Source organism: Pseudonaja textilis, chromosome 3, assembly GCF_049901715.1.
Source record: "Pseudonaja textilis isolate UNSWEBS1 chromosome 3, rPseTex1.2, whole genome shotgun sequence".
NCBI lineage: Eukaryota > Metazoa > Chordata > Lepidosauria > Squamata > Elapidae > Pseudonaja > Pseudonaja textilis.
The window spans coordinates 184,642,337-184,765,100 of record NC_141992.1 but is presented as its reverse complement, the minus strand read 5'-3'; the positions used below and the strand labels follow the sequence as shown (position 1 = coordinate 184,765,100).

The following is a 122,764-nucleotide window of genomic DNA, read 5'->3' as shown; positions in this document are numbered from 1 at the left end:
AGGCGCGTAGCTGCAGCTGGCCAATGGGGATGAGGGGGAGTCGCCTCCTCCATCTGATCCACGGTATTTGGAGGCAAGCAGGGCAGAGCAGAGGCAGGCTCAACAGAGGTCAGCAAGGCAGCACATGAGGAGGCAGCCTCACTTCTAATGAGCTATACCGACAGAGGGTCTATTTCAGCGGTAGTCAACCTGGTCCCTACCGCCCACTAGTGGGCGTTCCAGCTTTCATGGTGGGCGGTAGAGGTTTTGTCCCCTACTTTATAAATCACCATTACTGTGGAACCGGTGGGCAGTTAGAGAAAATTTTACTAACAGAGATACAAAAATGGGCGGTAGGTATAAAAAGGTTGACTACCCCTAGTCTATTTAATCAGATGAATGGAGGTTGTTATTGGATTCTTATCTTATTCTACTGCACCAAAGGGAATTGGAAGTCAACGCCTTTTCTTTCTTTCCCCCCTCTTTTATACCCTTCTCCCTCCCCTATTTTTCCTATTATTTTCTTTTGTATTTTTGCATTTTATATTATAAACTATTTTTTTTAAAAAAGGAAACAACCCATTCTCCTGCTGTGTGCATGCTTTGCCTTCGTGACTTCGGTTTCCTCGACTCTGGATTGTGCTGCGCTTTGACTATGTGTTTAGAACCTGGATTTGTTCATGGATTTTGGACTTCTATCTTGGAGTTCGCAGACTTTTGCTTTTGGATTTGGTAATCTTGTGTAACTACTGAGCAGTGTTGGATTTAATAGGAGTTTGCATTGGGTGCAAGTAGAGACCTAGGGGATTAACATTAAGGGCTTTGATTATCACTAAATTCCTTAAAATCCTTGTGTGTGTTGTGCATGTGGACTAAAACAGGACCTTATTCTATGTTCTATGTCTTGCTGAGCTACTCTGGATGGTAAGGTAGTCAATCAATTTGAGGGATAAATTCCAATAAAAGTATAAAGGGATGTAAAACAACTGAGCTCAGATTTACGAGATTTTGAACTCTTGCACACCTCCTTTGTTATGATAACAATGGTAGTAGTAAGGCTGCTGAAATGTTATATGCAGAATTGCTCATGCAGCACTTCTAACCTCTAACTAAACAAGTTTTATTTTGCTTTGCAGACACAGCCCTCTTATGACACTGGACATGAATTACACGATTGCTTCAATTGTCAAATGTATTCCCCTTTAATAGTGGACATATATTTGCAATAGGAAAAACAGCACATAAAACCACTTTGCCACTTGAATTTGGACCAATCTTCCACAACCAGACTGCAAGCAACATGCATCCTATTAAATGATCTGATCTGCCATTAAATGCTCTTTCTCTGGTTCAAGTTTGATTTCTACCCCTGATAGCGACTTACAGTAATTTCACACAAAACACGGGATATGGGAGGTATCAAACAATAATCTAATTGTATGATCTTTCCCCAGAACCTGAATTTTGAAAAATGAAACAGAACATACAATTTCAAATATAAAATTGTGAAAGCACTGAAGTTCAGAGGAAGTCAAGAGATTTCCAGAACAATTAAGCATAAACATTTTCATAAGTAGAAACAAATGCATTGGAGACATTCTAAAATATTAGTTTTTTTGCTAAAATAAAAACAAGACGCCTTTGGCTTCTACATCTAAAGCTGATAAATAAATGAATTTATATGATAAATTAGAAAATATGAGTTTAGAGTAAAAGATGGAGGGTGGGAAGAACACTCTTTCTTTTACTTCCTAGATATAAAAATGGACTGCAGATTCTTAATATTTGTACAAGCAAAACTTGTATCAGTGAACTACACACAGGGTGAGCAGTCCATCTATTTTTTTTTTAACTTGCCTCACTAGCAAATTTTTAGATAAAAATACGTTTCCTTTGAATACAGGCACATAAACTTCAACACATGACCACAATATTTCTAAGGTTTACTACATCAATGGAAAATGAATTGTGATGTTAGCTTATTTCACTCACGGACATGCTCCCAGATTTTTTTTTTTTTTAAAGCCACAAAAATCTTTCATGAAAACGTCTTTTTCTAGCAAATGTACAACTAGATTCTGGTTAAGCAGAATCTAAACACGTGAAATATTTTTTCCTGCTACAAATTATTCTTTCAACATAGAGATACAATACAGTATTTGTAAAAGGTTCCACTTCTGTTGATAGTTTAAGATTCTTGTATGACCCGGCTTGTATGAGTACCAGAATAAAACATATAGGAGTATTAATCTATTGTGCAATGCTAGTAAGGTTTAACAACCCAAACAGGAATTCTATTACCAGAATTCTGGTCATCTCCCTATTCACAGGGCTGCAATTCTTGAAAGATAAACATGTGATAGGTAGTGGCAAGGGACATTTGTATGAGGAATGGGTAAGGTCAAAATTATAAGGAAAAATGGAAAATCCAAGAGAAACATTCTAGTTTATTTTCCCAAATTAGGAATTAAAAATAAACCATGTGCATGTTTTCCTTATTTAAGAATAAAGAGTGAATATATTCCTTTCACTTAAAAACAATACTATTATAGTCTGGCCTAAGATTCAAAGGTTGCAATCTGGTACTAGTGAATGATTCTGAGAACTAAACTCACCATCTTTGGGGACTAGGGAGGGATAACTAAATCCTGAAATTTGGCAGCCCATGGCAATCCTACTGAAATTAGACAGCTTGGTATGGTGGACCATAAAGCAGGTTTCAGCCAAGAGTACAGGAATACTAAGTATAGTCTGGGTTGAAGTCCCGTGTGCCACATAATGGGGTGAGTTCCCGTTACTTGCTCCAGCTCCTTCGAAAGATGCAAAAGCAAGTAGATAAATAGGTATCACTTTGGTAGGAAAATAACAGAGTTCTGTGTATATGCCAAGTGCTGATCACATGATCCCAGGAACTGTCTCTGGGCAACGCTGGCTCCCTTGTCCAAGAAACAGAGATATTCATAGTGTCTTAGAGTTGGATAAGACTGACAGAGAAACCTTTCCCTTTTATTGCAATATTAATCATGCCTACCGTTGCCTTTCTTGATTGCATGTATGCAATATATTGCACATTTGCTAAGAGCTTTTATGTCTCCTATAACCATCAGAGCACCAACATTCAATTGTCTGCTAAAGATAGTATTATAATACTGTGGGACGAGGGGGAGGGGCAGGTTGTAAGTCAATAGACGCAATGTTCCTGGGAAGATCAACTTAGCAACTGAAAACATAGGCTGAGCAGAAACCATCCGCAAAATATTTTTCATGCCCAGCTGACATATTTAAAATATGAAGAATATGGAGAAAGAACCTGGGGAAGAAAGGAAGGAGAAAAATGTAGGTCACTGAGAAAATTCTGTGGAGCAGTGGATGATATTTTGGGGCTGTTTATCCCTCAATGCTTTGGGCGGAGAGTTATTTCAGAAACATTGTGCGGAGAAGAAAACAAAAGATTTCATCTGAAATTGAGAACGAAAGTTGTTCTTGTTTTAACAGAAATTTCTACCTTATTCACACTGAAGAAAGAATATAAATATATGTACAAAGGCCACTATTGCTATGTCTGCCTCTTGTCAAGCTAGGAGTTCTGTTGCATCCCAAACCGATAATAATCCCTTCTGTTCCTAAGACCTTAGTTCTTAATACTACACCCACTTTGGGGGACAATAAAATGGTGCTGTTGAACCGAGATAGCAGCTGCGAGACAATCTCAACATAAACACAGATTTTCCCCACCACCCCTCTTGAAAGTGTATATATGAATGGCTTGGGTTGGGTGTGTACATCTCAGTGCTTTAGAAAACAACAGATGTGTTCCAAAACATTCTTTTGAACGCCACGCCTATTCGATGGACAAGTTGGACTCTGTTTGAGATTTGAGCGGGTGTCAAAATCAGCTAGGATGTAGTGGAACGGGTGGGCCTCTTTCCGATGCTATAATTTCCATCTTCTTAAAGCCAGGGTGGTGCTGCATCCATAACACACCGTTGTTACAAAGGAAAAGATCTGCAGTGAAAGAGGAGAAGAAATAAAAATGAAATGTGTATCAAAGTTTGGTGTTTGCGCTGGTCTTTAATGTTCGTTTCCTAAATTATTATTTTCACACAACAAAACATTGCACATTGAGCTTCTTGAGGCATTCAGCGTTTCATAAACTTAATGTTTGTATTTGGCTTACTTCATAGGGGAGGGAGCGTGCACTCACATGGGTGATGGATGATCTTTTGTTGTATGGTGGACAAAAAAGCCAATACTGGGTATGTCTGCGGAGATTCTCAGTTATCCAGGACATGGTTGTCCCAAAGGTGCTTTCCCAAGAGGCACTAGACTTTCTGGATTTCTTTGAAGACGTTTTGCTTCTCATCCAAGCTTTTTCAGCTCCATAGACACATTGAGTTGTAAGTAGTTTGGGCGGTGGTCTTACAGGTAGTCCTCACTTAATGACAAGTCTTAACTTCAAAGTTATGATAAATCACCCCCCAAATTACTTACAATTCAACGTTTATGGAGCAGAAGAAGCTTCTTGGATGAGAAGCGAAGAAAAACCAGAAAGTCCAGCTGCCTATTGAAAAAGCACCTTTGGGACAATCCTGGTTACCTACATGCTTATTTGCAACCCTGAAGACCGTGAATACTTAAGAGAGAATGCAGTGCAGTGGTTGGAGCAGAAGTTCTCAACCTTTAAGGTGCTAAGGAAGAGAATGTGAAGAGCAGGCTGTGGGCACTTTTGCAAAATAGTAGCCTACAGGAGAAGGCTTACACCATGGCGGCTAGAGGGCTCACCACCTAGCCACACTGATGATCCTTCTTCCTATTTGTTAGTGCTACTTTCACCTGCTGGTGGTAATAGGCAGCGTGGAAGAAGGGCTCATCCCCTCTATTGGGACCCACAATTTTGGTGCTGCCTGGGAAGAAGGGTTAAAACAGCCTCAACCTCCTTATAACTGCAGAGTTTGTCTCTTAAAAGGGGAACTGAAAGTGAGTGTGGGTGCGTCAAGACGGGAGTCAAGCCAGGAAGGCAGTAGAGATGCCTCCCACCCCAAAGATAAACAGTCTTCAAGGACAAGAAATCTGCAATTCTTGGAGCTGCAAGACCAGCTGAGAAGCAGAGATGAGAACAGGGGAGGAAAAAAAAAGACTGACCACAGCCTGCAAGCCCACTGCTTGGAGCAGCCCAGATGCAGAACTCCAGAAACCAGCGGCAGAAAACTGTGAGGGCTGGCAGAAAGAGAAGTCCGTTTGTCTTCCTTTAGAGGAGTGAAAAGGGTTTTTACGTGCACACAGACTGCGATGGGCCACAGGAGCAGAAGTCCCATCAAATGACTATCATAATTCAGTCATTAAATGAATGGTCATAGAAGTGGTGCGGAGGCCTAGAGGTGGAGCTCTCGTCTCAAAATTAGGAGGTTGTGAGTTCAATCCTAGGTAGAGGCAGATATTTCTCTCTCTGAACACAGTGAGAATATGTCTGCTGAACAAAACTCGGCACTGGCGACAGGAAAGGCATCCGGCCAGCAAACACTCTGCTAGCTCCATCAGTTGCCCAGCATCCACCCTGCAAGGGATTATGGGGTCATTAAAAGAAGACGATGGTTCAATGAATGGTTATAATTCGAGGACTAACTGTAGTTAGATTTGGCTGATCACAGAACATCCCTGAGCGATACTCACCGCAGCTGCTATGCTTAAATTATATTCATGGCTATCTAGAAGTGCTCCGTGGGTGGTGATGTTGGAGGCGAAACTGGTGGTCTTAAGGGGGTGACTATGCAAAGATGTTGTTGCAGTTTGCAGTAAGAAGGTCCCAAAGTAGAAGACAAAGACGGCTGCGTGGTAAAGGAAATCCTGGAGGGAGCAAAAATGCAAAAGTAAACATTGAGAAGACAAACCTTTGCAGGAATCAAATGACTGGCTGTGCAAAATAGATTATGTCCCACATCATCCCATTATTCTTATATGTATAAAAGGGTTTCAAAGTATTTCTAGCAGGACAACCAGATTCTGTAACAGCTTCGTTCTCTATGCCATCCAGCTGGTAAACTCACAAAGATTCTTTTTTCTTGCCATATCCATGGACACATCCAAACTAGACTGTGTCGTTTCTCTGTGTCATGTAATAGAAGTGGGTATATGCATAATTTTGCATTTATTTATTTATTCAGTCAGTCAGTCATGTTTTTTGTAGTGTATATTGGAGGTAGTGATCCTTTGAGAGCTGTATGCAGTGAAATTTCATTTTAATCTATGCCGATTAGTGACAATAAAGTTATTCTAAGTCTAACCAATGAGAGCATGCCATTCGTTTCTGCACTTACAGGATGGACAGAAGTCCATCAAATCGCCAGAATTTAAATGAGGACTCCAATTTCTGTTAAAGATAGAATGAAGGACTGAATGTCTATGGAGATTTTCAAGGTCATCTTTGTCCCAAACATGCTTTTCAAAAGGCAGCTGGACTGTCTTGTTTTTTTTCCTTGAAAACATTCCCTTCTCATCCAAGAAGCTTCTTCAATTTGTATTGAGAAGAAGCTTCTTAGAATGAGAAGTAAATGTTTGAAGGAAAAAAATAACCACGTATATGTATACATCCAAACTAGACTGTGTTGTTTCTTTGTGTCATATAATACAGGTCGGTATATGCATAATTTTATATTAATTACAGGCACAGTGGTTAGAGTGTTGTACTGCAGGCCACTTCTCCTGACGATCGGCTGCCTGCAATTCGGCAGTTCAAATCCCACCAGGCTCAGCCTTCCATTCTTCTGAGGTGAATATTGTTGAGGGTAATATGCTGACTCTGTAAAACTGCTTAGATAGCACTATAAAGCGATATATAAGTTTAAGTGCTATTGCTAATTAATTAATTAATTGTCATGTCTATGTAGTGTATATTGGAGGTGCTGACCCTTTGAGAGAAATATACAATGAAATTTCATTTTAAGGTATGCAGATTAGTGTACATTCAAAGTGACCATAAAGTTATTCTAAGTCAAAGTCAGAATTAATTTGCAGAGGTTTTTTTTTGGCCTCAGGGCTGGGATTACAACACAATACCCAGGAGCTGTCATTCCTGGGGTCCTGCTCTTTATGCAACTATTAACCAGGAATGATCCTGTTTAGCATTGGAGGCCAAAGGTGGGCAGAAGCAGTTGAACTACAGAGGAGTATTTTTACTGAAAGGAATGCATAAGGTAATATATTATCACTCTCAGGGTGATCCTGCTGCTGTTCTCCCTTCTTGCCTGCAGCTCCCAAAGCTGAATCAAGAAAACGTGACCCTCCGTTGAGGCCAAGCATAGAGTAGATGCAATTTTTTTTAAATAACAAGAGCTCTTTAAGTCTACCCATCCAATTTCTACCCCTGTGGGGGGTGTTCCAGAGATGGTATTTTCAGCAGGTTCTGGCCAGTTCTGAAGAACCAGTAGCAGAAAATTTGAGTAGTTCGGAGAACTGGCAAATATCACCTCCGACTGGCCCTGTCCCATCTATTCTCCGCCTCCCGAGTCCCAGCTGATTGGCTGGGTCTTCTTTTGTTGCCCTGCACAGGAGAACGGAGCTGGAAAGCAGGTTAGTGGGGTGGGGAGGGAATGGGGATTTTGCAGTAACCTTCCCCCTGCTGTGGGGAGGATATGGAGATTTTGCAGTATCCTTCCCCTGCCACGTCCACCAAGCCACACTACACCCACCAAGCCACACCCACAGAACTGGAAGTAAAAAAAATTGAATCCCACCACTGGTATGTTTGTTAGTCTTAACTCTTGGAGAAGGTAGGGGTGTTTTGGCAACGTTTTCAGAAGTAGCATGCAATTTCCTCCTTCCTCTTCCAGAGGCTAAGAGGAAGTGGCTGTCCCAAAATCACCCAGCTGTTTTTGTTTCTAACACGGGACCAGAGCTACTTTGGTCTCAAGGCTATGGCACCAGGCTAGAAACCAGGAGACTGCGAGTTCTAGTCAGGGGTGGATTTCAAAACATTTAGCAAAGGGTTCTCTGCCCGGTGGCTGGGTGGGTGTGGCTATGGTGGCTGTGGGCTAGTCAGCCTCCTGCACCATAGCGGGGGGATGGGGGGGTGTTTTTGTCCTCCCTAGGCTCCGGAGGCTTCCCTCGAGCCTCCAGGAGGGCGAAAACAGCTTCCCTGGGCTCCGGAGGCTCTCTGGAAGCCAAAAATAGGTCCATTTCCAGCCTTCCCGAACTTCCAGGAGGCCTGTTTTTCACCCTCCCTGAGCCTCTGTGCATGACCTGCATCCAAAACAGGCCGAGTAGGGACTTCTGGGAGGGTCGGGGCGGGGTGGAAAGGGCTAGCCAGGAGTTGGATTTGGGGGTTCTCCAAAATGCACAGAAACTTAGCTAGGTCCTAGTTTAGGCATGAAACTTGGCTGGGTGACTTTGGGCTAATTACTAGGAGTGTGAGTTCCAGTCCCACCTCAAGCCTGGAAGGTGGCTGGGTGACTTTCGTCCCAGTCCCTCTCTCAGCCCAAACCACCTCACAGGGTTGGTGTTGTGGAGAAAATGGGAGGATTGAGGAGAACTAGTTACGTTTGGCACCTTGAGTTATTTATAAAAACAATAAAGGTGCGATATAGATAAATAAATAGATGAAACAAGGACTTTATTTAAGGGGTGAGTTCTTGCTATTTTGAATGACAGGATAGGACCCTATCCATAAAAACAAATCAAAACTAATACAATTTCTTTATATATATAATTTATAGAACTATACATTATGTAAATAAGTACACTTTATTGGTTTAACAGCCCATTGCACAATAGGGACTTTAGGCAGGGCACAGAGGATTAAAATCCCAAATTTAAAAAAAAGAGAAAATACTAATCTGAAACAATAACAAATAAAACATATTATTGAGTCTATAAACATTCCATTTTCAACCAATGAAGACTAAAACAAGAAATACACCAGCATGGCTCACTAACTCTCGCAGACCAAATGCCCGAGAGAACATTCAGATCTTCAGTTTCTTATTGAATGGCCTAACAAACAGGATTTGGGGGAACAGGGCTACAGTGGAAGCACAATCTTCTCTGCCCTTCATTGATCCATGTATGTGCACATAAATACCAACAGAAGAAAATATTTTTAGCTCAGGGTCCTTGGTGCTGCTCTCTGAACTTGGTTGTTTTCTTGCAGACATTTCATTACCCAACTAGGTAACATCATCAGTGCTAAACAGGGAGTGCTGGGTTTGCTCTTTGTATAGATAGATACAAGGGACTTGCCTGGTCAGTGGTGGTGGAGTGTTCTTGGTGGTTCCTTACACATGCACATAAGTGCTACATGTAGGTGTGTACTCCTAAATGTATCACAATCTGTTGGATCACCTTTGCAATGAACTGACTTCCATATAAGTACTATCTGAGGAAATTCTGCTTTTATTCAGGCCTATAAAACTCCCTGGACCTGTATACTTATAATTCCCAAAAGCCCTTCAAAAGAAACTTTGTCTTATCTTGAATAAACTTATCATCATGAAATGAGTGGATCTGTCCTCTCATTGATTGCTAATTGGTTTGAAAAACAGAAAGCCAAGACAGGGAAAAATAGAGATTTTTCTCAACAAGGGGGAAATTAGATGGACCTATTGATTTTTCCAGGAAGCATTCATAATGTTCTTATGCCAGAGAACATAAGAAAAACTGTTGGCCAGTCTCCTCCAGAGGTTTACTGTTTCTCTTGTAAATGCCTGATGATGACTGTGAACTCAATCAAATTGTATCCCTCAAGCATTTTCAGTCACATCTCTGAATAGAGCTCTGTTAACAAACCATTCAACAATCAGCATGGTTTGTATGAAGCCCAGGAAGAAGAAGAAAAAACATTCATTCAATTTTAATTTTAATACAAGTCTATTTAATTTGCATTTCCTCATTCTCCTAGGTGAATAACAGAATTGGAAGGAACATTGGAGGTCCTCTAGTCTAACCCTCTGTTCTTTCATCAAACTTGGGCATCTATGAGTTGAATCTGCAGATCAGTGTATCCTTTGGACATAATTATGTACAATGATGTTTTACACCTCAGAAAATTGATACCAAAATTTGGGTCAATTGATTCTCCAAAGCACCAGAAGGCAGGACAAGAAACAATGGATGGAAACTAATGGAGAGAAGCAGTAACTTCCTAACAATGGGGACAATTAACCAGTGGAACAGCTTGCCTTCAGAAGTTATGGGTGCTTCATCATCGGAGGTTTTTAAGAAGAGACAGTCACCTGTCTGAAATGATATAGGGCCATAATGGCGAATCTATGGCACGTGTGCCACAGGTGGCATGCATAGCCATTTTGTAGGCATGTGAGCTGCAGACAAGCTTACCTCAGTGTGCATGCGTGCACCTCACAGCTTATTTTTAGCCAGTTTGAGGCCTTTTTCGGCCTCCCAGAGGCTTGAGGAAGGCTTCTGCAGGCTTTGCAGGCTGAAAACTAGCCCCGTTTCATTACTTCCTGTTTGTTCTGACAATACTGGAAGTGATGAAACGGGACTGGTTTTTGGCCTGTAAAGCCTGCAGAAACCTTCCTCAAGCCTCTGGGGGGCTGAAAAAGGCCTCAAACCGGCTGAAAATCAGTTGTGAGGCGCAGCGCAGGTAAGGGGGCAGTGGGGGGGGTGGGGTGGGGATTGCGCGCGCATGCAGAGGGGGCATGGGGGTACACACATTGCCTTCTGGGTGCTGGCCCACGAGCTCGAGCGTGCAAACACGCACACAATTTTTGGCACAGGAGCCCAAAAAGGTTAGCCACCACTGGTATGAGTTCTCCTGTTTGAGCAGGAAGCTGGACTAGAAGACCTCCAAGGTCCCTTCCAGCTCTATTGTATTTAGTATACGGGAGAAAATTGTGTCAGGAATAAATGCATGCCAAACTTAGCGTTTTTTCAGGTGGATTTAAAAATAAAAACAAAACCAACACTGAAATCCTCATGACGCAGCTGATCTGAACAGGGTCATTTTAAATTTCAGTGTTCACTTTAATACTGAGCTATGGGTCTTTCCTTGTTTACTGTGCAAACAAAGGCAGAATTAAAGTTAACACATCTTGTGAGTTTGCAGCTTTCCAGAGCAAAGGTGCCCTTGCAATCTTTCCACTCAAACTCAAAAAGAATAAACAAAAGAAAGCCAAAATCCACAACAAAGGCATCAAGAGAACACACAAGTAAATCACCATGAACTTCCATCTTTACAAGTTCACATACATGAACAAACATTAAAAAAAATAACAGCAGTATACCACAATGACATTAATGGAATTGCTCATCCTGTGGATTTATGGCACGGTGAATTCTTTTGGATTTGGGCCTGTATACTCAGCAATTTAGAATTAGAATTAGAATTCTTTATGGGCCAAGTGTGATTGGACACACAAGGAATTTATCTTAGTGCAAATGCTCTCAATATACCATAAAAGAAAAGATACATTTGTCAAGAGTCAATCATAAGGTACAACACTTAATAATAGTCATAGGGTACAATAAGCAATCAAATCATACTAGGATGCAATCAATATAAATCATAAGGATACAAGCGACAAAGTTACAGTTATACAGTCACAAGTGGAAAGGTAAATGTTTCCCTCACACATACATGCTAATCATTTCTGGCTCCAGGGGATGGTGCTCATCTCTGTTACAACGCCAAAGAGCCAGTGCTGTCCAAAGACGTCTCCGTGGTCATGTGGCCGGCATGACTAAATGCTGAAGGCGCATGGAACATTGTTACCTTCCCACCAAAGCGGTCCCTATTTTTCTACTTGTATTTTTACATGCTTTTGAACTGTTAGGTTGGCAGAAGCTGGGACAAGTAACGGGAGCTCACTCTGTTACGCGGTGCTAGGGATTCAAACCGCCGAACTGCCGACCTTTCTGATCGACAAGCTCAGCATCTTAGCCACTGAGCCACCACGTCCCTCTAATTCCTCAGGTAGCTCCTTACAATTGCCATTCTTAAGTCTCGCCTTCCTTCAGTACTTACTTGTGATCTCCTGTATACTCACAAAAAATGTACTTCAAGAAAACTTTCACTTCAGATAAAACGTACAGGCAGAACATGCAGGAATAAGGCTAACTTTCATCAACCATCTAGATTTTCCCCCCCATTTTGCAATACTTAGCAGCAACACATTGGTCAGTGACAACTCATTTCTGTCAATGTCATTTATTAAAAATACAGGTAATTCTTGACTTATGACCTTAGGCTTAGTGACTGTTCGATGGATGGATCTCTTCTCAGGCTACTTTTGACCAGTTATGATGGCTGCCTTCACCTTTGAGGTCATGTGATCACATTTTGGGAACTCGGCAACCAGACTATTTGTGGCACCCTATGGTCACATGACTACAATTTATGATTTTTGCCGGAAACTGGTGTTTACTTCTAGTTTGGGCAAAAAAAATGCCCATTGCAGACAATGGGTTTGCTTAATGACGTCTTCAAAAAAAGGAATAAAATCAAGCACAGTCATGTGATGATCCACTTAATGACTGGTACATTAATGACCGATAAACCTCTAAGTGGTTTCAATGACTCCCTAAAAGAATTCAAATGATCAGCTGTCTGCAAGAAGTATACAGTAAATTCACTGGGAGGTTTCGGTGTCACAGAATATAACCTCCAAGTGGCCTCAACAACCCTCTAAAAGGATACAAATGACCAGCTGTCTGCAATGAATATAAATCCTCCCATTCCCCACAATTCAGTCAGAACTGAAGAAGCTTCTTGGATGAGAAGAGAAACATCTTCAAAGAAAAACCAGAAAGCCCTGTTGCCACTTGAAAAAAGCATCTTTGGAACAATCTTGACCTGGATGACTGATAATCTCCACAGACATTTCACACATGATCTTCCCTAATTCTCATGAAGATAAAGGGAGGGAGGGAGAAGTATATTTAGACTTGCTGTCAGGATTCCAGTGATTGCCCTAATTATATTATGAGCCTCAAGCCAAGTTTTAAAAGAAACCAAAAGATTTATTTGGAGCAATATGTCCAGCATTAACCTGTAAGAAACCAACTGTGGCATACATAATTTACAGTCACCTGTGAGCCTGTTTGCCTCCTCCCCCCTGGGTGTGTCATAAATCAGATTCTCCAATGAAGCACATTCATAGGCCGGGTGTCATCAATCACGTTCTCCAATTAAGGATTTTTGTGGGCAGAAGATGCGGCAGCTTAGCTACAATCTTTGTAAGATAAATATTGGAATGTACTTCTGGTTTTAAACTGCTACACTGCTCCTTCAGATTTCTTTCCGCCCCCTTGTCTAAAGCAGGCATAGGAATGCATTACGAGTTGACACTTGCAAGATTCTGTCACCTTATAATAAAAATCATATTAACATTCACAACTTTGGTTTCCTGGGAATGGCTGATAGCTTCCTCCCAGGAGAGCTGGGACTGCAGTTGATGACATGGAATTATCATCTTAACTAGGAAAATGCCAAAGGTTCTACCGTTGGAATGTCTGATTGCAAATGGTCAGACTGGACCATTCCTGAAACGTTCTACAAGCGGTTCTGTCTCAAAATATATGGTTCAACTCCTTTGGAGTGTTTCACGATGGAGTATTTCATACATCCCGCTCATATTACTTTTCAAGATTGGATAACTTCCAGGAGATCTGGACCACTTAATTATGGGGGAAGGTGCACCCCGGGGGAATGGCTGAGACAACCTTGTATCTAACTTACAGGCGGTGCAACCAGTTGGAGGAGATTGATATATGAGAAGCAGGCTGAAATCATAAAGAGATTTTAAAACACTGATTGACTCCTTGGATTGCACAGAGCCATAGTTAGTTTGAATGAAGACTTGGGTTGCCAATCTGTAACTGCTGAGTTCAGACATCACACTAAGCCATAAATCATGTTTTGAATGACACAATGGCTGGGTTAAAGAACACTCTACAAGTAGTATAGTTCTTGACTAATGATTGTCATTGGGAGCAGAATTTCCACTGCTAAGCAACAGCAATAGCACTTAGACTTATATACTGCTTTACAGCCCTCCCACACTGCAGCCCTGGTCAAAAGGGCCCAGCAGAGATTATACTGCCTGAGACTTCTCAGAAAACAACAACTGAATGGAAAACTACTTCTACCGCTGCACCATAGAGAGCATTTTAACATACTGCACCTCTGTATGGTTTGCCAATTACACAGTGGCAGATAGGAAAGCGCTCCAGAGGGTTAACCTCTTTGCCCAGAAGATCATTGGTTGCCCTCTCCTCTCTTTGGAAGAGCTTTATAGCTCCCGCTGCCTTAAGAAAGTTTAAAACATTCTCAAAGATCCATCTCATCCTGGGAACCCTTTTTTTTTTTAACTATTACCATCAGGCAGACGCTACAGGATAATAAAAACAAGGACAAATAGGCTGAAAAACAGCTTCTATCCCAGGGCAGTAACTATATTGAATTCTACTGTATAGTGCAGTGTTGGTGTGGTGTTGGGGGATTTCAGTTCAATGTGTGGAGTGTGAAGGATATGTGTTTGTGTTTATTTTCATGGTCATGATGTGCACTGAAGATGGTGTTTGATTTTGTTGTATAAAGTGCAATGACAATAAACTAAACTAAACTAAACTAAACTCTCTAAGCGGTTTTACAGAGTCAGCCTATTGCCCCCAACAATCTGGGTCCTCATTTTTACCCATCTCAGAAGGATGAAAGGCTGAGTCAGCCTTGACTCAGGAGGTTGCTAAATGAACTGTGCCCAATTTTATGACTTTCCTTGCCCTGTTGTTAAGCAAATCATTGGAGTTGTTAAGTGAACCACATGCTTGTTACACAAATCCAGCTTTCCCCCAATGTCTTTGCTCATCAGAAAGTCAGATGGGAAGGTCACCAGTGGTGACCCTGGGATGCTGCAACCCTCCTAAACACATGCCAGTTGCCAAGGGTCTGAATTTTGATCATGTGACCATGAGGATGTGGCAATAGTCATAAGTGCGAAATCCAGTCATAAATCACTTTCTCCAGTGTTGTTGTAACTTCAAAAGATTGCTAAACGAATGGTGGTAATCAGTGGTGGGATCCAAATTTTTTCCTACCGATTCTATGAGAGCATGCTTCGCATCACTCAAAAACAGCCCTCTGTGTCAGCGCTGGTGAGGTGAGCTGTTTTTTAGCTCAGCTGAGGCGCGGCAATCCGGGCTGCTGCGCGAATCAGCTGAGCTAAAAAAAAAAGAGGGAATATAGGAGAGGAAATGGTGGGGATGGGTGAGCAGGGCCAGCCAGAGGTGGTATTTGCCAGTTCTCTGAACTACTCAAAATTTCTGCTGCTGGTACGCCAGGACCGGTCCAAACCAGCTGAATACCAGCTCTGGTTGTAAGTTGAGGATTATCAATAGGCCAAAGCAAATAAATCACCCTGTAGTTTTCTGATAAGTATAAATTCATTCCTGGAAATGCCTCTGACTTCCCAGGTTTTTTTTTTTAACTTGCAGCCTTTTGCACGCTTACCAAACGGTTCCAATCGATGGCAATTCTCTCTCGATAACTGAAGAGAAAGACCGAAAGGAAGGAGATGGAGGTGAAACAGGCCGTCACGGATACGAACATCACCCAGCCTTGTAGCAGAGGCAAAGGAACTTTTGTAGCAGCTACTAGTATCCACACAAGTGCTCCAAAAAGCTGTAAAATACAAACATATAAAGAAAACTGTAAGGAAGCCTATGCACACAGATGCCTATGACTCTATTCCTTCTTGTGACAAAATTATACAGAGTATAGGGAGAAAATACTAAGCAAAAAAAAAAAAAAGTCAAAAGAGGGGAAAAAGGGAAATTACATATTGTATAGTTTAATACACTGATCATTCTACTTCTCCATGTCTGCAGCATATTCTTGATTTCATCACGTGCATATATCTCTTCATACATTTGTCTTTCATTCTTTAAATCAGGGGTCGCCAACCTTTTGGACCTCAAGGACCACCAAACTCATAATTTTAGATCCCAAGGACCACTAACTGGTTCTGTGGGCGTGGCCTAATTTGTGAGTGTGGCTTGGTGGTCATGTGACTGGCTGGGCAAGGCTTGTATGTAAATATTATAAATATTTATATAAATATTGATTTTTTTTAATAAAAAGAGCAACTTTTACCCAAAATCAGGCAAAGCAGGCAGGCAGATTGAGTTGCTCACAGAATCACAGATTCATTCAGAGATCTACCTATCTGCAATTCTGCCATAGCTCAGTCTGTCACATAAAATTTGCTTGCAAGCAAACTCATAAAATTTGCTAGCAAGCAAACTCACAAAATTAACTCATAACATACCATGCATGTAAATATTGAATTTTTTATTTAAAAAAAAGAGCAACTTTTACCCCAAATCAGGCAAAGCAGGCAGATTGAGTTGCTCACAGAATCATTCAGTGATTTATCTATCTGCCATCAGCTAGCTCAGTCTCTCAAATTTGCTTGCCATGAGTCTGCACTGAATTTGCTTGCAAGCAAACCTTCAATCCTAAGGGAGGTTCGGCTGTGCTGAGCTGAAGATCTAAAGACTAGCTAGAAAGCAAGAAATCCAACTATTTCCTGCTTCCTAGCTGATCTAAATCTCCCGGCACAGCAGAACAGATGATGGTCGGAAAAAGGAAAAATAGCAATTTAGCAGGCAAGCTTACTGGGTAAGGAGTGAGTGGGTAGGGAGGGTTCCCGCGGGCCATGTGGGCGGCGTAGCCTTCTGTTTCTTTGCAGCCTGGATTAATTGCTTTGTGGGGGTACTCTGGGGGTGAGATTTCTCTGCGACCCACCAAAATTTTCTCACGGCCCACCAGTTGGCGACCGCTGCTTTAAATGGCCCATCTCTGTTTTTCAGGGACTTACCAATTTTGTCCAGCCCAGTGGTGGGATTCAAGTTTTTTTTTACTACTGGTTCTGTGGGTGTCACTTGGTGGGCATGGCAGGGGAAGGATACTGCAAAATCCCATTCCCTCCCCACCCCACTAACCTGCTTTCCAGCTCCATTCTCTAATCAGCTGGGACTCGGCAGGCAGAGAATAGATGGGGACGGGGCCAATCAGAGGTGGTATTCGCCGGTTCTCCAAACTACTCAAAATTTCCTCTACCGGTTCTCCAGAACTGGTCAGAACTTGCTGAATACCACCTCTGGTCCAGCCCTGATTTTTTTCCCCTGTCCTCTTCCTCTCAATCTATTCATAATGAAGCACTTTTTAAAATGTTAAGGCTGAAATACATAGACTCTAAGAAGTTCTGTGCACACGTTCTTAAATACAGCACTATTGAGATTATTTTAAGTATGGAGTTACTTCTTGGACTAATTCTGAATTCAGTTCTACTGCAATCACCATCAGGAGTTTTGGCTGTAAACTTAGCCTGGTAGCTTCTATTTATTGTTGGGTTGCTTTTCTTGAATGAGTCCCTTTTATTTATCTCTTTACTATATTTTAATTTCCTTCTTTAGTCTATGACTATACATTAGAGCGCTTCTTTAATTTCCCAACTGAGCCAGGACTCTGTTAATGATAATAATAATTTATTACACTGATATGCTACCCAAATCCCAGACAAGATTGTGTCTCATATAATAAGAATTTGGTGTCTCTCCTGCAGACTTAACAGTAGTGCTCCAGATTTTTGAATGCCCATTGTAAATAGAATTTGCATTATTTACCAGCCCTGTAAAAACAAAAATGCAAAAAAACACGTGGAAATTAAGAATGTTATTATGCCTTCAGCAATCTGTCAACTTTTCAGAGTGCCCGGCTTCATCTTATGATATATAATCGCTTGCTTGAGCAGGGGGTTCGACTAAAAGACCTCCAAGTTCCCTTCCAACTCTTATTATTCTATGACATTCTATTTTGTAAAATCTATAGCCAATAGAGCCAATGATCATATTGACTAGGAATTATGGGAGTTGAAGTTCAACACATCAGGAGGACATTAGATTGTAGAGTGCTCTGATAGAAATAAATCAGCTCTAAATCAATGGGTTGTTGATGGTCAGTCCTTCTGATATAACAAAAATGCTCCTATTGAGCAAGACAGATAATCCTCATTTAGTGACCACACTTGGGACCAGAACTTAGTCATTAAGTGAAGCAGTTGCTCCATGAAACCACAACTGGGCTTACCAACTTATTTTAGCTTTTCTTTGCTCTACAGACTTGTGAAGGTCACAATTACAAGGACTGGTTGCAAAGTTATTTTTTAATCACTGTTGTAATAATGAACAATTATTACCTGAGACAGTCTCTAAACAAAGACTACTTATATGTTTTTTGAAAAATATGTGCAATTCACTCACCCACCCAAAAGACCCCCTCAAAACCAAATACTACTCAGAAAGAAATTATATGCAGATAAATCTCCAGGACTTGTGAATCTTTAAATTGCCAAGTAATTATGTGGAAAATCTTTTCCTGTCACTTGCTTAGGAAAACAATGGAATTTCTTTTAAAAAAACCAACAAGGTGTTAAAACATTTGAAAAAAAAAGAAATTTAAAAACAAAACGGCAATTGCTATTAGGCAAAAGGGTTGATTTTTATACTGGTTCTTCTTTACCCAGTCATGGAGAAATTAATCTGATATACGTTATCATTGTATCCCCATGGGAGAATGTCCTCCCTTGCTTTAAGCTGCAAGCTGATATCCACTTATCTAGGAATAAGATTCCTCTGGACATAATGGGACTATTTTAGACTTGCACAGGAATGTACTATAATTTCTTATATTATTCAAGTATTTGAGAAACAGTCGATATTTCTTCCAGGCCTCAAACCATGATTCGTTCACAGAACAGTCTGGATCAATCCACTTGTGCTTCTTTAAAGGCCTAGTGTCTGATTTGACAGTGCACTATCCCAACATAGAAAAACACCACAAAAAAAATAGGAAACTGATTGTTTCAACAACAAAAAACCCACAAAAAAGCATATGAGTACATTGTGTGCTTGTCATACATTCCATCTAAGATCATTCCTCACATGGGAGAAGACTGTCAACATCACATAAACTATAGTTTGGTCAAAGTTTGGAACCAGTATTTAGGATAATTTGTTTTTTTAGATTAAGATTGCAACATATACAGGTAGTCCTTGACAACAGTTGATTTAAATTAAATACATTAAATACATGCCAGTTGTCAAGTGTCTGAATTTTGATCACAAGACCATGGGGATGCTGCAACAGTTGTAAGTGAAAAACAGCCATAAGACACTTTTTCAGTGCCACTATAAACTTCCAATGGTCACTAAATGAATCACTGTAAGCCAATGACTACCTGTATCTTGGTCTGATCTCATGTTGCTTTTTCCAAGATCAATCAAGTTTGGCTAACTCGCCAACTAGCTGGGTCTTAAAAATAAAAATGGATTAAAATGAAATTATAAAACAGAAGCAGTTTCTGTTGCTTCTTCTCTGCAGAACTTGGTGTCATTCAATAATACAAACTTGAAATAACTGTCTCCAACCACTGATATAGCAATAGCACTTAGACTTATATACCGCTTTACAGTGCAATTTATAGAGTCAGCATATTGTCCCTAACAATCTGGGCCCTCATTTTACCCACCTCAGAAGGATGGAAGGCTGAGTCAACCTTGAGCCTGGTGAGAATTGTCAAATTGCAGGCAGCTGGCAGGCAGCAGAAGTAGCCTGCAGTACTGCACTCTAACCACTGCACCACCATGGCTCATGATATGCTACCTTAAATGTTTATTTTAGCCAAATAAGGGTGTTTGAAGGCTAAGGAGTTTAAATTAGTCACATATTCCAAATCTCGTTCTATTCAGTGGAGAGGCTTCCTGATGATGTTTGCCTGAGTTTTTTTTTATTTTATTAATTGGATTGATTGATTTGATTTGTCAATTGCTTACAAAATAATAAGTATAAACATGAGTAAGAATACAGGAAATAGGTTCGAATAAATGGGGACAATAGGACAGGGACAGGAGGCACAATCGTCCCTTACAGACCTCTTAGGAATGGAGTGAGGTCAATAGTGGATAGTTTAAGGTTAAAGGAGTGGGGGTTTGAGGATGTAACAACAGAGTCAGGTAGTGCATTCCAGGCATTGACCACTCTGTTGCTGAAATTGTACTTTCTGTAATTAAGTCTGGAATGGTTTACACTGAGTTTGTATCTGTTGTAAGCTCTTGTGTTGTTGCGGTTTGGGTATTGTCTCTTTGATGAGAAAACAAAAAAGATTTTACGGAATTAGAAATTGCATTCCAACACAGATATCATACGGAGATTAATTCAGCTTCAGTCTTTGACATCATAATGGATCTAACAGTGATCTCTTGACCAAAGGTCTGGAGGCAATGATTGAAAGTAATCAATCTCATCTCTCTTAATGCATATAATAGAGAAATACAGAAATACTTTGGAGGGCTACATCAAAATAGAAGACAGTTGTTTTTCTTTTTTTTTTACAGCTATGCCTCTGTGTCCATGTAATGATTCATATTACTGTTGCCAAGACAACATAAGTATGATGCCAGTTCCAACACCAATTACTACTGCAAGCCAATAGTTAGTTAGTTTCAGTTGATTCAGCCACAGGGACGTGTTCTTTGCATTGCCCAGCTACGGCAGTACAGTTTTGTTAGGGCACGTTGCCTGCACTACGGCAATGCTGCCAAATCACGTGCATAACATCCCAACACTATGGAGCCATTCACTAAAAACCAACGCAGGCATTTGAAACAGACAAACAAGCTTAAAAAAAAGGTTTTGCTGCCAATCGCAACAGCTGTCAACTTCCTTTCTGGATTAAAAAAAAAAACAGTTTTCAAGGAGTCTGTAGGTATATTTGGTTGAACCTACTTACAATCTCCCATAGACACGGGAAACTCGATTATGCAAGACTGTGTTCCCATGGAAGGCTTTGAACTTGCTGAATGGAATGGGACAGCCATGAAATTATCTGATGTTCTGACCCAGTTCCCTAAACAGGACAAACCCTGTGATGTGAACTCAAAAGATTCCTTTCTTAGGAATGCCGGCAGCCTTGGCAAAATGTTTCTCTTACAGGCTAATAACTCTGTCGGGCCAGAAGATGAATAGTTGTCTGCCACCCCATTCATCTCCGCCCCCTATCTTTTATCCCCATATTAGTGTGGGACCTCGTTAGCAGCAGTGGCTCTTCCATCCCAAGGACTGGCCCATAGATTTCCACTGCTCTCCTCTCCTCTGCCTTCTGTGCAGCCGCGTGCACGTCAGGCACTGGACCCGGCTGTTCCTCCTCTTCTTCATCAACCCCCTCCAAACCTGGGGGCTCTTGACTCTCCAACTGAGGGCTGACAGATGGCTCAGGCTCCACCTCTCTCTCTGCCAGGTCCATTCCCCCTTCCCCCTTGGAGCTCCAAGTTGCCCCGATGCTGATCCTGACTCCTCCTCCTCCTGAATACCTGCATCGTTTTCTCTTGTTAATGCTTGAAGAGGATTTTGCAATCTCTGATGTATTGCAATTATGGAGGAACTATAGTTGAAGGATCAGCATCGAGGGGACAGTAACAGATTTAACACAATAACAGAGTTGGCAGGGGCCTCGGAGGTCTTCTAGTCCAATCCCCCACTCAAGCAGGAGACCCTATACCATTTCAGACAAGTAGTTGTCCAGGCTCTTCTTAAAAGCCTCCAGTGATGGAGCACCCACCCCCACACCTTCTGAAGGCAAGCTGTTCCACTGGTTGATGGTTCTCACAGTCAGGAAATTTCTCCTTAGTTCTAGACTGGATCTCTCCTTGATTAGTTTCCATCCGTTGTTTCTTGCCTTGGAAAAAAGTCTGACCCCACCCTTCTTTGTAGGAGCTCCTCAAATATTGGAACACTGATATCATGTTACCCCTAGTCCTTCTTTTCACTAGATTAGCTATACCCAATATAGTAGAGTAAATATAGAAGCTCCAAAGAAATCACCCTGATGTGGATGTGGGGATAGCAGAAACCTACTTTCAACTGCAGTCCCACTATACATGTGTGTTAGGACACTCGTATATCTCCTACTTGGTAGGATGTGAGCAAGGTAGTGTCTAGAGCATAGAATACACTAAGCATATTTTATTAAAAAAATAGGATGGTTATTGCATTAGTGGCATCCTGCCCCAAATGTGCATAAAGTTACCAGTGTGTTCCTAAACGTGCTGGCACATGTAATAAACCCTGTGAAAATGTCAAAGCAATTCTCCAGGCCAACTTATATCTAGCATAATGAAGGTGGTCTATCTTTTTCTCATGTTTCTTCCTTTACAAAGACGAAGCATTTTTTCCCCCTTCTAATCTGCCCACTCCTTCCTGTAATCGTCTGACTCCCAGGATCTATTAGGCACAGATCACAATGTGTGACAACTGCAGGAACACATATCCTGTATGAAATAAATACTGAAAATGAGATTTATCCGACAGAAGAATAAGAGGGAAATAATGAAAGAGGATGTGGAAGCTGCTTGGAACAGGGTGAACAGAATTTCAGAATTTCTCATCCTAACGGGAAGTACAAAAGAGTATTTTTGGTGGGATAATGATGTGAAAGCAGCTGCAGAGGAGATAAAAATTCACCGAAGAAAATAATTACTGCAGAATAAGAGGTAGAGAAAATATAGAACCATTAATGAAATACTTTGGAAGTGGGTGAAGAGGGCTAAGCAAGGAAGATTGAATCGGAGTTTAAGATAAAATTGATGAAAAGACTTGAAGCGATATAGGCATACGTGAGTTTTCTCAGGACATTTTTAGAGATTTGTATAAAACAATAATAATCCATGCAAGTGGGGATTGAAACACATGCTACTAACTATTAGAGCTCAAGAATAAAAAGATGAAGTCATCAATGCGACAACTATGTTGCAAGTTATGTAAAGTTTTGTGCAAATATGAAGTTAAAGTTCGGTTGCCAATAGTGTGAGAATAAATGAAGTGATATACAAGGAAAAGTGTCCATGAATTTTCATCCTAAGTCCATCTTCTTCAGAACTTCAACAAAGGGAGCGGGTCTTTCAACTCCAGTTCTCTATTAAAAAAAGATCAGTGTTTCTTAACCTTGGCAATTTTCAGACGTGAGGACTTGAACGCCCAGAATTTCCCAGCCAGGATGGTTAAAGTCCCCATATCTTAAGTTGCTAAGGTGGAGAAACACTTATCTATGCCAAAACAGGAGAGGATAGCCTTATGCAAACGTGGGCAGAGAGGTACAGCCTCTTTAAAAGTTTTAAAGAAATGATGATTTAGCAAGTATAAATGTCCCACTGGTGGAACTTAATTCTTTCAAAAAACGATTAAAGAGCAGGAGCCATCCTGGCTATCCAATCTGGAATTTAATCCATTTAATTAAGCATCCATCCAGAAGGTCTCTTGTCTGACATGAGCATAGAAGCAAACGTTTTTGCCCTCCTAACTGTAATTTGGTCATATATTCACTGTCCTGCAAACTGAAGAAGGAAACTGACTTAATGATTCTTGGGAGAATCATTGCATTGTTCTCAATGCGCTGATTCTGAGACATTTGTAGACACCACCAGCAAAATTTTATCCAGAAAGAATAATTCCCATGAGGAATTTGTTACGTAGAAGTAGATACACATATCACACAGATGTTGTCACTGGATAGGTAAATGTTTGTAAGCTGCCCAGAGTCACCCCTAGACAAGATGGACGGCACATAAATCAGAGAGAGAAAGAGAGAGAGAGAGAGAGAGAGAGAGAGAGAGAGAGAGAGAGTAATCACTTAATTTCATTTTCTCATGACAATTTATACTCTTTATGCCTAAGAAATTAAAACATTGCAGCATCCCAATCAACATATGGATTACATAGATATTGTATAAATAATTGAATCAAGGATCATACACTGCAGTAACCTTAACTGGTTTGCTTGGTTTTGGCTTAGTGTAATATGTGATTCCAGCTTGTTACCATAATCAAAGAGTGTTAATACTGTTAAAAAAAATTCAACCACCAAAAGCCATACTAAACGTGGTTTCTCGAATTTTCCCCAAACCTTTTTATGAGAAATGGCCACACAGTTCTTATATCTTCTTCTACATAACAAAGCAACGTGTTACGCCTTTCTCTCTCTGCGTGTGTGTTTCTGTTCTCCTATAGCGTTCCTACTGTATGGGCATGTATGGGTGTGCTGGGAAGCATGAATTAGATTATATATGCACAGTTTTGAGTCTTGTGAACCAGGAAGGCAGTGGGAGGGAGGCTTAGAATAGAGAAGTCATCAATATTAGAAGCTCTTGATTTCTCTGTAGCACAGCTTGTCCTCTGGGATGACATCCCCCACCCTCAAGATCCAGGTAACTGTTACCTGATGATGCTTTGGAAGCTGCTAGAGACCCAGTTCTGTTCCTAAACTCTATTGGATATACTTCCTTCTGTTTTTCCCTTCTCAACTTACAATTGGGATCAGAATGTTCATTGCTAAATAAGAGGTTGTTAAAGGACTCATTTATTTTACCATGGTTGTTAAGCGAATCACTGCAGTTGTTAATTGAATTAGTCGGTCATTTAAGCAAATCCGGTTGAGTTTGCTCATCAAAAGCTGGCTAGGAAGGAACCAAATGGCAATGCAGTGTGTTAGATTGGACACTGCAACTGTTGTAAGGGATGGCCTGCACCCAAATTTTGACCATGTGACTAAGAGCATGCTATGATGGTCATAAGTGTGAGGACTGATTGTAAGTTTCCTTTTATAGTGCCACTAGCTATTTTTCTGTCTTTGTACTTTTAAAAAAATAATAATTGTAAGCTGCCCAGAGCATTGGGAACTAAGCAACCTATAAACTTAAGACATACATTTTAAAAAAAATCAATAAAAATGACCAACTATTCCTCCCATCAGGGAAAAATACCTGATTTATTTTCGCTATAGCCTCATTTTTAAAGGTTTTTCCCCTCCCCATCACATCAAATTCTGCCCTATTCTGTTCTATTTTAGAGAGTTATTCTGCTGAAGGTGGGGAAAGAAAGTACCTACCATTTATATAATTTATTTCCATGTTTATTAGATTGGAAAAAAATAAAAGAACAAAAAAAACCCCTCCTGTTTTAAGTAGCTTCTTGTTATCCCTCTCCTCACATTAATCCACTTTCACAATGGCCAACTAAATGGATTTGTCCCGCAATAAAGTAGCATATTTTGATAGCAAACAGACACAAAATGATAGCAGCAATACATACTATCCATTTCGTTAAGAGCTGGCTTTGTACAATACCCTTTACTTGGTTACCGATTCATTTTTCAGCTTGGCACAATCCTCTGTATTATAAGCTAATCAAATGGGGCGGGTTTCTTCATCCAAGTAAGTCATTAAAAATCTAACTACAGTAATCAAAAGTAACCAAATTCAGCATATCATTTGAATATAAGAGCTAGTTTAACTCACAGATGAACTACAGGTAGTCTTCGATTTATGATTACAATTGAGCCCAAAACTTCCATCGTTAAACAAGAGAGTTAGTTGTTAAGCAAGTTTTGCCCCAATTTAGGACCTTGCTTGCCACAGTGAAGTGAATCACTTCAGTTGTTAAGTGAGTAACACGGTTGTTAAGTGAATCTGGTTTCCCCATTGATGTGGCTTGTCAGAAAATGGCAAAAGATGATCAATCACACGATTCTAGGACACTACAACTGTCATAAATACATTCCAAATGCCAAGAGTCCAAATTTGGATCGTGTGACCATGGGGATGTTGCAATGGTTGTTAAGTGTGGGAAAAAAAGGTTGTAAGTCGCTTTTTTCAGTACCGTTAACTTTGACCAGTCACTAAACAAATGGTTTTAAGTCAAGGGCTCCCTCTATTGCAATGCCCTTTCAATGGGGCCGTCCTTGAACACCATTTGGAAGTTATAGCTTGTTGTGGTTCGCCGGCAGCAGGTGCAGACAGCTGAGGTCTTTGAGGGTGAGGACTCGGATGAGGGGCCTGCATGTGATGCAGGGATGGGGCCAGGACTATTGGATACTGGGGTGCTGCCTTTGGAGGTTGTGGAGTCTGGCAGCAGTGATGCAGAGGACCCCGGGGAGTCTGTGCTCAGTGCATCTGCTCAGGGCTGCTCAAAGGAAAGAGCAGCTGAAGCAGCACAGGCGACTCAGGAGTAAGGCTGGAAGGTGATGGCCCCTCCTATAAGGGATAAAAGCCAGCCTTCGGGGTTGGCTTCTTTGCAGGAAGCAAAGAAGTTCTTTATGCTCAGAGGTCTTGTCCTCTGGTTTGTTTTTGAAAAATTCTGGCTTGGGATATTTATCTACAATTAGTCTTTTGTTCTTGGCAGCCTTTTGCAACCTTGAAAGGGCTTGCTCTTATCTGGGACAATTAGTTTTGAATGGCTCTTGGCTGTGAATGAATAGAATTCACAGCGCCGCATTTAAAAAGGTTTGTTTTTATACATGCTTTGTTTGATTTGAATAAGGCTTGAGTCAGAACATAGCTGATCCAGATTATGGCAATGTAGGCTAGAATAGAATAGAATAGAATAGAATAGAATAGAATAGAATAGAATAGAATAGAATAGAATAGAATAGAATAGAATAGAATTCTTTATTGGCCAAGTGTGATTGGACACACAAGGAATTTGTCTTGGTGCAAATGCTCTCAGTGTACATAAAAAAAAAATATGAACAGAACATGACATGCCCCTTTGGTCATCACTAATTTGTGACCTGCATTGGCCACCTATTGGCTTTCAGGATGCAATTCAAAATACTGCTTATCTCGTATACAAAGACTCACTGGTTTGAGATGGGCGGGTACACAAATTGAATGAATGAATAAATGACTAAAAACCGTCTTGTGGAATTTGACCTGGTTATTTGAAGGAGTGTCTATATCCAATAGTTTCTGTAAGACCTGACACTGTGGGTGTGTTATACATCCATTTAATTAAACAGTACTTTCATTTATCAGGACCTAGGAAATAGGTCTTTTGATATAGTATCAGCCTTTGGAACAGTATTTTCCCAGATATTCATATAGCTCCCACCCTGATGGATATTATAAGATCCTTGAAAATCTAGCTGGTTTCCCTAAATGTTGAGCCTCTGTTAGTTTTTTTTAAATAAGCTATGTATTTTCTTTTCAGATATACATGATTTCCTCTTTATTTTATTGTTCTTACTTTTTAAAGGGCATGATGCCCAGAGTTACTTGCAGCCAGGTGGCCTCCAAATTTAATTCAATAAAATAATAATAGTTTAATGGGTCGTGTGAATCCAGTGGCTGAGCAAATTGCAAATCCAAGTGGGTCTTGTTTGGCTTTGGTCCAGAATGTTGTATATAGCCAGCTATTTATGTCCATAAAATGGTATCTGGAAGGCTAGGGGATAGAACTTTCTGAGACCAGTAACAGGGTTGTGCTAGCTAGGGGAAATTTGCAGCAACCTCTTGAGGAGTTTATCAGAGTTCCTTGTTAACAAAAAACATCAACAATTACATAATACTTAACATTATTAACATGCAGAGTGATGAGGCGATGTGGAGAAGAGCACCAAGGAACTGCTGCCAGCAGTTTAGTCATGCCTTCAGGGATAGAGGGACTAAGAAGATGTTTCAAGAGGTGTTTCAAAGTTCTATGTAAGCAATGACAAGTAGAACAACGTTTGAGTAGGACCTGTGAGATGTTAGCTTTGTGCATTGCTATCTAGCTGCATTAATCACTCTTACTTTCCTCCGTTAACTTGGTTCCAGGAAAGACCAAGTGAGAGAAACAGGATATCATTGTTCTTCAGACCACCTGTTAAATGCAGGAAAGAGCCAAGGCATTCAAATAGATGCAGGTTTATTGCATGCTAAAACTCTGTACAAGAATCTGAACTACTAATGGTTCAAGTGAATTGGCGGAAGATAAAGGATCAATGGAATTCGAGGTGGGCTGGACTTAGATCTCTTGCCGACACAAAGGGACTCAAGACCGATGACGGGTTTGATCCCTCCTTTGGGCCCAGCCTGCTCAACTCCTACATCACCAGATAAAAAACTTTTGATGCTTTGTTTTCCCTACTGATTGTCTGTGACCAGAGAGTCCCTTGTCAACACGTGGGCAAAAGACTCTGGTTAGGAGTCTTTGCAATGTCCAGATAGTTATAGAAGGCAACCCAAGGATGCTGTGATGTCATGGGACGAGGGATGGGCAACCTGTTGTAGGGTTTTCCTGGAGAGCTTTAAGAGCAGGAGGCAAGCTTCTTTTAACCACCTGAAGACATCTTTTTCACTTTTATGTCAACTGTCTTGATTACTCCCACCCCCAAAAAGTAATTCGTATTTTTTATTTTTTTTGGTGAAGGAGTAATTATGAAGAAATAGTTTGGCTTCTCTGCTGTTGGAACTCATGCGACTCTATGTCCAGATGCTGGAAGCTGTGCACAGACCAGGTTGATCTTCCCTGTACTAAATCATGATTAAACAGATCATGGTATCCTATAATACGTGAGCTAGGCATTATGACATCCCTTCACCCGTCAGTGAAGATCAAGTCAGGAGAAGGTGAAGCCAGTCCCTAAAATGGGTTGGTGATGGGACTTTTCTCTCTGATAATTGGGTTGCTATGGTACATTTAGGCAACTCTTGGGACTTCTCTATAACCTCTCCTTAGTGTGTGCTCTGATCCTGTCCCTGCAAAGAACAGCAGGAAGAATGATATTCAGATACCAGCAGGCAGGAAGTGGTTGGAGGAAGAGTAATAACAGACTGCAGTTTCAACAACATAGGTGTGCTTGAGAAAGGTGTAGGAGAAATACAGAGATTAGAATATAGGAAAACATTGCCAGCTTGGTTTCTAGAAAGGATCTCTTGGTTTATTGGCAATATGAGAAACTAAAATCAGTGGAGTGGAAGAGAAGAGATCTTAGAGGTTTTCTAATCCAGTTCAAGCTGAAGACATTTCAGACAAATGATTGTCCAATCTCTTCTTAAAAATGTCCAGTATTGGAGCATTCACAACTTCTGAAAGCAAATTGTTACACTGATTAATTGTTAATTGTCAGGAAATTCCTTCTTAGTTCTAGGTTGCTTCTCTCCTTGATTAGTTTCCACCCATTGCTTCTTGTCTTGCCCTCAAGTGCTCTGGAGAATAGCTTGACTCCTACTTCTTTGGGCAACCCCTGAGATATCAGAACACTGCTATCATGTCACCCCTGGTCCTTCTTTCCATTATACTAGACATATCCAATTCCAGCAATTGTTGTTTATATGTTTTAGCTTCCGGTCCCCTAATCATCTTTGTTGCTCTTCTCTGCACTCTTTCTTTAAATGTTCTTTCTTTCAATGCTATCCTCTCCCTGATAAGGAAATCGCTGAGACTTGTATGCATCATAAAAGTGTTACAGGAATTTTAGAAACCTTATTAGAGAGAAGTGATGACAAAACTTGCCTCTGAACTGACTTTAGCGGCATGTAATCAGTTGTTATCACCACAACACCTTTTGTGCTGTTTGGAAACAAGAATGAGCTGATCTTGAAAGAAAAGGGTGTGGTGATGCAGAAAAAGGCTGAGTAAGAAGTACAACTGAAAGAGAAAATGCTCTGTGCTTATTTTGTCCCATCTTCTACAGGTAAGTTTCCTCAGGTACAAAGGCAGGAAGAGATCTCCACTTGGAGATTCTAGAAAGCTAGTTACATAAAACTGGACTAAATTACCAGATCTTTTTATTTGCCCAAGTTAAGAGGCAAGGGGATTCTTAACAGATTAACAGAATCGGGAGCGAATTTGTAGGTCGTCTGGTCCAACCCTCCTCACCCAAGAGATTTATAATTAAATTAGAGAGCAGGAATCCTTTTACATGGATAAGGGAGAACCAAAGTGGAAGTCGAAGGTTAATGCACCAATGATTTTTTTTTTAAAAAAAGGATACACCACCAAAGCAAATCCCCACAATAATCTAAATTCTAAAAATGAGTTCATTTCCTGTGTTCACCTAAACACGCCACGGTCAAATCAATAAACTGTGTTAGGACTTAACATTCACACCATATGCTAAGAAAACATTCGGGTCCTCCCCAAGATGCTAGACTAGAGGGGAAGCCCCTCCCCATTTTACCTTAGCTTAACCTAGTAGGCAATTCTAGTTATAATAAGATCTGCATCGACAATCTACTCTGCTTTGAGAAATGGAGTAGCCCACCAGGAAAATAACAGAAAATTCTACTGTACAGGCCTTTGGGTGTGTGTGTGTGTGTGTGTGTGGAATATGCAACATAAATAGGAACTGAGAAAAGCTGCAGCTGGAGGATAATGTCGCCAGAAGTTGGGGACTAAGGGACAGGCGGCTGTTTTCCCTCTCTTGAGCGCCTGACAGCTGTATGCAAGGTGCAGAATCCAACAGGTGTATCTCTTTTCCAGCATCGGGCTACAAGTCCGATCTGCGAGTAGTCGTGCTTTTTTTGTTTTCCTCCCACCCACCCACCCCCATCGCGGAAGTCAACTTTTCTTGATCTGCCCAGGCCAGCTACCTACCAGATCGAGTTCCTTTTACCAGTCGATCGCTTTGATTTTCTTTTCTTTTCAAGGGGACTCGGCCGAAAACAAAGCAAGCAAGGAAGACGCCCAAGGGAAGAAAAGAAAGGACCCTTTCCTCCCCACGATCCCGCTGAAAGGGATGGTCGAGCTGGCCGGGATAGAACCACCTGCCCCACCTGTTGCCCCCCTCCGCCTCCTACGGTTCCTTCCCTTTTCCCTCCTCCTCCTCCTCCTCCTCCTCCCGGCCCTCGGCACTTACAATCTCCAGGCAGATGAAGGCCCCCGAGTAAGTGCGCAGGATTTCCACGCCGGAGGGGAGGTTCACGCGGGGCGGGGGGTAATAGGCAGTGGCGTTGGGCGGCGGAGGCATGGAGCCCCCGCCTCGGGCAGAGATCATGGTGCGGAGGGATCCGAGCGAGCGGCCGTGGCGGGAATAGAAGCCCCTGACGTGGCCTCGCCAGGTATGGCAAGACTTACGCCAGGCGGAGGAAGCCGGAGCTACAGGTGGCGGCAGGGCGGGAAGGTGGGGAAAGGCAGGCGCGTTGGTCCGGCGCCGCCCGCCGCCCGCCCCTTTCCCGGCTGTGGCGGGGGCGGCTTTTGCGCCCACCTTCCCGGTTCTGGACCGACGGCCTTCTCCTTTGCAGAGAGTGTCTCACCGGAGCTATTGTTCACCCCATCCCCAACCTCGACGGGGGCCTTTATATAGAGCCACAAAACAATGCCCCGAATTGACGTGACTCGACTAACAACGCTTAGTCCGGGCTTTGCCGTCAAATTCCTTCCTCCCCTCCTCAGGCGGGAGAAGGTTATCTCGGGTTAATTGCCGCCACTCGCAGAGAAGGGGACTCGGGGCCTGTTCGCACGATGCCTTCGCCCGCGCTTACCTGAGCTTTGCTTGGGCAAAGCTGATTTCGGTTTTGTTTTTGTTTTTTTAAGGGGAAACTCGGGATAATTTGAATCTGGGTATCTACACAGCCACGGAGCTAGGCTCCTAACCCGGCTGGGTTGGCACAATGCGGGCTTGGTTAATTCAGAGTGTTGAGGGAAATAGGCACTATCCCGGCAAAAAAATTCTTTCTTCCCCCCAACAACTTCACTTTTCAAAAGAAGGGAGGGGGGGAATGTTTCTGGGATTATAGTTTTGGCAAACTGTGCCCTGTTTCTTACCCAGCCTGAGAGCCTCCTTCCTGCAAACTTCCTTCAACTTAAAAAGCTAAGGGCAACCTTGCATCTGACTAGTGGGAGGCCACCAGGTGATCACCGAAGGATTGTCCAGGATGCTACACTTTCAGGACCTGTTTTCCCTCTGAGAGGAGGAGGCGTGGTTATCCAAAGCAGAACATCCAGATCCAGTCCCAGTTTTGTTTCATATAATATTAACCTTGTGAACTCTTTTAAGTTTCTTCTTTTTGCTATGTATTCAAAATGGACAGTAATACAAACTGTCAACACACACACACACACACACACAGCATGTTTATATGTGTATATATAGCATGTATATATGTGTGTTGTGTATGGGTAGACATATACTTTTGAGAACAGGCAGCAGGATTTCATTTTTAATGTGTGTCAGTGTGCTCACAGTAAAAAAAATAAATAAATAAAGATTATCTTATCTCTAGAATTCTCAATTAACTCTTACTGTTGAAGGCAGTAACAGACTATTTCCATTTCATGTCATGGAAACTGGCTCTGGAATCAGCAGCAGAACTCAATTCGTTGGGAGACTTTATTTTAAAAGCCCCATTTTTAAGAGAGAGAGAAGGCTTCAACTAAAACAGCAATAGCATCTAGGCTTATATAGGCTTTATCTTATAGAGGCTTTATAGCACTCTCAGGGCGATTTACAATCTAGAATTAGTACTTGCATATTGCCCCCAACAATCTGGTTCCAGTTTGGACAAAGGCAAGAACTTGGTTGTGTTCGTGTGACTTTGTTAACCTAGATCCTGAATTAATTCATTTTCTGGGATTATAGAACCCACTGAGTTTACCAAAACAGCTAAGGTGTCACAATACATGAAATCACTGAAAAAAAGAAAATCCCTTACATAATTAAAATGTGAGTTTGTGTGAATGCAACTGTTAGGCCTTGACATAATCTGATTTGGGATATTGTATGAACACAACTGTTTAGAGGGTTGTTGATGACTTAAAATTGTGTTTTAAATAACATCTTTGACAGTCATGGTGCAACCCAATTTTCTGAGTTTGCAATGTGAATAATAGACAATGGTTTTGAACCATACACTAAGCTCAAATGGACTTTGTTTTTGTTTTCTGGTTTAATTATATAGATAAATCCCACTTAATATATTGGGATTAAGGAAAAGTCAGGTATGGACAGAGCAATCAATTATATTTCTAAGTAAACATAACTGGTTAAACTTGTTGATGTTGTGATGGGCAAGAGCTTAATTATTAGCCATTTCTAATATCTACCTGAGACTGCAAATGAATGATACTTGCATATTGCCTGTACCTTACAAGACTTTCATAATAAAAATTCAGCTCTGTTTCCACATTGTATTATTGAGCACTCCCAGAATTATATTGATTTAGATGCAAGATAACCATCCTGTTTTCTAGCAGCTGGATCAGAATGCATGCCACCTTTTACTTCCGTTCTTATTGCCAGATGGCAATTCATGCTATGCTTCTCTGCAATACATCCATTTACTTATATAAATGGAAAAAAATGCTTCTTTTTGTAATCTAGATGTTATTGAATGAAAATACTTTAAAAAAAATAAATACTTGATAATATAAAATTCCAGTGCAGATATTGTTTATTCTTCCCATAATAGGTTGGAAGAAGCAGCATCCAGAAAAGATAACTTAGTAGATCAGTTCATGCCATGTATTCTTGATTTAGCTCTGAAATAATCTTGAAATGTTGCTCAATAACTGGCTTAAATCCATTTTGCAAATTCAGAATTGGTCTGAATCTCAGAATATATCACTGTAGTATGCATAAGGGCTTAACTGTATAGCAACCCTGAGGCATATTAGAGATCAGAAAAGCATGAAAATTGAATAGCTTATAATATTGTTGCATCATTTTCTATAATACTGCTAGTCAAAAATATTCCAAATTGCTCATACCCCAGTTAAGAGATTGCAAAAATCCTAATTAAAACTTCTTCTCCAAGCTAATAAATTAAGCAACATTTTAATGTACCAGTTTTATTAATTCAATATATGCATTACAAGGTAATCCTTGATTTAACAATCATTTTATAGCAATTTCTTGAAGTTCCAATCATGCTAAGAAAAATTATTTCCAACTGTAAATCAAACATACGATAAATAAATCAAACATTATTCCAGCATTCCCACAATCACATGATCACAATCTAGGCTTTTGGAACCAGCTCATATTTACAATGATTGCAATATCTGGTGGTCATGTGACTGTCATTTGCAACTTTCCAGCCAGCTTCTGACAAACAAAGTCAATGAGGAACGTGGTGGGGAAGATTGCAAGTTACAGTTCTATAATGTCTCACTTAACAACCATGGTGATTCACTTAACAACCATGGCAAAAAAGGTCATAAAATTGGGTGTAATGCTTCAGTTAACAACTTAAATGTTATTTTTTATTTCAGTTGTGGTCGTAAGTCAAGGACTATCTACCTATGTTTCCCTGAAAGTAAGACTGGGTCTTATCTTGATTTTTGGTACAAAAGTTGCATTAGGGCTTATTTTCTAGTTAGGCTTATTTTAGGAGAAATATACTAAATGCATCCATCTGGCTGACAATCTTAACTGGGGCTTATTTGAGGGGGTTAGGTTTATATTATGAGCATCCTGAAAAATCGTGCTAGGGCTTATTTTCCGATTAGGTCTTATTTGGGGGGAAAACACAGTGTATGTCTGTCTATCCAATGCACCAAGAAGAAAAAACATATGTCTGCTTTTATAAAGCTTGGATATTTTCAGCTTGGCTATAGGGTTAAATGCATTATTAATAATAAGATGTCTGTTTCCAGACCCTGTTTAGAATTCTTTATGTGATTTCAAGGGCCTCCTATAAGATCTCTTTTAATTTTTTTATGCACACTATAACTGTAATGAACAGCTGTGTCTATCATGTTTCAAGATCGTTTAAAAAAAATACTCATCCTATTCCTATGGTCCTAGTAGCACCACTCGTTCAGGTTCAACTACATAGTTGCAGAGTAATGTTGTAATCTATAATCATGAAATAAGTCCTTGATTATCTCAATGATCCAGATGTTTCAACATAGCTCTGATCCTGCTCTAGGAGAGGAATGGCTTTGAAATAGGAGCTCTGGTGTCTAGTGTAGGAGGCAATTTATGGTCTTAATAGGGAAATATTCAGCTTTCAAAAAAGGCTAGAAGAAACTACTCCAGAATGAAGCATCCATGAGTAGGACTGTCTAAGAAAAATTGGCTTGGTTTGTTATTAGTGCCAAGAAAAGTATGAGCCAATGCCAGATAGGGTGAAAAAGTACACAATAAGGAAGGACTCTAATGAAATCAAGGGCTAAGATAAAAAGCTCTCTATACATTCTTGAGTTGACAGAAACCTATATTGGCATTAAATCTCCTCCCTCACCCCGCCCTTATTTCATGCCATCTGCAAGGTATTAATTAGTTGGTGAAGCCTAAACAGGTTTTGTCCATCCTGAGAATGCCCTTTGATGGTTTTAGGACAAGAGTGAAAATGCTACTTGAATGCCACTACAATTAAGGATGACATAAGCCTATCACTCTCATGAGCTTGGAATGTGATTAAGTTAACATCAAGGGTAGGTTGGGAGAAAAAAAAAGGGAGAAGGAGAAAGACAGGAGGAGAGAGAGAGAGGGAGAGAGAGAGAGTCTCAAAGATGCTTTACCAAAAGGCAACTGGTCTTTCTTGGGTTTTAATTTGAAAATGTTTTGTTTCTCATCTAAGAAGCTGCTTTTTCAGATCATGGGACAACCGTGGCCTGAATGAGTGGAGAGAGTGAGAGCGAGAGCAAGAACGAGAGCAAGTGTGTGTGTGTGTGTGTGTGTGTGTGTGTGTGTGTGTGAGAGAGAGAGAGAGAGAGAGAGAGAGAGAGAGAGAAGGCTGTCAGAAAAAAGAAAGGAAAGGAGAAATAAAATAACTGGAGCATCTTTGGAGAATCTCCCAGCTTGATACCTAAGGGGTCCCAGAGCTGGTTGTTGCTATTATTACTGAAATATGTGTGAGATCATTAAATTTTACGTTAGTCTTCCTATCAAAGATCTTCTGAGACATTAGAACAGGCACACTAACTTTTGTGAGATTTCAAGCAAAACCACAGATCTAGGTCATTCAGATTTTCTTTTAGGAAATACTTTTTTTAAAAAAATAAAATTTTATTAATTGTTAAAAACAAACAAACAAAACATAAAACATAAAAATATAAAACATCTTTTTTGAAAGCAGCTTGATCCCGGGTTACATCTCTTCGTACAGACACAAATTCAAATTCATGTTCATTTTTGTATACCATTCCATATCTTATTACCATTCTACATTTTCTATATAGCTTCTCCCCTCTTTTAACTTTCTTAATTTTATTTTATTTATTTCATCTCAATTCAGATCATTATACTTATATTCTTTGTCTGTCCTGTTTCAGCTGTCTATTATCTTTTCTCATTAAACAAAATTTCTCCTGTAATCACTGGTTGGAGTATGATGCCTTTATATCTTTCCCCTAAATTTATAATACTTAATATAATACATAACTTCCATTTGGATTCTGCTTAGTACATTCTATAGCTACACAGTATATTTTAAAAAGAGAAAAAATTATAAATATATAATATAATTAAAACAACAATCCATACCAATTCAATTCGTTAATATTAATATTCATTTAAATCTTAAACATTTTACACATTACTTTTCAAATAGGTATCATTCTTCTATGGGAACACTTATAAACTTTCCGTAATTACTTCTCCCCCACTTCACTTATATTTTAAAACATTGTGTCATTAAAATGTTCCCATTCCTTCCTAATTCAGTTCTCTCATTTCATTTCATTTCATTTATTTTATTCACAAAAGTTTCACTAAATTACACTGAGTATTTTATCTCACTTTTTGATCATATGTTGTTTCCAATTTTTCTAACATTATTTCTAATACAAATATAACAATACAATCTTATGTACCTTTGCAGAATCACCTTTTCAGTTAAATTTTTATCCATTATCTCTAAATAAGTCCTGTTTCTTTACATCTTGCTCCACACCTTTGTAGCTTCTCTTCCCTTCCTTCCTCCCTTGCTTCTTTTCTCTGCCCTTTTTACCCCCTTGTCTCTCCACCTCCATTTCCCTCTTCTGTGTTCTCCTTTTCTGTTGCTTTCTAACATTATATCCACTTTTCACCTTATTTTTCCCTTTTTTGGTTGTTTTTTTAGATCTTAAATTCTCCATTCTCTTTCTCCCCTCCCTTTCTTCCCCAAGTAAAGTTGCTTGTTCATTAAAGATGGCTTCTTCTTTGTCCCAGTCTTCTTGTTGCGCAGTCTTTTCTTGCAGTTTCTCATAGGTACAGATCGCCATTTCTAACAATTGAAAAATGGAGCAAAGAGAGCCCTTCCCTTCTTGTTCCTCTTCTTTATATTTTTTAAATTCCATTTTCAGTTCATCCACAAGTGATGCCATTGTAAAAAAATTTTTAAACAACCACCCAAGTGTTTTTAATCATTCAAATATAGTTTCCAGAAGTCCCAAAATCACCAAGCAATCCAAATACACACAAGCTGTTTCTTTTAACACTTTCTTCTTTTTTCACTTTCTCTTCCGGGGGTTACTATTTAGTTGCAAAGTTCCAGTTAAAATGTATCTTTTAGAAGTCTTGTTAGGATTTAACTTTAGATTCTTTGAATTCCAGGTAGCCTCCTCCAGTCCAAATCCTACTCTAATTCTTTTCCTCTCCCTTCCCACTTACAGCAAAAAAAAAAATTTTTTTAGTGTTCAGAAATCTTTATTCCCCTTGGCATTTAATTTTCCAGTTTAATTACCTGTTGATGCCAAAGCGGATTTTTCCAATTTGTCATTCATCTCTGTTTGCTGTCAACATAAGGAAGGAGAGTGAAAAAAAACCTTTCCCTTTTCACTTTCATTCACTGCTTCCGAATCCTCTTTGGGAGCGATGTATCTTTTTTGAAATTTAAATTCCAGGATACCTTAGTTGTTGCTTCTTATCCCGGTCAGCCAAAACTTTCACTTCTTAACTTCCTCCTGCACTTTCTTTTCCGGATGAGTGCTTCTTTGAGGCGGCCATCTCTGACCGCCACTCTTACCGCCTTCGGGAAAGGGAGTTTAGCCAGCTGAGGAGGAAAGATGCGTCTTTCCTTGACCCTGCTGGAATCTCCCCCCTCTTTGCCACCTCTATGGGTGGCTTAGCCCCGAAGCCAAACTGGCTCGGGGTGCTCCCGCGGCGAGCCCAGGCAGAAACCACGCACGATTGCAGATTTCTGCCTGCTGCTGAAGCCCTGCAAACCGGAAGTTCCAGTCAGGAAATACTGTTTCTATACAGTACTAAGGACATTTGATCCCTTAAGGATCTGAGATCAAGAGTCATGGGATTAGACTATCCCATCTTGAATCCAAAAATCAAGTACTTTGTAATCTCCTTTTCCTATTTTAATCCCATTATTTGTTTGTCAAATTGATATACCCGCCTATCTCACAAGACAGTGACTCTCAGCTTACATCAAAGCTTAAAAAACAGTTAAATTAATAAATAGTAAAGCAATACTCATTGTTACAAACAAATTAAAAACTATAAGATAAAGCTAAAAATAAGAAATATTAGGCAAGAAGGATCATAACAGGAGAGCCATCAATAATCCTCAGTCCTCAGCCTAATGGCACCACCAAGTTCTGAGGAGCCTTTGGGTTACAAAAACTCTCTAAAATAGGCTGGGCAATACTTTAGAAACACATTTTCTTATGATCAGTGTGAGTAGTTAGGTGCTGTAGAGACTATTTCTTGTATTTTGATTTGCAGTTGTGTAATTTCACTGTTGTGCCACAGGTACACAGGAAAAGGAGGGTCATGTAAGGATGAAGTTCAGTGGTTGCTTAATCAATCTCAGTGTTTTTTTCCCTTCCTCCCACTCACTCCCACCCCATCCCTCACATCCAACTAATTAAAAAAATAAAAATATGCAATGAGTAGATACAGTACCACCATTAGGATTATAGAAACTCCTGAGGAACCAACTAACTTTTTATCTTATTTGAATAGTGCATATTTAATCCCACTCAAAATATGCACAGAGTGGATCAGGAATGTTTATTCTTGCTAGCTCAGGGGGTAATTGTTAGCTGCTTAAACAAACAGAACATTTGTGAATCTTGGTTTCAATCCAAGGAGGAGTGCCATCCTGTGATATTGCCCAGAAATTATATGTTATTGTGTCTTATCAGCGATATGCCAAATCTGGTGTCTGTAAACCTCTGATGAAATATTAACTTACTAATGTTGCTTTCATATCTGTACCTTGAATGGAAATAAAAATGGATGTTTAGCTGGCAGAATGACCACAGTTGGCTCCATATATTGTGGTACATTTTTCTTGCAGAGTTTTCTTTAGTTATATGCCTATTACACCCAGTTTGTCTTAAAGAGGCATACCCTGGGTACTATGATGACCCAAAGGGGCGTGGCACAAAGGCAACACAGTCAGATAAGCAATAAGAGTCCCTTTATTATCTCCAACTTTGCCCCCAATGGAGAAAAACAATGGAGTTTTTCTCTAGCCAGAAGGTTACCTTCTAGCTGGATAAAAACTCTCCCAGGAACAGCCTGGACTGTTTGACTTCAGAAAATTAAGTCCAAAACATGAGCAACAAAAACTCTAACTTAAAGTCCAAACAAGCCAAACTGAAGTAATTAGTTTGACAAGGAGAAGCAAGAATTTCAGAATTGAAAGCATAGCAAAACTCACACAGTTGGGAAGACGCCGGGAACACAGATAAGCCACAATGATGCAAGATAAAGTCATTTTGCTCCCAACAGCCTGCCACACGCAGCTTGCCTTTTTTTTATAAACTGTGTTCCCAGCTGCAGCTAATGAAGGGAATCAGGGCCCTTTCCTCCCCTGTAAGGCACGCAACCCACATTGCTCTCTTCTCCGTTCCTTCCTGAATGTCCTAGGATGAAGAGGGGGTGGGCCTGGGTCTTCCTCTGAATTCCATCTCCCTTGTTCTACCTCTCCCCTGCTCTGCCCAGCCAGACTTTGCCCTTCCCCAGTTTCCTCTACAGTCAACGGAGCCACACTCCCACTCCCTGACAGCTGTTCATCTTCCTCCTCAGATTCAGGCTCCGATGGGCATAACAGGTATCCCAAAGCCCAATTATTAATCCACAGAATCCAATCCAATTCTGTGAGGGAGATTGGTCAGAATAAGGGGCCTACATGCAGGGGTGGGATCCTACCGGCATTACAACCTGTTTGGTAAGCGTGTGCTTTGCGTGCATGCACACTATTAACATATCACTGGCACCTGCAAGCATTCACCTGCTGATGCACGGCACACAGCTGAGGTGGAACAAGCAGGGAATAAGGCACAGCCTGGGCGGGTGGGCGGACCAATCAGAAGACCAGAAGATCATTGCAGAGAACTGGTTTGGTCTCAGCTGCTCTTCAGAGCTACCGGTTTGGGCAAACCGGGCCGAACCGGTAGAATACCACCCCTGCCTACATGCATCCATTGAGCTACATGGCAGAATGGCAATTTAAATCTAGCTCTCTCCAATATTGTTCTGGAGAGTGTCTCAGACTTGACAAAAAAGTATCCCATGGCCTTTCGTACAGCCTCCCAGAACCCACAGTCAACAGCTTAAATAGATTTTAAAGACTGGTTATTCAGCTGCATCTGAAGCCATAGCCATACAATAAAATTATAGCAGAATAATAGAGTTGAGAGGGGCCTTGGAAGTCATCTAGTCTAACTCTCTGCTCAAACAGGAAACCCTATACCCTTTCAGACAAACAGTTGTCCTATTTCTTCTTAAAAACCTCCAGTGTTGGAGCATTCATAACTTCTGGAGGCAAGATTAATTGTTCTAACTGACAGGAAATTTCTCCTTAGTTCTAGGTTGCTTCTTTCCTTGATTAGTTTCCACCCATTGCTTTTTGTTCTTCCTTCAGGTGCTTTGGAGAATAGCTTTATTCCCTCTTCTTTGTGGCAATCCCTTAGATATTGGAACACTCTTATCATGTCACACACACACACAGTCCTTCTTTTCATTAAACATTTATTATAGTGGTGGACTTTCTTTCCATGTGTCTGAGTCAGTGTTGAGTCCTGATGACTGCCTAGATCAGGGGTGTCAAACTCACGGCCCACGGCCCAAATGCATCATGTGCTGGCCCTGCCCCTGCCCAGTTTAGCAAAGGGGAAAAAGTCTTGTCACGTGACGCTGCCGTGATGCCGCAAGTTTGACGCCCCTGGCCTAAACAGATCCCTGCAATTTTCTTGGCAAATTTCAGAAGTTGTTTTGCCACCTTTTTAGAGCTGAGAATTGCAGTAGCCCTTTGCTTAACAACAAGTCAGTTAGCGATTATTCAAAGTTACAAAGACTTCCCAACAGCTATTTAAAACAATTCCAGAGTTCTGACAACTGTACACCTTTCATCGCATGATTGCAATTTTGGTGCTTGAGAACTGGCTCAAATTTATGGTTGTTTGCAGTATCCTGTGATCATATGACCGTGATTTTGGGCATTTTTTTGCCAGTTTCCGGCAAAAAATGCCCATTGAAGGCAACAGGTTTCCTTAATGACTGTGGCATTTGCTTAACTTTTGCTGCAAAAAAGGACACAAGGTGAGTTGCTTAATGACTACTATGACTTAAAAGTGTAATTCCAGGCTCCAAAACAGTGACGATTTTCTGTATTGGGCCAAGATCACTAAACTGGCTTTATGCCTAAGATAGACTAGAATTCTTGGCCTCCCAATGTCCAGCCTGATGCCTTAACCTAGCTTTGCATGATGGTGGGCAGAATTTTCAAACATTTAAGTCTGAGAGGTTCTGCTTTGAGTTTGGAGTACTGCATACCATAGAGCTATTCCAGATACAAACTCAATGTAAATACACAGCAGATACAAATGCGCAAGACAATGCAAATACACGACAGATACAAACTCAGTGTAAACCACTCCAAATTTGATTGCAGAAAGTATGACTTCAGCAACAGACTGGTCAATGCCTGGAATGCACTACCTGACTCTGTTGTTACATCAAGGGTGGGATGGTATCAGTTCGGCCCAGTTCAATAGAACTGGTAGCTCTGAGGAGTAGCAGACACTGAACCAGTTTGGTGTAATGACCTTTTTGTTCATTTATTTGGCCCACCCACCCACCCAGGGTCTTGGCTGTCCTTCATTTCCTGCTTTTTCAGCCTCAGCTGCTTTGCGTGGCACAGCTGAGGTTGAAAAAGCAGGAAAAAAGAGGCTTTTTGAACACTGCACAACTGTGCGCAATGCTTGTCAGCTGTCCTGGCGGCACAGCTGATGTCTTTTTGCAAATGTTGTACACACACGCACAAAATGCAACTCTCACTGAATGGGTAGTAACACTGGCTGAATCCCACTCCTGTGTTACATCCTCTAACCCCCACTCCTTTAACCTTAAACTATCTACTATTGACCTCACCCCATTCCTAAGAGGTCTGTAAGGGGTGTGCATAAGAACACAATCGTGCCTACCGTCCCTGTCCTATTGTCCCCATTTATTCGTGCCTATTTCCTGTATTCTTACTCATGTTTATACTTATACCTATTATCTTGTAAGCGACTGACAAATCAAATAAATAATAGAAAAAATTCTGGGGGTCACTCAAACTGTTCTGACCATTCTGGATATGCTCTAAACTTGAAATAGGCTCTCTGTAGCCTGAACTGTGGTTTCCAACCCGCATCAATTCCAGAATGGTTGAGAGAGTGTCCAATGTTTTCGGTACAGTAAAGCAACCCATCCATTTCAGATTTTAGACTCATATGTATTCTTTCATTTACATAGATTATAGTATAGGGGCCTTGGTAGCCTCCTAATTCAATCATCAGCTTGATTAGGGGACCCTATACCATTCCAGACAAATGGTGGTTCTTCTTGAAAACCTCTAGAACCAGGGGTGTCAAACTCGATTTCATTGAGGGCTACATCAGGTTTGTGTTTGACCTCAGGAGGGCTGGTGGGGGGAGGCATGGCCAGGATGGGCATGGCCAATTCGATGTTCCTTGTGTTGGGGGCACCTGTGGTGGTCCGAGCACTCTGCCAGTGAGCTCCATTTTTACTGGAAGAGGCATTGTGGGCGGGTGCTTCACTGTTTCCAGGGTGGCACCCTGGGCCAGGTCTAAGCACCCTGTGGGCCGGATTCAGCCTCCAGGCCTTGAGTTTGACACCGCTGCTTTAGAAGAACCTACGACTTCTGGAAGCAAACCATTCCATTGGTTCATTTTTCTCACTGTCAGGTAATTTCTCCTTAGTTCTAGGTTGCTTCTCTCCTTGATTAGTTTCCATCCATTGCTTCTTGTCCTGTCCTCACATGCTTTGTAGAATAGATTGACCCTCTCTTCTTTGGGGCAGCCCCTCAGATATTGGAAGACTGCTCTTCACCCCTAGTCCTTCTCTTCGTTTGTGATACAAAAAATGAATTCAGACTATCAGTTCCTCTGGTCTTCCTCTGATATAAATGAGATTAACAACTCCAAAGATTTGATCCAGGATCCTTGAAAGCAAGCAAGCAGGTTTGATTTTTGCAATCCCTTTGTCCAAATGTAAGCCAGTTTAGCTGCATTCTTCTGGATTGCTTGTTTCCTTCTTGTGGAGGAGTAAAAGTCATGCATCACCTAGAAGAAGTTGTAACTTGTCATCTTAAAATAAATTCCTCTTTAAAAAAAAAAGCTGGAGAATTAAATACATGAAACCAGAAGTAATGGCTTACAACTGAATTCTATTATTCTAGTGGTATTTAAGTCAAAATATGTAAATCCTGTAAATTGAAAAAGGAAAATTTTGTTACCCATTAAAATATTCAACATCTGCTCCTTATTTATTAAAGAAATGACTTGCTTAACATGATCATTTTTTTTATCCATTTGAAAGAAATATGAAAAAAGAACCATACTTAGACTTAAAATGATTTTACTGTCACTTTTAATGTACACTAATCGGCATACATAAAAATGAAATTGCATTGCATACAGCTCTCGAAGGACCACGATCTCCAATATACACTACATAAACATGAATAAATAAATAAGTAAATAATTATGCATATGCCCACATATATGTCATGGAGAAACAACACTAGTTGGAAGTATATATGTTTATGGCAAGAAAAACGAATCTTGTGAGTTTAGCAGACAGATGGCATAGGGAACAAAGCTGTTACAGAATCTGGTAGTCCTAGAAATACTTCAAAACCTCTTCCCATAGGGAAACTACAGAAACAGACCGTAAAGTAGGTGTGTAGGGTGTCTAACAATGTTTCGAGCTCTAAGTACATAGTGCTTATAAGCAGTATCCTGAATGACAGAAGTGAGCTTCCTATAATCTTCTCAGCTGTCCTTATCACTCTCTGTATGGACTTCCTATCTGAGGCACTGCTGCCACCAGTCCAAACAATGATACAGTTTGTTAAAAAGCTGCCTCTGTAAAAAGTGGCCAGGACAGAAGGAGACAGATGTGCTTTCCTCATAAGACACAGGAAATGCAGGTGCTGGTTTGCACACTTCATTCTTTTTAAATGTACTTTTACAATAATAAATACAATCGGAAACATTCTCAGAATCCAATAGAAGAGAATTGACCAAGCACTGATGTTGTTACCTAGTCAGATAATAAAATGTCTGCAAACCAATTTGGAAGCTAGCTTTTAATTATCCCATCAGCTTCAGATGAGTTTTAAAATCTAGACTGGGCCTATTGTTGTGTGGTTTGTAGCCTTGGGAAATTGGGCTTAAAATTAACCCTAAGCTCCACCGCTGAATCATTACCAAGCCTGGGCAGTACCTTTAAAGACATAGACCATATCCTGCAAAACTTCATAAGATTTCTCCTTCCTGCTATGTTATTCATAAGATTTCTCCTTCGTTCCTTCCTGCTATGTTCTCTGCTCAACAGGACTATACTTGTTATGATGGACTCCACCCTTTTTAATGAGTAAAATGTTGGCTTCAGGGCTGCGTGGTGAAACTTCCAAGTTGGATAAATAGTTTGGGGCTCTCTGAAAGTGGAGCAGAATGAAAACCAGGTGAAGGAGACAGATTTGTACTTAATTAGGGGAAAATGCCCACCATTTTCAATGATACATTTATTCTATATTTGTGCATGTGGATATATTCTTTTGCCATGGTTCATTTCTTTTTCAGATAACTGGAATATAAGTAATATCAAGATATGGAACCATTCAATGCTAAGTTTTAACCTGAACGATCATTGAGTATTCTTCAAAATATCTGAGTATATTGTACTCTAGAGAGTAAGCAAGAAAGTGAGGGCAAGAGAGGGGTGTGTAGATATATGGGTGTTCTCTATTTTTTTCCTGCAATAAATTACACTCTAATACTATTGTGTAATCTATTTGATTATATGTGGCATTTGCTGGCTTAAACCCAAGATCTACAATCAAGTCTCTTCAGATCAGAGGTGGTATCCAGCAGGTTCTGACCAGTTCTGGAGAACCGGTAGCGAAAATTTTGAGTAGTTCAGAGAACCGGCAAATACCACCTCTGACTAGCTTCGCTCCCATCTATTCTGTGCCTCCTGGATCCCAGATGATTGGCTGGATCTTTTGTTGCCCTGCACAGGAGAAGGGAGCTGGAAAGCAGGTTAGTGGGGTGTGGAAGGAATAGGGATTTTGCAGTAACCTTCTCCCAGGAGTGGGAAGGGAATGGAGATTTTATAACATCCTTCCCCTGCCACATCCACCAAGCCATGACTACCAAGCCATGCCCACAGAACAGGTAGTAAAAATGTTTGAATCCCACCACTGCTTCAGATGGCAAAAAAAATAATAACTTTATTTACAGGAAGACTGACAAGGAAACTCTGCAACTTTGTATATTAGAACATTAAGTTTCCTGCAAAAGGAATACAAGGTTTGTGCCTCAACTACTGGTTACTTAGTGATGTTCAAAGTTACAACAAACTCCAAAACAGGAATTTACAGCTTAGGTTTGAAGTTCTGATGCCCCACAAAATTGTGACCCGATCACATTTTGGGGCACTTGGCAATAGTTTGCATTTATGACCAGTTGCAACCTCCCAAAGTCATGTGAACAGCTTAAATCTAGCTTCCCTCGCTGACTTTGCTTGTCAGAAGGCAGCTGGGAAAATTACAAATGGCGATTCCATGATCCTAGGACAGTACAACTGTGGTATGTCAATTGCCAAGTGCCTGAATTTTGATCATGCAACCATGAGGATGCTGCTACAGTTGGGCAAAAACCAATATGTCACTTTTTCCAGTGCTGTTATAAATTCAAGTGGCCATTAAGTGAATGGTTGCGAGTTTAGGACTACCTGTATGCTACTCCTTGGAGCACGTGAGATGATAGTGTCTGACCTGGGGATTCATATGTTTTTCCTTCATCTTCATAGTGCAGTGATGGCGAACTTTTTCAGCACTGAATGTCCAAGCTGGAATGCGCATGCATGTGTGTGTGCTGGAGCGCCAGAAAACTGAAGACCAGCTGGCCGGTGCATGCATGTCTATTTTTTGCCCATTTTTCAGGCCGTTTCTGGTGGTTTTGGGGTCCATTTTCAGGCCATTTGGGTGCCAAAAATGGTCTGGTTTTGGCCATTTTGGGGCCGTTTTCAGGCTGTTTTTGGCTCGAAAACGATCTGAAAAAGGCCCACACATGGCCTGAAAACAGGCTATTTTCTGGCTGTTTTCCAGTGCTCCGCCGCCCGTGAACACCAGCTGGTTGGCACACCAGAAACCAGAAGAGCAACTGGCGATGATGCACATGCCCATTGAAAGGGCTCAGTGTGCCATCTATGGCACATGTGGTCCTAGTGAATACAGATTGTATCTTCCTTGTGACTTATGAATTATAAAGCAATTTTAAGTGTTCAGACACTGACTTGAGTTCATTGGAGTGGCTTCTTCTGCTGATTCTGGCCTTTGTCCTCCTCAAATTGGTGATGTTGTGACAACCCCTCTCCCAGTTAGTTCCTAGGGCACCATTGTTAGGATGACGGGGGTCCCAGTCTAGAGAATAGTTTCAAGTTCCCGATTGCCTATCAAGGGCTTGCTTTCAGCGTATCAGAATTGTCTATCCTGTTTTAGGTTCCAAACTCATACACACTCAATTGCTAGGGGAAAATAGCAAATTACTCAAGGCTGAATAGCTCACAGACAAGGAAAGGAATGTAAATCAGGGTATTTGGGGGGAAAATGCTTGTCCTGAGTGGTTTCACTTTCAATAGAAGCGCAGAGAAGAATACCACAGTCAAAATTCAGTCCAAAGTTCAGAGAGCCAAGTCAGGTTTGTTAGAGTTTGTCAATCCAAGGTCAGAGTTTTACAAGAATAACATACTAGAGCAAGAAATCAGACAGGGCTGCTTCTTAAATCAGGTTATAGCCAGTTGTGTTTAATCAACACTTACTTCCTTGCTTGGCAAGGAGCCTCACTGAGCGACTTTGCTCTGTTCTTTGATCCACTCCCTGAGTTCAAGGGCTTTAAGACTGCCTGTCATCATCTGATTGCTCCAGGTGTTCAGATGGTGCCTGTGTTTGAAGAGCCTCAGGTGATTTTTTGCCTTGGCATCTCCTGAACTGACATTTCACAGGTTCAGTTGGAGCAGGGTTTTTTTTTTTTTCAGAATCCTGGGCCATGACACTACATGGTTTTGCTTATTTGGGGTTTATTGTAATCCATTCAGAGTTATGGTGTTTGAATTGGACAGCCCTATACATATTTGAAGTAAAATAAGCAACTCTACAAAGTATTCCACCACAGATTCCAAAAATTCAGAAATTCCTCGCTGTTCTGATCTGCTTCATTTGAATAATACCATCATTATGCAAATAAAATGATCTCTCTGTCCTGACTTCATTACACAAATAATGTAAATCAGTGCAATCTCTTCATATTTAGTGGACAGTTAGAATAGTGAGCAGCCCATTCCAGTTAGTCGGTTGTTGTTGTTTTTTTAAATTATAGTTTCCGATGCAAGTTTTTCTATGCTTTTAAAATACAGTTGCCCCAATGGTGGGATTCAACTGTATTTTACTACTGGTTCTGTGGGCATGGCTTGGTGGGCATGCTTTGCAAGCACGCAGAGGGTTTGATACAGACCTTCTCCCGCAATGCTGCACTCTCCCTGTCTCTTCAACAGCTGACGTAATGGCAATCTGCTGTGCCACGCGAAGCAGCCGAGCTTCAAAAGCAGGAGATAAAGGGCAGTATAGAGCCGGGGCAGGTGGGAGAGCCCAGCAGCTGATCGTCGGAGCGAACTAGTTCACTCACAGATGATCCTCGAAGCTACCAGTTTGGCTGAACCAGGCCGAACCGGTAGCATACCACCACTGAGTGGCCCCCAAATGGGATTGTAAAGATAGGAATGTTGGTAAAAAGAGATGCATTTTTTAAAAAAATATAACTTTCCCAAGTATGTGCTTTGTCGGGCAGGTTTGTGAGCAGAAATTCAAAACAGATGTTAGCGGATTCCGTTCAGTGTTTAGGTACAGAAGAAACCATTTTGGTCTTTTTGCAATCAGTGGTGGAGTTCTAGTATTATTAACTATCAAGTGGTACTTTGTATCATACAGTACATTCAGTTCCAGGCTGCAGCCTGTTGGGAACTTGGTTGCACAAAAGCAGAAGACAACTACACAAATCTGTATTTGCACAAGCAGTGGGTGCGTGCATGACACACCCCCACCCCACCCCGCCGCTGCCAATCAACTGAGACGGAAAGGTTCAGGATTTCTGGTCTCTGTTATCAGGACCAACTCCTTGTTGCAGTGCAGAAATCTGAATCAAAGCACTCCAGGAAGAAGTTTTCTTAGCCTCATGAACACATTCAAGGAAAGACAATGCACCACTTCTTAGGGAAGTGGGTTCCATTGTTGGAATGCTGTTAGAGGTAGTCCTCTTTTAGCAATGTTGTTAAGCAGAGTAGTTGCTAAGTGAAACCACAGCCATGTTTATGATCTTTAGCTTCCCTTTGCTGACCTGCCAAGAATTGGTGGTAAGAGTACTTCTTCACTGCTGACATAAGTTTCCCAAAGGAGCTTTTTCAAGGGGCAACCAGACTTGCTTTGTTCTTCCTTGGAGATCTTTCGCTTCTCTTCCAAGAACTGAAGAAGCTTTTTGGATGAGAAGTGAAACATCTACAAGGAAAAACATAGTCCAGTTACCTCTTGAAAAAAACACCTTCAGGACAACCATGACTTGGATGACTGATAATATCCGTAGACACCATAAATTATTCCTAAATAAGGACCACCTGTAACTGTTATCCTAGGGGATTAGAATTTATAGGGCAATTTGATCAAATCCAAGCCTCCTTAGTGTAGGAATCCAAATTAAAAGCCTCCCTTTCAAATGGCTAGCAGGCCTCTGCTTGAATATACCTAACGAAAGGGAATCCGTATGCATGAATTGCTTAGTTTTGCTTCCTGACAACTTGCTGAAAGGCAGTAGTCCTTATAATATTGTAATTGTATTTTATAATTACAGACCCAGCATGTTCTGTCACACTGGTGATCGAAATAGGATGGCTGTGCTTGATTGGAACCAAAAACTTCTGAGAAGCGGGGAGATTGCTCTTTGTGCTAGATTAAAGCAGACATGCTTCAGAAAAAGAGGAAGAACAAATCCATTTTTATGAAAAATAGGCACAGCAAAATCTCCTCTCGGGCGCGCAGAGATACGCAAGGCTTTGTGTTGGCACATTGTGCTACAGCATGAAGTATAAAATTGACAAGAATTTCTACATTACAAAGGATTCTTTTCATCATGAAGAATGATAAAATGGGAAACCCAAGTTTGAATGTATTTACTTTAATCTCAAAGGATACACAGACCGTATAATGTTGATTTATGATGCGAAGTGAATGTCAAAAGCAGGAGAAGATTTTGTGTGTGTGTGTGTAATGTGTGAGAGAGCGTGCATTAATCCATGTGTGCAAAGAGAGAGCAAGCAAGTGTTTATATACAGTGAATATTCCCTTTATTCTATAGTATGTTGCTACTTCGATTTTTCTGAGATCACCAATTCTCCAGTGAGATCCCTGGAAAGGAAGATTTTTTTCTCTTTTTTTAAAGTCCTGTGGAAAGGGAATTTCACAAAGGCAGTAATGTCACAAAAAATAGGAAAAGCCCAAGGGGAACATCAGGTCAGCCAGAAAACAAACTTACATAGGAAAAGGAATCAAATAAAAAGTATTAAATAATTCCTATAGACTAAAGCCTAAGTAATTAAGAAAACTAGACAAATAGAAAAAAGGAAACAAAAGATAATTTAGAAAACCCTTACAAACACAGGACATACCAAATAAGCAAAACAAACAGACAAAAGACACAAAATATAAATTACAAAAGGGACAGACAGGAGATTGCCACAGAACAAATATGAAAAACTATCTTAAAGCTAAAAGAGATTACAGAAAACCAATAATACAACCTGGCCACCCCTCAGAGTTTGCCCTCCAGCGGAAATAAAGACAAACTCAAACAGGATTTGAAACATTAGGCACAAATACAAACACTCACACAAAATCAACTTACAAAGGGAGAAAAGGGTATAAAAAACCAGGGACTTACCATAAGAAGCTAGCTAGCCCAGGAATGCAGACTTCTTGCTGTTCTCCGCCTTCCTGAAAAATAAAAAGAGCCAGCTTTCAAGCAGTTTTCCGTATCCTTGCGCTGGAGCTCTCCCAGCAGGAAAATTGAATCCTCGAAAGAAGCATTTTGACACTTTTCGACAGTCCTTTTTGGGGGTGGTGTTGAAAGAAAACAAGTGTCTTAAGCTTAACAATGGCTTAACACATTCATTTTTGTTCTTATTTCTGTGGAAAAATAAAACCCAATATGCTGTGAGGAACTGGCTTTGTATTCCCGAAATTTTGGCAGTTCAATTGTAGAAAAGCTCTAGGAATGGCAAAAACAAGACCGGGGAATTAATGGGTTTTAAGTTGCTCATTTTTGTTTTAGACAAAGATAAATTTGCATCGTACAACAATAGAATTCTGCACAGTCTCATACATAGGCTTGGAAACCAACACTGTGATGACCCGGAGCGTATCAAAAATATAGCAAAAACCAAAACATAAATAAAGGTCCTTTAATGCCTTCAACTTGGCTTCACTGTTTAATTGTTCACAGTTGAAGATTAAACTATTTTCAAAATAACATTCCAAACGAAAGAAACACCGTTCAAATTCAAAGAGCCGATAATGAAGCAAAAAACAAAAACAAACCACACTGAATAAAGTTCCACGACAGACCAGGATAAATAATTACAAACTTCAAGAAGATAACCAGGTATAATCCGTTGGAAGAACACCAACCAAGATAAACCTCATCCAGGAATAAAACACTCTTTATTTCCAGCATTTGCTAGCATGCAGGTCCAAACTCTTACGCAGTTCTCACACCTGCATCCCATGAAGAGGATCAAGGCCCTCTCCTCCTGAGTAGACCACATCTTTCCCTTATGCTCTCCTCCCTGCATGCCCTAGGATAGATAGGGGCTGGGCCTGGGTCCTCCTCTGCCTGCTCAGCTGGCCTCTGTCCTTCCCCAGTCTCCACCACCTCTGGAGCCACCCTTCCACTCCCTGTTGGCTGTTCCTCCTCTCCCTCAGAGTTAGTCTTCACCAGGGGCATGACAAAAACAGGAAATACTTTGCCAAATGCCATTTGGGGATTAGTATTCAATTAGTTGCTTCAATGCCCTCTGCTCTTTTTGCTGGACACTTTTATGCTACTGTAATAGGATGCAAAAGTACCATAATTAGGCTGTATTAGCAACTGATACCCTTTTCTGAGTGTTTTAGTGCTTCTCTTCCTGCAGTGACACCCCCAATTGTTTATGAAGAATTATTATATACTCTAGCAATTCCAAAGTAAGAAACAAAAACTGTCCAATCACCGTAATACAAAATAATAGAAAACCACACAAAATGCAATAGTAAACATTTTGAATAATAGAAAATATATGAATGACTATATTTAGTTTAGTGCAGTGTAATGCCACAATGAGTAGAAATATTTCAGCATGTATTTAAATTCCAACAGAGTTGTATCAACCTGTTGTTCTTTATTTGTTGCATTTGTATACTGCTGAATCTAGAACAGTCACCCTGCAGTTAATAACTAGAGTAGCCAACAGTTATAAAGCTAAAACATCCAAGTACAGTTAAAAGGTCCTTGGTAGGACTCAACATGGATAAAAATGTCAAGTCCAGTTAAAACATCTGGCTGGCTGTGATCAATCCCCAAAATGGAGCGATTGCTAAAATCAATTATCATCTTGATATGCATCTCAACTACTGATGAAACAAACTTTAATTCTATACAAGAGGCCATTCCATAAGATTAGAGTCATGAAAGATAAGCAACAACTTCTAACCTCCAAAGAAAATAGGAGATGATGCAAAACAATTCCCAGCATGTGTGTATCCTCAATTCTGGCAGGAGTGGACCAACTTTCTTATACATTAAATCAGAGGTCTCCAAACTTGGCAACTTTAAGACTTGTGGACTTCAACTCCCAGAATTCTCCAGCCAGCTATGCTTGAAGTCCACAAGTCTTAAAGTTTGGAGACCTCTGCACTAAATGTTATGGATCCTTGGCAGTGTCATTCCCTTGCTAATATTATGTGAAAACTGAGATCTTGTGAGAATTTGCTGTTCTCAATTGATTTTGGCCAGTTTATTTCACTTGGGGGTTCCATAAACCCTGTTTATACTGTTGCATATTCATTACAGAAAATAAGTAGATCAGTTTGGTCCCTTTGATGGATATTGGTTTTGTAAAAGCAGCATCAAGGGGCATTTTAAAGAGTTGAGTCAACAGCATCAACATCTCATTTCCTGAAACAATTAGCTTGCTCCACAACCACTAATATTTTTAATCTTCTACCCTCGTCTGTCTCTGTCTGAAAAAAAAATTATGGTTGGATAATGCTTGGCTTTCCTTTGGATGACATTCTGTAATTATTTTTTGAATAAACCCTTCTTCTCTTTTTCCATCATCTCTGTAGATGGTACAAATTTGGCAGAATGATGACAGTTCAGAAAACTGGTGATTCCAATGCTGCCTCTCAAAGCTGTGATTCAGGTTTATCTGCTCTTGTTTGTCTGCTCATTGTCACAAATCAAAAAGATCATAGCCCAATATCCCAAAGAACAACGGATAAAATAATCCTCAAGTTCTTCTACTTTGCATTGCAATTGTTATCTGGTCACCACAAGCAGTACTTCATAGTAGATTTGCAGTTCTAAATTACATTTAAAGCGAGATCTTTGCATCTTCTCATATTTCTAGTATGAAAGGCTCCACTGTGTTAGTAAAACTATACATTTCCTCTAAAGAAAACTAGCCCAGATTTTTGGTTGCTGCACTGGTTTTCTGTTCTGATTTGTTTCAGTAGGCAGGGCTTCTCTACACAAAGAGCTGGATTGAAGCAGGGACATTGGGCAACAGATGTTGGCAGTGGTGTAGAAGAAAACAGTAGGACACACGGCCGGCCTTGTGTTCTTAAAGGCAGCCTCCTGTCTTAAGATGCAATGGGAAAAGGTGTTCAGAAGAGATTGTGGAGCTGGGCAGAAAAGGAGGTGTATCCAAACACTGTTAACAATGAGCAGATGGATAATTTAAGATCCATCTAATTTAGAAAAAGGATGGTTAGCTCATTGGCCCTGAAAAAAGCAGTTGAAATGATTCTCAGAGAGACCCTGCTTTAATGCATGTACTTAAAAGAGATGAATGCTAGAATTCTGTCTTAGTCAGCTTTCAAGATTCAGTCCATTAATGTTTTACCTTCTTAACAATAAATTTGTCTTGCCCTTGTTGGAGTCTGATTCTGACTGAGCAGCTGACAGGGAGTGGAAGTGTGGCTCCAGTGGCTGTGGAAGAAACGGGGGAAGGGCACAGTCCGGCTGGGCATTCAGAGGAAGACCCAGGGCTAGGGGTGGAATTCAATTTTTTTAACAACCAGTTCTGTGGGTGTGGCTTGGTGGTCATGTGATTGGGTGGATGTGGCTTGGTGGTCATATTAGTGGCTGGGCGTGGCCAACTCAATATCACTCACATCGAGGCACGCATCTCCTCGCCTGGCCTCTCATGAGTGTGAGGATGCTGCAACAGTCGTAAGTGTGAAAAATGGTCATAAGTCATTTTTTTTCAGTGCCATTGTAATTTTGAATGGTCACTCCACACAAGCAAAGTACTAGCAAAGGAGGGGAAAAAAACTCCAGAGATGTTCCTGAGACAGGAAGTCTAGTCCTGCCAAGAATGTAATAAGGGTTAACGGAGAGGCAGTTTCTGTAAGCAACACCAGAATGTTTCCTTCCTGCCTTCCTTACAGGATTAGGCCAGTAATTTTTTCTAACAAATGGTTCTCCGAACTACTTAGAATGTTAACAACCGGTTCTAGCGAATAGGTGCAAACTGGTAGAATCCCACCCCTACCCAGGCCCATCCTAGGGCACACAGGGAGGAATGGAGAAGGGAGTAACATGGCTTACAGGAGAGAAAAGGGCCTTGATCCCTTTCATTTGTTGCAGCAGAGAGAACAGGATATAAGGTCATTTGCACACAGTACCTTGCTAGAAGCAAAGCATGCATTATCTTTGTCCAGGCTTATCTGGGTTTTGGCATCCTCCCAACTGTGTGTGCTTCATTATCTTTTGGATGTCTGCAATTTACTATCCTGGCCTGTCGTGTTAATTACTTCAGCGTGGTTTGTGTTGGTTTTTTTTATTTCTAATTTATCTGTACTTTGGGTTCGGACTGCATTTCTTCTCTTTGTAGACTGTTTTTGGAAGATAACTGGACTTTGGGGGCCAAGTTGGAGGTATTAAAGGGAATTTATTTACTTTTGTGCCATGTCCTGGGTCATCACAAAATTAACTATTGAGATTCACAGTGAGCTCTCCTGCTGGGTTGTTTTCTGCTATTGGAACTTGATACTGTGCCATAATCATTGATGAACAAATACAGGTAGTGCTTGACTTACAACAGTTTGCTTAGTGACTGTTCAAAGTTACAGCAGAATTGCAAAAAGTGACTTATGATCATTTTTCACACTGATGACGTTGCAGCATCCCCATAGCCATGTGATTTGCACTCAGATGCTTGACAACAAACTCACATTTATGATGGTTGCATGGGATTCCCTTTTGCCATCTTCTGACAAGCGAAGTCAATGGGGAAGCCAGATTCACTTAACAACTGGGTTACTATTTTAAGAACTGTAGCGATTCACTTAACAACCATGGCAAGAAAGGTTGTAAAATGGGAGAAAGCTCACTTAACCAATTTCTCCCTTAGCAACATCCATTTTGGGCTCAATTTTGGTCATAAGTTGAGGGCTACCTCTGTTCATGAGAATCTGACATCTAGAATTTTGCTCAGAAAACAAAACTTGATTCCCTCAAACCTTTGGGAGGAATCTAGCAATAGGGGAGGAGTCACAAATATTTTGTGTTTACTCACTGGGGCTCTGAAAGCGGATCCTCCATCTTCTGCTCTGTGTGTGCAGGCCAAACCTAAATTCAAGTGGACAATATCATGTTTCCCCGAAAATAAGACCTGATCTTATTTTTTCCCCCTCCAAAACAGGTATTGGGTCTTGTTTTCAGGGAATGTCTTTCCCACTGTCTCACTTTGTGGCAGCAGTGCTGACAGCCCCATCCAGCAGGAGCCCATGTGGCCACTTGTGGCCCACTTCTTCTGCAGCCACTTGTTGCTGCTTGTGCATGGCATCCCTCCCTCGGTCTCCATTTTGCCATTGGAAGCCTTCAGGAAAGGCCTCTGCAGCCAAGAAACAAGCTCAGGATTGACGTGTGTGGTGCCCCAGGCCTCCATTTCACCATCAGATGCCTTTCTGAAGGCTTCTGCTGACAAAATGGAGGCCGGGGAGAGCGCTGCACATAAGCGGTAGCAAACAGCTGCAGAAAAAGTGGGTTGGCAAGGCAAGGCAGGGGTCAGAGGCTGGCTGAAACTGTCCTAAGGTAAGGTAAGCAGGTAAGCTAAGGTAAGCAGGTGTGGGATACATGGGGCAGCTCCACCCCCCTATCCTCATCCTAGCATGATTTTTAGCAGTGCAACAGTGTGTGAGGTTTTTTTTTTAACTTTGGCTTATTTTGAGGGTAGGGCTTATATTGGGCACACATGTAAAAATCAAGCTATTACTTGTTTTCAGGATAAAACACGGTACTGTTGTCCCCAAAACTCGGCTCTTGCTTGGTGTCGAAGCCGATAAGTCACCGGACACAAAGTGTGATACAATATACTTTTATTTTGGTACCAAGATATAAGGACCCTGGTTTGAAAGATAACCGAAGGCCCAGATTACAACCTTACAGCGATTTTTATAGTCAAGGGGTGGTCGCATTCAGCCCTTTGCCCTTCCCCTAATAATGCATGCATAACAGATAATAGTGATTGGTTATTTGGATCTCAGCCCCCTACATAGCTAAATGTCGCGTCATCTGTTTTTCACCCCAGGTCACGGGTATCTTGCAAAGTGTCCTAGTTTCATGTGCCAGCTATGTGGTTTTGGGGTTTTTTTTCTTATAAGCAAGCTATTCTTGTTCCTGCTATCCTGGCTTGTGGTTTAAGGTGTTAACTTCTGCCTTGCTAAGAATGTGCAGTTCCAACCCCTTTCCTATTGCAGAGCAGCTCAAAACAGCACCCTCACTGCCCGTGACCCTCCTCCTTCCGCAGAGAAAAATAAAAGCAGTTTTAACTTTGTCTGAGGCAGCACCCCCACTCCCCTGCGACCCCCCCCTTCTGTAGAGAGAGAGAGAAGACAGGAAGGAGTAAGGCTGCTTAAGGCAAAGAAATGAAGACAAGAGAAAATGTTTTATCAGAATTCATATTCCTAACTCTCATATCTATTCCATCCATACCTGGGTCCATATGACTCTTCCTCTGATCCCTAGGGCCTCCTCTGTACATACATCCCATCCTCTGATCCTTCAGTACCTTCCAACAAACTTTCTCATGACAAGATGACAGACACAGGTAGTCCTCAACTTACAACCATTTGTTTAGTGACCATTGGAAGTTGTAGCACAACTGAAAAAAGGGACTGGCAGCCAGTCCTGACGCTTATTATTGTGGCAGCATCCCCAGGGCATGTAATCAAAATTTGGGAACTTGGCAACACACACACACACACACACACACACACACACACTACAATGCGGTCATGTGATCACTGTTTGCAACCTTCCCAGCCGGCTTGTGACAAGCGAAGTCAATGGGGGAAACTGGATTTGCTTAACAACTGCACGATTCACTTAACAACTATAATGATTTGCTTAACAAACATGGCAAGGAAGGTTATGAAACTCACTTGAAACTGTGGGAGGGATCTTGGAGTCTTAGTGGACAACCAGGTAAATATGAGCCAGCAGTGTGCAGCAGCAGCCAAAAAAGCTAATGCAATCCTAAATTGCATTAACAGGGATACAATCGAGATCAAGTGAGTTATTAATATCACTCTATAAAGCCTTAGTAAAACCACATCTAGAGTACTGCATCCAGTTTTGGTCACCACATTATAAAAAAGATGTTGAGACTGTAGAAAAAGGACAGAGAAGAGCAACCAGGATGATTAGGGGACTGGAGGCTAAAACATATGAAGAATGGTTATAGTCTAGTGAAGAGAAGGACCAGGGGAGATATGATATCAGTCTTCCAATATTTGAGGGGCTGCCATAGAGAGGAAGGGGTCAAGCTATTCTCCAAAGCACCTGAAGGGCAGAGAAAGAATAATGGATGGAAACTGAACAGGGAGAGATTCAACCTAGAAATAAGAAGAAACTTTCTGACAGTGAGAACAATCAACCAATGGAACAGTTGGCCTTCGGAAGGTGTTGGAGCACCATCACTTGAGACCTTCAAGAAGAGATTGGACTGTCATTTGTCAGAAATGGTGTAGGGTCTCCCGCTTGGGTGGGGGGTTGGACTAGATGATCTATAAGGTCCCTTCTGATTATCTGTTACCTGTTATCACTGAACATCTGCCTCACTTAGGAATGGAAATTCTGGTCCTAACTATGGTTTTAAGTCAAGGATTAACCTGTATGTAAAGAACGGAGACCAAGCTGAGGTGTATTTTGAAGTAAAGATGTAAAGGAATTATGCCATGTTAATTTGCTAGGATCAAATTTCCAGGAAGAAAATCCATCTCACTTTCGAAGGTGTGAAAGTTGGCTTATCCTAGCTTCATCTCACTTCTGAAGGTATGTAACAGAGCCAGGACATCCAACTTTTCCCTATGTTATCATAATAGAAAAGTTCATGGCACTAATAGTAGGCCGGGTAGCCGAATGCCTTTTGTAGCACTTCTTGGCCAACCGTATGACCGCCACAAATCACACAATTACACGTTTATTCCAGGAGGCGTGACAAAAGAGATGCAATCTCTGTTAACAAACCCCTTTGGCCATAAATATTAAAGAAAGGGTTGAGAATCTGTCCATTTTGTGCATTTTCAGAAGTAAATAAATCTTCCCCCACTACCCTATTTATATCCGGAGAATTAATTAAAAAAACCAGATGTAAATATGATGGAATGGAACTTTGCCCAGTTATCAATCCATACATTTGTAGCTGAAAAATTTATTGTTTTTGTTCTTTCTTGGATTTTTTTTCTCTGTCCTCATCACACGTGTGCTACAGGGCTACATTTTCTTCAGATGCATATGTGCAGAGTGCAAGAAATAAGAAGGAAGATGAGATCAGAGCCACCATTCAAATTGTGAGAACTTGATATGGGCCCAGTCAAAAAATGGCTGTTGCAGAAGACTCATTTTTCATATAATAGGTACAAGTCATCCTCAACTTACAATAGTTCGTTTAGTGACCATTGAAAGTTACAACGGCACTGAAAAAGTGACTTATGGCCGTTTTTCATACTTAAGACCCTTGCAACATGGTCATGCGATCAAAAATTCATATACTTGGCAACTGAATCGTGTTTATGACGGTTGTAGTGCTCCAGGGTCATATGATCACCTTTTTGAAAGCAAAGTCGACGGGGAAGCCAGATTCACTTAACAACTGTGTTACTAACTTAACAACTGCATTGATTCACTTAACAACAGTGGCAAATAAGGTCGTAAAAAGGGGCAAAAGTTCACTTGACAAATGTTTTGCTTAGCAACAGAAATTTTGGGCTCGGTGGAGGTTGTAAGCCGAAGCCAACCTGTACTGTAAAATTGAAGGCATGGCTATTCACAAAATGCAGGTAGTCCTCAACTTTTATTTTATTTATTTATTTGATTTGTCAATTGCTTACAAGATAATAGGTATAAGTATATACATAGTTATGAATACATGAAATGGGTACATATAAGAAAAATAAAAGAAACAATAGGACAGGGATGGTAGGCAGGTTGGTGCGCTTATGCACGCCCCCTACAGACCTCTTAGGAAAGGGGTGAGGTCAATAGTAGACAGTCTTAAGGTTAAAGTTTTGGGGGTTTGGGGAAGAAACTACAGAGTCAGGTATTCCAGACATTGACCACTCTGTTGCTGAAGTCGTATTTCCTGCAATCAAGTTTGTTTAACAACTGTTTGAAGCTACAACAGCACTGAAAAAATGACCCATACTCAAAATGTTCACCATCATCATACCCCCCCCCCCGTGGTCACCTGATCACAATTGGCAACTGGCTCATGTTTATGATGGGTGCAGCACCGTGAAGTCATGTGATCATAATTTGTGAACTTATCTACTGGCTTCTGACGAATAATATCAACAGGGGAAGCCAGAGTTGCTTAATGACCACACGATTCCCTTAAAGACTGCCTGATTTGCTTAATGGCTGTGATAAAAATGGCTGTAAAATCAGAACTCCCGCTAACCGTTTTACTGAAGACGAACTGGTCTTCTTATCATTCCAATAAGTGAGATTATATGTCCATTGTGAGTTTTAAGGCAAATAAATATGATGGGTAGACATTGATGCTTTGTTTTTCAGTTGACCATTTCTGGACATTTTTTGTGTGTGACTATAATAATGTTAAAATTATGTCACTGAAGATGATACCTGGTGCATACTTAGAGAAGTCTCTGGTGATACATAGGTGTCCTGCAGGTAGCATGTTGCCTACTCTGTTTTGATCACCACACTATAAAAAGATATTGAGACTCTAGAAAGAGTGCAGAGAAGAGCAACCAAAATGATTAGAGGACTGGAGACTAAATCATATGATGAATGGTTGCCGGAACTGGGCACAACTAGTCTAGTGAAGAGAAGAACCAGGGGAGACATGATAGCAGTGTTCCAATATTTGAGGGGCTGCCACAGAGAGGAGGGGGTCAAGCTATTTTCTAAAGCTCCTGAAGGCCAGACAAGGAATAATGGATGGAAACTAATCAAGGAGAGATTCAACTTGGAAATAAGGATAATTTTTTTCTGACAGTGAGAACAATCCACCAATGGAACAGAAGTTGCCTTTGGAAGTTGTAGGAACTTCATCACTTGAGACTTTCAAAAAGAGATTGGAGATTCTGTCAGAAATGGTGTAGGATCTGCCTGAGCAGGGGGTTGGACTAGATGACCTTCAAGGTCCCTTCCAACTCTGTTAATGTGTTTTAGAAGAAAAACAACAACATTCCAACTTCATTCTGTAGGACTAAAATACTAACGGAAGACAAATCCCCACAATTTGGCATGTGAATGTCCAATTGTAATTTGTTCCCATGTCCCTCAGTGAGAACCAGATTGTGGATTCCTTGGTGCTCTCTAAATTTGGTGGCTTTCCAACACTGATGATGTTACCTAGTTGGGTAATGAAACGTCCGTGAGCAAACCACTAAGCTCAGAAGGCACCAAGGACCCCCACAGTTCAACCCTGAGTTAAGAATAGTCTCTTCTGTTGAGAACCAGATTCTTTCCAAAGGCCCGTTATTCTTAATGTGGTGGCCTCCCTATATCTTGAACTCCAGTTCTCATCTTTCCACACTTATGTGGTGTCAGGATGGTGAGAATGTTCAACTGTTCAACTGTTCTGAGCGACCTCAAGCTGGGAAAGACAGTCCTAAACCCTAGAGCAGACAAAGAATGATTCTACAGTGCAGGTTAGGAGTCTTCTTTGGACTTTCTTATTCAATTTACCTTTGGATTATGGATTTCCTGTCTGGCTGATCACAGATGGTCAGATTAGGTAATCATACCTCTTCAGCCCTTATTCTTAACTGGTATGCCACAGGGTTCTGTGTTGAGTCCCTTACTCTATTCTATTTATGTGCATGACTGCATTCCCACTCACGCTAGTAATACTATTACTAAATTTGCAGATGATACAACAGTGGTAGGGCTCATCTCCAGGGAGGGGGATGAGCCTACTTATTGAGAGAAGGTGGGCCGGTTGCTTTTGTGGTGTGGAGATGATAACTTTGTCCTCAATATCAATAAGACCAAGGAGCTTATAGTGGACTATAGAAGGAACAGATCAGACATCCAGCCCTTGCTTATCAATGGAGACTGAGTGGAGCAAGTGGCCAGTTTTAAGTTTCTGGGTGTTACCCTAAAAGAGGACATGTCCTGGGATGCTCACATTGCAGTGCTGGTCAAAAGGGCCCAGCAGAGATTATATTACCTAAGACTTCTTAGAAAACAGCAACTGAATGAAAAACTGCTGGTGACCTTCTAACGCTGCACCATAGAGAGTATCTAAACTTACTGCACCTCTGTACGGTTTGCCAATTGCACAGTGGCAGATAGGAAAGCACTCCAGAGGGTTAATGTCATTGCCCAGAAGATCATTGGTTGCCCTCTCCCCTCTTTGGAAGAGCTTTATAGCTCCCGCTGCCTTAAAAAAGTTCAAAACATTCTCAAAGATCCATCTCATCCTGGGCAACCTTTTTTTGAACTATTACCATATGGTAGACAGTGCAGGATAATAAAAACAAGGACAAGTAGGCTGAAAAACAGCTTCTATGCCAGGGCAGCAACTCTATTGAATGTATAGTGTAATATCAGTGGTTTTCAATTCAATGTATAGAACGTGAAGGATGTGTGTTTATGTTTATTTTTATAGTCCTAATGTACACTGAAGATGGTATTTAATTTTGTTGTACGAGGTGCAATGACAATAAACTAAACTAAACTAAACTTTAGCCTACGTCCTCCTCTTTGGGAATTCACAGACGAAATACATGGTGAGGTGGCATTCCGTATCATTCCATTTCCCAGTACTGAGCATCTCCACACAGTCCTCATTCTCTTGGGTGTCCTGAGGAGCTCCTTCCTTCCAATTGCTATAGCTTTGCAATGGTGTACCGTCTGCATACATGAACTGGCCTTCGTTCTCTATGTCGTTCAGCCCTATAAAGACTCGGAAGAAGCCACTCTGGGAGATGTAGTCAGAAATCACCGTGTTAGCAGCCTCATCCTTCGGCATGGCTAAGATTCCTTCTCGAATCCTGCAGTGAGCAAGGGCTTCCCTGTAGTTCTTCTCTTCCTGAACAATGTAGTAGTATTTTTCTTCTGTTTCTCTGATGCCTGCTAACACTTTTAGAAAGAGAAATAAAAAAGCTGGTTAAAAAAAAACAACAATAGCCATTTCAGGATGCCTAAGTCTATAACCGTGATGGCGAACCTATGGCACGTGTGCCACAAGTGGCACACAGAGCCATTCGTGCTGACACACGAGCCGCAGGCAAACTTACCTCACGGCGCATGCGTGCGCCTCACAGTTGATTCCCCCCCCATTGGTTTGAGGCCTTTTTCGGCCTCCCAGAGGCTTGGAAAATGCCTCTGCAAGGCTTTTCGGGATGAATTATAGGCCCGTTTTGTCACTTCCTGTAATACCTGAAGTGATGAAACAGGCCTATAATTCGTCCTGAAAAGCCTTACAGAGGCATTTTCCAAACCTCTGGGAGGCCGAAAAAGGCCTCAAACCAGCCGAAAAATCAGCTGTGAGGCAGAGTGCAGGTAAGGGGGTGGGGGTGGGGATTGCACGTACATGCGCAGGGGGTGTGGGGAGGGTGCCCGCACATTGCATTCTGGGTTCTGGCACATGAGTGCATGCACACTGGCACACATGCAATTTTTGGCACAGGAGCCCAAAAAGGTTAGCCACCACTGGCCTATAATCATGGATGTCTATATATAAAACAAGGAAGACTCCTGGTGGTGCAGTGGTTACAGTGTAGTATAGGCAATCCTCAACTTATGACCAAAATTGAGCCCCAGATTTATGTTGCTAAGTGAGACATTTGTGAAGTGAGTTTTGCCCCGTTTTACGACTTTTCTTGCCACATTTGTTAAGTGAATCACTGCAGTTGTTAAATAGTAACGTGGTTGTTAAGTGAATCTGGCTTCCCCATTGACTTTGCTTTCAGAAAGTCACAAAAAGGCATGACCCTAGAGTATTGCAACAGTCATAAATATGAGTAGGTTGTTATGGGGATGCTGCAATGGTCATAAGTGTGAAAAACGGCCATCAGTCACTTTTTTCAGTGCTATTGTGACTTCGAAGTCACTAAGTGAACTGTTGTAAGTTGAGGACTATCTGTATTGCAGTTGAACTCTGCCCACAGCCTGGAGCTTGATTCTGATGGGGTTCAAGATTGACTCAGCCTTCCATCCTTCTGAAGTTGGTAAAATGAGAACCTGGATTATTGGGGGCAGGATGCAGATGTGTTTACATTGCAAACTGCCCAGAGAGTGCTGTAAAATGATATGGGAATGGTACATAAGCTTAAATGCTACAGTTGTGGTTAAGCACAAATTGGATACAGGACAGATGTTTTTATTTATTTATATTATATTATATTTTATTTATTTATTTTGAGTTTGTAGCACATCTCCAGCTTGGAATGTTTTCCCCTGAATTTTGATGGCATGGTCTTTGAGGGATTTGGGCACTTTTGCGCAACTTCCAGGAGAATCCCACGTGAATCCCCAATTTAAGAGAAATTAACAAAAACAAAGGATATGAAACCTACCATTCTTCACGAAGGTAATGGAATTTTTGAGTCGAGCCACATTGATGTCCAGTTGTCCGACAACTTTGCGATATTTTCCACAATCACAGACACCACCTAACTCAGTATAAATATAGAAACATTAAGTCCGAAGTAACTTTAATGAGACCTAACTATTCCTTCTTCCAAGTTAACTCTAGTTATTTATTATGTTTATATATCTCAGTTTCTCACCAATAATTCAAAATGTACAGATAATTCTCACCAATAATTCAACATGTACAGATAATTCTCACCAATAATTCCACATGTACAGATTTATTTATCGAAATAAATAAACAGGGCCTTAAGCTGAGTTGGTGATGTCAAAGAAATTGTCTTGGCATTACAGATAGTTCTAGTTTAGTGATTGCCTTGTATGGCAACTGTTTGCCCTTACAACAATGATGGAAAAAGAAACATTTTCAACACTGGTCCTTGCACTTATGACATTCACAGGTATGGAAAACAAAGAAAAACTGAAGTAAAGATCATAAGCACAGTTATGATTTCACTTAGCGAACTCTTTGCTTAATGATCAACTTGCCAGTCCCAGTTGTGATCACTAAACTAGAACCTTTCTATATTGTGGAAATGTTTGCCATTATCTTCTACTGGGGCTTCTTTTGAGTTCCAGAACTAGCCTATTACAACCCAGAGGCAATTCTTTTGCTGATTGTATTTTGCAAAGTAAAAGGTAAAAGTTCCCCTCGCACATACGTGCTAGTCGTTTCTGGCTCTTGGGGCAGTGCTCATCTCTGTTACAAAGCTAAAGAGCCAGTGCTGTCTGAAGATGTCTCCATGGTCATGTGGCCGGCATGACTAAATGCCGAAGGTGCACGGAATGCTGTTACCTTCCCACCTATTTTTTTACTTGCATTTTTACATGCTTTTGACTTGCTAGGTTGGCAGAAACTGGGACAAGTAAGGGGAGCTCACTCCATTATGCGACGCTAGGGATTCGAACCATCCAACTACTGACCATTCTGATTGACAAGCTCAGTGTCTTAGCCACTGAGCCACTGCGTCCCATTTGCAAAATAATAGAGGCCATAATAAGTTAAATTTGAATATGTTGAAGTAAGAGTGGAGATATGAAATTATTGCTGTTCATTCTAGAGTTTCCCTCACAAATAATTATATGCACTAAGTATTTTGTATATTAATTTTTTTTTTACAAAAATCTAGTAGATTTATGGGAGTTAACAATATCATAAGAAATAGAGTTTCTCGGGACAAATATTAATATTACTACAGTCAGCAAAGCACCTCTCCCAACAGCTTAGCTGCATTCATATTCAATGGCTATATTTACGTGATTACATTTTGTGATGTTTTCGCTGAAAACCAGAATTTACTTCTGATTTTCGGGAAAACAGGTCCATAACCAATACTGCAAAAAATGTAAAATGTGGTCGGTTACAGCCATCATTGTTCCCAAGTCAAGGACTAACTTTAAAAAGTAATCAAGTTGGCAAGATGGCGGTCGTTTGACCCATGCTGTCTGGGGAATTCTGGGAGTTGAAATCCACACAACTTCAGATGACCAAGGCTGAGAAAGACTGGATCAAACAATAAACTTACTAAACCAGCTGGCTCTACATCTCTTGTTAAGATACAAAAACCAAGACAAAGTTAAAATTAACCAGGCTTATCTTGTTATATGAACATATCTGCTGTTTTTTAACTGACCTCATTAAGTATGTTGAGTGAATACAGTCATTGAATCTACATTTTCAGAAAGTTTTAATTAAATGAAAATGGCTGAGGGCAGAGGGCTGGATCACCATGGCATTTTAATTGGCACAGGCCTAATTCTGACTGAAATGGTCTGACTCTACTTTTTCAAAGTGCAGGTAAGATTTTATTCTTTCCCTTAAAACAATCCCTTGGCCAACAAAATTTGAAACAGAGAGCAGGGACTGGGGCCTTGGCTTCCACTTTTGGGGCTGTTTTGAACATAGCAATCCTACTTCTAGCTTAGGAAAACACTGTTTATTAAGAATGTTTTCAGAAAATTGGCTTTTTATAGGTAGTTGTTGACCCAGGACCAGTAATATTTGTAAAGTGGATCACCTGTGTGACTGACCCTTTTTAATGAGGGTTCTTTTTGCAGCAGACATTAAGTGAAACACTGGTTCACTAAGGGCCATTTTTCCTGAAACTCATAAGTAAATGCCAGTTTTCAGCAAAAACATGATAAAGTACAGTCATGTGATTGCTGGGAGATTGGATCTTTATAACCCAGTTGTAAGTACTCTATTGTAACTTCAAAGAGTCACTAAGCTATTGATCCAGACGTGGTGTTCATCAGGTTCTGACCAGTTCTGAAGAACCAGTAGCAGAAATTTTGAATAGTTTGGAGAACTGGCAAATACCAACTCCGACTGGCCCCGCCCCCATCTATTCTCTGCCTCCCGAGTCCCAGCTGATTGGCTGGGTCTTCTTTGGTTGTCCTACACAGGAGAACAGAGCTGGAAAGCAGGTTAGTGGGGTGGGGAGGGAATGGGGATTTTGCAATAACCTTCCCCTGCCATGCCCCCCAAGCCACACCCACAGAACCAAGCCACAAACACAGTAGTAAAAGTTTTTTGAATCCCACCACTGTACATAAATAGAGGACTATCTGTAGCATTAGTTTTCAAGCACTTCTATTTAAAAAACCTGACTGTCTACCTACTCGAACCAGAGTTAGCCCAGCCAATTAAATCTGACAGAGAAAAACTGTTTCTGATGCCACATTTTGGGGAGTTCTACGGAGAGTAGGATGGGAAATGAAACAAGAGGGGCTGTTTGTCCTTGGTGGAGGAACAGCCTCCAGGACAGATCAAGTTAGTCTCTTCCTTATCCCAATCTCATCTCAAACAGTTTTGGTCACCCCATTACAAAAAAGATGTTGAAACTTTGGGAAAAAAAAAGTGCAAAGAAGAGCAACTAAGATGATTAAAGGCATGGAGACTAAAACATATGAAGAATGGTTGCAGGATTTGGGTTTGGCTAGTCCAGAGAAAAGAAGGACTAGAGAGGACATGATAGCAGTATTTCAGTATTTGAGAAACTGCCATAAAGAGGAGGGGGTCAGTTTATTTTCCAAACCACCTGAAGGCAAGACAAAAAACAATGGATGGAAACTAATCAAGGAGGGAAACAACCTGGAATTAAGAAGAAACTTCTTAACAGTGAGGATGGAAAGGAACAGCTTTTCCTGCAATCTAAGTGTAGTACATAAAATCATACATTGCAATGTCCTACCTGTCAATGAATACTTCAGCTTCAACCATAACAACACAAGAGCACACAATAGATACAAACTCAAGGTAAACCGCACCAAACTTGATTGCAGGAAATACGACTTCAGCAACGGAGTGGTCAATGTCTGGAATACTCTACCTGACTCTGCGGTTTCTTCCCCAAGCCCCAAAAACTTTAACCTGAGACTGTCTACTATTGACCTCACCCCTTTCCTAAGAGGTCCGTAGGGGGCATGCATAAGCGCACCAATGTGCCTACCGTCCTTGTCCTATTGTTTCTTTTTATTTTTCTTATGTGTATCCATTTCATGTATTCATAACTATGTTATACTTATACCTGTTATCTTATAATCGCTTGATAAAATAAATAAAATAAAATAAAATAAATAAATATACATGCTTCCTCCTTCTGGCCCTGTAGACCAACATGCTAGGATACACAGTGACTACAATTTGATTGCCTTTGATCTAGAAGACAATGAAGGCGTCAGAAATGCAAAAGAAGAGCAAACAATATGTACCTGCTTTACCCTTCCCTCCAGTGACTCCAGATTCACCCTTTAATCCTTTGTCACCTAAATAAAGAAGAAAATACATTGCCTTCAACTGGAAAGTTGCAAGCACATTCACAAAATAGGTCTTGAGAAATGGATAGAGCCCATAGGCGGATGGCCAATATAAACAATTCAGTTTTACATATATTGGATTAAGTTCTACTGAATACAGGTAGTCCTTGGCTTACAACAGTTTGTTTAGTGACTGTTCAAAATTACAACAGCCACAGAAAAAGGTGACTTATGGCCATTTTCCTGACTTAAACTGTTGCAGCATCCCAATGGTCACATGATCAAGATTTGGACACTTTGGAATTGGCAGGAATTTATTATCTTTGCGCTGTCCTTGAGTTAGGTGATCACCTTGTACAATCTTCTGGCAAGCAAAGGCAATGGGGAAGCCAGATTCACTTAACTGTGTCAAGAAAGTGTCAGGATTCTGGCAGTTACCCCCATTTAAATTATGAATCTTGAGCCAAACTTCCAAAATGTAAAAAGTATTTATTGGGAGTTAAACTGTCCGGCACTGCCTGGGTGTAGCCGACTCTGAAGCACACAATTCATTGTTACCCTTGACCCTGGTTTTCCCCCCACCCCCCGGGTGTGTCATAATTCATATTCTCCAATGGGACACATCCATAGCCAAGAGTCATCAGTCATACTCTCCAGTTAGAATTTTGCGCAGCAGAAACTTCAGTCACTTAATTACTATCTTTGAAAGCATTTATGGAATGCAGTTTTGGTTTGTTGCACTGTTACCCCACTCCCTTTCTGTTGGCAACTCTAAAAAGACCATAGAAATATTTTATGAGTTGACAGAAAATTTGTAAAATGGGGAAAAACTCACTTCAACTTAGCAACAGACATTTTTGGCTCGATTGTGGTCATAAGTCAAAGACAACCTGTACATTGGATTAAGTTCTACTGAATACAGTTGACTCTATTTTGGTCTACTGTAGTCTTGCCAAGGCAGGCTCTGAAAGCGTTTGTTTTCTGATAGCAAACTTCCGATTCTAATAGATGATCCATTAAAAGTTTAAAGACTTAGGAGCTAGATGTGCCTAGTACCTTTCTTTCTTCACGGAATCGCAGCAAAAACTGAGAGGGACAATAGCTGAAAGGAGTTAATGATATAATAAATGAATAAACCCAAAGTAGGTAGATTATGCATTTCACTTTTGGGAAGAGGAATTTTTTTTACAGGTTTTAGAGGCACTTAAGAAAATTACTTTAGAATAAATGGGAATTCTGAAGGTGGAAGGTTTGTTTTTAATGGGATTGCAATATATAGGAGGTGCAGTATACAGGAGGTTTTAACTTTCCTTCATTTTATAACAACCCACCCCTAGTTGCTATTAACCCCTGGCAGGATAAAAAGCTGAGTGGGACTTCTGTTTTTAAAGGAAAAAAGATAATTTCAATAGGACAATTGGAGATGAAAAGAGAAGGTAATCTGTACGAGCCTCAGTGGTGCAGTGGCTAGAGTGCAGTACTCTAGGCTACTTCTGCTGACTACTGGCTGCCTGCAATTTGGTGGTTCAAATTTCACCAGGCTCAAGGTTGACTCAGCCTTCCATCCTTCCAGGTGGGTAAAATAAGGACCCAGATAGTTGGGGGCAATAGGCTGACTCCGTAAACCGCTTAGAGAGGGCTGTGAAGCACTTGAAAGTGGTATATAAGTCCAAGTGCTATTGCTATTGCCATTTCTGCAATGTTTGCAGTGAAAAAGAGTACATACGTTTATAATTCTGCACTCACCACCGCATTCAGCATTAAGGGAATAATCAGCCAGTGGGAAGAAGGAATATATATGTGATGGCTGCCACCGTCATCTCCACCTCCATATGTTTTCTGTAACAAGCTCAGTCTTTCCATTTTTATTTTTGTTTTCCCCCACCCCCAATCTGCTTTGCATTAATCACATATCTCCCACAGTTGGTGAACAAACTGAAACTGAAAAGAGGTCAGGCATTTAAACAAACAAAACCCTGAAATTGGCTTCCAATTCAACTATGACGTTTTCACAAGGAAGAAACATAAACTTTTGGAATGGCTTTCACAATTCCTGGATTTAAATATTCCTAGAAATCTGTGGGGATATCTCAAACATGTAGTATATTGCAACAATATTTCTAAGGTAGAAGAGTTCTGCAAGGAACAGTTGGAAAATATACAACTAAAAGTAAAAAAAAAAAGGCACATACTTGGATACAATAGGAACGTGAAACAGTTGTTGCCAATTTAGATAAGGCCCCTGGAGCATTTTTATTCTTGAAATATTTGAGCATTGCATAGAAATGTGTATGTTGTTAGTTAATGTGTAAGTGAACTTGATAATGTCCACCTACCTCATAGCATGAATTCCCAAATGCCTATTAGCCAAGCTCCCAACAGAGCTGCATTAAGTTTGACTAGCCAACTCCAAAATTCCTGCTTCCATAGGGAAATCTCAATCCACACTTCTGTTCCCTTCAAAATAAAGTTGGCCATGTAGCTTTCAGGAGGTGTGGTTGATAGGGATGTACTGAAGGGGATGTGTTCAAGAGGGATGTAGGAACTGGGCTAGATTGACTGATCATTTAATTAATCTTGCTTGAAAGGATGACCTTCTGCATTTGCACTCCAATGAGTTACAGTCATCCTAGCACAGACTAGGAGCGTCCCATCATTGATTGGGATCTGAGAAGACTGCAACTTAATGGTGGTCTCTCCTTCATTGATGCCCATTGAAGAGATCTCTGACCATTCTGCTTTTTACATTTTTCAGCATTTGGTGAAGTGAACACAAGTGTGTCAAATGCTTGTTTTAAAATAAGCCCTTTAGTTATTTTTTTTCCTCCTTCTTCCATGTACTTTGCTCTTGTATTTCATTGTGCAGACACTAAATTATAATGAACTCAGCAGAGAACATTGAGGAAATTGAAATGCATGCTTATGAAGAGCTTTTCCAAAAACATAGACAATACTAAAAAGAGTCTGAATGGATTCATGTTGGTAGCCATGGAACAGGAAGCATAAGTTAACAGTACTTGTGTTTCGGAAATAAAAGCCTTCAGTTTCATTTGCAAACATAAATAGCAGGTGTTTTTTAAATTTTATACTGAGGTTTACCATCCAGTGAAGATGTGTGATTAATTAATACTTACCTTTCCTGCCAATTGGTCCAATTTTACCTATCATTCCTTGTTCACCAATATCTCCAATTGCTCCTTTGTTTCCTGAATTGGAAATACAATAAATAGAAGTTTGTTTCATTGAGTCTCAGAGCACAATTTAATTGTATTTTAAGGTACTGCACATTAATCAAACTAAGATCCTTACTATTTAGTAAGGCTGTATTACTATTATTCCACTCATTTTTCCTATTACTTCTCCTTTTCTACTTATAGTATAACTTTGTTGCTTGTATCTTTACAATTTATGTTGTTTTACTTAGTTTCCTAGTATGATTTATGTTGATTGATTATTTAGTATCCTATGACTATCACTAAGTGTTGTCTCTTGTGATTTATGATGAATGTATTTTTTTATGATGACTATGATCATGATTTATCATGTATAGCTTTTATGTACACTGAGAACTTATGCACCAAAGACAAATTCCTTGTGTGTCCAATCACACTTGGCCAATAAAGAATTCTGTTCTGTTCTGTTCCTGTTCTACTCTACTCTACTCTACTCTACTCTACTCTACTCTACTCTACTCTACTCTATTCTTGTAAAGGGCCAGGAATTATAGAGGTTGAATCAGAATTCTTCAAGTTTGGCAACTTTACCACTTCTATATTCCAATTTCCAGCATTCCATGCTGACTGAGGAATTCTGGAAGTTGAAGTCCACAAGTCATAAATTTGCCAAGCTTGGAGCCCCCTGCTTTAAATAATTCCCATTAGAGAATAACAATAGCACTTAAACTTATATACCGCTTCATAGTGCTTTACAGCCCTCTCTAAGCATTTTTCAGAGCATATTGCCCCCAACAATCTGGGTCCTCACTTTACCAACCTCAGAAGGATGGAAGGCTGAGTCAACCTTGAGCCGGTGAGATTTGAACTACCGATGGCCGGCAGTCAGCAGAAGTAGCCTGCAGTACTGCATTCTAACCACTGCACCACCAATGGCTTGTGTCCCCCCACCTCATTTCCACAATATTCCAGAAGTATTTTGCTGGTTGCCCTAAGAAAGAAGATGTTGGACTAAGATAACCATGTTCTAATCTAGCACTTCTCCATTAAAAGGAGATGTGCGTAGCTATGAAATGGTCAACGTTTTCCCTTCTAACTAGAGATCGAAGTGGGAGGGTTATGTTAGTTTATGAAAGCAAAATATGGAACATAGTGTCATAGACTGGAAGGGATCTGGGAGGTCTGCTAGTCCAACCCCTGCTCAAGGCAGGAGCTTACACCATTCCAGTCAAATGGTTGTCCGGTTTGTTTTTGAAATCCTTCAGCAATGGAGCACTGTCAACTTCAGAAGGCAAGCTATCCCATTGATTAATTGTTCTCTCTGTCAAAAAAAGTTCTCCTGAGTTAAAGTATTTCCTTTAACAATCTTCCACCCATTGTCCTGCCCTCTTGTGCTTTTGGGAATAAGTTGTCCCCTCTTCTCTGTGACAGGCCCTCTAGTTCTGGAAGACAGTTATCATGTCTCCCCCAATGCTTCTCTTTGATAGACTAGACATGCCTAGCCCCTCAACTCTTCGCCCTATGATTGATGATTAAGAAAGCACCTTTTCCAAGTACCCAATTGTTTTAAGAAAGAAAATTGTCACATACTCCTTTGCTACTCCACTTGAAAGGTGTTGCATATGCTTTTCTTGTCCATTCCAACAGAATGGAGCCCTTTTGAAGAGAGTTTGACTTTGATTTGTCTCCATTAATGTACCATGCTGAGCTGTCAGGTAACAGATGGCTGTCTCTCCCTTTCTTTGCACTCTTGTAGAAAAAAAAACAACAACATGACATTTCCAAGCTTATCTGCATCACTCAAAACTCCCTGCTGAGATGCTTGTAGGAGTGATGTTTTGGTCTGAAAAAAATATTCTTAAATGATGACTAAGAGGAAAAAAATATCATTAGATGTATATGCAACTCCCTCAGTGTTATTCTCATGCACAGATGGGTAAGACACACATGTCGACAGAGTAATTAAGAACCTAAAAAAAAGAAAACTGGATTAAACCCTATACAGACCAGCATTCTGGGTCACACAGTGACAATTAGATACACCTGGGAAGCTCACAAGTTTGAACTTGGATTGAGAGTCTCCTTCCCTTTTGTTTCCCAGCAACCAGCATTTTGAGCAAACTTGATGATTCAGAAGATAATAAATAGAGGAGTACAATACTTTGGATTTGATTTCTCTGCATTTGTGGAAAAGATACAGCTACTTTCAAAAGTAGCAGATACGAGTGGTTTTTTAACCTTTGCATCCTTTAAAATGCCATCTGCACAGCCAGTTTCAGGGGCCTCAAGGCATGGCTTCCAACTGTCCTAATAGTACTAGCACTTAGACTTATATACCACTTTAAAGTGCTTTACGGCCCTCTCTAAGTGGTTTACAGCCTATTGCCTCCAACAATCTGGATCCTCATTTTACCCACCTCGGAAGGATGGAAGGCTGAGTCAACCATGAGCCTGGTGAGATTCGAACTGCCAAATTGCAGGCAGTCGGCGGTCAGCAGAAATAGCCAGCAGTACTGCGCCACCACGTCTCTTAATAACAGGATCATATCTCCCCAGTTGTTTCTATTCTGGTCAGGTGTGAAAGACCAGATCCAGATCTGAAGGTCCAATTAAACTGATTTATTGCTAAACAGCCTATGCATAAAATTTTCCCAACTAACGGTGGGCACCTGCTTGGAGTTTGATAAGGGTCAATGGAATTCAAGGGATTTTGGACTTAGTCTACTTATGGCTACGTAAGGATTCGAGGCTGATCCCGCTTTTGACTCCACCCTCGCTTCTGCTACTCCTTCGGCTATATTCCATCCCATTTGGTCTGGCAAGAGGACCATGCTGTGGATACCATCAGTTAAGGAGGATCAGCGGTGGGACCCAGGAGGAAGGCCTTTCCTGCCATCTTGTGGAACATAATTCTGCCTGGCTAAGATTAGGTTAGCCTAGATCTTGCTGGCCTTTCACAAGGCCCTGAAAAACTTGGTTTTCTGACCAGGCCTGAAGTCCAGAAGCGTAATAAGACTCTGTTTCTTGGCTTTGTTGATGGTTATTTTATGCTGCTCGGCTGCTATGGGGTTTTATTTTGCTTTCAGGGTTCCAGCAGTTACCACAATTAAATCATGAGTCTAGAGCCAAACTTCCAAAACTAAACAGGATTTATTTGGGAATTAACATGTTGGCACTGCCTGGGTGTAGCCGACTCTGAGACCCATAATTCACTGTCACCCTTGACCCTGGTTTTCCCCCACCTCCTGGGTATATCATAATCCATATTCTCCAATGAGACACATCCATAGCCAAGAGTCATCAATCATGTTCTCCAGTTAGATTTTTGCGCGGCAGAAATTTCAGTCACCTAGTTACTATCTCTGAAAAATTATGAATGGAATGCACTTTCGATTTCCAAGCTGCTGCACTGCTCTTTCAAGCCACTTTCCCCCCTCCCTTTCTGTTAGCAACTCTAAAACGACCCTATAAATATTTTATGAGTTGACATTTATATTACATGTTTTATTTGCTTTTATCTATTTTATTACAAACAGCTAGAGTCATATTTGTGAGATAGATGGCTGTATCAATCAATCACTCAGTCCATCAATCAAACCATTTCTGAAATATTGCTAAAACTCTAGGGACTAGACGAAGCAGTCATCAACATTAATGAAAGGTCACACATTTTTTTTTATTTTAAAAATTACATTATTACTCTGGATAATTTTCTTTATAAGCTTCCTTTTAAATAGTTCCTTTCCTCCTGTGATTAAGAAGCAAGATAAGCTTGTCAGAGTGTAAAAATAATTTATGGAATAGCTGAGTTTATACAGTACACTTATCCAGATTAGGCGATGGTCTAATGGCTGCATTGCCATTACATACTAAACATGGATAAACCTGATTTTTTTAGGGCTTACGGCCCTGTCCCAACCCAGCCCATTAGGGTTAATTTAAGAACCAGGTTAAGCATGCAGCCAGTGTGTAACTCTGAAGTAGTAAGGGATCATTCCTATGTTTTTAACTGTAAAGAGAGTATTGTAAATTGTTTTACCTTTGGATCCTGTGGGGCCAAGTTTCCCAGTTTTTCCCATTTCTCCTTGGTCTCCCTTTTCACCTTCATCTCCTTCAGTCAGAAACAAAAAGAAGAAGAGGCAATGTGACAACAAAGTTTAGGTAATAGTGATCTGATTTTATAGAACATAAAATAACAGAGTTGGAAAGGTCTTGGAGGTCATCTAGTCCAACCCCCTGCTCGAGCAGGACAGTCTATTCCAGAGGTGGGTATTCAGCAGGTTCATGACCAGTTCTGGAGAACCGGTAGCAGAAACTTTGAGTAGTTCAGAGAATCGGCAAATACACCTCTGACTGGAGATTTTACAGTATCCTTCCCCTACCACGACTACCAAGCCATGCCCACAGAACCGGTAGTAAAAAATTTTGAATCTCACCACTGGTCTATTCCAACATTAGCTAGGATTTTGAAAGCAAGATGCCTGTTGGCTCAGCTCCTATTTTTTTTGAAATGCCAGGTCTTTCATAATACCTAAATTACAGAATAACAGAACTGGAAGGGATTTTAGAGGTATTCTCATCCAACCCACTGATGAAGGAGGAAACCGTATACCATTTCAGACAAATGGTTGTTCAATCTTTTCTTAAAACCCACCAGTGAACTGCATACTTCCTTGAGGATTTGTATATAAGTAGAGAAAATGCACTTGAAACAACGTGACTTTGGGATACCTAATCAAGCACCCATAGCTTCATCAGCACTTTCATATTTAGGATTCTAAATCTATGTGAAATGTTGACACTCTGTCTTCAGCATGCTCTTTGAATAGCTGGGAGAAGTGGTCAAAACATCAATTTTCCAGAAGAGAAAATGGATAATGCTGTTGTCAGGATTCCAGCAGTTACCTCCATCTAAATCATGAGTCTCAAGCCAAACTTCCAAAACTTAAAAGGGATTTATTGGGAGTTAAACTGTCCGGCACTGCCTGGATATAGCCAACTCCGAGGCACATAATTCATTGTCACCCTTGCCCCTGGTTTCCCCCCACCCTCCTGGGTGTACCGTAATTCATATTCTCCAATGGGACACATCCATAGCCAAGAGTCATCAATCATGTTCTCCAGTTAGAATTTTGCACAGCAGAAACTTCAGTCACCTAGTTACTATCTTTGAAAGCATTTATGGAATGCAGTTTTGGTTTGCATTGCTCCCCCCTCCCTTTCTAAAAAGACCATAGAAATATTTTATTAGTTGACAGCTGTCCATCCCCACTCAATACCCAACTCAATCTACCTGTTGCCCAGGCACAGTTCTCTAAGTACAAACATCAGTTATACTAAAGTGGCAGTTTTCCAAGGCTGGTAATGTTCAGATTTGTAGACTCCAACTCCCAGAATTCTCCAGCTGGCATGGCCTTTGCTAAGAATTCTGGGAGTTGAACTCCACACATTTGAAACTCATTCAACCTTGGAAACGTTCATTAGCGGCATGCCAGCTGTCTTTGAAAGCAAACACACACGCTTTGAAGAATTTATCATTAAAACCAAGAGGAACAGGGAGTGTGTGTCCATGGCTGGTATCCATGGGAACAAAAATGACTATTCTAGTACTGCAATCGATTGCTGATATAAAGCATGCTTGGCATACGTGCAGATGTGAATTAATATAATTCTGTACATTCTTCCTCCACAGATTTGATGTTTAGCTATTTAATTGAAATTTGTTTTCGGTGATTTGCCTTCCCTCTCTTTCATAAAGTCAATTACTTTCAATGACTTGAAAGAAACATCAGGCTTTAAAGAGAAAGTCTCGTGCTGAACATGAAATTTGCCTGCCTTGTAGTAATTCCTATGGTTGCTGAGATCTTCTGTGGGATAATAATGAACTAGGGAAGAGGGTGCCTGTGATGGCCCTTAAAATAAGGTAGGCAGGTAGGTAAGTGGGATGCCTGTATTTGGAGGGCCGATCTGGAAGGATTTTTGTGCCATACAGAACAGTATCTGTAGTTGGGATTCCCATCGTATAATAAGCCAGAATATTGTTTGTTTGCTTTTGGCTTGGTGATATTTGCACCTAGCCTTTTTTAGGATGTAAACCCAGTTTTATAGCTCATCAGGTTTGTCTACTCTGAGTGATTATGGCTTCTTTGGCATATTAGAGTTAAACCACACCCTCCCTAGCTTTTCTGCTCTGGGATCATCAGACCTAGGACAAAACCAGGGGTGGGATGCTACCGGTTCTGGCCAGCTCTATATAACCGGTTTTGTGTCTGCTGCTGTTTGGCCCACCCATCCACCCGGGCTCTTACCTGACCTTTATTTCCTGTTTGGTCAACTTCAGCTGCTTTGCACCGCACAACTAAAGTTGAAAAAGCAGTAAAAAAAGGTATTTTTCAAACGTTGCGCATCCACGCACAGCGCTTATCAGCTGTCCGGGCGGCACAGCTTTAGGTTTATTATACACGTGAGCAAAATGTAATCACTGAAATGGTAGTAACACTGGTTGAATCCCACCCCTGGACAAAACCCTTTGAAGGAAGCTGGATGAAAGTCTGTTTCCTTGAATATTCAGCTGTTAAATAAGAGAGTTCATAAGGAAAGGTAGCAAGATTTGTGCCTTGCTGCCCTCTTATGGTGTTTTGTGTTGTGATGTTTAAATTTTTTTTTAAACAACAGGCTTGGCATTCCTCAGCAAATTATGATGTGGGAAGTACATGGATACCACTATTATCCTTTTTACAATAATCAATAGTACAAGTCAATTCTGATTTGATCAGATTTATATCCCACTGAGTTCAACAGATTTATAGCTGAATGGTTTTGTACTGGGTGCAATGATGTCCTTTCTCCTTAAAGATAATTGACATCAGATTACACCTAACACTGAAGGTAGAGTTGACAACTCCACCTTGGATTGATTTTGAATTGTAGATATTATGGTTCAAGCACCTGGAATAATTTTTGGACTTGATAGTTTCTTCTCTTTCTCATAACGTATACCTAATCATCATGCTATTCTCTGTCAAAGAAAGCAATATTATGCAAAATGTGGAAAAGGAGTAAGAAAGAGTAAGCCAAATAAATTAAAAAGATGAGTTCAGGAAAAAGCAAGGGAATATAGCTAAATCGAGATTTAATGACAGCCATTATACCTCTCCAGATCTTTTGTCCTTGCAAACCATCCTTGGTTCATTGTATCTATGCATTGATTTCATACAAGGCCATTTTTCTTTAAATTTCAGAATAACAGAATTGGAAAGGACCTTGGAGGTCTTCTAGTCCAAACCCCTGCTTAGGCAGGAAACCCTACAGCATTTCAGACAAACTATTATCTAATCTCTTCTTAAAAACTTCCAGTGTTGGAGCATTCACAAGTTCCGGAGGCAAGTTGTTCCACTGATTAATTGTTCAAACTGTCGGGAAAATTCTCCTAAGTTCTGGTTGCTTTTCTCCTTGATCAGTTTCCACCCATTGCTTCTTGTCCTGCCCTCAGGTGCTTTGGAGAATAGCTTGACTCCTTCTTCTTTGTGGCAGCCCCTGAGATATCGGAACGCTTCTATCATGTCACCCCTGGCCCTTCTTTTCATCAGACTAGACATACCCAGTTCCTGAAACCGTTGCAGTGGATCATTGCAGTAAAGTGAGTCCACTTCACACAGACACACAAATAATCAGAGTTGGAAGGGACCTTGTAGGTCATCTAGTCCAACCCCCTGCCCAAGCGGGAGACCCTACACCATTTCTGACAAATGGCCATCCAATCTCTTCTTCAAAGTCTCAAGTGATGACCCTCACACAACTTCCGAGGGCAAGCTGTTCCATTGGTTGATCGTTCTCAGTGTCAGAAAGTTTCTCCTTATTTCCAGGTTAAATCTCTCCTTGTTCAGTTTCCATCCATTATTCCTTGTCTGGCCTTCGGATGCTTAAGAAAATAGCTTGACCCCTTCCTCTCTGTGACATCCCCTCAAATATTGGACGTCTGCTGTTATGTCTCCCCTGGTCCTTTTCTTCATTAGACTAGCCATGCCCAGTTCCTGTAACTGTTCTTCATATGCTTTAGCCTTCAGTCTCCTAATCATCCTGGTTGTTCTTCACTGTACTTTTTCTAGAGTCTCAATATCTTTTTTATAGTGTGGTGACCAAAACTGGATGCAGTGCTCTCGGTGTGGTCTTACTAAGGCTTTATAGAGTGGTATTAGTATTTCACTTGATCTCGATTGTATCCCTCTGTTAATGCAATTTAGGACTGCATTGGCTTTTTTGGCTGCTGCTGCACACGGCTGGCTCATATTTAGCTGGTTGTCCACTAAGGCTCCAACTTCATTCAACGACTTTACTTTTCAGAAGGTTTCAAAAGGTGACCACATGATCTTGGGACACTGCAACCATCATAAATACATGCTAGATGCCAAATTTCAACCACGTGACCACGGGGATGCTACAATGATCATAACATATAAGTGTGAAAATGGTCGTGAAATCACTTATTTCAGTGCTGTTGCAATTTCAAACAGTTGCTGAACAGATGGTTGTAAAGTTGAGGACCACCTACTGTATCAATGCTGGCTTTGAGCAAAACCATTGTAAAATGGTGCCACGTGACCATGGGGCACTGCAAATAACTGTAAATGCAGCCTTGTTGAGGAGTGCCTGACATGCAGTCATCTCTCTCTCTCTCTCTCTCTCTCTCTCTCTCTCTCTCTCTCTCTCTGTGTATGTGTGTGTGTGTGTAGGGGCAGCTGTCAGGACTTCAGAGGAGGGTTGTAAGTACCCTGTAAGCCAACACAATTCTAGGCTGCATAGGCAGAGGGATAGAATCAAGATCACGTGAAGTGTTAATACCACTTTATAATGACTTGATAAGGCCGCACTTGGAATACTGCATCCATTTTTGGTCGCCACGATGTAAAAAAGATGTTGAGACTCTAGAAAGAGTGCAGAGAAGAGCAACAACGATGATTAGGGGACTGGAGGCTAAAACATATGAAGAACGGTTGCAGGAACTGGGCATGGCTAGTTTAGAGAAAAGAAGGACTAATGGTAATATGATAGCAGTATTCCAGTATTGGAGGGGCTGCCAAAAAGAAGAGGGGGTCAACTGATTTTCCAAAGTACCTGAGGGCAGGACAAGTAGCAATGGATGGAAACTAATCAAGGAGAGAAGCAACCTAGAACCAAGGAGAAATTTCCTGACAGTTAGAACAATTAATCAGTGGAACAACTTGCTTCCAGAAATTGTGAATGCTCCAACACTGGAAGTTTTAAAGAAGAGATTGGACAATCATTTGTCTGAAATGGTGTAGGGTTTCCTTGTTGAGTAGAGTGTTGGACTAGAAGACCTCCAATGCCCTTTCCAACTCTGTTATTCTATTTGGGATTCTACTACAGGGACGTCTTGTCATAACTTTGAATGCTTGCTAAGTGACTGGTTGTAAACGGAGGACTACCTGAAATGTAAGCCTTGGTGTCCTTCACTTCTTGCAAACTTACTTTTTCCCTCTTGTTTTAACAGCAGTGTTTGTGCTCTCATCTGCTGTACCTCTTGCGGATTTTATTTCCTCCCGCATTTCATGCTGTGAAAAGCTTTGTTGCTTAATTTCTGCTGGATAATGAGAGGCAGGACATCTTTGAGTATAACACAAAGCTGGCCCTACTGCATAATGTGCTCAGGATGTTTTGTGAATTGGTTCTGGCAGGACAAGAAAACAGCAGGTCTCTCTCTCTCTAGGTTTGTCAAGAGCCAACTATTGGGAGTGTTGGACAGCTGGATTCTAACCACAATGGCCTGAAAGAACATTACCCTGGGCCACTGTTGAAAGTTTAAATGGCAGCTATGTTGCTCAGAGCAGTAAACTGGGTTTTGTTTGTTTTTGTAAAGCATGCCTCCGGCCTAACATCAACCATTGGCCTGGACAATTGCCTAGGCTGCTGAGTGCTGACATAGGCCACAGATAAGGGCTGACGGAAAATCGAGTTTCCAAAAAGTTTTTATTTTTCTTTCAGTTTCTAGCCCTTATGGAAGACATGTTTGAAGGTGTGGGAAGCCACCCCCTCCCAGAAGAATTAAATATTTTAGGAAATATTAAAAAGGCAGAATATTATATTTTCCTAAAGGAGAAATAGAGAAACAGAAAGTAGCCCCCAAGTCTTTCTTAATAGCCCCCAGCAGATATTTTGTGCCCATTGAGAAAGATTGGGCCAGCCTATCTACAAAACAAAAGACTTTCAGCTCCAGGATGATGGGATTAAGACATGATCTCTCAGGACATAATAGGATTAACCCTCTACCATCTAGCAGCAGAGCTCATCACATTGCACAATCTCCTGGGGACAATGCATCACCCTCCAGGCTTCAACCAAACTTAGCTCAGACAACCTACAGAGCCAGCTATGACCCTTACAACAGCCAATAGAATACATGTCCTTGCACAGGAATAGGAAGCTCAAGTGCAAAGCCTAAGAGAAGTTTTAAATACCCCTCATTCTCAACTCCATGTGATCAGTTGCCCAGAATCATACGTGCTTGGTGGTTCTGCTTCAACAATAAATGGACACTCTTTCCAATCAGCCTCCAGCCTCCATTTTGTTTCCAGTGCCTTTCTCCTGTCTTGGAACTGAACCAGATGGACATTTTTTTCCAACAAAAGCATATGGAGAAGGAGATTTTAACAATTAAAGAAGTTCTTGATTAGTATAGTCTACTAATCTGAGACAGAATCGCACGCAATCCCTTGTTGCTTTTCGATGCTAGAAGCAATGCAATCCATTTTGCCACACGTGAATTTATAGACATATAAAGAATATAGGTTACCTAATTTGCTCCTCTGTCTGCAGGATTAAAGTTTGGTAGCGAAAGAGCTCTAGCTTTTAGAAAATTTTAATTTCTTTCAAACATGGCCATCGTACAGCCTGCTCAAGAAGGGAGAGATGGAGAAGACAACAGGAAAGCAGTCCTGCCAGATTTGAGGATGTGGTGTTGAAGTCCTTCCCTTTCTAGCAAGGAATTTGGAATGTGGTAGCATCGGTTTTCAGAAGAGAATTTCTGCAGCTATGATTATTAGATGGGTAGTGAAGGCAGCAGTGACCACAAGAAACAGGCTTTGGAGGTGCCAACTGATGTCAAGGAGTTTATAATTGACATTTGTCAGAATAATGAAAGAGAAACCCTCCAAACACACCACACTAGTGTGGTGTACTCCCATTTTATCCCTCCCAAAATGCATTTGCTTATTTCACTTAAGATTCCATTCCAATCCTTTTGAAGTTCCTATTAAATTTCAAGGCACGTTGCTATTCCTCCACCTTCCCCCCAACACACCAAACTATTCACATCATTTTTGATGTGGAGGCCCAATCGTGCAATTACATCAATAGATCTTCCCAATTGGACATGCTTACATCCTTGGGGCAGTTCAGCAAGGGCATTGGAAATTACAGTCTGAATATTTGTTGAAGTCCCATAATTCAGAGGTAGCTGTGTTGTGTTGTTGTAGCAAAGACAAGGTCTCTTTGGACATTATAGATATGGAGAAAAGGAATGTAGCACCTTGTTTTATGAGAAAACAGGTTGCTTCCCATCAAATGAATTGGGAAATAATTAAGATTCTGTTCAAGGCATAAAAAGCCAACTTTATGAGTATGTCTAGTTTAATGAAAAGAAGGAATAGGGGAGACATGATAGCAGTGTACTGATATCTAAGGGGCTGCCACAAAGAAGAGGGAGTCAAGCTATTCCCCAAAGCATCTGAAGGCAAGAGAAGAAGCAATGGGTGGAAACTAATCAAGGAGAGAAGCAACCTAGAACTAAGGAGAAATTTCATGTTAGAACAATTAATCAGTGGAACAGCTTCCTTCCAAAAGTTGTGGATGCTCCAGCACTAGAGGTTTTAAAGAAGAAATTAGATTGTCTGAAATGGTGTGGGGTTTGCTGCCTGAGCAGGGGTTGGACTAGAAGACCTCCAAGGTCCCTATGAATAACTATTATTCTAACATAAAATAACTATGTTATTCTGAAATTTAAAGAAAAATGGTCTTGCATAGATACAAGGAATCAAGGATGGTTTGCAAAGACAAAAGATCTGGAGAATTATAATGGCTGTCATTAAATCTCAATTTAGCTATATTCCCTTGCCTTTTCTCTATATCTTCTTTTTAATTTATTTGGCTTACTCTTTCTTACTCCTTTTCCGCATTTTGCAGAAATTCCAACTCTGTTCTGTTTTCTTCTGTTCTGTTCTGTTTTCTTCTGTTCTACGCTATTCTACTCTACTCTACTCAGATCAAAGGAAAGCACTGGAATAAAAGTAATGCAATTTATGATTTGCCTTAAATCCAGGTGACCAGGATTTGCTGATGTGTTCACCAGGAGCTGAGCCTGATTTGAAGGCTGCCAATGAAATGTAAGTTAGTCTTCTCTATTGTGTTCCCCCATAGCTACCTTGGCTGTTAAAGTTGGAGCAAAGCAAAATCAACTCCTTTGAGCTGTGGTACTAGAGAAGGTTCCTATGTATTTATTGGACAGACTTCTGGGTTAGCCTGAGCTTCCATTATATCCCCCTTACAAAGGAAACATGACAGGAAAAAGTTTATATACAGTGTATATCTATCTATCTATCTATCAAGCCCCCACCCAATCAAGTCACACCCCCACTAGCAGTTAAAAGGAAGAAGCAGCTGCAAGCTCACATCACTCTGAGAAGCACAGAGCCGAAGACACAAGCCTGAAGATGATGAATGAGACTTCATCGAAACGTTGCCTAGATACTTCCAATCTTACACAGGAGAAAACCCAAATAACCAAAGATCCACATATCTATCTATCTATCTATCTATCTATCTATCTATCTATCTATCTATCTATCTATCTACCTACCTATCTATCTTTGGTTATTTGGGTTTTCTCCCGCGTAAAATTGGAAGTATCTAGGCGATGTTTCGATGAAGTCTCACTCATCATCTTCAGGCTTGTGTCTTCGGCTTTGTGCTCCTTGGAGTAATGTGAGCCTGCAGCTGCTTCTTCCTTTTAACTGCTAGTGGGGGTGTGACTTGATTGGGTGGGGCTGTGTTCTGATCCACATACAAATACCCACAAAAACCTCAGAAAATGTATGTATGTATGTATATATATATATAAATATATATATATATATCCTTTTTATTCTGTTATGAGGAACTGTTTCTTATTTTGCTTTTAAACATCTTCAGAAGAAAACAAGAATCACTTCATATTTTATATTGGAATGGAATACTGTAGTTCTGCAAATTTGAGTTTAATATCACATATATTTGAATTAGATCATTTCTAAAAGCAGTAACATTTTCTTCCAGGTTTGTGTGACAACCTGGACAAAGTTGAGCTGATTTAATTGACAGTGGAGAACTGATGGTGTCACATACGCGTTTTCAATTTATTTTCATCATTTAAGAGTCTTAGAAGTTCTTATTCATAGCCACCAGGGGGCAGACTTAAACCCTCCATTTGAGCCCTTACTGCCATGCTGTTTTATGTTATTCATCAGCAACCAGAGGGAGATGAACCTGTATACTACACTTGAGAGAATTTTACTTGAGAGAGAGAGAGAAAGAGAGATTTTACTTTTATTTTTATCTCATTTTCTTCTATAAGTAACTTTGCTATAAGTCAGCATGGATTGTGGAGATAATCAGATTGCCCATGCCACAGGATTCTAGTTGTCAACTCTCACAGAGAAAAAGTTTTTAGTTAAATACACTTTTACTAGAATCAATGAATTATGTGCTCTGTTTAAATGCCAATGCTGGATTTTTAATCTGTTTATTTAGCTAGCTTGATGTTTTGCAGAACAGCTTAGGAACAAATCCCCTCTTCAAGCAGTTTGTAATTATCTGAGTTTCCTCTGCTTGCAATCTTTGGGTACAAATTCCATCAAATACAATCAGATTGCAACAGTAAGAGTGTGCCTAATATTGCCACTGAGACCACCCATTCACCAGAGAGATGCTGCAGGTAGTCCTTGAGTTACAACTATAATCCGAGTCTGGCAATTAGGGTCATAAGTTGTGACAGCCATAAAGCAGGTCACTGTGTGACCGAACCCAATTTTACAGTTTGTTTTCCCTGTGGTTGTTAAGCAAATGCGAAGGTCGTAAAGCTGAGGTTGGTTACACAAATCCTGTGTTGTTAACCAAACCTATGGGATAGCCAGCCGAACATTTCAGTCTTAAATATGTGAACAGCACAGATTTGTGCCCTGTGGTAAGATGGATGGATGGATGGATGGTAAGTAGTAGGTAGGTAGGTAGATAGATAGATAGATAGATAAATAGATTGATAGAAAGACAGACAGACAGACAGACAGAGAGACAGACTGACTGACTGTCTAACTGACTGACTGATAACAAATATAACAATCAGAGTTGGAAGGGACCTTGTAGGTCATCTAGTCCAACCTCCCGCCCAAGCGGGAGACCCTACACCATTTCTGACAAATGGCAGTCCAATCTCTTCTTGAAAGTCTCAAGTGATGGTGCTCCCACAACTTCTGAAGGCAAGCTGACTGACTGACTGACTAGCCACTGGAATATGATCTCCTGCCTGATCAGAGGGTTTGATTAGAAAGTCCTTCCAGTTCTATTATTCTGAGATAGATAGATAGATAGATAGATAGATAGATAGATAGATAGATAGATAGATAGATAGATAGATGATAGATAGATAGATAGATCGATTGATCGATAGATAGATAGATAGATGATAGATAGTTGATAGATAGATAGATAGATAGATAGATAGATAGATAGATAGATAGATAGATAGATAGATAGATAGATAGGCAGGCAGATAAATAAATACATAAATAAATAAATTCATAGGCCTATTGCTATTCCTACAGTAATCAAGACAAATATTGTTTGCAACATAAAAGTTACACAGTACAGGGCCTTCCAAAATCCACCCATTATAGCATTTAGTTCAAAGCAAAATCTTTTCCAGAATTGTTAAATGTGAGTTTATAATCAGAAATTCTAGGTAAACATGCTGGGGCTAACAGCTGCCCTTCATTGGAATTAAAACATTTGCACACTTGTTTTCTTTGCCAAAAACCACCCTCAGGAAATGTTACAGGCCCATCGGATGATGACAGCAGCCAGATCGATGAAAATATTCGAATCCTTAAATGCAACGATTAATTGGAGGAAATTATGACATTTGAAAGATTCATTAATTCATGCCATAATTCCTCAGTCGAAAATTCCAATTTTCCTTTAACCAGCTTAGGCTGGTTTGTTTTGTGCCTATAAGATGTGCTGGACGGCTCCACGAATAAACCTTTTCAAGCTTTTGCACTAAAAATAAAGTTGAAAGCTTACATGATAAGCGACTCAGCTACATTATCACCGCAGGAAGCTGCTGGAAAGCTGGCAACCTTGTTTTCCATTTCTTATGGCATAAGAGCTTGCAGGAGGAGAGGAAGAGAAGGAGAGAGTAGAATCACAGAAAAGGCATTTGTGTTTTACCTCAGAAATCTTTCTAGTGCCTCACCTTTCGGTCCAGGTAAAATGGTATGCGTGGAACAGATCTCGGCTGTCTGTCGGCTGCCATCTTCTAAGCCAAATATTTGAACCAGGAGAAGAAACAACACGAAGAAAGTTTCATGTTTCCACCCTTGCTTCTCCATGGCTGAGCTCCACAGGAAATGCCCTTCGTTGTTCCACTCTCAATAATCGCTAAAATAAGATTTCTCATATAACTCTGGAGAGCAAGATAAATTGAAAATTCTCTTTGATTGCAGCTTTGAAAAAGGCACTGAAGAGGCCTATTAGGGTGCGCGTTGACGTGGGTTTGAAAAGCGAAGAGTCGCAGAGTCGAGATCCGGCATTGTCCAGCAGATTTATGCAGCTGTGACAGTTGTTTATTAAACTTTATCAGTTGGCTGTGAAATATTTAAGAGCAAGCAGGCTGCAAAGAAGAATCTTGAATGCCTATGCCTGCCGCTGTTTTGTTTCTCTGCCTGCTCTCCAAAGGACCAATTCCTGCTTTGTGTTTGCTGAGCAAGTATACTACCAAAAACATGAATCCTCAACTTACAATAGTTCATTTAGTCTTCGACTTACAACAGTTCATGTAGTGACTGTTCAAAGTTACAACGGCACTGAAAAATGGGACTTATGACCATTTTTCATGATTTTTGCAGCATCCCCATCCATGATCAAAATCCAAATGCTTGGCAACCGGTTCATATTTATGACCGTTGCTGGGTCCCAAGGTCATATCATCACCTTTTGCAACCTTCTGGCTGTCAGGATTCTGGCACTTAATCCCATTTAAATCACAAGTCTCGAGCCAAACTTCCAAAACTTAAAAAGAATTTATTGGGAATTAACATGCCAGCACTGCCTGGGTGTAGCCGACTCTGAGACACGTCATTCATTGTCACCCTTGACCCTGATTTTCCCCCCACCCCCCTGAGTGTATCATAATTCATATTCTCCAATGAGACACATCCATAGCCCAGAGTCATCAATCATGCTCTCCAGTTAGAATTTTACGCGGCAGAAACATCAGTCACCTAGTTACTATCTTTGAAAACATTTATGGAATGCAGGTTCGGTTTGCAAGCTGCCACATTGCTTTCCCCTCCCTTTCGATTGGCAACTCTAAAAGACTATAGAAATATTTTATGAGTTGACACTGACAAGCCAAGTCAATGGGGAAGCCAGGTTCATTTAACAACTGGGCTACTAACTTAAAAGCTGCAGTGATTTACTTAACAATGGAGGGCAGAAAGATATGAGAAAAATGTCACAAAATCGGGCACCATTCACTTAACAATCATCTTGCTTAGCAATTGGAAATTGTGGAGCCAATCAGAGGTGGTATTCAGCAGGTTCTGACCAGTTCTGGAGAACTGGTAATAGAAGTTTTGAGTAGTTCAGAGAACCGGCAAATACCACCTCTGACTGGCCCTGCCCCCATCTCTTCTCTGCCTCCCAAGTCCCAGCTGATTGGATGGGTCTTCTTTTGTTGCCCTGCACAGGAGAACGGAGCTGGAAAGCAGGTTAGTGGGGTGGGGGTGGGGGAATGGGGATTTGGTAGCATCCTTCCCCTGGAGTGGAATAGGAACGGAGATTTTACAGTATCCTTCCCCTGCAACACCCACAAAGCCAGGCCCACCAAGCCATGCCCACAGAACCAGTAGTAAAAAAAATTGAATCCCACCACTGGAACAAATTGTGGTTGTAAGTCTAGAAACTCACTATATGGGGGTCCTAGAGATTCTCCCCCTATCCCAAACCCTGCTCTGCTACTTCATGGTGGAAGAGGTTGTTTTTTTTTCCTCCAGGATGAGCACAAGCTACTAGGAATCTATACGAATCGTATATGCTCCCAACAGAGTTGCCCAAGGTTTGAACAGCATCTTGGCTGCCCACCTATATTGATACAGTCGCAATACTATATAGTGGAGGCAAAAGATACACTTTTGTGACAATAGCAAATGCATCGTTTAGCATTGTTTAGCATGAGCCATGACGGCGCAGTGGTTAGAGTGCAGTACTGCAGGCTACTTCTGCTGACTGCCAGCTGCCTGCAATTTGGCAGTTCAAATCTCAGCAGGCTGAAGGCTGAGCCAGGTGAGATTTGAATTGCCAAATTAGAGGCAGCCAGTAGTCAGCAGAAGAAGCCTGCAGTACTGCACTCTAACCACTGCGCCATCGTGGCTCATGATACACTTGTTTAAAGGTTTATTTTAGCCAAATCTTGTGAACAGAGTTTGGAGCAATTTAGAAAGTTAAGCCTTGAAAAGAGAAAACTGAAGTGGCAATTACAAAAGACAGAAGACAGGCTCATGCTATACTGCAGATTCTGGTTCAATGTTTGAAGAAAAAGAACTTCTCAACAACAAAAGCAATTTGGTAATGCAGACAGATGGTTGACTGTCCTTCGTTGGATGTGTCCAATGGGTGAAGGATTAATGTGTGAAGGATGAGCTGTGGTGGCGCAGTGGTTGGAGTGCAGTATTGCAATTTGGCAGTTCGAATCTCACTTGGTTCAAGGTTAACACAGTCTTCCATCCTTCCGAGGTGGGCAAAATGAGGACCCAAATGGTTGGGGGCAATAGGCTGACTCTGTAAACTGCTTAGAGAGGGATGTAAAGGGGTATTTAAGTCTAAGTAATATTACTATTGTGCATGAGAAAGCAATGGTAAATCATTCCTTTATTTTATAGAAATATACCTACTCATCCACAACCACACATCCACAGACACACGGACAAAAATTATGAAATGATTGATGATTCTGGGAGAAAATCTATCTGTGTGGCTGCGAAGAGTTCTCACAGACTTAATGACACCGTATCAATCTGGCATGAGGGGGAATATTAATTTAGCCTGCATTTTTCCCTGCAACCATATGTATTTCTGCCTGTTTGAACCAACATGATAATTCAAAGCTTTATTATTTGAAATGTGAAATTCTCCTGTTTTTTTGTAGTGAAATTGGCCACATAAAAATATAGTAGGGAAAGACTGTAGAAAAATTGCAACAACAATACAATAACATCACTGTGGGATTTTTGTTGGTGTCTGCATCAAAATGCATAGACATTGGCACAACTGAGAAACCTAAACAAAATTGAAAAATGGAGAAAAATAAAAAATGATTAATTTGTCCTTTCTTTGTATATGTCTGGTAGCGTGTCACCTGCCCCTAAAGTATCCAGGATCTCAATTATAAGGTAATGTGTTTTTTTTAAAAAAAAAATCGGGAATATTGGATAATTTCAGACGGCTGGGATTATTTTCAAACGGCAAGGGAAAACTGTAAACAGGAGGGTATTTCCAGTATCACCTGGTGTGAATTCATGCTCCTCAAATCCAGAGAGAAAGTTAATGAAGGCTAACTTTCTTTCTGGGATAACAGAGTTGGAAGGGACCTTGGAAGTCTTCTAGACCAACCCCTCTCCAATCTCTTCTAAAAATCCTGCAGTGATTTAAGCCATATTATCTGTAACATAACTGAGGCGAAGGTCTGAGACATTCTTTTCTTTTATTTATTTGTTTGATTTGTCAATCGCTTACAAGATAACAGGTATAAGTATAAACATGAGTAAGAATACATGAAATAGGTCCGAATAAATGGGGACAATAGGACAGGGATGGTAGGCACGATGGTGCACTTATGCACGCCCCTTACGGACCTCTTAGGAATGTGGGAATATAGAGGATGTTTTTAAGAAGACTCTAGTCTCTCGTTTATTTGAAATGGTATAAGTTCTCCTGCTTGAGGGATGGACTAGAAGATCTCAGCATTCCCTTCCAGCTTATTCTATTCTATTCTATTTCATTCTATTCATCAGTTCTGACCTGAGAGTCTTAGAGAGTTTCTATGTAAGTGCACAATTCGAAGTATGTCATAGTTTTTGCGCAGAATATAATGGAAAAAAAAAGTAGAATAACCATGCATCGTAACTCAAAGTCTACATAGTACCATATCAACAAACAGTAGGCGGCAATGTGTTGTTATCAGAGTGCAAGATATACACTTGCATTCTCAACGCTAATGTAAATACGTTCCCCCTGAATTTCCAAAATATATCTTTACTATGCAGAAGACAGGAAATGAGAGGAGAGCTGTTCTCTTCTGGCTTAAAATAAATCTTAACTTTCATGACCCATTAAAGCTCAGAAGGCAAGAGCTACCCTGGGAAAGTATTTCCTGCTTAATTTTTAGTAAACATTCATGCAATTCCTTCTGGAGTGCATGTTGTCTTAAGAAAGTGGAACATTGAGTTTCCTGTCGTAGCTGTTTTCAAATGGTTCGTTTAATCAGGGAAAGATTAGACATCCAATGGCAATGGCACTTTGGATAGATTGTGTCCAGACGAATTTATAGAGGCACAGAAGTGAATAGTGAACATTGTGCTGGGACTAAATAATGAAGAGAGAATCTGGTTATGTGTCAACTCATAAAATATTTCTATGGTCTTTAAGAGCTGCCAACAGAAAGGGAGTGGGGGGCAGTGTGGCAGTTTGCAAACCGAACCTGCATCTCGTAAATGTTTTCAAAGATAGTAACTAGGTGACCGAAGTTTCTGCCGTGCAAAATTCCAACTGGAGAGCATGATTGATGACTCTTGGGTATGGATGTGTCCCATTGGAGAATCTGAATTATGATACACCCAAGGGGTGAGGGAAAACCAGGGTCAAGGGTGACAAGGAATGATGTGTTTCAGAGTTGGCTACACCCAGGCAGTGCCGGCATGTTAATTCCCAAATAAATCCTTTTTAAGTTTTGGAAGTTTGGCTCGAGACTCATGATTTAAATGAGGGTAACTGCTGGAGCCCTGACATTATGATTACTATTATTTATATATCTATTTATGACTTGCAAAGCTACCTAGTCAGCCTTCCCCAACTTGGGGGTGAGAAAATTTTTGTTGCTATGGGATGGAGAGATTCTTTTTAAGACCAGGATCTGTTAATGGTTTAATTGCTTTGTATATACTTGTGAAAAGGCTGCAAATGGCTCAGTGGTTAAGAAGCTGAACTTGTCCACTGGAAAGCTCACAGCCCAGGTTCGAGACCCAAGGGCTGTAGGATGGGGTGAGCTCCCATTACAGGTGGGTCTTGACTTATGACCACAATTGAGCCCAAAAATTCTGTGGCTAAGTGAAACACTTGTGAAGTGAATTTTGCTCCATTTTGCAACCTCCCTGGTCACAGTCGTTAAGTCAATCCCTGCCATTGTTAAGTTAGTAACATGGTTGTTAAGTGAATTGGGCTTTCCCATTGGCTTTGCTTGGCAGAAGGTCACAAAAGGTGATCGTATGGTGGGCACTGCAGCTGTCATAAATATGAGTCAGTTGCCACAGGTCTGAATCTTGATCACATGACCGTGGGGATGCTGCCACAGTCATAAGTGTGAAAAGCAATCTTAAGTCACCTTTTTCAGGGTCGTTGTAACTTTGAACAGTCACTAAAGAAACTGTTCTAAGTCGAGGATTACCTGTACTTTCCCCAGCTCCTGCCCACCTAGCTATTCAAAAGCATGAAAATGCGAGTAGATAAATAGGTACCACTTTGGTGGGATGTGTTATAGTGTTCTGTGTTTTGCCATACGCTCTGCACTGTGGCATGATGTCATGCTGGCCACATGACAGTGGAAATGTCCTTGAATAACACCGGCTCCCTCATCTAAGAAATGGAAATGAGTACCATCCAGTGGTGGGATTCAAAAAATGCTACTACCAGTTCTGTGGGTGTGGCATGGCTTGGTGGGCGTGGCTTGGTGGGTGTGGCAGAGGAAGGATACTGCAAAATCCCCATTCCCTCCCCACCCCATAACCTGCTTTCCAGCTCCATTCTCCTGTGCAGGGCAACCAAAGAAGACCCAGCCAATCAGCTGGGACTCGGGAGGCAGAGAATAGATGGGGACGGGGCCAGTCAGAGGTGGGATTTGCTAGTTCTCCGAATTACTCAAAATTTCCACTACCGGTTCTCCAGAACTGGTCAGAACGTGATAAATACCACCTCTGCTTTGCATACTTGTGATGGGGGGGGGTGGGCACTTAATTTTTTTCATTTTTTTTCTTTTATCTGCTATACTTACTTTTATCTCCTATACTTATCTGCTTTTCTTTCTTGCACTTTGTATTTTTTCTTTTTAATTTTTGGGGTACTTTCTATTAGTTTTTATTTGTATAATTATAACTGTGTAATTGTAATCTCTAATATAATTATTATTAAAAAATAAATTTCCATGATCTCAATTGTTTCTTCTGTTTGAACACGCTCTCCTGTTTAACTTAACCCTTGCAAGACCATATAAACTTTTGTAAATAATGGGATATAAATGTACACACAACCTTATGTCTGACTCTAGAAAGGTAGAACAATTCCTAAATCAACGTTTTATGAATGAGAACCTAGTAGAATAGATGGAATTTGTTTGGATATAGCGATTCTCAGTTTCAGATCCAGGATTAAATCATGTTTTGGGGCAAAAGTAAGTTCAGTAGATGTTTTATACTATGAAATGGAAATGAAGGTTCTTTGGTGCTCTCTGAGATTAGTTGTTTTCTTGCAAACATTTCACTACTCAAACTAGGCAACATCATCATCATTCTTCACTAAGCTTGACTTAAAAAAGACACTCTTTATTTTTACAGTGCAATATTCAATCAACACTGTTCAGTCTTTTGAGATCAGCCAAGAAAATCCTATGAGAAGGCCAACATTGACAGAATCAATGCACAGCCAAGGAGAGTTAAACTTCTATATTATTTTCAAACCTGCTATCTTGAAGATCATGAATTCCCAAGTTTCATTTTCAGAGTTGTCCCAACACAACATCTGGGATATGAAATCCCCTGTTCAATATAACATTTCATACAAATGATTATCCAATCTCTTCTTAAAATAGTTGGGAGCATTCACAACTTCTGGTGTCAAGTCGTTCTACTGATTAGTTTGTTCTCACTGTCAGAAAATTTCTTCTTAGTTCTAACTTGGTTCTCTCCTTGATTAGTTTCTTGTCCTGCCCTCAGGTGCTTTGGAGAATAGACTGACTCCCTCTTCTTTGTGACGGCCCCTGAGATATTGGAACACTGCTATTATGTCACCCCTAGCTCTTCTTTTCATTAAAATAGACATACCCAATTCTTGCAATGGTTCTTCATAGGTTTTAGCCTCCAGTCTAATCATCCTGGTTGCTCTTCTCTGTACTCTTTCTAGAGCCTCAACATCTCTCTATAGTATGGAAACTAAAACTGGATGCAATACTGCCAGTATGGTCTTGCCAAGGCATTATAAAGTGGCATTAACACTTCACATGCTCTTCATTCTATCCCTCTATTACTGCAGCCTGGGACAGTATTGGCTTTTTGGGCTGCTGCCACACAGTCCTAGCTCATATTTAAGTGATTGTCCACTAGGACTCCAAATTCCCTCTTGCAGTTACGACCACAACTTCAGTGGTGGAATTCAAATTTTTTTACTACCAGTTCTGTGGGCATGGTGGGGAAGGTTACTGCAAAATCCCCATTCTCTCCCCACACCACTAACCTGCTTTCCAGTTCCATTCTCCTGCGCTGGGCAACAAAAGAAGATGCAGCCGATCAGCTGGGACTTGGGAGGCAGAGAATAGATGGGGGCAGGGACAGTCAGAGGTGGGATTTGCTGGTTCTCTGAACTACTCAAAATTTCCCCTACCGGTTCTCCAGAACTGGTCAGAACCTGCTGAATATCACCTCTGCACAGCTTGCAGAAGCAAAGTTATAGTAGTTCAGTCTGTCTGAACGGTGGTGATCCAAATATCTTACTCCATTTATTTCTTTTGCTTCTATTTTATTCGCTTGCAAAAGATGTGCAACATGGCATCGTCTCTGAGCACGCTTGCCAGCCACTCTTAAAGGCTGGTCATATCATCCTAGGCAGCAAAGAAAGAGAAGGAAAGACGCAGCTCTACATTAAGACCAGGGAAAGACACATGCTTGGCATGCTGACATGGAGGAAGGAGGTTAAATGAGAACAAGTCTGCAGGAGAGCAAAGGGAGGAGGTGAGTGAAAAACACACGTTGTGATGTCAACAGCACAAAACTGTGCTCCTCGTGGGCTTGAATTGCAACATCACGTGCAAGTAAGCCAAAGGCAGAATTTCAGATGGATTTCACTGTGATGAGACCATGGCTTGCTGCAGACGTCCAAGAGAGGAGAATGACCCAATGGCAGTGACGCGGACAGTTAGTCCAAACACAGTTCTCTCGTTCAAGCAGCCATTACTGGCCCCGACTTGCTAACCATGAAGCAACAGACCTGAGTGATTCATAGGGTAATTGTAAGCTTTAAGGACAGAATATTTTGCCTGAAGGTACTTTCTGCTGAGTTGGAGACTGCACATTGGGGCACTGAACTGTGAGTAAGCAAGACAGCTGTATATTCCACAGACACAAATATTTCACCCATATTGAATGTCCATATATATGCCCCAAATCCCTCACAGGGTGGTACTATTATAACTTTTAATAGATTTAACAGATAAGCAGAGTTTGGGGGGACCTTGTAGGTCATCTAGTCCAACCCTCTGCCCAAGCAGGAGACCCTGCACCATTTCTGACAGATGGGAGCCCAATCTCTTCTTGAAAGTCTCAAGTGATGGTGCTCCTACAACTTCTGAGGGCAAGCTGTTCCATTGGTTGATTGTTCTCACTGTCAGAAAGTTTCTCCTTGTTTCCAGGTTAAATCTCTCCTTGTTCAGCCCATCCATTATTCCTTGCCTGGCCTACAGGTGCTTTAGAAAATAGATTGACCCCCTCCTCTCTGTGGAATTCCCTCAAATATTGGAAGACTGCTATCATGTCTCCGCTGGTCCTTCTCTTCACTAGACTAGTCATGCCCAAGCTAGTGCTAGGCAATGGTTCTCAATGGTTCTCAACCTTTTCTTCACCACAGAAGCCCTTTAACAGAGGTGGGTATTCAGCAGGTTCTGACCAGTTCTGGAGAACTGGTAGCAGAGAATTTGAGAAGTTCAGAGAACCCGCAAATACCACCTCTGACTGGAGATTTTGCAGTATCCTTTCCCTGCCATGCCAACCAAGGCACACCCACAGAACCGGTAGTAAAAAATTTAAATCCCACCACTGCCCTTTAAATATATTTTGTGGCCACGGACCCCCAAGACTTAAGATTTAAATCATAAATCATTTCTTCAAGCCTTCATGGACCCCCTGTGATGACATCATGTCCCTTCACGGGTCTGTGGGCTGTAGGTTGAGAACCATTGAGCAAGGCTACAAATGTACAAGGTGTTCTCTCTACCGACCCTGTGAAATCGGGTGAAGTGCAGATATTCGCCTAACATGGACTTTGATTGTTACCTCATAGCAACAGGGACCAACTGTGGCTCAACAGACAGTCAACTTTCTTGCGTTCTTCATAAATAACCACAGCAGAAGAATGTTTTCAGCCCCCAAAATAATTTCTTAGACATGTTTATGTGTTCCCCTCCAAGGAGTATTCACTACAACCGCTATGAGTAACAACCCACAGAGCCTTTCTCAGCATGTGTGGGCAATGGGATACCTACCACAGCACATGGCTTACAGTCATTCTCGGGATCATTTATGCAAACTTAATTAGTAGCAACTGGTTCCTTGGGAACAGGTTGCCTTTATCCTCTGTGGTAGCATTTCAAGGTGCTGAAGTAATACATGGGACCTGAGATTTGTATAGTCTGGAATGAGTCTTTAGCCTTCATTTAATATTGCCTTTCAACTTTGAAATGGATCAGGCCTGCCGCATCCATCTTTCTGTTTCTCAGTGCGTTACATAGAGGGGGACAGAGGGGGAATGTCAGACCATGCAATAACAACAGGTCATCCCATGGGAACCAAGGTCATCTCAGCAAGTTCTGGCAAGAGACTAAGAGGAGTTGTTGAAGAGATGCCAGAACACCCAATTGGACAATGTGACCTGTAAACAATAAGGGAGGGAATTATCTATTTTTTAATTATACCGAAATAGCGGGAAATAAGAATAGAATAGAATAGAATAGAATAGAATAGAATAGAATGAAGGTAAGGACTTAACATCAATAAAATCTCTCAATGAACAATGAAGGTACTTTAATGAGCCACAAACAGCATTTTTGTATGTGTGTGTGTATGTGTGTGTGTATTTGTGTGGAAATGCTTTCAGATGCAGCATTCAAACATTACTGATGAGGCAATATCCAAGAAGCTGTATGGAAAGTATATCAAGATGTCATTATGTGACTGAGGAAAAAAAATAGCTATCCTTTGGTACAACAAAGACGACTTACTTATAATCTGCTTTGTGCTTGATAAATGAAAGGATACAAAAACAACCATAATACAAATAGTAATAATGCGAGCAGCTAAAACTCTAAACGGTTCCCACCAGGAAGCACTGAAAATGTGATAATGTGGCTTCAGCCAGATTGTCATGGTTTATGGCTGCTGTATCTGTGCAATTAAAAGCCAGATGATCCTTGCGTGGCAGCAAAGAACTAGAATTTTTATTATATACAGATAAACTACATTTTTGCAACTAGACGTGATAGCCCTCTCAGTGCTAATCCTACTTTTCTCAAATTAGCATATTCCAGATTTTTTCAACCAGTTCCCATCATCCACATTTATCAGGGCTAGTAAGAATGATGGGAATCAGCACTTCTACAATTTGGAAGGCTCTGAACTGAAGAAGGTTGTAAACAAGCTATAAAAAAAATGGCCCAAACATTTATGAAATAGTTCCAGACTAGGCATTGTCATTTATTTCCTTAAAATCCTCAGTATTGACAGTATCAACACCAAAAATGAACCTGTGCTCTAGACAGACACTAGAGTTAGTCAGCTGTGTGAATCACTGAGCAAAGAAATCAATGTTGAGAGCACATGGCCCTTTGAGGCGCGACCAGGGGGTCACATGCCATTGGGGTAAACTTTCGCTGCTGCTTCAAAACAAGCCATCAGGCAAAATGGTAACCACTGAGATGGCTACAGCTCAGCCAAATTATAGTCTTTTAATTGGAGCACAACATAAAACAGAGTGAGTCAATCTCCTGTAATTTTTTAGCAACTACCACGTGTTGTGGTATTTGCTCATGTCTGTTTTCTAAACAGTGGAGTTCTTCAACAGGTTTAAAGATACAAACATTGAGTTCTTTGGCCAAAGTAAAGTTTTACTCACATTTGGCTATTATTCATTGTAGTAATATATGTATGTGCACCATCCTCTCCACCAGGGCTACTATATATGAAGAAAATACAAATTTAATCTGAGCTTGAGACTTGTAACAAGCCAGCAATATTTTTACTAGGGCTTTATTGAAGGGATAGGCAACTTTTTATGCATTTTTGGAGCATAATTAAGGATTCTAAGGGCTTCTTGGTTGTGCATCAATATCATTGGAGGGGATTAGGGTGTTTTTTTTTCCTTTCATGGAGCAGAGATTTTGAGGAGTGATTAATGTTTGTTTTGCTAAAAATATAAAAGTGCAAGTTTCTAAAAAATAGTGATATGCCACTAAATTCCTTCGGCTCAATCTTGGGATATGGGATTTCAGAGATTGTGATGGAATCTTCAGCAAGACTGGAGGGTGTGTGTGTGTGTAAAAAGTCAGCACCCACCCTCCCTCCTAGAGAATGAAATATTTTGCGGGGAAATTAAAGAAGACAGGATAAAATATTTCCCCTAAAGGAGAAATGAAAAAAAAAAAAATCTTAAAGGAGGCAGAAACCAGCACTAGTTTCCCTGCCCCAAGCAGAAACTGAGGAGGCCAGCTTTTAGAAATGCAGTTTTGGTAATCCATTCAGAAAGACTGGGTCAAGACAAACTTAGATAAGCAACAAACAAAAGGTTGACAAAATTAGCTCAGACAAGCACCTAGGATTTGTTTTTCCCCTTTTGCCTATAGAGGCAGCCATGACCTCTACATGACCCCATAGGAATCTGACAACAGCCAATAGACTAGTAAAGGACAGGTTCTTGCACAGGAACAGGAAGCTCAAATACAAAGCCCAAAGATGGTATAAAAACCCATCCACTCTCAACTCCATTTTGTCAGCTGTCCTAGAATCACATGTGGTTGTTGGTTCTGCTCACCAATGAACCAACTTTCTTCCCAATCAGCCTCCATTTTATTACTAGCTTGGACCTGGACCTGGATTTTTCTTCCAACAATGTTAAGAGGGGCTTCAGTTTGGAGTCTCTGCATTGAAGTAAGCAGCATGCACTGGATCTCCCCAGGAATCCTTGAAGGGTTCTCTTGCCATTCCCAAAGGAATGTAGTCAGTATGGCAAGATTAATGTCAGGCAAGAGCAACCAGAGCCACTGGAGAAGAGTCTCAACAGGAGTTTTATTGCTAGTCAACTGTGTTACAAGAATCTCACCAGACCAAGAGTGAGCTGCTGGGGGTTTGCAGGGGGTCAGGAGAGCCCCTAGTTAAGATTCTGCGCAGTTCAGAAAACTCCCAAATCCCACTCCTGGCTGGCCCCACCCACCCCTCCCCTCCCAGGAGTCCCTACGTTTTGGATGCAGGTAAGTGCAGGGGCATGCGGAAGCTCAGGGAGGGTTAAAAACAGGCCAACTGGAGGCTTGGGAAGGCTGGAAATGGGCCCATTTCTGGATTCCAGAGAGCCTCTGGAGCCTAGGAAGGTGGTTTTTGTCCTCCCGGATGCTCAAGGAAGCCTCTGGAGTCTGGGGAGGGCAAAAATGTCCCCCCCCCATGGTGCAGGAGGCCAACTAGGCCAAAGCCACCCAGCAACCGAACAAAGAACCCATTGCTAAAAAATTTTGAAGCCCACCCCTGAATCAGACTAACTGCATTCCCTTGGGAAGAGCAAAAGAAGCCTTCAAGGATTCTGGGAGAGCTCTGGCCTGTGCCACTTACTGCAGTGCAAAGATTCTAATCTCAGGCCTCTCTTGATGCCTCCTTCCAGTCTAGTTGGAGATTCTACCACAGAGATAGGCACAATAGAAAGAGACTACCTATGGCTTGTAGGTTATGTGGTAGCCACTGCTGCCTTATCAGACTATTGTGTTCTGCCAGTCTTATAATTTATTTTGTTTTTAGTATTATTATTTTCTGCCTTAAGATATGAAATTGAGATTTGCATTCACTTTTGAAAAGTGAATGCAAATTGAATAATCATAAGAGCAATGATTATGATGGTTCGTGTTACAAATATTTAAACAGGGCTTCTAAAAATATACAAAGAAAGATTAACCAGTTATTATTCAAAAGAACCCACAGTGAATATTATGAAAAGAGCAATCTAGCTATGTTGATGAAATGAGACCTTGAGTTTAACAAGCCTACAATATTGACATAAACTATATTTGTGTATTCCTTCCAGACTTTTTTTCCCCTAGTCCCATGCCACAAATATTTTTCTCATGAGTTCTTATATAAAAATATTGTTCTCTCATTCTTTCTTTAAATACATGCAACTTAACCCTAGCAAATTTGGAAGATGTTTGAACGTGAACCTCAATGGAAGAGCTTTTACATGTCAAATATAGAAAGTATCTCCATGCAGAAGCTGAGAAAGGGACTTGATCTTATATGAAATCTTGACAAGGTTGGTGTAGACAATTCCAATTTAGCTAAGCATAAGAGAGATAACAGACTGGTTGGAGTGAGGGTTAGGGTTAGGTGATATTCATCCTTGATTTCATTTAAATTACAGATGTTAGAGTGAGCCACTGATTCAGCCACTGATTCAAGCCACTTCAACATTCAGTATCCAATAAAAATATTTTTTGCTCCTTCGTGTTTTTAAAAGCAGAAATGAAGGGAAAAAATCAGCAACCAACCTGTAGAGAAGAGATTTCTGGTCTATAGGCATAATAATAAAGATTTGATTTAATTTGATTTGATTCCAACAAAAGAGGAAGAAACCTACTTCTGATTAAAAACAAAAACTTCCCAAAATTTGTTAAAAAATGCTTGGCCATTTTCTTGGAGGTGATCAGGGTCAATCGTGATGGCTCAGGTAAAAGTAAAACCCTTAAGCTTCTTTCATATGAATAGAGACCCATTACAGGTAATCCTTGACTTACAACCCATTCATTTAGTGACTGTCCAAAGTTACAATGGCACTGAAAAAAAGTGAATTATGACTGATTTTCACACTTATTACTGTTGCAGCATCGCCATGGTCATGTGATCAAAATTTGAGACCTAGAACTGGGATATACATATAGAATAGAATAGAATTTTTTATTGGCCAAGTGTGATTGGACACACAAGGAATTTATCTTGGTGCAAATGCTCTCAGTGTACATAAAAGAAAAGATACATTAGTCAAGAGTCAAGAATCATAAGGTACAATAAGCAATCAAATCATACTAGGAAACAGTCAATATAAATCCTAAGGATACAAGCAACAAAGTTACAGTCATACAGTCACAAGTGGGAGGGGATGGGTGATAAGGAGTGATGAGAAGATTAACAGTAATTCTAGTGCAGACTTTGTAATAGTTGAACAGGGTTGAGGGAATTATTTGTTTAACAGAGTGATGGTTTTTGGGAAAAAACTGTTCTTGTGACTAGTTGTTCTGGTTTGCAGTGCTCTATAGCATCGTTTTGAGGGAAGGAGTTGAAACAGTTTATGTCCGGGATGTGAGGGGTTTGTAAATATTTTCACAGCCCTCTTTTTGACTCGTGCGGTATACAGGTCCTCAAATGAAGGCAGGTTGGTAGCAATTGGTTTTTTCCGCAGTCCTAATTACTTTCTGTAGTCTGTGTCTGTCTTGTTGGGTTGCAGAACCGGACCAGACTGTTGTAGAGGTGCAGATGACAGGCTCAGTAATTAAGGTGACCAACTTTTTTACAATGAGAAGTGGGACACAAATAAATTGAAGAAAAAGAAAACAAAGCCATTAATGCACAGCGCACTCTTGCATGGGGCGTGCTCTTGGCGCACTCTCTCAAAACAATTCTTCTGTGTGGAGCACATGCATCTCATAATCCCATCTCACCACACTGTACCAAGCCTTGACGAATCGTCATGTCAAATACAAATACATCACATCACACACAATGGTTCGGATCGGCATCGATCAAATATGGAGATTTACAGATTAGTCTTCAAATATCAGAAAGGAGGACATGTAGGAGGATGCTTTTTGAGAGAGGACAGAACTTACAAAAGGAGGACTGTCCTCCCTAAAGGAGGATGGTTGGTCACCTTACAATAATTCCTCTGTAGAACTGTTCCCAGCTGGCTTCCAACAAGCAAAGTCAGTGGGGGAAGAACGATTTACTTAGTGACAACACGATTCATTTAACAACTTTGGATCAAAATGGTCAGTCTTGCATTTTGACAAGCCAGAAGTGGGAGGTTTGGATGCCACTTGGTGGGGGGTGGGGGGGTGGCCTTGTAACATCTAGCATTTGAAGTGGCAGGTACATAAGTTTTGGACAATGCCAATCCTGCCTGGTACACAGGTGTGTAATCAGTAGCATGAGAAATTTCAGTGTGGCATGCAGGATATTTTAAGGAAGTAGGGCAGTGGTGGGATTCAATTTTTTTTTACTACCGGTTCTGTGGGCGTGACTCGGTGGGCATAGCATGGTGTGGCTTGGTGGGTATGGCATGGTGGGCATGGCAGGGGAAGGATACTGTAAAATCTCCATTCCCTACCCACTCCTGGGGGAAGGTTACTGCAAAATCCCCATTCTCTCCTCCCCCCTATTTACCTGCTTTCCACCTCCATTCTCCTGTGTAGGGCAACAAAAGAAGACCCAGCCAATTAGCTAGGACTCAATGGGAGACAGAGAAGAGATGGGGGCAGGGACAGTCAGAGGTGGTATTTGCCGGTTCTCCAAACTACTCAAAATGTTCGCTACTGGTTCTCCAGAACTGGTCAAAACCTGCTGAATTTACCACCTCTGATGTAGGGGCTTGGTATTAGACCAAATTTTGGGTTCAATTGTGGTTGTAAATCCAGGACTGAAATCATAGTTTCACAGGTTGCAAATAATAGATTCAGATGTAGATAGTTGTGTGGTTACTAAAATCACTTTCAGAGACTTGTGGACAGTATGAATGTTGAAGCTATGGCCATAAATAAGGTTGGAACCCTTGGCTTCTCCTCAGAGATGCCTTGAATTGCAAGATGGATGGCATATAAATTGAACAAACAAATGAAAAATAGGAACAGTCTATTTGAGCACAATTCATTCAGCAGAAAATAACCTTTTAGAATGGTAAGTAGTTAATGCTTCTGTTCTGAGTCATTCATCAATCTGTGACTAAGCCGAGCTAATCCTGTAATGAGGGGCATAACTGACCCTAGTTGGATTCCCCACCCGCCATCATATACAGAAGCTAGGAATTCCTACTTCTCTTTTTTTTAAAAAAACAGTGAATATCAGATTTGTCAAACCAGTACAGAACTTACTTCTACTTTTGATTCTATAATCAGGAGATCATCAATATGTGGAGAACAGCTGAGATTCCAGAAAATAGAATCTCCATAAAGTGTTTCAATATTCCAGGGATTCCTAATGCCCTATAATGGACAATGAAATTAAAATATACAAAGAACGGTTACAGGAATTGGGTATGTCTAGTCTAGTCTAATGAAAAGAAGGACTAGGGAAGACATGGTAGCAGTGTTCCAGTATTTGAGAGGCTCCTGCAAAGACAAGAAGGTCAAACTATTTTCTGAAGTACCAAAGGGCAAGAAAAGAAACAATGATGGAACCCAACCAAGATGAGAAGCAACCTAGAACTAAGGAGAAATTTCCTAAGGGTGAGTGTGGTCAACCAATGGAACAGCTTGCCTTTAGAAGTTGTGGGTGCTCCATCACTGGAGACTTTTGAAAAGAGATTGGACAACCATTTATCTGAAATAGTATAGGATCTCCTCCTCAAATGGAAGTTGGACTAGAAGACCTCCAAGGTCCCCTCCAACTCTATCAGTCTATGTTCTAAAGTTTAGATATCTACTATAGTATACTTCATCTAGATCAAGTTGGGAAAGACTTTCTCTCCATAGTATTCTGGATTTGGCATTTTTACCCAGCTGTATAGAACAGGCAGATGTTGATGTTTGATGGTGTTAGAGACATCATCACAGGATCTAAGCTGTTCCAAGTAAAACTGCCTTTTGCATTTGAGTAATAGGAATTTTGTCCATGCTGAAGGTGTATAAGTGGTCCCCAAGACTGGTAGCAGGGACTGTGTTATATTTGATACTATCTGCAGATTCTAATGGAGGGTTCATTTTCTGTATTCAGTTCTGAATGTTTGGTGTGTTTACATCAGTTACTTTCTTCTTGCTTTCTGTCTGAGGAAAATAGCTGCACTGGCTAATTCCATTTCTAGAGCTATTGCAAATGTCACAAAACAGCCACTCTTAAAGTGCTTCATCATATACTCTACCTACAAAGCAATCCCTCCATTTCTCCTCTAAAAGTCCCCTCAAATTGTAATCTCAAGAGAAAGAACTAATGTGATAGAAACAGCTTGTGAAATTTAAAATCCATATAGTGTGACTGATGGAACAGGTAAGAAATTATCTTTCTGTGATCTCACAAGCTTATCAAGTATCTTAAGCTTCGAAAAAGCTGGAGCAGTGAGGGCTTTTATTATAGAAAGATCTGCAACCTGCAGGCAGTGAAAAAGATTTATTTTTGTTTAGAATTATCTCTTTCTTTGCTTCAAGATAAAAAGAAAATCATTCTGCATATGAATTGTAGGAAGCAAGCAGAGTAATATCCAACTTCAATGTGTCCAAGAATAAGCATTTTCTTTTTTTTAAAAAAAAGAATAGTTGGAATTTCTCAGGTTTCTAGTTAGAGATTATTTTGACTGCTTATTGAGCACATAAATTCAACCGCTTTCCTGTTGAATATCAGTTCTTAAAATATCCTACCTTCCTCACCAATAATGCTATGTTGTGGTTTAAATTGAAGCCATATGCACAGGCTCAAACTGAACTACTCTTTACAATAAAGCTGTTAAGAATCTTGACAAAACTCCACAGATGTTTCTGTATCTCTATTCTGCTTTGCTCTGCTTAGATTTTTGTAATTCAAATCTGGTGGCCTTAGAGAAAGGAAGCCAAACAAACAATATGTTGAGCCATGTGTGATATATCAAAACAACTCTTTTTGCCATTTCTCATCCTGACATCCTGACATGTGTGATATTCCATTGTAGAATGTGGGACACAAGTTTAAAATTCACCTTGGTGTGATTGATAGTCATTAAGTCATGATCAACTCCTAGTGACTGATTGATAAGATTTTCTCCACGATAACCTGTCCTTAACTTGTTCTTTCAGGTCTCCCAATGGTGCATTTATCACCATTGCAACTGAATCCAAAAAAGGTGGCTCAGTGGCTAAGACGCTGAGCTTGTCAGTCAGAAAGGTCAGCAGTTTGGCAGTTCGAATCCCTAGCACCACGTAACAGAGTGAGCTCCTGTTACTTGTCCCAGCTTCTGCCAACCTAGCAGTTCAAAAGCATGTAAAAATGCAAGTAGAAAAATAGGGACCACTTTGGTGGGAAGGTAACAGTGTTCTGTGCACTTTCGGCATTTAGTCATGCTGGCCACATGACCATGGAGACGTCTTTGGGCAGTGCTAGCTCTTTGGCTTTGTAACAAAGATGAGCACTGCCCGCTAGAGCTGGAAATGACTAGCACATATGTACGAAGGGAACCTTTACCTTTAACTTTAACTGAATCCATCCATATAGCTGCTGGTCCTCCTATTCGCTTTCCTTCTATCTCTCCTAGTATTATAGCCTTTTCCATCCAGATGTCTTGAGTAAACCTGCTTGAAGTAGGATAATTTGAGCCTGATCATTTGTGTCTTGAGTTAGAACTCTGGGTTGATTTGTTTAATGATCCATTGAATTATTTTCTTGGCTTTCTTAGCTCTCCATGGTATTCTCGTGAGTCTTCTCCAACACCAAAGTTGACATGTTTCAATACAGTACTCTTCCTGTCCTGCTTTTTCAAAGTTCAACTTTCACTTCCATATATTGTTGCAGGCAATATCATGGTGCACACATACCAAGAAGGAAATACCTAGAAGAGTCCACACCCATTTACACTACTCAGGTGACCCCAAGGACACAAATAAACCTCCAAGTGGCCTCAACAAATCTCTACAAGAATGCAAATGGCCAGCTCTCTGCAAGGAATATAAATCCTTCCATTCTCCACCATCCAGTGAGAGCTGAAGAAACTTCTTGGATGAGAAGCAAAACGTCCTCAAAGAATAACAAGAAAGTCCAGTTGCCTCCTGAAAAAATACCTTTGGGACAACCATGACCTGGATGACTGAGAATCTCCATAGACATCTGGCTTGCACAATTCTATCTCATCAGTATACTGATCCTTCCATGCACCTAGAGTCCTAGTTTCAGGATCCAATTTGAGTCGGTCACTGAGATCAGAGGTTTGTTTTTTTTTTTGCTAGTTTTGTTCTTCCTAGCTTGTTTGCCTTCATTCATGAGTCCTCACTCACATCTCTTCGGTTAACCTTAATCTTTTCCTTTGGTTTTAGCTCCACTTTTGGAAGTACCTTTCAAGTATTTCATTGCTGTTGGAACAAGAAAATGTCTGGACCACTCAGTCTTCCTTTCCCCCCCATCTTCCCCTCATTTTCTTTTCTTTCCTTTCCTTTTCTTTTCTTTTCCTTTCTTGGTCTTCCTTCCTTCCTTCCTTCCTTCCTTCCTTCCTTCCTTCCTCCCTTCCTTCCTTCCTTTCATGTTGACCTCTGGTGAATGCCTGGGTAATTCCCTGCAGTTTTCTTAGGAACATTTCAGAAGTGATCTGCCATTGGCTTCTTCCTAAGGCTAAGAGGGAGTGACTGGCCCAAGGTCACCTTCTGGTTTGTGCCTAGAACTCACAGTCTCCTGGTTTCTAACCCAGTGCCTTAACCACTATGCTAAATTGACTCTCAATCCTAGGACAAAATTACTGTTTTAAAAGAACAGTAAAGTCTGGCTTACCTTGGCTGATCTTGAAAGATCAGCTCGGTTGTTAAAATGGGGGTGGGGATCAGGAAATCTATCTCGAAACATCTGCTTTTCCCTTGGTTTACTTTAGATTTGGATTGTAAGGTATCTCTTATAGCAGAGAAAGATCCCTTGAAGGATTTATTTAAAAATGATTGGGTTGGGAGTACATTACAAATAGATGCAGCATCAATTCCTGGGCTGACAGAGCAAGCTGGAATTTATAACATTCTTTCTTTCTTGTTATTTTTTTAAAAAAATAAAAACATAATAACATAAAAAAGATGTTTATTTTAATATTTCCATTTTTAAACATATTGTTTTCAGCAACCCAGGCAGTGTTTGTATCTGATAAACATGACCATCTAACAGATACTGTCCTCCCATAACTGTCTTGTCTCTAAAATTATCCAGTGATTTTTTTCCATTACTATTCATTGTTTTCATTTAGCAGCTGGTGGGAGAAATTAATAGCTTGCTTCAATTCATTTCACAAGTTTGTGGCATAGATAACATTTGAACTGGGGACTTTCCAGCTTATTTTCTTGGCCTCTCAATCCTCCCAGCTTTCTGTTAAATATCATATTATGAGACTCATAAAAAGTTTTGTGAATAGTATTATCATTCTAAGTTGTCCTGAGGTGATTCTTGGATTTGGGAAAATAAACGTTAATAGTCTAGTGATACATTTCTTTGCAAACTAAGCTTTAGAAGATGCTTCTGAATGAATACGAAGCAGGGTTTGGAGGCAGGTCTTCCCTCCAAGCTATTATAATCTAGGTGTCTCTATTTGAGAAAAATCTAAGTCTCATAGCCAGGTAATTATTTTATTAGGCTCATCAGAATGTCCCCAAAGCAGATGAAAGTTTTTGAGTTCACTAAAACATCTGGCAAGATGTTACAAATTAGAAGATGGAAAAATCAAGGAAGTCCAAGAATTAGACCTGGTAGTTCAGCCATGAAACCTGTCATTTAGCCAATCTCAACATGCAGATTGTGCAAAAGGTGATAAGAGATGTTCTCAATGTCAAAGTAAGGTTGACATTGTCAATATGGTTGGCCTGTAGCTCTACTCTATTCATAAAACATGCTAAGCTGTAAGGGTGTTGGGGCTTATTACAATACAATCAATAAGCAAAAAGCTGAAAACACATTGAATCAGAGGCCATTCACTTATCTGCCTAGTAAATTCCTTAAAGATTAACCTATCTAATGTTTTGGCCCTGGGCAGAAACAAATCTTCAATATATTATAAAGTAATGACAGGTTAGAAGCTATCTTGATCCCGGGGGTTAGATGTTGTAAGAGAAGCATCAGATAGGATTGTTTAGTAGAGAGGACTCAAAGCATACTCAGTATTCATATCAATTCATTCTATGTGTACATTAAATAAATAGACAATATCCAATCTTAGCATGTTCCTTTCCCAATTCTGAGTCGTTTTCTTGTCCCATATTTTATTTTATTGTTCCTGCATGGTCATTATATATTATGCATTGGTTTTTTTTTCACTGCTTTATATCAATTATTGGAAAATAATGATTTCATTTTTATCACTACAGGATAGGCACTACTTTTAAGTTGTTGCTCATTTGTCGTATTGGAAGCTACATCTACTGAAATTTCAATTGGAACTGGAGGAAATTCAACTTCCAAGTTTCTTAAACTATTAGAAATGATCACTACATCTTAAAAGACAGAAATATAATAAATCAATATGACATTAAAGTCTTGGACACTGAATGGAACAAGGAATAGAAGATTTTGTCTAAACAATGAAGAATTATCTTAATGTCTGTATAAAAATGTAGTATATTTAAAGTCAATTGTTTATTCAACAAAACATAGTATTTTAGACTTACTGGACCTATTATATAAAAAAAGAGAATTGGTATCATTATTTTGCTGCACATGTAATGAGATATAGTGAGACTAACGCTTCATTAAAACCCATGTCCTAAATTTCTTATGATCTCCTGAGAAGAAGGCATTAAGTATATATAAATCTGATTTTAAGGCAGGGTTTAATATTTTTAGATTCTATATTCTCTTGAAACAAATGGAAATTGACAGCCAGGAAATAAAAATGGATTTTCTTCTTCCTTTCTTATTGCTAAGAGATTAAACCTTCAACAATGGAAAAATACATTTATGGCCTAAACTACGCAGTGAAGATCTGATGTTACTTACAATTTCTTAACAAGTTGCTTAGAGATTTAAAGAAATAAGGCCATTGTTTGTTGATACTATTGTGTAAATCTCTACTTGTGTCTGGGCAAAGAGAGAGAGAGAGAGTTGTTTTGTTAAAAGCTTGAAGGATTCAGACTAACTAAAACAGTTTATAGAAGGGCTATAAGATAATGATGGGATTAAAAGCCAAAGCTCCTCAACAGAGTTTAAAGCAATTTGGAAAGTTAAGCCTTGAAAAGAGAAAACTGAAGTGGAAATTACAAAAGGCAGAAGACAGGCTCATGCTATACTGCAAGATACAAAGCAGATTCTGGTTAAATGTTTGAAGAAAAAGAACTTCTCAACAACAAAAGCAATTTGGTAATGCAGAGAGATGGCTGACTGTCCTTCACTGGATGTGTCCAAGCGGAGACTAGACAGACAACCTTTTGAGTGAAGGATTAATGGATGAAGGATGAGCCACAGTGGCATAGAAGTTAGAATGCAGTACTGCAGCCTACTTCTGCTGACTGCTGACTCTCCTGCAATTTTTCCAGTTCAAATCTCACCAGGCTCAAGTTAACTCAACCTTCCATCCTTCCGAGGTGGGTAAAATGGGGACCCAGATTATTGGGGGCAATATGCTGAGTCTGCAAACCGCTTAGACCATAAAACACTGTGAAGTGGTATATAAGTCTAAGTGTTATTGCTATTAATTTAAATTCTTGCTCTGACAAGGGATTCGATTCAATTATTTAAATTACTTCTACCCTGTTTCTCCAACAATATGGCCTCCCCCAATAGGAAGTCCCAGCCTGTTTTATAGGCATGAAATGAAATTAAGCCCCTCCCCCCAAATTAAGGCCTATATTAAAACATGTGAAATGGGGGGGAATGAATGGGGGGGCTTGCCATTAGGAAGTACTTTTGTTGTACACCCGGATATGGTGCTGCCTGCGTTGACCCCGATACGAAGTGCCCCACCAACGCCAAGATCAACATCCAAGCTGTCGCCGCCCACCCACCCAAAGATGAAAGGGGGGGGGGGGAAATTAAGTCAACCCCGAAAAGATGGCCTAGCCATTTTTTCAGGGCTCAAAAAAAAAAAAAAGATCCGGCCTTATTATATGAGAAACACGGTACTAATTCTATGATTTTTTTAAAAAAATCTGTATTCTGTATTCTCTGTTCTCCTAAATCACTGCTCTCATTTTTTTTAAACCAAAGAATCCTAACCATTCTCCTGCGTGCCTTACTGATAGGCCATAAATCATCTCCTCCTCCTCCTCCTCCTCCTCCTCCTCCTCCTCCTCCTCCTCCTCCTCCTCCTTCCTCTCAGAATTAAATAAATTGCCATATCCATTTGAATTGAGCACTGAACCACACCAACCTATCACCAAATGGAAATGATAATTTATCCATTATATTCTGTTTAATTTTGATCTATATTTCCCAAATTTTTTAACTGACAAGCCTGGGTTTAGATGTTTATGCAAGTAAATGAAGGACAATTAACTCAGGTGGAAAAAGGTTGTGGCTTGGTCCTTAAAATCCTCTCTGCTGTCATTTCTCCTAAGAACCTCCCTTGCTGGATTAGTATTTGCTTCCAAAACAGAGGAAGCCCTTGAGAATTGCTTATAGTAACAAAGTGCAATGGACAGTGTTGAACCACACAGTACTTGTGTGTCTTTATGGGCTTCTTATTGACACAATTCCCGAGTCTGAGTAAAACTGTGGTCAGAAGCTCTGCAGGCCAATGGAAAATACTGATTAAGATGTCACAAAGATCAGGGTTATGAAAAAAAATGTTCCTCAAACACTGGTTTGAAGGAGTTTTGGTCTACTTATGTATTGGGTTGCTCACCTGAGAAAGATAAGCAATAGTTTACCACCAAATGGAAAAGACACCTCTAATTGAACTGTCAGGAGTCCATCTGGAAACTTCCATTTCCAACCTCAGTTTTGAACATCCTTGAAAGAAGATTTTCATTGTTCAGATTGCAGAAATTGGCTTACCAATGTAAACAAGTGAGTGAATGGGAGACTTCCGAGAACCAACTGTTACTTGCAGGACAAGCATAGAAATAGGATTTCTTGGTTGAAATATAGTGTTCATGTCATTAGAATTGGGGTGAAGCTAAGTGTCAGGGAAGCAGCTTGGCTTGTTTTCCATTTCCAATGGATCTTTTCCATTATCATATGGGAGGAAAGGGGATTTTTTTTTATGTGAAAAGGGGAAATAGTAATAGCAATAGCACTCAGATATATATATACCACTTTACAATGCTCTACAGCCCTCTCTCGGCGGTTTGCAGAGTCAACAATCTGGGTTCTCATTTTACTGACCTTGGAAGGATGGAAGGATGAGTCAGTCTTGAGCTGATCAGGATTGAACTGCTGGCAGTTGGCAGTGTTCGCCTGCAATACTGCATTCTAACCACTGCAGCACCATGGCTATAGGAGCATCTACAACCACAGTGACTGGCTTTACAATGGCACTTGCAACTGGGCAGTTGAAGCCCTAGTCCTTTTGACACCTAGCCACATCTTTCCTTCATCTTTCCCTACCTTCATCTTTCCCTATCTTTCCTTACTTTTTGTTTCATCACAGGAACAGTAAGGCCAGACTACAGAATGAAAAATGTGTATTTCTGAACTCGAATGAAGATCAAAAGGCAATGAATTTTTTTTCCTTGATGCCTAACTTTAGGATCAAAACAGATGTGACTCAAGTTTCAGTGTGAATTTCCATTCCATTCTTTAAAACCACTTAAGAGGATTTTACTTTGAAAGAAGAATAACACTCAGAGGTAGACAACTTGGAATTGTTGCCCAAGATATCTCAAATCTAGTTTGTCAGCAATCCTGCCAACATCACATATTTGTTTCTCATCAAAATTTCCTCCTTCACCAAATCCTGATGCAACTATATTGGCTATTTGTTAATATCTTTGAAGGTCAAATCATTTGATAAATGCTTGAACAGTATTTAGGGAGCTAGAAGGAAATCCAAAAACTCAATACCAGATCTTCCCATTTTAAGCAAAAATACCCAACTCCTGACAGTAGCCTCCTAAAAATAGAAGCCAATAGGTGTGGTCTAGTAAGAAATTCAATTCTCGTGTAAGTCTTCTTACCAGAAGGGCAATCTTCCAAGCAAGAACTGAATGTTCCCATCTGAAATGGTGGACATGATATGTCTTTTTCCCTGCTATTATTTGGCATTACCGACTAACTGGAAAAGGAAAGTATAATTTTATATTACATTCTGGAAAGCCCAAATCATCCGAGGAACAAACATGTGGAAGAACTCTTCCATTCTTATGTCTGACTTTGGTGTTCATCTGATGAAGTTCTCTGCTCAGTCTGTAAACATGTGCTAAATAAAAAGAACTGGCATTTGGGTAAATGCCTCCCCAGACATCAAAGAAACTTTTCATGGAAATTGACATTCACTCTTGATTTTGTTTTGCCTAGCAATTATACAGTATAAAATTTGTTTCCGTTGTGGTATTAGATCTGTAATACTAGGGTCCCTAGTGGTCTGATTTAACTTATTTTATGGCAACTTTTCCCAACTTTGGGGTCTCTCTCTCTCTCTCTCTCTCTCTCTCTCTCTCTGTTTTATTCTGTAAGCTTTGAATTAATATCTTAGCAAATTCCATTGGTTTTGGTAGTATTGGCCTATAGATTTGGCAGATTAGTTAGAACTATATGATTTTGCACATTTTTATGTCTGCTTGATAAAGCTCCACTGAATACAGGTGCACTTACTTCTAAGTAAATATACATTGCAGGATGCTTTAAGTATCTCTCTTTCTTCAACAATCCATGAAAAATTCCACATCCTGCACTTGAAAATGGCTTGTTATGGAAACCAACTAACATGCTCTCCCTTAGTCTCTCTCTTGCCCTCTCTCTCCCCAGATAGTAAGTTATTATGCAAAGGACAGCCTCCCAGAAACTCAAGACTATAATCCCATAGACTCATAGTTACAGAACAATTTTAACTAAGTTATATTGATTGATTATATGCTATCAAGTTGTTGCTGACTCTTAGCAACCACCCAAACTATATATATATATCTATATAGGTAGGTGTAGGTGTAGGTGTGTTCGGGTCTTTTCCTGTGTAAGATTAAGAGTATCTTGGTGACATTTCGGCGAGGTCCCACTCACCATCCTCAGGCTAGTGCTTTTGGCTTCGTGCCAGTGCAAGCAGTGTGTGAGCTGCCGTCTCTCTATAAATACTGGGGCGGGGGGGGAATGGGAGGGCTGGTGTGCTGGGCTGGTTGGCTGCGCTGCTGCCTCTTGATTGGTTGATGGAGTTGATGTTGGATACTCTTAATCTTACATGGGAAAAGACCCGAACACACCTAGACCTACATACCTGTACCTGTGAAAATCTATGAAAACAAATATCTATCTATCTATCTATCTATCTATCTATCTATCTATCTATCTATCTATCTATCTATCAATCTAGAACCATGAAAATACATCTATCTGTGTGGTCATTAAAAATCAATAGCTTTGATAGCACATAATCATTTGTTCAATCAGTCACTCAGTCAATCTAAACATGTTAAATTTGTTCTAGAACTATGAACCCATGGGTTCTTTTGAGTTGCTGGATGTTCTTTGCATAGTAAACTTATGTAGTAACAGCCTTCCAACTCAAGCACATAATCCCATCATTTCCTTGCCATCACTGTTGGGGTGCTGGCAGAACATCTTCTTCCATTCCACTTTCTTTCCCCAGATGAGGAAACATAAGCAGATGTATCTCCAGGTTGTTGAGTGGTGGGGGAGAGAACAAGACATTTGAGGAGTAAGAGTACAGGCACCAAAAGGTCTGTTTCTGCTCCTTTTATCCTACTACTCATAGATCATAGTGCAAGAAGGAAGAAGCAGAGGTAAATGTCATTTTGCTGCCAGTTGTTTGATCCCATGGATTGGAAGATTTAGAAGACCCAAAATAGGTGCAAACCGGTTGAATACCACCTCTGCTATCATCTATCTATCTATCTATCTATCTATCTATCTATCTATCTATCTATCTATCTATCTATCTATCTATCTATCTATCCATCCATCCATCCATCCATCCATCCATCCATCCATCCATCCATCCATCCATCTATCTATCTATCTATCTATCTATCTATCTATCTATCTATCTATCTATCTATCTAGAACCATGAAAATACATCTATCTGTGTGGTCATTAAAAATCAATAGCTTTGATAGCACATAATCATTTGTTCAATCAGTCACTCAGTCAATCTAAACATGTTAAATTTGTTCTAGAACTATGAACCCATGGGTTCTTTTGAGTTGCTGGATGTTCTTTGCATAGTAAACTTATGTAGTAACAGCCTTCCAACTCAAGCACATAATCCCATCATTTCCTTGCCATCACTGTTGGGGTGCTGGCAGAACATCTTCTTCCATTCCACTTTCTTTCCCCAGATGAGGAAACGTAAGCAGATGTATCTCCAGGTTGTTGAGTGGTGGGGGAGAGAACAAGACATTTGAGGAGTAAGAGTACAGGCACCAAAAGGTCTGTTTCTGCTCCTTTTATCCTACTACCCATAGATCATAGTGCAAGAAGGAAGAAGCAGAGGTAAATGTCATTTTGCTGCCAGTTGTTTGATCCCATGGATTGGAAGATTTAGAAGACCCAAATAGGTGCAAACCGGTTGAATACCACCTCTGCTATCATCTATCTATCTATCTATCTATCTATCTATCTATCTATCTATCTATCTATCTATCTATCTATCTATCTATCTATCTATCTATCTACCTACCCATCCATCCATCCATCCATCCATCCATCCATCCATCCATCCATCCATCCATCCATCCATCCATCCATCCATCCATCCATCCATCCATCCATCCATCATCCATCTATCTATCATCTATCTATCTATCTATCTATCTATCTATCTATCTATCTATCTATCTATCTATCTATCTATCTATCTATCATCTATCCCTGCTTTGCCTGCCTGCCTGCCTGTTTAGGGTCAACGTTCCCTCCTGGTGAATATTGCCTGGGCAAGTCTCTACAGTTTTCCAGGCAAAATTTCAGCACTGGTTCACCTTTGCCTGCTTCCCATGGCTGAGAGAGTGAGTGACTGGCCCAAGGTCACCCAGCTGGCTTCATGTTAAAAGCCAGAGTAGAACGGCTAGTCTCTCACTTTTTAGTCTGGTACCTTAACCACCCCTGGCTCTCGTTGACGCATGCTGTATTCAACATCAACATCTTGTGGCTTTAAAACCTACAGCCCTTCCTTGCCTTTGCTACTTCTGAATTCCCTGGATTCCCATACTCTCTGATTCCCTGGACAAACATAGACTGAACAGCTTCCCAGGGCTGGATGTTATTCCTTGTTCTAGCAAGCTGTCACGACACAGAAAATGGTTTTGGTCTCGTCTTTCCTTTTATTTTTCACAGCAGAGGTATTATAAGCGTTCAAGAGATGTGATGGTCAGAGGCAGAGCCACAGAGATTCCATTTTTTTTTTAAAAAAAAAAATCAGTTTTATAGAGAATTTTAGTATCAATTGTGTTGTATGAGAACAGACAAGCATTTTTTTTTCCAGCGCTCAGTGCAGCTAATAGGTTTTTATTCTTCTGTGTCTTTCTTTTCACCTTCCCCTTCTCTAGCCAGTTATAATGTAGCAAAGCACTTTCTGCTTCATTCATTTTCTCCCTTGTAGATTAGTTTTTATTCTCAAAAGCATTCGAATTGAATAACTTTTAACATCACGTTATGAGCCTGACACATACACGTTGTGAGCAACTAAGAACAGATCTACTCCCATTTACTTACCTAAGCTATGAAATTAACTGTCTTTTACAGGTAGTCCTCACTTAATGATGGGTCTTAACTTCAAAGTTACGATGGCTCACCCACAAAACTACTTACAGCTCAGTTCCAGAGTTCCAAGGGCTGCACAGACACACAAACACACCTGTAGAGACATGAACACATTTCAGTTGCTTGGAAAACAGCAACTTTATGGCCAATTGCAGCAGTTAAACACATGTCTGCAATTTACAATTTTTTTTTTTTGTTGAGTTCTGGCCTTTTATGCTGATTTCCGCAAAAAAAAAAAAAACATCCATGGGAATACATGGATTTGCTTAATGAGCACTACAAAAAAGTCATAAAATCTGCTCATGTGGGTGCCTCAAATTATGACTGTCATGTCTTGAAATAGAAATTCCAGTTTCTATTATGGTCATAAGTTGAGGACTACCTGCACCATCCCCTCATGATTGGCAGAACTGATAATTAGCCATGCATGGGCTGGTGATCTTCAGGCAAGCTAAGCTTTGATTTTTCTCTCTTTTTTAAAAATTTTTGAAAGGCATTCTGGAAGAGTGTCCCTTTATATTCTTCCTATAACTCTCTTTCCCACTGGATCATGACCTCAGATGGATCTTGACCTCAATTTTGGTCATTATCCTGAAGAATAGAATAACAGAATAACAGAGATGGGTGGGATCTTTGAGATCTTCTAGTCCAACCCCTGCTCAACCAGGAAACGCTATACTAGGGGTGTCCAACCGTGGCAACTTTAAGACTTGTGGACTTCAACTCCCAGAATTCTGGGAGTTGAAGTCCACAAGTCTTAAAGTTGCCAAGGTTGGACACCCCTGTGCTATACCATCCTGTATTGGAACACCCATAAGTTCTGGAGGCAACCAATTCATTGTTCTAACTGCCACAAAATTTTTTCTTTAGTGGTGCCACAGAATGCAGTATGGCAAATTCATTCTGTTCACTGCTGACCGCCAGTAGTTTGGCAGTTCAATTCTCACTGGCTCAAGGTGGACTCAGCCTTCCATCCTTCCACCCATATTGTTGGGGGCAATATGCTGACTCTGTAAACCACTTAAGAGAAAGCTGTAAAGTACTGTGAAGTGGTATATAAGTGCTAAGTGCTACTGCTATGCTAGTTCTGGGTTGCTTCTATCATTGATTAGTTTCCATCCATTGCTTCTTGTTCTGCCTTCAGGTGCTTTGGGGAATAAATTGACCCAGTCTCATTCAGTACCCACTAATTTTGTTTTAGTGTAAATTGTTTCACCAGCCAATCCGCTTCTGATTAGACCATCTTCAACACTGGAACTGTCTAACCCGTATTATCTAAGTTAGCACCTTTAGATGCCAGCTGGGTCCTTCATTACCAGAGAGATACAAGGATAACAGAAAAGGAATAAGCTTATGCTACATATAGTGATGGATCCCCAGTGATGGATTTAAATTTTCAGGATTTTCTAGCCACTAAAAAAATTTGGGAGCTGAATTTCTGAAAATTCTGGAGTTGAGTGCACACAAGTAGAGTGCCCAGTTTGGGGTAAAGGCAATTGTATCCTATATCATCCCAAAACTCCTTTGTTGGCTGGTCAAACCTGGCCAAAGCTTCCTAGATGCTCCATTGGTTTATACATGGAGATTGAAGCCATTTCATAGTGCACTGGCCTCTGAAAAGAAGTTGCAGGCTCCTTCTATGGTTTACCCTCCCAAATAGCTTTTCAGTATTTTTTCCTCTGTTATACACACAATTTAACCCCACCCCATTTGGTACTTCTTGGGCTTGGGGCCAAATGGCAGTTATTTTTTTAATTTGGAAATCTCTAGCTGCTGTTATCGCTCCCATTTATCGTTTCAATCCACAGCTATGTCATCAGCCATCCAATTTGACACCATTCCCAAATCCACCACAAAGCTGCTACTTCGGTAGGATTAAGAACCATTAAAAAATATCTGCTACATCCATGTCACCATGAGACCTTATGGCAGCATAAGCAAGTGCTTGGAGCCAGTGAGCCGTTCTTTGAATTTGGGGAGCAAGTCATGAGGATGTGAGCAGCATTTACCAGAAGAAAAACAGATGGAATTGTTCCCTGCAAACTTTAAATTCTCCCAGGTTGATCATTTATTTTATTCTAATCAGCTGCTGTATCCTCCCACGCATTTTTTAAATTTTATGAGCATGCCAGTGAGGCCTATGTAAGGATGATGCTGGCCTTCTCCCCTTGGCTGCCAAAAAATTATATGATAAAAATATCTTTCTTTTCCTGAATAGATCAAAACTTGTCCAAAAAAGATGTTGAGACTTTGGAAAAAGTGCAAAGAAGAGCAACTAAGATGATTAAAGGCATGGGGTGTTTGAGTATGGCTAGTCTAGAGAAAAGAAGGACTAGGAATGACAAGATAGCAATCTTCCGGTATTTAAGGGGCTGCCACAAAGAAGAGGGGGGGGAATCAACTTATTCTCCAAAGCACCGGAGGGCAGGACAAGAAACAATGGATGGAAACTAATCGAAGAGATAAGCCATCTGCAATTAAGGAGAAACTTCCTAACAGTGAGAACAATTAACCAGCTTGCCTTCAGAAATTGTAGGTGCTTCATCACTGGAGGTTTTAAAGAAGGGAGTGGAAAACCATTTCCAAGGTGCCTTCCAGCTCAGTGGTAGGATTCAATTTTTTTTTTTTTACTACTGGTTCTGTGGGCGTGGCTTGGTGGGCGTGGCAGGGGAAGGTTACTGTAAAATCCCCAGTCCCTCCCCACCCCACTAACCTGCTTTCCAGCTCCGTTCTCCTGTGCAGGGCAACCAAAGAAAACCCAGCCGATCAGCTGGGACTCGGGAAGCAGAGAATAGATGGGGGCGGGGCCAGTCAGGGGTGGCATTTGCCAGTTCTCCAAACTACTCAAAATTTCCATTACTGGTTCTCCAGAATTGGTCAGAACCTGCTGAATACCACCTCTGTTCCAGCTGTATTCTATTCTACTGTGTTCTGTTCTGTTCTGTTCTGTTCTGTTCTATCCTACTCTACCCTACCTTACCCTACCCTACCCTACTTTACTCTACTCTACTTTACTCTACTCTACTCTACTCTATTCCTGTTCCCAAAACAATATCTGTGAGTAGTATAAAAGATTGCAATTTTTACTTGGAATGAGTTCCCAGCTGGCTCTGCTATAGAGTTTAACACAGTGTCCTCACTGTGTTTATTCTATATGTGATACAAGGAGATACACTGTTCTGTTCACTGTTTAGTGTTGTCCAGACATTTATTAAGGAGTGCAATGGTTCAGCAATTAAAGCTGACAGCCAGTTAAAGCTGTCAAGACCTAAGTGCTGTGCAATGAAATGAACTCCTGTTCATTGCCCCAGCTCCTGCCACCTAGCACTTCAAAAGCACACAAATGTGAATAGATAAATAGGTACCACTTTAGTGGGAAGGTAACAGCATTCCACGCCTCTTGGCATATGCTGGCCACAGAAAGAGTCCTTGAACAATACTGGCTCCTTTGGCTAAGAAATGGAGATGAGCATCATTCCCTAGAGTCATATATGACTGTATAGAGGAAATCTTTACCTTTACTTTTACATCATTTGTTGGCTTCATCAATATATGGAGGGAAGTAATCACTGTCTTTTGCATAGTCTCTGATTGGACTGCACTGATAAAATTTCCCAGGACACTGGCTATATCCATCCTTTTTAAGATGTCCATGAATGTTCTGCTTGTGGGACATTCTCCATTCTTCTCAGGCTGAGAACATACTGTGACACACAGTATCTCTCTATCTGTGAGTATAGGGTTGTTGTTTTAATTTATGGCCTGCATCATTTGATTAGAATTTAGTGTTCCCAAAAATGAAATTTAAACTCAAGAGATTCCAAAGGGGTGTCTAAATTGCATCAAAACTGGTAGCTGTGGATAGGCATATTTAAGGAACAGTTGCATCGGTAATACTTTCCTTAGCCCTGTCCAATTTCCAGTGCCAAGTTATGCAACATTGCAGCAGCAATAACGGAAACCTGTTTTCATTTAAAAGCCACTAGACCACAAGATATAAAACATAGGATTTAAATTGTCCATGCTCTGTTTCTAAGCAAATTTGAAAATTTAGATTTTTTTCTGTGTTAACATGAACATGCTTTAGCAGACTCCTGGACACATGGGAAATGAAGCAACTTCCAAGCAGGTCAGAAACATAGAAACAGCATAGAAACAGCACCCCAGAATAATGCTGATTTTTTTGGTGGTGGGAAATTCAAATGCTTAGTGTTTGCCTATCTAATTAGGTCATATTCTGAAGCACATGAAAGCTTACACATACTCTGAAGCACATACAATAATTAATGAGAATTCATTAATGCATTTCCTGCATGGCTAGGAAATTATTCTAGTTGACCTCTCAGGTTTCATTATAAGATGTGTATGAAGGACAACAAATGGACCCCATGGTACATTAACCATATTTTACAGAGCTCTAAATTTGAAAGCTTATATTCCTTGTTATTTACCTTCTGTGATACAGTTATCAATTCTTGGCTGTTCTATCTATATGTGTGAGTGCATGGACCCAACATGCCAAGACCGACAGAGCTGCAATTTTCAATAAGCTAGTTATACTTGGAGGAAACAGCAAACCATGGCTAGTTACAGTCTGTTGGTTGTTTTGGATAACATCCCAGCTATGGTAGTTGTGTTTGGCCAGATGACACACTATTTTTGTTTTGCACAACAGTGGTCTGGATCTAGACAACATGTAAAGCTGTGGTTCAGGTGAGTACATTTTAAATAAACCATGGGTATAAGTTGTGGTTAAGATGTTCTCTCTTACCCGTAACTTAACCTATGGTCCATTTTCAGAATTTTACTAATCATGTCATAGTTTACTATGTTGTGCCATCTAGGTCTGGGTATATCGGAGTGTGCAAATATTGCTCTTCCAGACTACAAGATAGCTATCATTTCATATCTGGCTCCAAACCAAAAAAAGAATCTATTTTTCAATGTATCAATTGCTGTTCATTGTTTATCTGATAGCATTACCAACTGGGATAAAAAACCCAAACAGCTACACACAGAGCTATAGAACAAAGAAAATCTGGAATCACATATGTTTCTTTGAGACAAGCTTTCAAACCAATATCTAGCAAAAAGCAAGAAACCCCATTGAAACAAACCAGGAAGGGGTTACAATGCATTTGCTGATGGTTGTGCCTTTAACCATATTTAACTATCTGTTTCAACAGTGGTTATTTCAATCCAGACAGAATATTACAGTTGAGATTCTCTATGCTGCCTGGTCTGGAAAGAAAGCTACTGAAGCTGCCTGAAAGGGTCATTCCAATATGCAGATGACGTATTTCTAGTTGTAACTCAATTATGAAAAGGGCAATATCAGAAAAGGAAGTGTCATCAAGTAAGGAAATTCAGAATGTGGAAGAATAAAAGTAAAGGTTTCCCTTGTCTAGTTGTGTCTGACTCAAGGTGGTGTTGCTCATCTCTATTTCTTTAGCTGAGGGAGTTAGCATTGTCTGAAGACGCTTTCATGGACATGTGGCCAGCATGATTAAATGCTGAGGCACGGAGAACACTGTTACCAGTTCCCACTGAAATGGTACCTTTTTATCTGCTTGCATTTGCATGTGTTTGAACTGCTAGGTTGGCAGGATTTGGGGCAGAACGGGAGCTCACCCCATCAGGTGATATCCGAGTTTCGAACTGCTGACTTGCTGGTCAACAAGCCCAGTGTCTTAACCACTAGGCTACTGTGTCTCTTTTGTTGAAGAATACTTTGTTGCAATGCTTCCTATTCAAGTATTATCCTATGCTGACACAGGCGTTTAAGGTGCTGTGAGGTATGGGAGGGTACTTTTGCTTGCAAGTTTTAGTTATTATTATTTTTTTCACATCCTGTGGTAAGCCCATTGGGCTTGGCCAAATGGTCAGAGAGAAAAAGGAAGGCCAAAGAAAACCTGGTGCCAAACTGAATTGATGAGCTACGTACCACCTATTCTATACCTGTGCATTTGGTTTTCAAAGAAACGTATGAAAAGCATCAATCTTAAATGAAAAGATGCAGAGACTATAGCTGCAGATTGAGATTATGGCATCCACTTGTAGTCCAATATGCTTTGGTTAATATCGGAGGTGGCATTCAGCAGGTTCTGACCAGTTCTGGAGAACCGGTAGTGGAAATTTTGAGTAGTTCGGAGAACCAGCAAATACCGCCTCTGACTGGCCTCACCCCATCTATTCTCTGCCTCCCGAATCCCAGCTGATCGGCTGGTTCTTCTTTTGTTGCCCTGCACAGGAGAATGGAGCTGAAAAGCAGGTTAGTGGGGTGGGGAGGGAATGGGATTTTGCAGTATCCTTCCCTTGCCATGCCCACCAAGCCACGCCCACCAACCCATGCCCCCAGAACCAGTAGTAAATTTTTTTGAATCCCACCACTGGTTGATATGTCCTTATAATAAAGACACAGCTAATACTCCTGGTGGAGTATTAGTTAATACTCCTCCTTCTTGTCTAGACTACTTCAAAGGGCTAACAATATGCCACCTTCATCTAGAGGAGAAAAGAGGGGTCTAATTAGAATGAACAAATGAACAAACATGAGAATCTCTCTTTTATAAGGACAAATCATTGGGCCATCTCATTCAGTTTTGTCCATCTTCACTACCAAGTTCAGAACCCCAACCTTGGAGATGACAGAGGTAAGGCATGACACATCCTGTCCATCAAACGTATCCATTACTACCACTGATTGAAAGCCTTGTTTCCATTTTTCCTTACGGTGAGTGGGAATCCTCTCTAAGGGTACCAAAATAGTAGTGCAGGAAGCAAAGCTACTTGTGACTCAGTTGTTAGCCACATGAGTCAATAGTGGTTAAACTATCGGCAGGTACCTTTGTTCCTGGGTATTTATATCTATGACCTCTGACGTTGGGAGAAGGTGGAGGACAGCCTTTTCCAAGTGATCTGTTCAGTGTTGAATTTTCTCTCCAAAACCATTTCATGGGCAATTACACAATGCAACTTTTAAGAAAAGCACAGTCTGCTTTGGTTCCTTGGCCTTCTAACTAGGTGGGGGAAAAAAATCTCACTACTCTTTTCTTAGTTCAACTGGCCAAGTCACTTTTCTTTATTTCCTTCCTGTCCATTTTGTGTGGTGTTGCTGGCACTCTCATAATACCCCTTGTGTTTCTAGAACTGTCTGGCTCTGCTTGAACCTAAGTGTAGCTGACTATGCGACTGAGTAGTTGGGCCAATGATTAATGAAATATCCTGCTTTTAAAGGAGCAAGTTTTCTGAAGCAAGGACAGGCTTGGTTTGTCTTAGGAAAAGACCTCACTGTGAGCTTTAAATAAGCTTTGCTGTTCAGGCTCAGCCTGTAACTCTTTAATGACACAATTTCTCTTTGTGAGGCCACACATTTTCTAGATTCCAAATTTCTGGGAGCTCTTAGAGGTGGCTTCAAAAAAATTACATAGTTAACTACGTAATAACCAGTAAATATTTCCACAAGAATATTGCTTGGTCCTGGGGAGGAAAGCTATGACAAATCTAGAGAGCATATTAAAAATCTAGATGGCATATTAAAAAGCAGAGACATCACCCTGCCAACAAAAGCGCATATAGTCAAGGCTATGGTTTTCCCAGTTGCAATGTATGGCTGTGAAAGCTGGACCATAAGAAAAGCTGAGTGCCAAAGCCT

General features: G+C 40.6%; 2 protein-coding genes and 1 long non-coding RNA gene across 5 annotated transcripts; 1 reads left to right on the top strand and 2 right to left on the bottom strand.

The window, feature by feature from the left end:
• Positions 1-1,162: 1,162 nt before the first annotated feature.
• MAL2 (mal, T cell differentiation protein 2) lies at positions 1,163-32,425 on the bottom strand. Its single transcript, XM_026703594.2, has 4 exons — positions 30,657-32,425; positions 15,437-15,607; positions 5,650-5,823; positions 1,163-3,984 (listed from the first exon to the last, which is right to left on the bottom strand). Exons 1-4 carry the CDS (start codon positions 30,792-30,794, stop codon positions 3,913-3,915), a joined length of 555 nt encoding a protein of 184 aa, XP_026559379.1. The 5' UTR covers positions 30,795-32,425; the 3' UTR covers positions 1,163-3,912.
• Positions 14,551-86,617, bottom strand: COLEC10 (collectin subfamily member 10). Of its 3 annotated transcripts, XM_087931654.1 has the most exons (7): positions 86,087-86,576; positions 74,606-74,677; positions 70,528-70,599; positions 67,349-67,402; positions 63,559-63,654; positions 61,700-62,119; positions 14,551-14,566 (listed from the first exon to the last, which is right to left on the bottom strand). In XM_087931654.1, the coding sequence occupies exons 1-6, from the start codon at positions 86,220-86,222 to the stop codon at positions 61,728-61,730; spliced, it is 822 nt and encodes a 273-aa protein (XP_087787780.1). In that variant the 5' UTR covers positions 86,223-86,576; the 3' UTR covers positions 14,551-14,566; positions 61,700-61,727. The 3 variants fall into 3 exon arrangements, with proteins under 3 accessions (XP_087787780.1, XP_026559378.1, XP_087787781.1); XM_026703593.2 differs by lacking the exon at positions 14,551-14,566 and having other exon boundaries at positions 55,867-62,119; positions 86,087-86,617; XM_087931655.1 differs by lacking the exons at positions 14,551-14,566; positions 63,559-63,654; positions 67,349-67,402 and having other exon boundaries at positions 55,867-62,119; positions 86,087-86,585.
• Positions 68,404-108,151, top strand: LOC148126450 (uncharacterized). Its single transcript, XR_015743289.1, has 3 exons — positions 68,404-68,539; positions 82,901-82,964; positions 107,612-108,151. It is a non-coding gene; the product is annotated as an uncharacterized LOC148126450 (long non-coding RNA).
• The last annotated feature ends 14,613 nt before the right edge of the window (positions 108,152-122,764 follow it).

Bases quoted from the DNA above. Each gene is read 5' to 3' on its own strand.
- MAL2 (XM_026703594.2), bottom strand. From the start codon at position 30,794: ATGATCTCTGCCCGAGGCGGGGGCTCCATGCCTCCGCCGCCCAACGCC. The intron at 15,608-30,656 runs GTAAGTGCCGAG...TGTATTTTACAG, and splicing joins CCTTCATCTGCCTGGAGATT to CTTTTTGGAGCACTTGTGTG. The intron at 3,985-5,649 runs GTGAGTATCGCT...CTTTCACTGCAG, and splicing joins ATTTAAGCATAGCAGCTGCG to ATCTTTTCCTTTGTAACAAC.
- COLEC10 (XM_026703593.2), bottom strand. From the start codon at position 86,222: ATGGAGAAGCAAGGGTGGAAACATGAAACTTTCTTCGTGTTGTTTCTT. The intron at 67,403-70,527 runs GTAAGTATTAAT...TTCTTTATTTAG, and splicing joins TGGACCAATTGGCAGGAAAG to GTGACAAAGGATTAAAGGGT. The intron at 62,120-63,558 runs GTAGGTTTCATA...TCTTTCTAAAAG, and splicing joins CATTACCTTCGTGAAGAATG to TGTTAGCAGGCATCAGAGAA.